Below are 144,179 nucleotides of genomic sequence, written 5' to 3'. Positions count from 1 at the left end.
AGCACTTGACCGTTGCAATTGAATAATTCCCATGGTGAATGGCTAGGCCTGCTATCCTATGGAACCACACACTATTGCAGAGACTTTGATATAGCCTACCGGCCGCAATTGATATGGTGAAAACAATGTGTTGGGAGGCAGAGAAACTCGCATTAATACCTTTGTCAGATAACACTGTTAACTGAAGAATTCATGCTAGCAATCAAGAGTAAATTCTGACTGAATGACTCAAAAACTCCCCAACTTATGCTCTCCCAATGGACGTAAGCTGGGAGGGCCGAGATGCCCATGCATTGACTTTTGTTCACTATACATGTCGGCGGGATGCTATTCACAAGGACATATTGTTCTGTCTCACGATCCCCGAGCATCAAACGGCACAGGGGATGTTCAATGTGCTGCATGACTATATTGACGAAAAACAGATGTGTCACTGCGGAGGAGTTTTGGTTCCTGACTCAAAGGGAATAATACCCTTCTGCATTCAAAACAACTAGGAACTCGAACTGGGAATTCAGAAATCTCTGACTTCCGACTTCAGTTTATTCAAGACAACTGGGAACTCTGAAAAAAACGAGCTATGACAGGGCAAAAAGAGTTGTGAACGGTCATCCAACACGGAATTCCAATTCCCAGAACTCGGACCTCTTTCCAGCGCTCCGACTTTCTGACCTGATGTCATGATTTGACCTAGTATTTTTCAGAGTTCCCAGTTGTCTTAGGAAGAGCACCATCAGTTCTCTCGTCTGCATTAAAACAAAATATCGATCCAGGTTGAATGTTGGTGGAGTGGAAGGGTGTGAAAGATGGCGGAAGTGTATGCTGAGTTCTAATGAAGCAGCGCTTCAAGTAAATTCAATTGTGTAATTCATTCAATTGTGTGATTGCCAATATACCATAGAAGAAGAAGACGAAAATTGTATGTGACAGCAGAGATGAGGCGCGCTCTGTCCACCACTCCTCCCATCTCGTTAGTGTTAGTGAGATAAGACACATTATGTCAAACTCATTTGCAATTGACTGTCATAGACGAGGGATGCAATGTCGGAAGCATTGTGCGATTCTCTTGGCGCGAGTACAGTTGGTGAGAATGAGTGGATGATGGTGAAGAAGAGTGGAGTAAAGTTGAAAATGAACAGTAGTTTATGGTTGGAGTGAGATTCACTATTCACGTTTCTTTGGGGTGACCCGTTTGCGGTCTCGAAGATGGTGAAAGACGAATTGGGTAAAGTGGAATCGGTCAGAGTGACCTGAAAGAGCAAAAGAGCAAAAGGAGAAAGATCTGTGTCTTTACAAGATGGCGACGTATGATGTGGAAAGCTATGCTTTTCAGAGTAGAGCACTGGTTAAAGATGTCATCTCTGGTGCCTCGTTGGACAAAGAGTGTGTGGTTTAGGGATGACATTCCAGGAGTGGTAGACGCACGTCACTTGAATCAAATGATAGATCGGAAAGAAGGAGCTAAGCCTATCGGTTTTACTGTCGTTTGATGAAGTGGTTCTCCCAACTTATGTAAAACTTGGGTATGTGAGATATGTGGTGAGACCGTTTGTACAGTGTTACAATTGTAAAAAGTTTGGACACGTGGCAAGGGTTTTTCGAATGAATAAATATGTCATAGTTGAAGAGTCAGATGAAATACGTTGTTGTAATTGTGATGGGAATCACAAATCCAAATTCCCTGATTTCCCTGTAAGGATGAAGGAGGTCGCAGTAGTTAGGATTAGGGCCATCCAGCAAGTCTGCTATGTGGAGGCAGTGAAAATAGCTGAAGAAGTGAGTAGAGAGGAGATGGTCGTGGATGTCCCACAGTCTGCAGTGAATGCCAAGCAGGAGAAGGATCCCGACACACTAATAGTGAAGAAGGTGGACTTTATCAATTGCACCAGTCAAACTAACACAAAATCAAAGAAGCTAGATTTCTGGATCTCCAGGACTTTACAGCCGAAACGTTACAGGGAGTACTGAGTGGAGAGGTTCCCCCCTCCCATGTTCCCAAGCTTGTGTAGGGATCTGATTTCAATCCTGCTGAAGGAGTACAGTTTTTTTTAATTCAGGGTATTAGTGTGAATTTAGTGAATTTGGTTAGTGTTTTTGGTAATTAGTATGAATTTGTTCATCCAAAACATATTTTGTTTTTGGGGAATTTTTTACTACCCCGTACAGTAGGTGGCGGCAATACACCTTATGAGTGTAGTCTGCCAATAAGACAGTCATAGCCCCACATTAAAAGTATGTGATGGTGAGTTGAGAAATCAATCAGAAATTTCAGATATCAAAATTGGGTTGTGGGCCAAAAAAGTTAGGGAACCCCTGCTCTGATATTGTGATTTGATAGTAGAGGCGAGCTGAGTCATCGTGTCTAGAATTAGGATCCAAAAGAAATATACATTGATAATAAACAAGAGGTTATTCAAGAGTTTGAAAGCAGCTTCATCATATAAGAGAGACAATGACAGTCACACACAGTATTTTCCGCCAGTCCACCTATTATGCCATCATTCATTGGCTTGGATGATGCCTGTTCAATTCATTCTATTTCTATGGCAGCACATGCCGAAGGAGAGGAGAAAAGGTGAGTCTTCATTTTTTGATTATACATTTTTTGGGCTATTCAAATGGTTATTACGGTGACCGCGGTCATTTGGCTGGTCTCTAACTGTCATTCAAAATTCCATGACCATCACAACCCTACGAGGCAGCATGGTTGTTTTTCTTTCAACAGTCTTTTAATATTCTCATAGAAGTAATACTCACCGCACGCTCTGGATAAATGGATGGGACAGCGTCTGTCTTCAGCTTCAGCCATCGGTGATGACCCAGCGTAACTTGTAATGCACTTGAAAAGCTGTCGCTGTCAAAGTGAGCAGCGCAAATTCTGGGATTTGACGGTTATCCGGGGCTGTGAAGCTACACTCTTACTGTCCACAGAAAGGGGCTGAGGGGCAGTTTGTTGTAGTTGCCCACCTTTCTTGGTGCCCACTGATAACTCTGCCATGGTTTCATTTTCCTCAAGTCTCTCCTCAGCGAGCACACTGTATGGCTGACTTCAGCAGCTTTTCATCAGGGGGAGGTAGTCTGGTGTTTGTCCAGGCCCTTGAACTGCCTCTGTGGAGGACTAGGTGCTGGGAGGACAGCGGTCACCAAGAAGACACGCCAGCGGATGTACTACTTGCGGCAGCTTAAATAACTCAATCTCCCAGTCAACCCTGATCCCGTTTTATGCATCAATCGCTGAGTCCATCCTCACTTCCTCCATCACTGTTTGGGTCTGTGTCTGCCAACTGCAAGGGCAAACTGCAATGCATTTTCCATCAGCTGCCTCATGGCCTCCATTGAGATCCTGCATGACTCTAGGGCAAGGAACCGTGTAAGAAAGATCATCGCTGACCCCTCCCACCCCAGTCATCCTCAGTGGTGTAAAGTACTAAAGTAAAAATACTTTAAAGTACGACTTAAGTCATTTTTGGGGGATATCTGTACTTTACTTTACTATTTATATTTTTGACTACTTTAACTTTTACTTCACTACATTCCTAAAGAAAATAATGTACTTTTTACTTCATACATTTTCCCAGACAGCCAAAAGTACATGTTGACAGGAAAATAGTAAAATTCACGCACTTATCAAGAGAACATCCCTGGTCATCCCTACTGCCTCTGATCTTTGCGGACTACCTAAACACAAATTCTTCATTTGTAAATTAATGTCTGAGTGTGCCCCTGGCTATCCGTAAATAAAAAAATATATACAAATTGTGCCGTCTGGTTTGCATAATATAAGGAATTTGAAATGATTAATACTTTTACTTTTGGCTATATTTTAGCAATTCAATTTACTTTTGATACTTAAGTATATTTAAAACCAAATACTTTTAGACTTTTACTCAAGTAGTATTTTACTGGGTGACTTTCACTTTACTTGAGTAATTTTCTATTAAGGTATCTTTACTTTTACTCAAGTATGAAAATTGGGTACTTTTTCCACCACTGGTCACCTCCTCCAAAAATGCACTTCTTGCAGGTGGTTCATGTCACTCATGACCAAAACCTCCCACCACCTGAAAAGTGTATTTCCCCGGGCTGTGGCCCTCACCAACCGGCCATCTGGCACATAGAGCTATTAGCCTTCACAACAACAAAAAAATAAGAAAAACCTCCACCCCTTTCCACAATTGAACCTTATCTAATCCTACTCCAGGCCAACAGAACACTACCACTCAACACCCCGTGCAAATCTTCTGCAGTAAAGCCTTGCAAGCCCAAGAACTTCACTGCAGCTGCCACCATAACCTCTATTTCCTATGACTTATGTTCTATTGTTGCAGTACAGTTGACAACCATGTCTATGAATGCTAAGACGCCCACCTTACTGAAGCACATATAATTCCCATTCCACTTTATTGGTCTCTGCCTAGTTACAGGAATCCTCTCAGGATCCGTCACCTGTACCCATCTTCCTCACCTGTACCCATCTTCCAACCACTCTGTCATTCAAAGTCAAACCACACTCGGGAAATCAATCAGTGTTTTCTCCTATCACAGCCATTAAACACGGTAACTGTTTTAAAGTCACCATTGGCCTCATGATGAAATGCCTGAGTGGTTTCCTTTCTTTCTGGCAAATGAGTTAGGAAGGACGCCTGTGTCTTTGTAGTGACTAGGTGTACTGATACACCATCCAAAGTGTCATTAAGAACTTCACCATGCTCAAAAGTACAGGACCAGTCAAAAGTTTGGGCACACCGACTCATTCAAGGGTTTTTCTTTATTTTTTATGCAAAGCTGTCATCAAGGCAATGGGTGGCTACTTTGAAGAATGTCAAATATAAAATATATCTTGATTTGTTTAACACCTTTTTGGTTATACTTGATTCCATATGTGTTATTTCATAGTTTTCATGTCTTCACTATTATTCTACAATGTAGAAACTAGTAAAATAAAGAAAAACCTTTGAATTAGTAGGTGTTTCCAAACTTTGACTGGTACTGTATATTCAATGTATGCTTTTGTTTAACCCATCTACCAATAGGTGCCCTCCTTCGCAAGGCAGTGGAAAACCTCCCTGGTCTTTGGTTGAATCTGTGTTTGTAATTCACTGCTCAACTGAGGGACCTTACAGATAATTGTATGTGTGGGGTACAGAGATGAGGTTGTCATTTAAAAATCATGTTAAACACTATTATTGCACACAGATTGAGTCCATGCAACATATAATGTGAATTGTTATGCAAAGTTTTACTCCTGAATTTACAGTACATATGCTTGTCATAGCAAAGGGGATGAATACTTATTGACTCAAGACATTTCATCTTTTCATTTTGTATTAATTAGTAAAACATTCTTAAAACATAATTCCACTTTGACATTATGGGGTATTGTGTGTAGGCCAGTGACACAAAATATCTATTTAATAAATGTAAAATGTAGGTCTGTAACACAACAAAATGAAGAAAAGGTAAAGAGGTATGAAAACTTTTTGAAGGCACTGTAGATATATTCATACTGATACTATAAATTTAAACATCCACTGTATATCAAGCTTATACCCACAGTATATTTGTATATCTGCTCATTCTCTTATAGGTCTATGCTCACTCTACCTAGTTGTACAATATATAATGTATGTAAACTTTTGAAACTCTGCTGTTTGTATTCTGTCTCTAAATCTTGTCTATCACTAGCAGTGGCGATATTAGCATGTAAGTCTTGGTGGGGCAAACGCAACATTTTTTTTAGATGCATGCCAGCAACGCCGCTACACAACACTAAACAATACATTAATTGCACTATAACAGTGACAAACAGTGCCCACACACTGTTATGGCCGACATAAAGTTGTCCCAATAGCAGAGCTTGTGAATCCTTACCACCGCTACACCTGGCTAAGCCTTGTCTAGCAGCGAAACAGTTCATTCAGATTCATTTACTGCCTTTTTAAAAAACATAGTTGATATGGCTGACTTGCTTAAACAAATGTGGTTTCTACTGACAGTTTGAGATGTAAAAACTATGGCATAAGGAAACGATGAGCATATAAGAGGCAATTAGAAATTTCGATGAAGACATTAACGAGTGAGCTAAGGCGGACTTAGTCAATATAACTATTTGTTCAGCCCTTTTGAAATGTACAGCGACAGAATTGAGAACGTGAGCCGTTCTTACAGTATTCTCCCTGTACACCAAGTCAGAACAGTAGGATAAATAAAGGGGCATATAAGCAGAAAATGAAAGCGCTTACAATATTCAATGATGACATTTCTCTAAAACAGGCTATAGGCTACATGTGCACCACCAAGTCAGAACAGTAAACTAAGTTATGAGGGGGAAAGTGATAACATTATTAGGGTGAGGCACATGTGCTTCTAACAGCTTACTACACAACATACATTTAGTACCGTTTTCTTAGCTACAGTATACATATCTCCCTGACATATTACATAATTTATGCAGCAGCATTCAAGACATTTTTGGACTCACCTTTTTGTGCTGTGCTCACTTGAACAGGAAGGTGGTGCGGTTGTCCTTCTTGTGGGCAAATTTTATCTGCAAATTTTGTCATCAAAGTCTAGCGTTCTCTGGATTTATGGTGCTTTCAAGACAACTGGGAACTCTGAAAAAATAAGATTGAATCATGACATCAATAATCTTCAGGTCGAAGTTCTAGAAAGAGGCTTGAGTTCCCGACTTGGAATTCCGAGTTGGATGACTCGTTTTTTCCCGAGTTCCCAGTTGTCTTGAAAGTCATGCCGGATTGACAGCATGGCCAATGTATTCAACATTTTTTGGTCCATGGTGTTGCATGTGAATGTTTATCCTGGAAAAGAGACCCTTAAACCCAGACTTGAACCATACACTCTCTCCACTGAATAGCAGGCTAGTGATTGCTTTGCAATGCTTGCAGTTAGCCACTGATTCCTTCCAAACCACTCATTGTTGAACTTGAGATTTCCAACTTGTTGTGTTATGTTTATCTCCAATGGCCTATGAGCACCGATAATAATCTATTAATTTATCTTCATATGACAAGGATTGAAAAGGATTTGCCAGGAGATTGTCAACTTGATTCATGATGATGACTGCTTGTCTAGCTAAGATTTTGAAAGTATGATGTTGACATGATCAGTCCAATCAAAGCTACGGTAGATAACGTGATTTGACGTCATTTTATCTGTGGCCAATGACCTAGAGCCTTCTTGGATGGGCCCTTCTAATGTAAATATATGGCAGCACCCAAGGGGCTTGAACTTTCGAGTTCTCCCTGTAGATTTTAAAGTGATGTAGTGACCCAATGAGTAACAAAACACTAAGCCAATCACTGCGCAACTAGAGAAGATTACCAACCCCTAAACTCTGTATTTTCCGCTGGCTGCCCCACCACCACTGAGCTAGGCTGAAACACCTGCATTTTGGAGGTGCCTTTCTCAATGAAGCAAAAAAGAGACCATGTGTATACTGTATGTGGATTTATTCATTTAAGGATCCACCCCTTTTTTTCAATTTTCGCATAAAATGACATACCCAAATCTAACTGTCTGTAGCTCAGGACATGAAGCAAGGATATGCATATTCTTGATACCATTTGAAAGGAATCACTTTGAAGTTTGTGGAAATGTGAAATTAATGTAGGAGAATATAACACATTAGATCTGGTAAAAGATAATAAATAGAAAACCCCCCCCTTTTTTTGTATATATTTCTTTGCATCTTTGAAATGCAAGAGAAAGGCCATAATGTAATTATTAGGCGCGATTTAGATTTTGGCCACTAGATGTGTATATGCAAAGTTTTAGACTGATCCAATGAACCATTGTATTTCTGTTCAAAATGTTCTATCAAGACTGCCCAAGTGTGCCTAATTGGTTTAGTAATAACTTTTCAAATTCATAACTATACACTCTCCTCAAACAATAGCAGGGTATTCTTTCACTGTAATAGCTACTGTAAATTGGACAGTGCAGTTAGATTAACAAGAACTTCTGCTAATATCAGATATGTCCATGTTCTGGGAAATGTTCTTGTTACTTACGACTTCATTCTAATCGCATTGGCGCACATTAGCTCAACCGTCCTGCGGGTGGGACACCGGATCTGTAGAGATCCTTTTATTTTTGTTTACATTGTTTGCTAACTGATATGGGACATGTATTAATGCCATAATAACATGCAAAACAGACAACAAGAAACATTTATTTTTTATTTTTAGCTAAACAGGTGGGGCTCAAAAGGATCCACCTGCCCTGAATGACTGGTTGCCACTGATCACTAGCAGCACCATATAACCATGTAATATTCAGAGTATCGGTAAATGTACTTGGCGAATAGGTCATTATCAAAAACGTCATGAAGACAATATTCATTTTTTTTGCTGGTGGGCAGCTTCAAACTACATTTCAATGGAAGCTAATGTTGCTAGATATGGTAGAGATGGCGGTGTCAGAATACTTAAAAAGGGCTCAATACGAGGAAAGAGACAGGTACTTGTACAAAATCCAGCTGTGCGATGGGTGTGATCCTTTTACGATAAATCCGGGGGTGTAATCAAACAACAGATTTGCCCAGCCTCCAGTTTCCAGCAATTATTTACTGTAGCTAGCTAATTTAGCTACTGTACCAGATAAACTACTACAGCAAAGACCAGGTTGCAACCCAACACCAGATGAAGGCTTATAAAAGCTTGGCTGCCTGTCGGAGTGAAGAAATATAATGTGATACATTAAAGTTTTGTCAGGCTACTTGTTAGCATTACGTTTCTGTAGCACGATAGCTAGATAACGTTAACTATTTAGCTAATCTCCTGGATTGATTGAAAAATGATCATGCCCCTCCCACAGTTTGACTTGATCTATTTATATATTTCTCACGTCGTTATCCTTTTTGTTCTGGTCAGGTGAACCAATAGCAGAAAATGTCAGGCTTTGAGGACCTGGGGGATGATGAAGGGAGATGGAGAGGTGATATGGCAGTGTAAGAGCAGTGTAAGAGCAGTGAATCTGATGAAAGCCTCACAGGCTGATTGTAACAAACTCATGCTTTCAATTTAAGAAATATAAACAATTTATAGATTTAAGTGATGCAGGTTGGCAGAGTCATGTTCCCATGCTGGAGCCCTGCTATACGCAGTGGAGGAAGGCGACCCCATGCGAGAATCGGTCACATGCACAATGGAACGGAGCAGCTGGCTGATGCTTGCACATGTAAAAAAATGTAGAAATATTAATAATAATTTTCCCTCAACATTCAGCCACAGTGTATCACAATTACAATTCCCACCAAGTGAGTTAACCCTATTGGAACGATGCATAGGGTGTCTAACTTTCACACCAGCGACCTGGGCTCGCTCCCTACCCTGCCGTTTACTATATTGAACTTCTATCCTATCCACAGATACCAGCAGCCCCTGTAGCCAACATCGATTTCTTATCTGCAAGGGCTAAGAAGAGGAGGATGGACCAGGCAGGTTGTACAATGGAGCAGGCAACATCATCCCTGACTTGGCCTCCCATTGTGAGTGGATCGACAATACCAGGAATACAAAAAAAACTCAACCAAAATGCTCCAAAAAGCGTTGCTCTGATGTTATGCAGGTGTATTATTCTTTTTGATTCTTTCTATTATTCTATTATTTTGAATTTAACTTTGTCGGCAGGGGACATATTTTCCCATTCTAATTGTCAAAAACGCCATATACCAGGCATTTAATATCTTCTTCTTTGAGGCCAGAATTTACGGATTATATAACAAAATGTACATTACACAGGCTTTGTGCCCAAGTCAACAACAAAAGCACTGCCACCCTCCATCATGGGCTGTGCAGTTGACTCCACGACTGTGGACGACCTATGCACAATGACTGAAAGCCAAATAGAGACAGTGGAGGAGGAGACAAGAAGCCAGTCTAAATCCAAGATCTGGTTCAGACAGCGAGCCGGACAAATAATTACCTCCTGCACACTGATCCTAACAACCCATCCAATAGTCTTTCAAACAGCATCTGCTACCCACAGAAAATTAGGTGGGAAGTATCAATTGATAGATTTATCTCCTGAATGTACTGATTTGAAGTTAAATAAACCCCAAGATCAATTGCATTCGTTACAATATGTCCCTGGAAGTCCCTTTATAAAAGTGAATGAATTAGAAAAGATAGCTTTTTATGTTGTGGAGACCTTTATAATATCTGTGTTGTGTTTGTTGTAGTCATGGTTACAGGTTACAGACATGAAGCTGATGCCAAACAGTATGCAGAGGTGCCACACCTGATGGGCTCCCTCATTGTTACTCCTGGTGCAGGAGTCTGTGAGATTAAGGTAAGGACGTATACCATACTCAAGGTATGGTAGTGAACCACACTTAAATGGGCAATCAGAAGATGAAACTATAACAAATAGTTATCCAACCCACAAAAGTTTAACTATGCTCATGAGGCGTTTAAGTTGCAGTATATTCTTCAATGAGCAATGGTTACTAGGGTTGAGTATTTCCCAGGCATTTTACAAATGTTCCACCCCGAGAATAAATCACTTTTAAAAACCAGAAGTGTCATTCAAAAGCATTATAAAGCATACAAATATATCTGGATTTGATTAGAGATTTGATCAGCATGAAAATTCAAATCTGATGCTATCAGAGCCTGATGAGACCTGTATTAAATACATTTTATGAGCCCTATATTAATGATATTTAATGAGTCCAAGACCAAAAAAGCCCAAATGATTGTACCGTTATTCATTGCATAGGCTACATGATATACTGTAGGCTACTGCACATTACGCATGACAGAAAAACATAAAAGCCCATAGATTATAGATGTGGCTAGCTAAATGCTCTCTTGGGTAACTAAATGAAACTAGCTCAAGTAGGCTAATCTTTTTGAGTGTGAACTGTATTACTGTACTGTATTGTGTTATATAGACTGGAATTATACACATCTTTCAAAACATGATAAATCAGAAGAGAACATGCGATTTTGGTGCATCACATGCTGCCTACAAAGTTACAAGTATAGGCTAACAAATTTGATTTTAATTTTGAAATATAACAAGGCCTAGTTATATAATTAGTAGGCATATATATATATATTTAGAAAGTATTCAAACCCCTTAACTTTTCCCACATTTTGTTACATTACAGCTTTGTTCTAAAATGGATTAAATCAAGTTACCATGATGTGATGATACTATAGGTCTACATGCATTGTGAACTGCGCTCCATGCTGAGATGCATTGTGAACTGCGCTCCATGCTGAGATGGGCTGTATGTCCCCACTCTGAGAGTTGATTCATCATGCAGAGGCTGTAGAGAAGACAGATTTAGACATCACATATCATTTAACAGTTCCGTTTCACGCCATGCTGTTCATATAAATAATTTATTATAATTTACCGGTTTGTCGCAATTATTTATCCCGGGAAAAGGGAGTGATTTTGGGCGGTAAATCCCGGTAAATGTCGGTAACAGGTTTCCTGCAATTCAACCCTAAGGGGTACATAATATGAATTTATATTTGTCAAAAAATGTATGTAGCAACTGTAGATTGACTGATTTGAGCTATTCTCTTAAAATGCCAATCAACCAACACATCAACTGTTCAATCAATAAAACAACCATTCAATCGATAGATCAATACTGTTTAATCATTGTTGGTTCAATCAATCATTGTAATGCACAGGGTCTATTTTGTATACAGTAGTAATGTGTCGAAGATTTTTTGTTCTCCCTCTGGGACTTTTAAAGTCCATCCTATCCTAACTTCTAGTCATCCATCGAATGCACCATATTGTATTTAATAATCAATTACCCAATTATATTCAATCAATCATTCCACCAACCAAACAATCAATAACTCAACCAACAATAAAGCAATCAATTCATCTAATTATCTCAAAATCGACATCTTATTCCAGTGTCCTTACTGCCACCAGGAGGACATCTTTGTTCAGAGAGTTGGAAAGAAAGAGTTCTGTCTCATAGAATCGGAGAGCTCCAGCTGCGTAGAGACCATGCCAACTACTATCAAGTTCAGGAGCAGCTTAATATTACAGACATTACACACATTACTGCAATTTTGTTGTTTGGAATAAAAAATACATTTTGAGAGAGGCAATTGCAAAAGCCGAGATTTTATAAGCAATACATTCTGACAAAAATGTTGACCGGGAACAATTAAATTGAGCTCTGGTAAATCTATGGAGCCCGGTATGCTATGGAGCCCAGTATCAATGTGTTGCTCCTGTATGAGCTACAATAAACCATTTTATTTGAGAACTATAACAGTGTTCTGGACATTGTCATTTCTTGAATAGCTGTCTTTTTCTGGGGGAAGGGGGGCAAAGGGACAATGGAGTCTGAGAGATTATTTAGCGCACAACACATGACCCCAGTTTTTTCAATCAGTACAACTGATTCTCCAGGTTTCTTGGTAAGGTACTCATGGCTTCATGGTGAGGTACATTGCTCCGTAGCACCTGATATTTTAACACTGACTAACTTTCTAGCGTTTTCTATTTCTAAAGCAGACAACTGTTTCTTGCCCAGTGTAAATGAAGTGCACAGAGCTTTATGGCGGCACAGTAGAACCCTACACTGTCCTCTATATTAAAGCTGCAGACTGCCATAACAACGTCCCCTGACTCGAGATTGTCAAGTAAGCCACTCAGTCTGTTCTGTCAGCTGGTTGTCACTTACTCTGCCACCTCATGCTACAGAAATAAGTTGTTCCTCCATTTCAGTAATGGCAGTGTTGGTCAGGTCCGTCTGGCATGCGGTGGTGACAGATGTACCTATGGACAACAATATGATATATACCAATGTCTTAATATAACCTTCCAATATCTTTCAAGTTTATTACATTAGGCCGAATGTGCAGTAGAACTCTGGCTGCCTGTTCCTCATGCACATCCACATCTAAATGTACCTACATTTACCAAGTTCACAACTGAGCCCAAAATGAGATTGTTATTTTCAAATACACAATCATTTCATACCTTGATTACATTGAGACACAATCACATCCCACCGGGCAAAAAACTAGGTGAATTAATGTTGTTTCCGATTCATTGATGACATTGAATCAACATGGAACACTGATTCAATTTGAAAAAAGTCATCAATGTAAGGGAATCTGTTTTCACCCAACTTTGAACCTAAATCCAATGACATGGTGACATTGTTGTTGATTTCAAAATGAATTCACATTAGTTGACAACATACCCAAATGTAAATAAAAGCTAGACTTTGAACTGACGTCTGTTCCCAGTGGGATATGTCTCTTGTTTTGTTGTTGGTGGGAATACTTGGGAACAGATTTCCAAAATTATTTTGTTTAGCTGTTTCCTGGTTATTTTTTTATTTAATACTTTTTTTCCCTCCAAAAACGAACATCCCTTTTCTAAAAATTTTTTTAACTTGGGGGGCAAAGAAAATATAACTTGCGGGCTGTTTTTTGCCAGTGGTCCGCCTGTTGCTGACCCCTGTTCTATGCTAAAATATTTAGCAGTGATACATGAAACTTCATAGTAGACTATGTGCACTATGCTGTGGACCATTTGTACAGGCAGGCCTTTGTGCTTGCCATGGAACCACAAGGTCACTTGTGTAGGCGATTAGGCCCACTCCTAGTGCCACTTCTCTCCTACTCTCTCCAGTCACATACAGTATATTCTGCAGTGACATTTTGTCACTTTAATGATGGATGGTCACTCAAGCATTTTTATGGCCATTTAAGATTTTGCCCCCAGGATGGACAGAGACCCCCGACCAAGCCGTTGTCCATCTGTCACTGTTTCCGGTGGTGAGTAGGGTGAGCCTGAGTAGGCTAATGCACAGCACGCATCGAGGGAAGCCCTGCTGGTTTAAACCTGCACGCAGGGAGTGAGGGAAGAAGGGAGGGGGGATAACGAGTGTAATTTCAGTCTAAGAAGATTAGTCAACGTCATTAGCCCGTTGGAGGCACTTTGGCTGCCCTGGTGGGCTCCGCACCACTGGTAAAGAGCAGGGAGACAGGTAGATACACAGGTGGTTCGAGGAGGCATGAAAGGCGCTCTGGCTCCTCACCTCAGGATGATTTATTTTACTGTAAGTCTCATGTGGGTGGCGAGGATACTGGCATTACACCGGCAGCAGGTATACCAGATTTGACGGTTAACATTTTTAAGGGGGGTGAGATCAGAGAGGCGCCATGAAGACGCGGCCCACGGGTATCGGTGCCTCGAACGCCAACTGGATGAGCTCACTCTCCCCCGAGCTCACAGCTATGCCCCTGAAGCACCTTGCAGTGCCCGGTAAGCGCGCGCGCATGTGTGTGTTATGTAAACAATTAACCATATCTGTTATTTACAGTCCCTTCAGAAATTATTCACCCCTTGACTTTTTCCACATTTTGTTGTGTTACATAGTGGAATTAAATGTATGTAATTGTCATTTTTTTGTCAATGATCTACACAAAATACTGGAAGAAAATTCTAACATTAGTATAAAAAAAAATATATATATATATCTTGATTGGGTTTATTCAACCCCCTGAGTCAATACATGTTAGAATCACCTTTGGCAGCGATTACAGCTGTGAGTCTTTCTGGGTAAATCTCTAAGAGCTTTGCACACCTGGATTGTACAGTATTTTATTATTTTTAAAATTCTTCCAAGCTCTGTCAAGTTGGTTGTTAATCAGTGCTAGATTCAATGTTGTCTTGGTAAGCAACTCCAGTGTAACATAACCTTATGTTTTAGGTTATTGTCCTGCTGAAAGGTGAATTTGTCTCCCAGTGTCTGTTGGAAAGTAGACTGAACCAGGTTTTCCTCTAGGATTTTGGCTGGTCTTTGTGGTATAATCTGTGTTTTAAATTCACTACTTGACTGAGGGACCTTGAAAATAATGTTAAACATTATTATTGCACACAGAGTGAGTGAGTTCATGCTATTTTATTATGCGACTTGTTCAGCACCTTTTTACTCCTGAACCTATTTAGGCTTGCCAATAACAAAGGTGTTGAATACTTATTGACTCAAAACATTAAAGTTTTTCATTTTTTATTAATTTGGAAATAAAAAAAAAAAAATCATAATTCCACTTTGACATTATGGGGTATTGTGCGTAGGCCAGAGACACACACATCTCAATTTTATCAATTTTATTTCAGGATGTAACACATAAAAATGTAGAAAAAGTCATGGGGTGTGAATAATTTCTGACGGCACTTTACATTGTGTGTGTGTGTGTGTGTGTGTGTGTGTGTGTGTGTGTGTGTGTGTGTGTGTGTGTGTGTGTGTGTGTGTGTGTGTGTGTGTGTGTGTGTGTGTGTGTGTGTGTGTGTGTGTGTGTGTGTGTTGTAGGGGTGTCATATGTCGGTCGACATGAGGCGTATAATGATGACTGTTGGCTCTGACTTGGTTTATGACCTCCCACTGGTAAAGTCTATCTGGGGTTATATGGTTTTAACAGCAAAGCCACACTTTAGCTAAATTAAGTTTAGCACCTTCTCTGTCTGAGAACAGCGTAGGCTACTGTTGGGCTAGAGAGAAAAACAGTGATGCAGCACCTGTGGGTCTGGGGAACTGGGGTGTGACTAATTTTCTGTGTGACGTGTATGTGAGACGGATGTGGCATGCATGTATTTGTTTTGTTTACAATGTAGTGAGGCAAGCCTAATGGATTCAGAGAGGGTTCTTGGTGTTAATCTGTACTACCTGCATGAGATCTGAGTTTGTGTGTTTGATGGAGAGAGAAACAGAGAGAGAGAGAAGGAGAGAGAATGCACAAAAGAAGATGGTTAGCCCACTCATAATATCGGCAGAAGGACCTTCACTTCCTTTTCCAGACTGAAAAGGCATTTCTTTCTCTATATCACTTGATCTGTCTCTTCCCCTCTTCCTCCCTCTCTCCCCTCCTCCTCCATCTCTCCCCTCCTCATCCTTCTCTCCCATCTTCCTCCCTCCCTCTCTCCCTCCCTCCCTCTCCTCCCTCTCTCCACTCCTCTTCCCCCTCTCCCATCTTCCTCCCTCTCTCCCCTCCTCCTCACTCTCTCCCCTCCTCATCCTTCTCTCCTATCTTCCTCCCTCTCCCCCTCCTCCCTCTCCTCCCTCTCTCCCCTCCTCATCCCTCTCAACCCTCCTCATTCCTCTCTCCCCTCCTTCTCCCAATCTCCCCTCATCCTTCTCTCTCAGGGTCCCATGACTCGTTTAGTTTCTGGGTAGATGTGAAGGCCCCGGTGGGCCCTGACCAGAAGGCCATAGTCAAATACCTGGCCACAGCCTTCCGTTTCGTTTCCAAGAAAGTCATGAAGAAGTGGTCCATGACACAGGTGAGGGTTCAACTGGTTCAGATGATTAACCAATACTCTATTGAAAAGATGGGATCCTCAGTCTTTGTCAGCATATGACTTTTATCACCAGAACCTGACGTTTAAGGAGCAGCTGGATGCAGGGATTCGTTACTTTGACCTGCGTGTGTCATCCAAACCTGGAGAGTCTGGTACTGAGATCTACTTCATCCATGGCCTGTTTGGACACAAGGTGGATGTACTGACCCCATAGCCAGACACCTAGAAGATCAATAAACATGTTATTATACGAAAACCTAGAGTAAACGTCTCCTCCTACTATTGACTTCTCTCACTCTCTCTCAGGTGCGTGACGGTCTGTCGGACATTAACTCTTTCCTGGACGCCCATGGTAAGGAGATGGTGTTCCTGGACTTTAACCATCACTACGCCATGGGGATGGAGCATCACACCTACCTCATCAACATGCTCCAGGAAGTGTTCGGACCTAAACTCTGCAAGATCGGCGTTGTTGAGGAGATCACTCTGGACTATCTCTGGGAGAACAAGTACCAGGTGAGACAGACAGGGTGAGGTCAGAAAGTGTGAACACTCCTCCACGTCCTCCACTTACAGATATAGTTGAACCTCTGATAGTAAGACCCAGTCATCTATAAGTTGAGTGTGTGTGACATTTTAGAGTAATAGTGGAGTCAGGATTTCAGTAGAAGCTAAAGTGGATTGCTTACTAAATGCTGCTGCAGCAATTTCAACCTGTCAATCAGGGATCTCATCTCACAGACATTGATTCTCTCTTTGTCTCTCTCGCTCTCTTTCTCACACACACACACACACACACACACACACACACACACACACACACACACACACACACACACACACACACACACACACACACACACACACACACACACACACACACACACACACACACACACACACACACACACAGCTATTTCGGTCTGTAAGCAGCCAGTAAGTCTTAATGGATGACAGAAGATTAAGTCAGGAGGCAGTTGGTGTGTGTGTTTGCACTTGTGTTTGAGAGTGCTTGGGAAAGAATAGTGTTGGTATTTGTATCGTGTGTGTGTGTGAGGGGGGTAGGAGCAGTGGTGGCTATTCAGCATGATAAATGTGACTTGTTTCAGGAAACTAGGTGTATGTCACACGTCACTACTTCACAGGAGAGGCATTTGAATGTAATTAAGTTTGATTCAAATGTGTGTTTTGGCAGAAATGCCTTCTGGAACATGTGAACTTTCATGTGCTTTAATAACAAAATTGTATGCCATCTGTAAATTACAATACGATTGTTAAATAATGAGCCTAGTTGGTTTAGCCACAGAAAAAGACAGGAACCTTCCCGCTAGCCATGATTGGCTGAGATAATGGATGGGGTGGACATGCCGAGAGAGGAGTTTGGATTAGTCTGCCATGTAGCACGCTTTTGTCTACAACAATAGCTGCAGTATGTGGATGTAATCTTTTCTAACGTGGCGTTTTTGAAAGATATCACGAAGAACTGCAAAAGTGTTGCTAAGGCTCTCAACTTTCTGGAGGATCAAGTTTTGAAGTTAGTAGAATGCAGTATGATAGCTAAGGAGACTGAGAAAATTCAGGCGTGATTGCAAGTGAGAATTTAGTTGAGAACAAATAAGGCTAATATACAAAACACCTGTCTCCGGATTCCATCTTCAAACTATGGGCAACCATGGCATCTGTGACAGAGGGAGAAGCATTCATCCTTGTATACGGACGGGTAAGAGAGTGTAGCTAGCTACATTTGCAGATATTAACCATTTCATATTTTGTCAGAAAGTTGTTTTTATTGCAAGTTAAAGTGTACTTTTAGCTAGCTAGCTAACATTGAGCCTATACTGAACAAAATATAAATGCAACAATTTCAAAGATTTTGCGGAGTTAATTCATATAAGGAAATCTGTCAATTGAAATAAATTAGGCCCTAATTCATGGATTTCACATGACTGGGAGGAGTGCAGCCATGGTTTACCCACTGTAGAGTCAGGCCCAGCCTGTCACGTTCTCTGTATGGAGGAGATCAAGGCGCAGCGTTGTACGCGTACATACTTCTTTTAATGAAGAAAGAACACTGAACAAACTAACAAAATAACAAAATGAATGTGAAGCTATATAAACGAGTGCTGATAGGCAACTACACATAGACAAGAACCCACAAAATACCCAAGGGACTATGGCTACCTAAATATGGTCCCCAATCAGAGACAACGATAAACAGCTGCCTCTGATTGGGAACCAATTCAGGCCACCATAGACATACAAATACCTAGACTTACAAAAAAACCTAGATATACAAAAACCCCTAGACAATACAAAAGCTAACATACCCACCCTAGTCACACCCGGGCCTAACCAAAATAATAAAGAAAACAAAGATAACTAAGGTCAGGGCGTGACACCAGCCAATCAGAATTAGTTTTCCCCACAAAAGGGAAAACAGCAAATCTCCTCAGCACCCCGCTTACCCCCCTCTGACAATCCCGCAGGTGAAGAAACCAGATGTGGAGGTCCTGAGCTGACGCGGTCTGTGGTTGGACGTACTGCCAAATTCTCTAAAACGACGTTGGAGGCGGCTTATGGTTGAGAAATTAACATAAAATTATCTGGCAAAAGTTCTGGTAGACATTCCTGCAGTCAGTATGCCAATTGCACACTCCCTCAAAACTTGAGACATCTGTGGCATTGTGTTGTGTGACAAAACAACACATTTTAAAGTGGCCTTTTACTGTCCCCATCACAAGGTGCACCTGTATAATAATCATGCTGTTTAATAAGCTTCTTGATATGCCACACCTATCAGGTGGATGGATTATCTTGACAAAGGATAAAATGTTCACTAACGGTGATGTAAACAAATTTGTGCACAAAAATTGAGAGAAATACGCTTTTTATGAGTATAGAACATTTCTGAGATCTTTTAATGCAGCTCTTTACATTTTGTGTTTATATTTTTGTTCAGTGTAGTTGGTTAGCTTTAGCTACCTGTAGATTCATGCAGTGTATTTACGTTATGAGTTGGGATTATGGTTAGTTGTTTAGCTAGCTAGCTACATGTTTAAACAAAGGACTCCACTATTCAGGTAACCATTTCACTGTACTGTTTACATCTTCTGTATCCTGTGCATGTGACAAATAAACATAGACTTTGTTTGATATAGTGTGTGTTTACCAGAGATGATAATGTGAAGAACAACATGACCTGCACCAAAGTCAAATTAGGATATAAAGTTAGGCCAATGAGACAGTGTCCAAGTTCAAAAATTCTCTGGTAGAATGCCTGCTTTTATTTCGTCACACTCACAACCGTAAGCTATTTTCTGTAATTAGCTTTCCATTAACTTGTAAATAATTATATTGTTGTAAGTTTATTTTCCTGTAATAATTAATACAAATGAGCTAAAGTTAAGGAGTTGTCAGCTATATGATATGGTCATTATTTGAACTGGCTGGCCAACTAACTTAATGTTATCTAGCTAGCTAGCAAACTAGAAACGAACCAAAATATTGTTTAGAAAGTTGCTTTTAGTTGCCTGGTTCGCTAGATTGACATATTTGTAAATGGGTGGGTTTATTGCTGTTAAAATACACCAGTTATGCTATTTTGGACCACCAGGCTGCTGTCGTTTTTGGGTTTATAATTGTTCATAACGACAACAACAAGTTTGATGTTGGATGACAATAGAATGTTCATGATGTCACTGCGACAACTGTATACAGACATGTCGATAGACGTAATATAAACCAGCCTTTAGTCTTGGGTTGTTTAAAACACTACCGTACTCACTGTTTAGCACATGGCTGCACATGTGAATCCTTAAAGAGATGGGTGGGGCTAAGCTTAAGGGGGTGTGAACGATGCTGAATGGATGTAGACAAAGAAGAGCTCTTCAGTAGGTGTACCAAAACATTCAAGGGACATTTTCTCAAAATAATTACTATCCCATTGTTCCTCAACTGTAGTGTATGATATGCAATGATAGTGTATGATAACATGATATCCATGATTTAGATGCACTATTGTAAAGTGGCTGTTCCACTGGATGTCATAAGGTGAATGCACCAATTTGTAAGTCGCTCTGGATAAGAGCGTCTGCTAAATGACTTAAATGTAAATGTAAATGATATCCAATGTTAAAAACACAAAGTTTGCTACATAAGACCGAATTGAGCCAATCGGTCACAAATTTCCATTGGGGTGGGGCCAGGGTAGATGTCTGTTGAGGGGGTGGGGAGGATATCACATAATTTTATGAATCCGGTGACTGGGTCTGCTTATTCATTGATGTTATCGCCAGAAATAACCCAGAACATATTCCAGTCCACGTGATCAAAACAGTTGGAACCTGGATTCTGATGGGTCAGACCAGCATGTACAGACCTGACCACTGGAACTTTCCTTGAGTCTTTGTTTATAGGCGGGAAGGAGCAAAATGGAGTCATGGTCAGATTTGCCGAAAGGAGGACGGGAGATGGCCTTATAACCGTGTCGAAAAGGTGTGTAGCAGTGGTCCAGCGTTGAATCTCTATGAGTTGGAAAGTCAATGTGTTTATATTAATTTGGGAGCACGGTTCTCAAATTACTTTTGCTAAAGTCCCCTGCAACAATGAACGCTGCAGATACGCGGTCTCCAGCTTGTCCAGGGTCCAATAAAGATCTTTGAGTGCATTTTTGGTGTCGGCTTGGGGCCGGATGTACACGGCCGTGTGTCGGCTTGGGGCGGGATGTACACAGCCTTGTGTCGGCTTGGCGGCGGGATGTACACAGCCTTGTGTCGGCTTGGGGGCGGGATGTACACAGCTGTATGTCGGCTTGGGGAGGAATGTACACAGCCTTGTGTCGGCTTGGGGGCGGGATGTACACAGCCGTATGTCGGCTTGGGGCGGGATGTACACAGCCGTGTGTCGGCTTGGGGCGGGATGTACACAGCCGTGTGTCGGCTTGGGGAGGGATGTACACAGCCTTGTGTCGGCTTGGGGCCGGATGTACACAGCCTTGTGTCGGCTTGGGGGCGGGATGTACACAGCCTTTTGTCGGCTTGGGGCGGGATGTACACAGCCGTATGTCGGAATGGGGCGGGATGTACACAGCCTTGTGTCGGCTTGGGGGCGGGATGTACACAGCCTTGTGTCGGCTTGGGGGCGGGATGTACACAGCCGTATGTCGGCTTGGGGCGAGTTATTGGTCATCAACCAGAACTCCGCCTTTGTTGTGAGTGTGTGTGTGTGTGTGTGTGTGTGTGTGTGTGTGTGTGTGTGTGTGTGTGTGTGTGTGTGTGTGTGTGTGTGTGTGTGTGTGTGTGTGTGTGTTTATCAGAAACATCTCATTTAGAGATGTGGTCAGGTGAGTTTCTATGTTCTGCGACCCTAATATCGATTCTAGAGCCAGATTACCTGGCAGGTGACAGGTGTGTAGTAATCAGACAGGCGACGAGACCGGTACAATAGGTGAGTCATAATTATGAATTAGCAGATAGACAGATTAAGGGTTAAGGTGTGAAACTAAATGTTCCGAGAGTGAATCTGAGTCTTGTGTGTCCCAGGTCATAGTATTCTACCACCACCCGTCAGCTGAGAGCTGTCCATTGATATGGCCGGGCAACAAGTGTCCAGCTCCTTGGGCTAACACTACAGACACCACCAAACTCTTTCAGGTCAGTGAGTGTGTGTGTGTGTGTGTGTGTGTGTGTGTGTGTGTGTGTGTGTGTGTGTGTGTGTGTGTGTGTGTGTGTGTGTGTGTGTGTGTGTGTGTGTGTGTGTGTGTGTGTGTGTGTGTTTCGTAGTGGATGAGATAAGGGGATACATCTCATATAAAAATTCTATATAAATCCAACTGATGTTGATAATGATTACGATTATGATTCTAGTTCCTGGAGACAACACTAGGTGAGAGGGCTAAGATGGGGTCCTTCCACGTGACTCAGGCCATCCTCACCCCCAGAGTCAAGACCATTGTCAAGGGCCTGGTCAAGGGGCTACGCAACTACCTAGTTGAGAGGTGTGTGTTATTAGTGTTTCTGTGTGTACTGAGCGTATAGTATGTATTCTGATAGCAGCCAGCAGAGGGCGGTATACACAGTCAGTTTTGTCAGTTTATCAGTCGGTCAGACTCCAAGTAGGGTGAAGACCCTAAACACGGACTAATCTAAGGTCAGTTTGGCGTCTCCCCCTAATGCTTAAAGGTAGGACTTGGGGAAGGTAAACTGTAAGGGTAATTGTTAGTTAGACTCTCCAGGTAGTTGCCCTTAGGTACAGATCTAGGATCGGGTTGCTCTCCATAAATTCTCACATTAACCATTAAGAGTTGACAACAGAAATCTGACCATAGATGAGTGTCTAGAAGCGACTCTGAAGCGGATATTTAGTGGAGACGGCAGGCTGGGAGGAAATGGCCTAATTTTGCGTATGCACGGAAACAAGATGACTTATTATCACAGGATAAACATTCCCACTTCCTGGTTTTGTCCTGACGGCTGCAGGGGCTTAGTGGAAGGTTAAGGGCTCTATCACTGATACGACCCTGGCCGTTGTGTGTGTGTGTGTGTGTGTGTGTGTGTGTGTGTGTGTGTGTGTGTGTGTGTGTGTGTGTGTGTGTGTGTGTGTGTGTGTGTGTGTGTGTGTGTGTGTGTGTGTGTGTGTGTGTGTGTGTGTGTGTGTGTTTGCTGAAATGCACCCATAACTAAAACAGCAAGAGCTCCAAACTTAAAAAATGCTTTGGATACAATAACTATAGTCTGACTCAGACACAACAGCTCTTACACTCCTTATTTTCTCTCTTCCACTCCCCCTTCCTCCCCTTATCATCTCCCCCCTCTTCCCGTCCTTCTCCCCTTCTCAGGAACCTTCCCATCATATTAACGTGGGTCGAGACCCAGAAACCCGGTGTTGACGGGATTAACATCATCACCTCTGACTTTGTGGAACTGACTGACTTCGCCAACACAGTCATCAACCTCAACAACCTCCTGCTCAACTAACAGGACCGCAAGAAAACCTGACTAACGCCACCATAGAGTCAGAATGAGTAGACTGGATATGAGTCGAAAAGAAACCCACTTGGATCTTTTCACGGTCCCGTTCTACCCATCATGGCAGCTGCATCACTGATCACATGACCAGACAATCAGGGACACGTGATAATGGGACACTCAGACATACATCACGTGACTATCTCATGCACTTAAAGCTCACATGACCGGTATTGACTGATCATGGTCAAGAAAATGACCACAGAGATTCACATATTGCGCTTAGAAGTATAGCAATGTACAAGGGCTGAGACTGCTTAAACACACACACACACAGATTTAACACTTTCAATGGTAGCAGTTTACAGCTGTGTGTGACATGCAGTTATTATGATAACACATTCAAGATAGATCATAGCAAAGTTATCTTGATTTGTAACTAGCAATGAAAGTCTGGCTACAGCCACTCACACACAGCTGTCTGGATGTGCGTGTGCGTGTGCGTGCGCGTGTGTGTGTGGCTTGTGGCAGTCCACTGATTATCACACTGACAGAGAAAAACTCCCAGACTAACTGTACATTTCTGTGGTCCTCCTGGAGGGGAATGATGGGAAGGAGAGAGGAGGAGAAGAGAGGTGGAGACCCAGACAAGGGCAGACAGAATGGGGAAGAGCGATAGAGAGGCACTAAAAGAAAGAATAAGAATCAAGGAGGAAAGAAAATGTGTGTGTGAGAGAAAAAGAGAGAGAGAGAAATAGAGAGAGAGATTGTATCAGCACAGCTGCTGTCTGCAGGCAGTGAGGATCTCATTTTATTCTCCCTTATTGGGAAAGATGTTTTCATTTTAGCTCCCTCCCTTTTTCAAATCAAATCAAATTGTATTAGTCACATGCGCCGAATACAACAATACACCTTACAGTGAAATGCTTACTTACAAGCCTCTAACCAGCAGTGCAGTTTAAAAAAATACAGATAAGAATAAGAGATAAAAGTAACAAATAATTGAAGAGCAGCAGTAAAAATAACAATGTATACAGGGGGGCACCGGTTAGTTGAGGTAGTATGTACATGTAGGTAGAGTTAATTAAAGTGACTGTGCATCGATGACAACAGAGAGTGGCAGTGGTGTGTGTATGCAAATAGTCTGGGTAGCCATTTGACTAGATGTTCCTTCCCTTTTTCTCAACTGGTGTGTGTGTGTGTGTGTGTGTGTGTGTGTGTGTGTGTGTGTGTGTGTGTGTGTCTCAGGCCAGACCGCATTGTTGACGCTCTTGCTCTCAGTATCACACACACACACACACACACACACACACACACACGGTAACACACAAAGGGACACTAATTGTAGAGTCATTACACATACCACAGAGGCTTGTGGGAGTGGAGCGTCTCAAATGGACGAAGAAAGACAGACGCGTTCCTCTGTTATTTGTTTGTTCTGGTTTCTCTCTCTCTCTCTCTCTCTCTCTCTCTCTCTCTCTCTCTCTCTCTCTCTCTCTCTCTCTCTCTCTCTCTCTCTCTCTCTCTCTCTCTCTCTCTCTCTCTCTCTCTCTCTCTCTCTCTCTCTCTCTCTCTCTCTCTCTCTCTCTCTCTTCCTCTCTCTCTCTCTCTCTGGTCCCGATGATCCCAGTCAGTTCCCTAGGTCTCCAGGGAGAGTCAGGGTTTCTCGACACCAACGGGACCCTCGCTTCAGTGGGTACAAGAGCATTCTGACGTAGGGCCTGGGTAGTAGGTTATGGATGTCAGGGCAGGCGATGATAATCACATCCCGATCAGGGGACTCCGGGCCTAACTCTGTGTGTCAGTATTTATTTAACTCATTATGAGAGGTGTCAAATGTAATAGCCTAGTATGATGCTGTGACTGTGTGTAGAGAAGAGATAATGGAGGGAGGGAGAGATATTGAGATGGAACTGGTTAAATGCAGCTTGGAATCACACCAAACCACACAGAACCTACCCAAACCACTCTGGATTGTACACACTCTAACCCTCTGGAGCAGTATGCAGTTGTCCCAGACACTGATCTGTGGTGAGTTGAACTGTTTCCCCTCTAATAGATCAAGTTAGGAGTTAGGAGAGGATAAGCTGATTCTAGATCTTTGCCTAAGGATAACTACTGCAGAGCCCGCTCATTGGGCTTCTCTCTGACTGACAGTTTGTTACAGACTTCACTCAACAATCTTTAGCCGAAATGTGTTTCCTAACCTAAACACTGAGATTTGTCTGAATAACGTGTTTTTCTAGAATTACAAGGCAACGAGCCCCTGATTCCGAGCGGCATCCCCTGTCATAACAGCTATGTTGTGGAGTGCCCACCCTCCCTGCCCCTCCACGGAAATTCACTGTAGAATGCTGTCCAACATTCCATGGCCATCTCTCTGCCGCCAGGGTCTGTGTTTCCCTACGATGATGTCATTGTGAAAGTTCAGTCCCTCAGATGGGAGGAGGCCCCCATGGAGAACTCAAACACTGGCCGAACTTTGCTATACCTACCAAAGAATGGACAATAATTATTAAGCAACATATTTTATAGAGCTATTTGTTTTTTTAACTTTACGCAGCCGTTATCAAAAAGCCACCCGGACTACAGGAACTCAATTGTATGTTTATTGTTCAATGACAAGTAGGATGACTTGGTAGTTAAGGCTGGACAACTAGGTTATGCAAAGTCTGTTGATTTCTGGTAGAGTATACCTAAATCAGGGCTGGCTCTAGGCATACGCGGTCGCTTAGGGCCCCTGGTTGATAGGGTGCACCCGGCCCCCCTTAATATATATAAAGATATATATATTTATATATATATATATATATATATATATATATATATACATATAACATATACAAAAGTATGTGGACACCCCTTCAAATCATTGGATTTGTTGCTGACAGGTGTATAAAATCGAGCACACAAACATTCAATCTCCATAGACAAGCACTGGCAGTAGAATGGCCTTACTGAAGAGCTCAGTGACTTTCAATGTGGCACCGTCATACGATGCCACCTTTCAAACAAGTCAGTTCGTCAAATTTCTGCCCTGCTAGAGCTGCTGTAAGTGTGCTATTGTGAAGTGTAAATGTCTAAGAGCAACAACGGCTCAGCCGCGAAGTGATAGGCAACATAAGCTCACAGAACAGGACCGCTGAGTGCTGAAGCGCGTAATGCATAAAAATCGTCTGTCCTCGGTTGCAACACTCACTACCGAGTTCCAAACTGCCTCTGGAAGCAACGTCAACACAATAACTGTTTGTCGGGGTGCTTCATGAAATGGGTTTCCATGGCCGAGCAGCCGCACACAAGCCTAAGTTCACCATGCGCAAAGCCAGCTGTCGGCTGGAGTGGTGTAAAGCTCGCCACCATTGGACTCTGGAGCACCATTCTCTGGAGGGAGGAATCACGCTTCACCATCTGGCAGTCCACGGACAAATCTGGGTTTGGCGGATGCCAGGGGATTGTTACCTGCCCCAATGCATAGTGACAACTGTAACGTTTGGTGGAGGAGGAATAATGGTCTGGGGCTGTTTTTCATGGTCCGGTCTAGGCCCCTTAGTTCCAGTGAAGGGAAATCTTAACGCTACACCATACAATGACATTCTAGACGATTCTGTGCTTCTAACTTTGTGGCAACATTTTCTGCAAGACCCTTTCCTGTTTTAGCATAACAATGCCCCTGTGAACAAAGCGAGGTCGATACAGAAATAGGATGTCGAGATCGGTGTGGAAAAACTTGACTGACCTGCACAGAGCCCTGACCTCAACCCATCAAACACCTTTGGGATGCATTGGAATGCCGACTGCGAGCCAGGCCTAATAGCCCAACATCAGTGCCCAACCTCACTACTGCTCTTGTGGCTGAATGGAAGCAAGTCCCTGCAGCAATGTTCCAACATCTAGTGGAAAGCCTTCTCAGAAGAGTGGAGGCTGTTATAGCAGCAAAGGGGGAACCAACTCCATATTAATGACCATGATTTTGGAATGAGATGTTCGACGATCAGGTGTCCACATACTTTAGTTATGTACAGTATATATACACATATACACTGAGTATACAAAACATTTAGAACACCTTGCTCTTTCAATGACAGACTGACTAGGGGAATCCAGGTGAAAGATATGATCCCTTATTGATGTCACTTGTTAAATCCATTTAAATCAGTGTAGATGAAGAGGAGGAGACAGGTTAAAAATATATTTTTAGGCCTTGAGACATGGATTGTGTATGTGTGCCATTCAGAGGGTGAATGGGCAAGACAAAACATGTAAGTGCCTTTGAACAGGGTATAGTAGTAGGTGCGAGGCGCACCGGTTTGTGTCAAGAACAGCAACGTTGCTGGGCTTTTCATGCTCAACAGTTTCCCGTGTGTATCAAAAATGATCCACCACCGAAAGGACATCTAGCCAACTTGACACAACTGTGGGAAGCATTGGAGTCAACTCAATATTAGGAAGGTGTTCCTAATGTTTGGTATACTCAGTGTAATATATTAGGAACAGAGTTGGGGTCTCCACTTACTGAGTTAGAATAGTAGAATACACAAGGTCCAATTTCGACAATTGGTTGTGCATCAGGAATGTTTATCTTATGCCAGTCACTGACGCTCACTCGATTAGCATATTTCAGCTAACATTTTATAGGTTGGTAAGTTAGTCTAGCCAGCTATCTAAACTTGTAGTAATCAAGGGGAGCCCCATTCATTTCGTTAGTCGTTCTCACTCAGATATCATATTAACATGGCATAAGTCATGCCAGAATGTGTAGAATTGCAGGAAATAACCTGTAAAACTGGACCTTTTTCATGGCAAAAATGTTTGAATTGCATGACTTTAGCTTTTTTTGCAATATCTTCTCTGCGCCCCTTGGCAAAATGTGTTGAATTGCAGGAAATTAACTCTAAAAGGCTTCTTGACCTACATGGAGAATCACTTCACATTGAGAATATTTTGTATTAGTAGGATACATGGTGACCTCTGACATTGCCAAAATAAAACCATTTGTCCATTACAAACAAGATGGGACCTTTCATTCAATGACCTTTAAATGTATTGGGTGATTGATTACAAATGAACATTCATGCCATTGTGTGGGACAGTTGGATTTTCCTGTTTATGCTGAGTCCTCTCTGTGTCAGATAGCCCCCTCTGATCCTGGGTAGCCTCTCCTGCCACACAGAGAGTAAGAGGTGAAGCAAGAGGTTTTACCCCGCCCAAAATCACTCCACGAAAATAAGCCCACGAAGTGAGGAGTTTTTGTATGGAGATCAATGAGAGTGTCAAATCTGGTTTAAAAAAATGGAATTGCTAATTTGATACATTAGGCTATTTGATTGAATTAGACGTTTCCTAATGGTTATGTTGCTGCAAATGCACTGATATAATTGGATGCACGTGGCATTTCAGCAACTTTGGAGAAGAAAAAAAACGTTATATCAGAGTTGTGCCTGTTGTCATAGAAATAGATAGAGGACTCATCATGGATAGCCTATAGCCCATTTTAGCATAGACATTTCCATCGAGGGCTTGCACCATATTAGAGTAGTCAACTGGGTGTGGATTCCTATGAGTTCTGTCAATGCAGAATAAGAAAATGTACTACTTTAAAATGGAGATAGCCTCAATGGCTCTGTCCCATGCTGTCACATAGCTATAATGCCACAGATACAAAGATGAGTTCTCTATCCCTATGGCATGTTGGTCACACTCGTATCTGCCCACTCATATGCTAGAATTGTCCCAACTGATCTCTCCTCCTCCCGCCTGCCTTCCATCTCTGAGAACATGTATTTCCATTGTTAGAGCGGTCACTCAAATATCTTGTCAATATAATAGACAATCTTTGCGCCACACCACCGCGAGCCAGCTGGGAAACTGGATGCGCGTGCGTAAATTGAGCGGGTCTTGTACAGACTATTGACAAAAAAACACTAGAGATTCGCGTGCTGTCGGCGTACTCCAGTGCATAGCAGGGCAAATTCCGTTTCGCACCTGCGGACGGCAGGTATGCGATGAAACGATTAGCCTTTACCACCGCTCTCTTGAGGCTTCCGTTACATAGAAGATGGATTTTTTTTTATGGGAATGAAAATCATTTAGCTGTATAGGCTAAGGGATTTCAACGTTCTAACCATAGCTCTAACTGAGTTAGGATACATTAGGAACTATATTGTCATTATATTTTATTTCCCCATGAAATAGGCTAGTCACCGTGCAATGAAATACATAACTGAAGTAATTAGGTTTGCTAAACGTTGTTGCAGTCAGGGCAGCTCTAAGGGAATTGATTTTAATTAATTAAAGCTACATGCGTAAAGGGGACTTTGTCTCAATCCGAAGAGGAGGTCACAATTTAGATATCTTTCTCAGAGGAGGAGATGAGGAGTTGGAAGAGGTCAAGCAGAGGTGTCTGTTAACACCTACCCATTATGACTGTACATTTGAGCACGCGCACACACACGCGCGTCCCCTATCCAGTCCCTGTTCTTCCCAGGTCCCGTTCCAGCTGTTGTGCATTCCTGTGCGCTACACGGCCAGCCTCTCAGTGTGTATGTGTATGTATGTATATTTTGTTTGTGGGTGAGGACGGCGCATCAAGTCTCTCCTGAAGAACCGCGAGTGCTGTTGAACTTCTCGGTCCAGCGGTGGAATGCGCCGGTGATGCGTCCTGGACAAGGTTTCAGAGGAAAGTGACAGCAGTAGAACCGCTTGGATTTTTTATTAAAGAGAAAGTTTGGGGACTTTTGTGTTTGTGTTGGAATCTTCTCTCGTCATGACCGAGCTTCTCAGCACCGTTTCAACAACGGTAACCTTGATATTCTATTCGTTTTACGTTTATTTCGGTGTATTATTTACACGTGACAAGGTCTATATGTTATTTATAGCCTACCTCGTTTTCATAACATGTTATTCTGTTATATTAGACTAAACATTTTTTTTAACCGGTAGGCTAGTCCTATACTACCGGTTCCGTTGTTCTTTTAGAGGTTCATTTCCTGAGTGAGCCATTTAGCAGCACAATGACAGATTATAGCTCAGTAATCCGTATTTAATTGCAGATTTTGTTATTTTTGAACACACAAAGAACACGGTTGTTGATTTTATATTGCTGTGCACCCTGCATGCCAATATTGGCTATGGCTTTGAATACAAGTCTTGCGCAGGCAAGCCTGTGCCTGACGCATGAATGTTGTGTACAGTATACAGAATATGATCACGTGAATTATCCAATATCTGTATACTGTATGGTACACCACGCCCTCTCGGTTCACAGGTATTCTGATAGTGTTGGTGACATGTGCAGAAGATAAAGCTCCCTCTCTCAACAGGTAACTGGGTCAGTCTATATGGGAAGGTGGAGTTTAATGTAACATGAACCTGGTACACAACATACAGCATTACCATATAACCCCAGTGTGTATCAGACCATACCCCCTGACCCTATAACCTTTGACCCAGCCGTATCTTTTTTCAAGCCAGAGTGAATGTAGAATTTGACCTGAGCTTCACGAGCTACACACCCTAGCCATGTTCTCATAGTAGCATGAAGGTGAGACGGGCAGACAGGCCAGCGGCACATTGTCCGTGTGATGAGACGATCAATCACAACAGTGGAAGGAAGGAAGAGAAACCGAATTTAGCGGTTTGTCTCTACACAGACTGTGGAGAAAGTGTTGCAATGTTTCCTGAAATAGTTAGTGTTTCCATATTTTTCTCAGATTGAAGGTAAAGATGGGGTTCTTCTAGTTTGAGACAAACATTTGTTTACTTGGTGGTGCAGAAGATAGTGTTAGGTGGGTTTAAGCAGAGTACCATTTAGGAACCACAGGCATAGCCAAGTGGGGAGATACTATTGTAGAGTGGTATCTCACTCTAGTCTGTTTCTACTTAGAAGCAGAGGGGAGTTTCAGAGTCTGGTCAGATATGAGGGAATAGATCCTCGTGAGAAACAGATACAAACTACCTCTTACTACCCCATTTTTCATCCAAACAACCACCATCCCTTTTCATGCTTTATAAATGTTCTTGCTTTCTCTCTGTTTGAGGGACTGTCGTTTTTTTGTCTCTCCCCTGATGACTCTCCCTTTTGTGCTCCTCCTCTCCCCTCTCCCTAATCTCCACCCTGCAATCTCGCTCCATTCCTCCTCACATTTCCCTCTCCTTCTTTCATCTCCCACTCTTTCCCTCCTCTAATGTCTGGTCTATCCCAGAGTGACTTGGCATCTAAACCGTATAGGTCAGCTGACCAATAACTAATTTAGTATCTTTCTGATATCCATCCTTCTACGAGTCAAAGCACTAGCTGATCCACCGCATAGAGTATATACTGTAGGTAATCTTGGGTTTCCTAATGCATACCTTCATATTAAATATCAGATTAGCTTCAGTGACTTTCAGCTGTACCAATATTAGTCATCCTGTCATATGTTGATTTGGATTCATTATTCATTTTTTATTTGCTTAAGGGTGATGCCAGCATTATCACAATGAAAACAAGAGCTTCCTGGTCTACATGTATGTGTTTGAGGAGGGGTTCAGGCTAGGATTTATTAAGCAACTCTTCAGCTCTGCTCCTACACTTATTAACACACACACACGCACACGCACACACACACACACACACACACACACACACACACACACACACACACACACACACACACACACACACACACACACACACACACACACACACACACACACACACACACACACACACACACACACACACACAGGTTAGAAAGGCCGTGCGGAGGATGAATCCAGAGACAGAGGGGGGTTTCTTTCTAAAGGTCACTCTCGCCCAAGTGTGTGTGTGTGTGTGTGTGACTCTCTAAAGTGTGTGTAGGTTTCTCTCTCCAGAGTAGCAAGACAGCTTTCTCCTCTCCTGGGTACTTAACTGATCAATTTAAGCCATTGATTAGCCAGAGAGTGATTAGAGTGAGACAGGGAGGGAGGGAAGGGTGGCCACACTCGACCCTCATGTATAAGTGTTTCTGTGTGTGTGTGTCACCCAGAGGGGACTAGGCAGAAGCAGGGACACAATAAGAGCTTTGTCAGCGTAAGGAGACCTCACATGGAATGTAGGGAGGGACCGGCCAGAGAAAGAAAGACAGAAGAGAGAGTGGAAGAGAGAGATATTAAATTAGTGAGCTTGAGTACAGTTTCCTCTTTTTTTACACCCCCACCCCTAAGGCCCACACCACAGACCGTAAGGGAGTGAATGTTATTTATAATAAGGGTTACATGGAGAAAATTGGACCTCTCTGAAAAGAAAATGGATGGCCCTCCCTTCAGCAAAATATATTTGACCTAAACCCTCACTGAACACATGACAAAAAACAAGTGACCCTCCCCTGTACCCCAAATGATCATTAAAACATGAGGTGGACAGTAGAGCACATGTCTACCCTTTACCCCCACTTCTTGGACAGACCAGAGCCTTATATATGCAGTTTTATAAACTATGCTTTGTCCTGAAAGCATTACATGTCAACGCAGGATTTTTGATCATGCACAGGGCTGCGGGCCAGAAGGTTGTGGGTTCACAGACCACCATGGACAAGAGTAGGAATGGAAAGATCTCCTTTATAGTAAAAGCAAAAGCATTGCATGAATCTATCATCGTATTTGCAGGTCATAATCAGTGTGTCTTGTTTGCAACTAAACTGTCCCTGTTTGCAAATAATTAAATCTGAGACGTCATTAGGAATCTGAGCATTGTACTTTCAAAACTTAGGCCTGCCTTTCCACCCCACACAGAGTAGGCCGACTGACACATAACAACTGCTGGCTACTCTTCTTCCGTGGCTTAACCCAACGAGAGAAGGTCACTTCTATTGCACACAATGTGAATAGCTTAATCAATTGATAGTGACAGAATTTGATTACTTCCCAAGTAAGTACATTTTTGGTCTCCTTGGTAATAGAAGGTTGTAGCTCAGCCTCTGAATGTCAAAGAAACAGCTGTTTCTAGCATAAAGCATCGCAGACCAAAGCGCTGTTATAGATCACTATATAATCGGATCCGTTTTATTTTCCTAAAAAATCTTAAGCTAACATGGGGTCTGTGCTGTGCTTTTTCTATAATAAAAAGTATTGGTTTTAACTTAGCAGCTATTCACTGACATCGAGAAGGCTATTTAAAGAGTACATGGAAGGTCGAGGAAATGACCGAAAAATCTATGGATATAGCAGCCTATAGCCTAATTTAGTCTGTCAAACAGGTAGGCCTACTTCTTATTTCTTAAATAGGAAGCAATAGGCTCCAACACAAAGCCCTCGTTAGTAAATTCAAATGAAAACGGTTTAAATGAATTATGCTGCTTACTCAAATTTGCCTATTTTCAGTACCATGTCCATTGCCGATTAATTGTGCCGCAGCTGCTGCTTGAAGTTTCAGCTCCACAATGTCATTTTCTCAAATCTGGCTTATTGTGAAGTGAATAATTCTGCTAAATAAGCCTACATCATGGGAAAGAAACATTCTTTTTTAATAAAATTAATTATAGTAGTAGCAAGCTGTCAAAGTTGACCTCTAGTCCTCCTTCACATATTCGTGCTCTGCTTCTCAAACTGAGCAAAGCATATCCTATAGGTTAGTCCAAGCGCAAGATAGTGCATTTTTTTGGATTAGGCCTAATCAACAACTAAAATCGGAAGAAGCCTTTGACTCTCCTCCTGAACTGCCACTGTAGGCCTACAAAGCACAGCTATTGGTTAGGCAGCACACAAACAAGTTTCTGATCAGCAAGAGCAGAGCAGGTCTACTGCCATTTCGACCTTAAGCAGTAGACCTCTGTTATGAAAACGCATTAATCTCTGGGTTAGAACTCCTTTAGGAGCGACATGGACCGGGATCCGATCCCCATCACCAGGGCCTATAGACGTATAGGAATGTGACACACATGCATGGACGGACGGACGGACGCACACACACACACACACACACACACACACACACACACACACACACACACACACACACACACACACACACACACACACACACACACACACACACACACACACACACACAAACAACCCAAGAATGTGGCTGCTGAGGGTAGTTCAGAATTCTGTATCCCGGGGCGACACACCTGAGTGCTCCGCTAAAGCTTAACGAGGCCAAACACCTGCCCTGACTTGCCAGCTCACCTGGGTGCGTGTTGTTTTGGGATGGGGGCTGTGTAGAAGTGGGAGGCGTGAAGATGGATAAGGGTGATCGTACAGCAGCTCCTGTCATTATGAAGAGCACTTCTACTTCAACTGCTGTTGACCTCCATCTACATCTGCTCATCACAAACACACATACATACCCCATTTATCAGTTGTCGATTATCCGTTGTGTATGTGTAAGAGTGTGTGTGAGTGATTGCTGGGAAAACACCTGCATGAAGGTAACACCCCTTTCTCTGAAGCGTGGAGTAGGATGTGTGTGTGAACATGATTGTGTTTGAGTGTTTGTGTGTGTTCTCTCGTGATGTGACGTCGGGAAGCAAATGTGATAAGGACAAAAGCTGATTTGAGACGTTGGCTGTGTGTGTGTGTGTGTGTGTGTGTGTGTGTGTGTGTGTGTGTGCGTGCATGCGTGTGTGCGTGTGTTTGGGCATGTGTGTGAGAGAGAATGTGTCTGTAGAGGGGCAATGGTGCTTTTGCACCGTAAAGGAAGTGAGCTCAGACAGGAAGAGTGTTCTGAATTAGAGGAAGTGCTCTGGAGCGGCTGGTGATTTGTGTTTCCTCTGCAGAGGAAAGGAGGAGAGGAGGAGAGAGATGATAATAAAGGAATGAAGAGGAGGAGAGGAGAAGGGAGGACCATGGAGAGGAGAAAAGAGTAGAGGAACATGGAGGAGGGGAGAGGAGATGAGAATAGAAGAAAGAGGAGTAAAGAAGATGAGAGGAGAAACAAAGGAGGGGACAGAGGACGGCTGAGAAGAGACAAATGAAAGGAGAGAAAGAGGATGGAGGGGAATGATAGGAGGATAAGGAGCAGGAGCTGGAGGACGATAGAGAGGGAGAGAAAGGAAGGAAGGAGGGGTGATAGAAGGGGAGGTGCGGTTGATGGGGTTTTAACAAGGCTCTAATCATCTCAGCTGTGCTGTTTCACTCGTCTCTGTGTGTGTGTGTGTGTATGTGGTAGGGGTAAACATACTTCCATCACTCGCCAAGGCCAACCCACCCAGAACCTCAACAAACAGACACACCTCCCCATCATGTCATTCTGGTGCTCTTACTGTTTGTATACATATCTATATGAATATTTTCTCTGTGTGTAATCCCTCCCCTTGCTGCTATTGGCCTTCACTTTAATTCTTACAAACCCCACTCCAATCAACAGTTGACAATTCACAATCTCTGTCCCATCTCATTCCATGGCCTTTAGGGTGGAATTGTCATTGCCACTGCCAAAAACTAAGGTCGTGGTCTTCTGTGGTGAACTTGGTCCCTCAGGGCAGTTTGACCAGAGACAACCGCTCATGGTCACAGTCATGGTTGTAGAGTGCCACTGTGGTGTGTGTGCGTGTCTGTGTGTGTATGTGTGTCCCCCAATGTGGGCATGGGCATGCCAAACACTCCCATACACTCGTGGGAAAACGGCATGGAACATTCCAACCCATTCCTCCCACTGGAGTGTGTGTGTGTGTGTGAGTGTGTGTGTGTCCTTCCAGCCGGTGCCCTGCTGAAGAGATTTTTCCCTTCTGGAACACTTTCACACAGACATTCTCTCACATGTGGCAGCTGTGCTTGGAGAGAGGTTTCTGTGAGTGTGTGTGTGTGTGTGTGTGTGTGTGTGTGTGTGTGTGTGTGTGTGTGTGTGTGTGTGTGTGTGTGTGTGTGTGTGTGTGGTGGAGGGGGGGTTATTTTTTGTAATATATGTATTTATAAAAAACAATTGTTTAGGGGGTAGTTCAGCTTTAATAGTGCAGGTAGATTGTAGATTCCATCAATGTAATTTTCTGCATCATTTCCAACCCCCCATATACGTATGTATATATATATATAACTCAGCTAAAAAAAGAAACATCCCTTCTTCAGGTCCCTGTCTTTCAAAGATCATTTGTAAAAATCCAAATAACTTCACAGATCTTCATTGTTAAGGGTTTAAAACACTGTTTCCCATGCTTGTTCAATTAAGCATAAACAATTAATGAACATGCACCTGTGGAACGGTCGTTAAGACACTAACAGCTTACAGATGGTAGGCAATTAAAAAGTCACAGTTATGAAAACTACTGACTCTGAAATTCACCAAAAGAAAGATGCTGCAAGGAGGCATGAGGACTGCAGATGTGGCCAGGGCAATAAATTGCAATGTCTGTACTGTGAGACACCAAAGACAGCGTTACAGGGAGACAGGACGGACAGCTGAACGTCCTCGCAGTGGCAGACCACGTGTAACAACACCTGCACAGGATCGGTACATCCGAACATCACACCTGCGGGACAAGTACAGGATGGCAACAACAATAGCCCGATTTACACCTGGAATGCACAATCCCTCCATTAGTGCTCAGAGTGTCCACAATAGGCTGAGAGAGCCTGGACTAGGGGCTTGTAGGCCTGTTGTCAGGCAGGTCCTCAACAACATCACCTATGGGCACAAACCCATCGTCGCTGGACCAGACAAGACTGGCAAAAAGTGCTTTTCACTGACGAATCGCGGTTTTGTCTCACCAGGGGTGATGGTCGGATTCGCGTTTATCATTGAAGGAATGAGCGTTACACCGAGGCCTGTACTCTAGAGCGGTATCGATTTGGAGGTAGAGGGTCTGTCATGGTCTGGGGCGGTGTGTCACTGCATCATCAGACTGAGCTTGTTGTCATTGCAGGTAGTCTCAATGCTGTGCGTTACAGGGAAGACATCCCCCTTCCTCATGCGGTGCCCTTCCTGCAGGCTCATTCTGACATGACCCTCCAGAATGTCAGTGTTCTGCCATGGCCAGCGAAGAGCTCGGATCTCAATCCCATTGAGCACATCTGGAACCTGTTGGATCGGAGGGTGAGGGCTAGGGCCATTCCCCACAGAAATGTCCGGAACTTGCAGGTGCCTTGAGGGATGAGTGGGGTAACATCTCACAGCAAGAACTGGCAAATCTGGTGCAGTCCATGAGGAGGAGATGCACTTCAGTACTTAATGCAGCTGGTGGCCACACCAGACACTGACTGTTACTTTTGATTTTCACCCCCCCCTTTTTTCAGGGACACATTATTCCATTTCTGTTAGTCACATGTCTGTGGACCTCGTACAGTTTATGTCTCAGTTGTTGAATCTTGTGCACATATTTGTATGAACATAACATGTTAAGTTTGCTGAAAATAAACGCAGTTGACAGTGAGAGGACATTTCTTTTTTTGCTTTATATACACACAGTACAAGTCAAAAGTTTGGACAAATCTACTCATTCAAGGGTTTTTCTTTATTTGTACTATTTTCTACGTTGCAGAATAATAGTGAAGACATCAAAACTATGAAATTACAGACATGGAACCATGTAGTAACCAAATAAGTGTTAAACAAATCAAAATATATTTTAGATTTTCGATTCCTCAAAGTAGCCAGCCTTTGCCTTGATGACAGCTTTGCACACATTTATCAGGTTTCAGGTATGACCCAGATGCAGACAGTGTCAAAGAAACAAAAGTTTATTTCTAGTACGGGGCAGGCGAACGACAGGTCAAAGGCAGGCAGAGGTCAGTAATCCAGAGAGGGTGCAAAAGGTCCAGAACGGCATGCAGTCTCAAGGTCAGGTCCAGGCAGAACGGTTAAAACTGGGAAGGACTAGAAAACAGGAGCAAGAACAGACAGGAGCAGGGAAAGAAACTCTTGTAGGTTTCATGAAACAAAACGAACTGGCAACAGACAAACAGAGAACACAGGTGTAAATACACAGAGGATAATGGGGGAGATGGGTGACACGTGGAGGGGGGTAGAGACAAGCACAAAGACAGGTGAAACAGATCAGGGTGTGACACTCTTGGCATTCTCTCAACCAGCTTGTTGGAATGCCAACAATCTTGAAGGAGTTTCCACATATGCTGAGCACTTGTTGGCTGCTTTTCCTTCACTCTGCGGTCCAACTCATCAAAAACCATTTCAATTGGGTTGAGGTTGGGTAACTGTGGAGGCCAGGTCATCTGATGCAGCACTCCATCACTCTCCTTCTTTGTCAAAAAGCCTTTACACAGCCTGGAGGTGTATTGTGTCATTTTCCTGTTGAAAAACAAATGATAGTCCCACTAAGCGCAAACCATATGGGATGGCGTAACGCTGCAGAATGCTGTGGTAGCCATGCTGGTTAAAACTTAATTGGGATACGGGGCAGTTTTTTCACATCCGGATGAAAAGCATGCCCAAAGTAAACTGCCTGTTTCTCAGGCCCAGAAGCTAGGATATGCATATAATTGGTAGATTTAGATAGAGTGTTTTCTAAAGTTTCTAAAACTGTTAAAATTATGTATGTGAGTATAACAGACCTGATATGGCAGGCGAAACCCAGAGGACAAACCATACCCCCCCCCAACCTGCTCCACTACAGCCCCGTCGATGAGAATGGGGGTGTGCTCGGGCCTGCTTTTCATGTAGTCCACAATCATCTCCTTAGTCTTGGTTATGTTGAGGGATAGGTTGTTATTCTGGCACCACCCGGCCAGGTCTCTGACCTCCTCCCTATAGGCTGTCTTGTTGTTGTCGGTAATGAGGCCTACCACTGTTGTGTCGTCTGCAAACTTAATGATAGTGTTGGAGTCATGCCTGGCCATGCAGTCGTGGGGGAACAGGGAGATCAGGAGAGGACTGAGAACGCACCACTGGGGGGCTCCAGTGTTGAGAATCAGTGTGGCAGATGTGTTGCTACCTACCCTCACCACCTAGGGTCAGCCCGTCAGGAAGTCCAGGATCCAGTTGCAGAGGGAGGTGTTTAGTCCCAGGATCCTTAGCTTAGTGATGAGCTTTGAGGGTACTATGGTGTTGAACGCCATATAGCATTCTCACGTAAGTGTTCCTTTTGTCCAGGTGTGAAATGGCAGTGTGGAGTGCAATAGAGATTGCATCATCTGTGGATCTGTTTGGGTGGTATGCAAATTGGAGTGGGGTCTAGAGTTTCTGGGATAATGGTGTTGATGTGAGCCATTACCAGCCTTTCAAAGCACTTCATGGCTACGGACGTGAGTGCTACGGGTCTGTAGTCATTTAGGCAGGTTGCCTTTGTGTTCTTGGGCACAGGGACTATGGGGGTCTGCTTGAAACATGTTGGTATTACAGACTCAATCGGGGACATGTTGAAAATGTCGGTGAAGACACCTGCCAGTTTGTCAGCACATGCCCAGAGCACACGTCCTGGTAATGCATCTGGCCCCGCAGCCTTGTGTCTGTTGACCTGTTTAAAGGTCGTACTCAAGTCGGCTATGGAGAGCGTGATCACACAGTCGTCCGGAACAGCTGATGCTCTCATGCATGCCTCAGTGTTGCTTGCCTCGAAGCGAGCATAGAAGTGATTTAGCTCGTTTGGTAGGCTCATGTCACTTTGTAGTCTGTAATAGTTTGCTAGCCCTGCCACATAAGACGAGCGTCGGAGCCGGTGTAGTATGATTCAATCTTAGCCCTGTATTGACGCCTTGCCTGTTTGATGGTTCCTTGCAGGTCATAGCAGGATTTATTGTAAGCTTCCGGGTTAGTACCGCACCTTGAAAGTCCCGCACCTTGAAAGCGGCAGCTCTGCCCTTTAGCTCAGTGCGAATGTTGCCTGTAATCCATGGCTTCTGGTTGGGGTATGTACGTATAGTCACTGTGGGGACGACGTCTTTGATGCACTTATTGCAGGGGTGGCAGGGTAGCCTAGTGGATAGAGTGTTGGACTAGTAACCGAAGAGTTGTGAACAGGCGCACACTTTGTTTAGGCAGGAGAAACCAACAGACGAATGCCACTGCGTCGAAACCTCCAGCCAATGCAAAAGTGCAAACGAGCAAACAGTCACAGTAATATTGTATAAACACAATAACATACCTCGTGAAATAAAACACAAAATAAACGCATACCAGTAAAGCGTGTCAACATAGACACGTAACACAAAACAATCTCACAAAAAGACATGAGGGGGAACAGAGGAATAAATACATGTAGTGTGATTGGGGAATGAAAACCAGGTGTGCAGGGAACAAGACAAAACAAATGAATAAATGAAAAATGTAGCGGCGATGGCTAGAAAGCCGGTGACTTCGACCGCCGAACGCCGAACGAACAAGGAGAGGGGCTGACTTCGGCGGAAGTCGTGACAGGTCGAACTGATTTAAGTTTCCCTGCATTAAAGTCTCCGGCCACTAGAAGCGCCACCTCTGGGTGAGTGGTTTCCTGTTTGGTTATTTCCTTATACAGCTGACTAAGTGCAGTCTTAGTGCCAGCATCTGTCTGTGGTGGTAAATAAACAGCCATGTCTTAAGGTAATGATGGACTGTAATTTCTCTTTGCTTATTTCAGCTGTTCTTGCCATAATATGGACCAAATAGGGCTATCTTCTGTATACCACCCCTACCTTGTCACAACACAACTGATTGGCTCAAACGCATTAAAAATGAAAGAAATTCCACAAATTAACTTTTAACAAGGCACACGTGTTAATTGAAATGCATTCCAGGTGACTACCTCATGAAGCTGTTTGAGAGAATGCCATCAAGACAAAGGGTTGCTAATTTGAAGATTCTCAAATATGAGACTTTTTTGGTTACTACATGATTCCATGTGTTATTTCATAGTTTTGATGTCTTCACTATGTCGTAAAAAGTCCTTTATAAATATGTCTGTCCTAGTTCAAAAAAAGTTATCATCCAATAGGCTTTGATTACATTTCCAATATCCTCGGCCCACATGGAAATTCTATAAGAGTAATATAATTGCCAATTATTTGATGGTCTGACCGCGTTCTGTCCCCTATCAACACTTTTTTTGTGCCTGCATGTGTTTACGTTTCTGTGTTTGTTCTAAATATGCAATCAGCCAGCTGTGGGCATCCCCGCTTCTCACACGGGTTCCCGGGTTTTACAGCTGTTGGGGTGTGTGTGTGTGTGTGTGTGTGTGTGTGTGTGTGTTTAGCTTTCTGGGCCTCTCTGTGTCTTTAAAGTATATGTGTGTTTGACAGAGTCTAACCTCACTCTCCTTTCTCTCCTGTAGGACCCAGAGACACTCTGTCAGCCAGAGTCAGACCAGATGAGTCCAGACGAGCCACAGGTGACAATAGATATCTCACTCAGCTACATCACAATGTACTGGTACTAGAGCAGGTGCTAGAGTAAGATCTTTATAGTTTGGACCAGCAGCACTATGGAAAGCTGCTTTCAGTTTATTTTCAAAATAAGTTGTTAGAGTTCACATGCTCAATTCTTCCTTACTTTAAAATAAAAATGGGTTGTTCATGAAAAGAAAGAACACAATCATACTTTTAAGATGAAATATTAATAACTATTTGACTATATGAAATGTGTGGATGTTTCTTCCCAGTCTCCCTTGGACCTGATAGACACAGGGAAATGCCTGAAGGTCCAAACAGCCACACCACATCTGGTCAGCCTGGGTAGTGGGAGACTGAGTGTGGCTATCACCCTACTGCCCCTTAAAGAAGGTAACACACACACACACACATACTTGATTGGGCCATACATGCCATGTCCCTTTTATCTGTTTCCCTAGAACCCCCTGTAACCATGGTGACTGCTACTGGGGAGAGGGGCTGTGAGGGAGAGCGAGAAAGGGAGAGAGGGGAAGAGAGAGAAAGGGAGAAGGGGAGAGAGAGATGAGGGAGAGGGAGAGAGAGGGGGTGATAGAGAGATATGGGGACACAGAGAGACGGGGAGAGGGAAGAGAGAGGGAGAGAGAGAAAGAGAGTTTGGGTGAGAGAGAGGAAGAAATGGGGAGAGAGAGAAAGAGAGATGGGGGGATGTGATACTCTGGGAGGAAATCAGGTCACAATAGAGCCAGGACAGGGAGCCAAGCTGACTTCCTCCCTCAGGGAACACTAAAGACACACACACACGCATGCACGCAAATGCAATCGCACACACACAGTAACAAGTGCACACACATACATGCAAGCACACATGCACACAGTCACGGTATTTTTACTGTATAATGACATAATTACAGTGTATTTATAGCCCTTTCAGCCATTGACACCACAGGTGTCTCTGGTTCATCAGTATTCCAAACAGATATCTTGTTAACAAGCCAACAGGGTGTAGATGGTAGCAGAGATAACAGAGATCTACACACAGAATCAGACTGACTGGTAGGGAGACTTAAACACTCTCTTAAACAGATGTGCTAAGCTTAGCTGACTATATAACTCTCTAGCCTAACAATGCAACACTCACCCCCCAAAAATTGGATCTAAACTCAACTCAACTTTCACCCACAACGACATAACATACATTTTTCCAGGAGTGACCCGTATCGGGCGTGAGGACGCAGCGGTACCCCAAGACATCACCATCCAGGGTGTAGGTATCGAGGCGGAACACTGCATCATCATCAACACATCAGGGGTCATCATCCTCGACCCTTGTGGGAACCTCTGCTCCTTGGACGGCGTCCCTGTGACATCACCTGTCCCGCTCACACAAGGTGAGATATACAGAGGAGTGCACACACAGGACCGCAAACAAACACACTTTGTCGCCACCTACTGGTAGTACTTGTTTAAGTGCAGTGTTGTTTGCCTTGCCTGTGTGCCTTGACTGCATTGGTTACAAATCAAATCAAATGTTATCCGTCACATGCTTCGTAAACAACAGGTGTGGACTTACAGTGAAATGCTTACTTACAGGCCCTTCTCAACAATGTAGAGAGAAAGAAAGTAGAGAAATTGTAGAAAAGTAAAACACGTAATAATACTGTAGATACACAATGAGTAATGATAACATAGTTATATACAAGGGGTACTATGTACCGAGTCGATGTGCAGGGGTATGAGGTAATTGAGGTAGATATGTACATATAGGAAGGGATAAAGTTACTAGGCAACAGGATTGATTATAAACAGTAACAGCAGCGTATGTGATGAGTCAAAAACGTTAGTGCCAAAAGGGTCAATGCAAATAGTTAAATAGTTACCTAGCTACCCAGACTAACTATTTAGGAGTCCTATGGATTGGTGGTAGAAGCTCTTCAGGGTCCTGTTGGTTCCAGACTTGGTGCATCAGTACCGCTTGGTGTGCGATAGCAGAGAGAACAGTCTATAACTTGGATGGCTGAAGTCTGCCAATTTTTAGGTCCTTCCTCTGACACCACCTGGTATAGAGGTTATGGATGGCAGGGAGCTCGGCCCCAGTGATGTACTGGGCCATACGCACTACCTCTGTAGCATCTTGCGGTCGTATGCCAAGCAGGTGCCGTACCAGGCAGTGATGTAACCAGTCAGAATGCTCTCAATGGTGCAGCTGTAGAACTTTTTGAGATTCTGAGAGCCCATGCTAAATATATTCAACCTATGAGTGTGTGTGTGTGTGCGCGCCATGTGTGGTTAGCTTTTTCCTTCCTGTATACAATGAGTATACAAACATTAGGAACACCTTCCTAAAATGAGTTACTCCCACTTTTGCCCTCTGAACAGCCTCAATTCGTCGGAGCATGGACTCTACAAGGTGTCGAAAGCGTACCACAGGGATGCTGGCGCATGTTGACTCCAATGCTTCCCATAGTTGTGTCAAGTTGGCTGGATGTCCTTTGTGTGGTGGACCATTCTTGATACACACTGGAAAACCATGAAGGCATGAAAAACAACAACGTTGCAGTCTGGACACACTCAAACTGGTGCGTCTGGCACTTACTACAATACCCTGTTCAAAGGCACTTACTACAATACCCTGTTCAAAGGCACTTACTACAATACCCTGTTCAAAGGCACTTACTACAATACCCTGTTCAAAGGCACTTACTACAATACCCTGTTCAAAGGCACTTACTACAATACCCTGTTCAAAGGCACTTACTACAATACCCTGTTCAAAGGCACTTACTACAATACCCTGTTCAAAGGCACTTACTACAATACCCTGTTCAAAGGCACTTACTACAATACCCTGTTCAAAGGCACTTACTACAATACCCTGTTCAAAGGCACTTACTACAATACCCTGTTCAAAGGCACTTACTACAATACCCTGTTCAAAGGCACTTACTACAATACCCTGTTCAAAGGCACTTACTACAATACCCTGTTCAAAGGCACTTACTACAATACCCTGTTCAAAGGCACTTACTACAATACCCTGTTCAAAGGCACTTACTACAATACCCTGTTCAAAGGCACTTACTACAATACCCTGTTCAAAGGCACTTACTACAATACCCTGTTCAAAGGCACTTACTACAATACCCTGTTCAAAGGCACTTACTACAATACCCTGTTCAAAGGCACTTAATACAATACCCTGTTCAAAGGCACTTACTACAATACCCTGTTCAAAGGCACTTACTACAATACCCTGTTCAAAGGCACTTACTACAATACCCTGTTCAAAGGCACTTACTACAATACCCTGTTCAAAGGCACTTACTACAATACCCTGTTCAAAGGCACTTACTACAATACCCTGTTCAAAGGCACTTACTACAATACCCTGTTCAAAGGCACTTACTACAATACCCTGTTCAAAGGCACTTACTACAATACCCTGTTCAAAGGCACTTACTACAATACCCTGTTCAAAGGCACTTACTACAATACCCTGTTCAAAGGCACTTACTACAATACCCTGTTCAAAGGCACTTACTACAATACCCTGTTCAAAGGCACTTACTACAATACCCTGTTCAAAGGCACTTAAATATTTTGTCTTGTCCATTCACCCTCTGAATGGCACACATACACAATCTATGTCTCAATTGTCTCAAGGCTACACTGATTGAAGTGGATTTAACAACTGACCTCAATAAGGGATCATAGATTTCAATTTGTTAGTATATGTGACGGAAAGAGTAGGTGTTCCTAATGATTTGTACACTCAGTGTATATGTGTATGAATCATGTGGGTAAAGTTTACGACCTGGGTTCTTCATGGTGTTGTGAAGCTGTGTGTGTGGTGTTTGTGTGTGGTTGAGCCATTAGCCTTTTAGCTTAATTATCCTTGGTTTGGAATGGATAGCTCCTGTTGTTTACAATGCCATGACTCACAACTTCCAACTGCAGAGAACACACTCGTATTTTTCCATTCCTCTCTCTCTCTCTCTCTCTCTCTCTCTCTCTCTCTCTCTCTCTCTCTCTCTCTCTCTCTCTCTCTCTCTCTCTCTCTCTCTCTCTCTCTCTCTCTCTCTCTCTCTCTCTCTCTCTCTCTCTCTCTCTCTCTCTCTCTCTCTCTCTCTCTCCTTTTCAGTCTTTCTTTAGACATTTATTTTTCTCTCTCTTTTAGTCCTTTTCACTCTCACTTCTCCTATTTCTCATCTTTAAATCCTTGATCCATTCTCCTTTTCATTCGTTTTCTTCCCCTTCATTACCCAACATTCCTTTCTCTTTTTCCTTCTTTGGGTTTTTGGAAGGTGTAAACAAGAACGCAAACACATTCCTCTATTTTCACATTCTCTCACTTTTTTCCCTCCCTCTCTCCCCATTAATCTCCCTCTCTCTTTCCACACCTCTTCCCCAGCTCTCTGTCGTGGTCTGGTCTGACCACTGTCAGTTAAATATTGACTGACCTGTTTGTTTCCTCACTGTGGCTAGCTGACTCAAATATTGACAGCATCTTGGTGTGTATACGTACTGGAGACCAATGTGTTGTCTCTATACTGCGCTCACATAAGAATTACGGTATTTTGCCTGTAAAAAAAAGAAGTAAATGTTTACATGACCCCCTTTCAAACAGGCCCATTTTTCCCACATTCTTGCCTGCATATAAAGGTTAAATAAAAAGTATGCCTTTTATACCTCCAGTGCCCATGCTGGCATGCCATTGACAAGTGGCAGTAGTGGTGTGCAAATGTGGGTGGGCGTCTATTTGAATAAATCCATTGACTATACAACATCAAAAAGGAATTCATTGTGAATTTGTTTAGGCAGGTCCAAAACAACAGAATGGCATATTTTGAGTTGAATCATTTTACGTCTAAATGAATGAGATCAATAGTTCATTATTTTGTTCATTAAACAGACAAGCCACACTTACCAAGATCACAGTCAACACACATACATTTTGTAGTAATAATATACTGGAATATAACAGAATAAAATACAAATGGACTCTAGACACAAAATAGGGGGGTCGGAAGGCAAGAAAATGGCCTTGCCAAAGTCCCCCCCCTTCTAATTCCCTTAATTGTGTCACTAGAGTCAAATACTTTCTGTGGCACACATCGGAGTCAAATACTTTCTATAGAACACACTTCACGTCAAGATAGGCAACCAACGTGAATATGTATGGATGTTATATTAAACATAGAGGGATTAAAATGTAGGCACGCAATAAACATTTCAGAACAACTACTAGTCGAATAAGAAATGGGAGAGATGACAAGTTTTGGCAAAGAGATGTATTTATAGACCAATACACTTGAAACAAATAGCCAAACCGAAAACTGCAGACATTACTAGTGCCTCCCCTGCGATCAAACTGCCATAAAGAAAATGAAACGTAGCCTAACTTGATAATTGACAGCTGCCTTGAAGGACACAAATAAAAAATGCTGCTACTAACATCAGTGACATGTAGGCTAAACTGACATTGGAGTGAAGAAATCTAAACTAGCAAGCAAGTCTTAGCAATGAAGAATTCAGTGTGTGCGCGTTTACGCAAAGGGGGGGGCTCTGGCAGGGGGGAGATTTTTGTCACAACACCTGCAATACCTTTCAGATACAAAGAAAAGGTGGAAAAACGTCTTAGTGTGAAAAGAGAGGGATGATAAGAAGACAAAAAGGCCATGGAAGAGGGCAAGAGGTCGAGAGAATGGGAGAGTTCATGGTAAGGACAGAGAAGAAGGAACAGAGAGCAAGAGAATGGGAGAGTTCATGGTAAGGACAGAGAAGAAGGAACAGAGAGCGAGAGAACCTTGTGGGATTTAGAGAAAGAGAGCGTGAAATGGAAACATCCTCTAGGATAATCTCTCAGGCTACAGACGTTAGCCACACACACACACACACACACACACACACACACACACACACACACACACACACACACACACACACACACACACACACACACACACACACACACACACACACACAAAGTGATGTAACTGGACTGTTTTGTTGGAGACGCATATTGTGTTTGCTCAGTATTGCCAATAACAGAGATTATAAACCATACTGCTGACTCATATCAATATGATGATGTGGAGGCACCAGACAGACACACACACACACACACACACACACAGAAACACTATCCCTGAACATGTGTCTGCCAGGAGCAGAGTGATTCCTCACGAAACCAGGACAAAAAAATACCATTATTTTAGTGAATTTTACTCAATTTAACCCATAGAATTGTTTATTTTTTTTATTTGTTTTATTTCACCTTTATTTAACCAGGTAGGCTAGTTGAGAACAAGTTCTCATTTGCAACTGCGACCTGGCCAAGATAAAGCATAGCAGTGTGAACAGACAACACAGAGTTACACATGGAGTAAACAATTAGCAAGTCAATAACACAGTAGAAAAAAAAATGGGCAGTCTATATACAATGTGTGCAAAAGGCATGAGGAGGTAGGCGAATAATACAATTTTGCAGATTAACACTGGAGTGATAAATGATCAGATGGGCATGTACAGGTAGAGATATTGGTGTGCAAAAGAGCAGAAAAGTAAATAAATAAAAACAGTATAAAAACAGTATGGGAATGAGGTAGGTGAAAAAGGGTGAGCTATTTACCTATAGACTATGTACAGCTGCAGCGATCGGTTAGCTGCTCGGATAGCTGATGTTTGAAGTTGGTGAGGGAGATAAAAGTCTCCAACTTCAGCGATTTTTGCAATTCGTTCCAGTCACAGGCAGCAGAGTACTGGAACGAAAGGCGGCCAAATGAGGTGTTGGCTTTAGGGATGATCAGTGAGATACACCTGCTGGAGCGCGTGCTACGGATGGGTGTTGCCATCGTGACCAGTGAACTGAGATAATGCGGAGCTTTACCTAGCATGGACTTGTAGATGACCTGGAGCCAGTGGGTCTGGCGACGAATATGTAGTGAGGGCCAGCCGACTAGAGCATACAAGTCGCAGTGGTGGGTGGTATAAGGTGCTTTAATGACAAAACGGATGGCACTGTGATAGACTGCATCCAGTTTGCTGAGTAGAGTGTTGGAAGCCATTTTGTAGATGACATCGCCGAAGTCGAGGATCGGTAGGATAGTCAGTTTTACTAGGGTAAGCTTGGCAGCGTGAGTGAAGGAGGCTTTGTTGCGGAATAGAAAGCCGACTCTGGATTTGATTTTTGATTGGAGATGTTTGATGTGAGTCTGGAAGGAGAGTTTGCAGTCTAGCCAGACACCTAGGTACTTATAGATGTCCACATATTCAAGGTTGGAACCATCCAGGGTGGTGATGCTAGTCGGGCATGCGGGTGCAGGCAGCGATCGGTTGAAAAGCATGCATTTGGTTTTACTCGCGTTTAAGAGCAGAATGTCCCTTTGGAGGAAGGATTGTTTACATATATTTGACATTTGTTTATAAAAGCATAATTGAGAAATAATTGATAAAATATGGGATATTTATGGAATTCTGGCCTTACCCAGGCCACCTTTTTTTTGTTTAAAAAAAAATGTAAGCCGTATTTTACCAGGTAAGTTGAGTGAGAACACATTCACATTTACAGCAACGACCCAGGTAATAGTTACAGGGGAGAGGAGGGTGGATGAATGAGCTAATTGTAAGCCAGGGATGATTAGGTGACCATGATGGTATGAAGGCCAGATTGGGAATTTAGCCACGATACCGGGTTTAACACCCCTACCTCTTACTATAAGTGCCCTGGGATCTTTAGTGACCACAGAGAGTCAGGACACCCGTTTAACATCCCATCCAAAAGACAGCACCCGACACAGGGCAATGTCCCCAATCACTGCCCTGGGATATATTTTTTTGACCTGAGAAAAGTGTGCCTCTTACTGGCCCTCCAACACCACTTCCAGCAGCACCTGGTCTCCCATCCAGGACCAACCCTGTTTAGCTTCAGAAGCAAGCCAGCAGTGGGATGCAAGGTGGTATTTTAAGACACTATAAAATTTGATCTTTAGGTGCTACTAAGCAGAAATGGTCATTTGAAGTGTCACCACTTGTTTTGTAATATGGGTAGTATTTTGATTTCAATAAAAAATGTCTTACATTAATTTATGAATAAAAAAACACATGAATTAGCAAATATACACATTTTGATTAGTCAAATGTCTATATATTCTTGAACATAATAGCCTATATACTCTACGTGGGAATATCAATGTTCCAGAGTTACATTTCGTGAAAATCCCCAAAATGATGGTCTTTTTTTGTCCTGGTTTTGTGAGGAATCACTCTCTGAAAATATCAGAGTGGATGTTTTTCTCCTTTTCTCTCCACCCTATACCATGCAGTCTCTCTCTCTCATCACAGTTCTCTACCTCATTCCATTCTGTCCAAGGCTTTCACTTATTTTCTAGTCCACTGTCTCTCTTTCCTTCCCCTTCTCTATTGAGTAGTTTTCCGAAGCTGTTCTTCTGTGTGTCAGATCAAAGTTGTTATTTAATTAAACATTTAGGCTGAATTTGGAAAAATATGGCTTTGATAAAAAATCACATGTATTTAAGTTTGAGTTGTTCTTTTCTCCCTCTAAGCTGTTGAGCTCTATAGATGTGAGGTTGGTAACATTCCTCTCAAGGTGTTTCCACAGAGAAGGGAAAAGTAGGCTAGGTAGACAAAGAAATAGAGTAAGGGGGCGGGGACCAAATACCTCTGGCTTTTAAACCACTGTGTTCCAACCAACAGAGAACGGGGTCCGAGACTGTTTTAGCTGAACTGAAATGCATTTTTAATCAAATACATTAGTTTTGGGTTTTACAAGCGGCTGCTTTTGATCTCATTCAGAACTCGTAAACTGTCTTAGGGGAGGGTTTTGCTTTTTTACCCCAGTCTATTCGCGTCAAGCAGGCGTCACCACCCCTTTTTTTGGAGAGTTGGTGCGCTCCTTACCTCAACCCCATCTGGATGGAAATCTGTTGAACCCCGAAGTCCCAAGTCATTTCTGGAGCTTTGGACTGGGTTGAAGGAGGATAAGAACGCGATGGTAATTGTTCAGACATAGAGAAATAACCGAAAATACCGCAGTTGTATTCGCTGAATGGGACTCTGTAAAAAGGTTAGTAAAGAGCCTCATTTCAGAAATTCCCTGAATTGGAAGACCCCTGTGAGTGCGCGTGCATGTGTACATCAATTTGGTTTTGTAGCCTTTTGTGACTAGAACGAGAAGGTCTGACCATGCATCATATAAAAAGTATAGTTTTAACCATGTTGAGGCTATATAGTGTTTGTTTACAAACATTGGAGTGAAACAAGCGTATATTTTGGGTTCTGATGCGGTACGACCGTTGAACTAAACTAAGAATAAGTTATATTTTTCAAGAGTCAATGGGTTCGTTTAATTCAGAACTCCCAAAATAGATTAAGCAACTGCAGATTGCTCCTTGAAGGAAACGTTTAATTTTATGATACAGCTGTTTTCATTGTTTGGCGAATTGTTTGTCAGCTGCTCTTGATTAGGCTAAACGTTTTAGGACTATAGCAAGGGTAGGCAACAGCAAACCATTTGCGTCACGCTTGCTCTGTTGCAACCATAAATTGTATAATTGAGATAAGAACCTCCTGCTTAAATGCTTTCCAGATAGTCTTTTATATTGTCTACGTTTGCAGGGGGAAATTAACTGCATGACCTACGATCAAATTTGAAAAGGCTACCTTGACGTCAACAAGGTAAGCAGCACCGTACGCGTCCCCTTTGTGAAGAATGGTATTATCGCTCGCACCTCGGGGGTTGTATGTAGTTCACAGACAACCAATCACGTCGTTGTCTTTCACTTGACAAGAAAAAACAGCCTGCAGTCATAGAAAGTAGAACTGAAGTGACGCCAAAGGAAATCTTTATCTGCCTTCCTGGGACTCGGTTATTGAGAGTGCCTTTGATTTAAGATGTCAAGATTAGTCTCGTTACTTTATTTGTTTTATAAAGGAGAGAGGACATGTAATTGAAAGCGGCAGCATCTGTCAGGTGACATGACAACGCTTAACAATGTATACCAGCTGCGTCCCCTGTTCAAATGCATCCATCCTCCCTCCCTTACTTTCTTTCTACCTCCCATCCTACTTTAGGCAATAGTAGGCCTATTTTTCAAAGGGACAGTAATCGTGTCAGTTATCACACCAAGGAAGGAATGATGCATTGACTTTTGCAGTGTTTTTTTTTTAGGGCCCTGCAAAACCGCTGTGATCCACTCAACACATCCAAGCAGCAGACCAAAAGATTGAGCCCCCCCAAATCCAATGATCTAGATTGGAAGATCATATTTGGTAGTTATAGGGGCCATTACCTACCCTCCTCTTCCCCTCCAGCAGCCAGGGTGACATATAGTCTGTGGGATAAAGGTCTAATTGTTTAATATTATAACCTAATGGTCCACATTTGGCAACTAGATAGACACATATTCTACTCTTATTCCTAAATATAGACCGGTTCCCTCCCATAACATTGTGGTTCCGTGTTAGGTTAATTTAGATTAACCAGAAGAAATTGGTACCAGATGTCTTCTTCTTCACTGGCATCTGTGAGATCAAAGTGTGTGAGGTTATCTTTGTAGCTGGGGATATCTGTAAAAAAACAAGATTGTGTGTTTGTTGTTTGGAGTGGTTGTTGTTTTTGGGAGAAAGGAAATTAGAATGTAGTGTAATGAACAAATAAGGGCAACAGTCCTATAAAACTGGCAGACAGTTGAGTCAAAGAATTTGAGTTTATGAAGAAAGACTGCTGTTACACACACACACACACACACACACACACACACACACACACACAGATGTTCTCTCTCTCTCCTTTCCTCTGTTTGCTGTCATGCTAAACACCATATGGTACTGTGAGTGATTAAACAGAGACTGTAAACAGTCTTTATACACACCCATGGTCACACATGGTCACACATGGCATATACAGCTTCGTTATCCTATGATTCTACACTACCTGACCAAAAGTATGTGGACACGTGCTCGCCGAACATCTCCTTCCAACATCATGGTCATTAATATGGAGTTGGTTCCCATCCTTTGCTGCTACAACAGCCTCCACTCTTCTGGGAAGGTGTTCCACTAGGTCATTGAAAATAAGAAGTTGTTTTTAACTTACTTTTCCTAGTTAAATAAAGGAAGAGAAAAAAAGATGTTGGAACATTGCTGCGGGGACTTGCTTCCATTCAGAGCAGTAGTGAGGTCGGGCTCTGATGTTGGGCGATTCGGCCTGACTCGCAGTCGGCATTCCAATTCATCCCAAAGGTGTTCGATGGGATTGAGGTCAGGGCTCTGTGCAGGCCAGTCAACTTCTTCCACACCTATCCGGTGTATGTGACAATACAACATATTTGTTTATTTTTTATTAAGTCGCATGCATGGACACCTTGTGGGATGCATGTGTGTGATCTTTATGTGTGAAGATACGGGCCAAATCAACACAATGTGTCCCATCCTACTTTGTTTACTGTGTAGTGCCTAGTCCAGCTGCATAGACTAAACAGTCCTGTGTGAAAACATTCTCAATTCAATAGAAAGGGTCAAAACCAGAATTTCACATTTATGTCTTGAGTATTATTTCCTGTGGTAAGTGTGTGTGTGTAATAAGTCACACTCAGCAGTGTGGTATGAGAAGTTTTGGTCTTAGTCCTGTCCTTGGCTTATTCTCTAGAAATACTACAGCGAGCCCAGAAAAGTACCCTCAGCTAAAAACACACACTCACACACTTGCAGTTTTTCAGGAAGGGGGAAGCATGTCAGACATATTTCTTTACATGACCAGACACACACACACACACACTCACACATACACACACATTACTCACACATTAGTTACACACACATTACTCACACATTAGTTCCACACACATTACTCACACACATTACTCACACATTAGTTCCACACACACATTACTCACACACTAGTTACACACACACATTACTCACACATTAGTTCCACACACACATTACTCACACATTAGTTACACACACACATTACTCACACACTAGTTACACACACACATTACTCACACATTAGTTACACACACACATTACTCACACATTAGTTCCACACACACATTACTCACACATTAGTTACACACACACATTACTCACACACTAGTTACACACACACATTACTCACACATTAGTTACACACACACATTACTCACACACTAGTTACACACACACATTACTCACACACTAGTTACACACACACATTACTCACACACTAGTTACACACACACATTACTCACACATTAGTTGCATACATCAGCTACATGTTAAAACCACACACACACACACCAGATCAGACTCTGAGCCCTCTAAGGGAGTCACGTCATCCCTATTACCATTACCCCCTCTCCTAACATTGGGGTTTTGGGACAGAGAGGAGAGTGAGAGAGAGAATTAGCCCAGACATTTTTTCCATGGTGTATTTTTCCATTCTTTCGCTCGCTCTCTCTTTCCTCTCCCCGGTTTGGTTTACTCTCTGGTATCTGTCTGAGTGTAGGTATCTCTGGTATCTGTCTGGGTGTAGGTATCTCTGGTATCTGTCTGGGTGTAGGTATCTCTGGTATCTGTCTGGGTGTAGGTATCTCTGGTATCTGTCTGGGTGTAGGTATCTCTGGTATCTGTCTGGGTGTAGGTGTCTCTGGTATCTGTCTGGGTGTAGGTGTCTCTGGTATCTGTCTGGGTGTAGGTGTCTCTGGTATCTGTCTGGGTGTAGGTGTCTCTGGTATCTGTCTGGGTGTAGGTATCTCTGGTATCTGTCTGGGTGTAGGTATCTCTGGTATCTGTCTGGGTGTAGGTATCTCTGGTATCTGTCTGGGTGTAGGTATCTGTCTGGGTGTAGGTATCTCTGGTATCTGTCTGGGTGTAGGTATCTCTGGTATCTGTCTGGGTGTAGGTATCTCTGGTATCTGTCTGGGTGTAGGTATCTGTCTGGGTGTAGGTATCTCTGGTATCTGTCTGGGTTTAGGTATCTGTCTGGGTGTAGGTATCTCTGGTATCTGTCTGGGTGTAGGTATCTCTGGTATCTGTCTGGGTGTAGGTATCTCTGGTATCTGTCTGGGTGTAGGTATCTGTCTGGGTGTAGGTATCTCTGGTATCAGACAGATAGATGGAACAGTTCTGTCATTTTGACATTGTTTTTCTCCATATTTAAGCTGCTTGGGAGGGATCCCTGAAACATCAATCCTACAAGCATCAGCATTGTTTAATACAGAGATAAGTGGCTGAATTGTTTATCTGGATCATGTGGAAGGGTCAGTTTGAGGCTGGCAGAGAGATGGCCAAGATGGTGTTCTTTTTCTGTCCTTCACTCGGGGGGGATCTTCTTACCACTGCATTCAAGAGAGAAATAGAGTGATAAGGGCCCCCCCCCCCTCATTCTTTATCTCCCTCTTTCTGTGAGGTATTTGGACAGCTGTGGATGACTGCTGTGTGTGGGTGTGAGAGGGAGAGAGTTATCAGGTTGTGACCCTGATGTCTTGTTTAATACCTGACTCTGTGATCCTAATTGATGGCCAAACACTGTGGTCTGGAATGGCCCAGACTGTGTGTGTGAGTGTGGTGCAGATGGATTGTCTGTTATACAGAGAACCTGGAGGTCTAACACATGTACTGTGTTGAATTATTTATTTTGTCTTCTGTTATTTCTTCTGTCATTTAGTGTGTGTTTATCTGACTGTTTTCTCTCCAGGTTACTCTCTGTGTCTGGGTCAATCCTACTTCTTCCGTTTCAACCATCCAGAAGAGGCCAGCCGTATGAAGAGCATGCTGCCCCAGAAGAGCCCTGTCTCTCCTCTGGCCTACAGCACAGGTAGCACACACACGTGGCCCTACCCTCTTTCACCTCTCTTCTCCTTTGTCCCCCCTCTATAGATCCCATATCAGCCCCTAGTCCCACAGTTCTCATATCACTTCCTCTCTCCCAGTGTTAGGGTATAGTTACAGGTGGAGCCCGCCACGACAGGTGTACGTGATTGAGACACGGTCATGTGTAACTGCTTTATTGAGGAAAAATGTACTTGCTTTGACTCTGTGGTTGTCTCACCCAGCCATCTTAAGATGATTGAACTAACTGTAAGTCCTTCTGTATAGAGGAGACTTAGCATCTGCCAAATGACTAAAATGTAAACTAAAGCATTCTTAGGTTCTTAATATGTATGTGGATATCTTCATACATATGTTTTTGCTGAGGCAGAGGGTCTTTGACAAGTCACCGGGTTAGAAACACACACACACACACACACACACACACACACCTAAAACACACTTCTCAAGATGGGTGGAATGTTTTTCACATCTGGCAATAGCTGTCGTCGTGGTGATGCAGCTGTGTTCTGCTGTAACCGTGGTGATTGATCTCTGCATTTGAACATGGTGTGTGTCTGCGTATATCATCGCTGCTCGCTCACTGTCTCGGCAGCTGGACAGCAGGAATGTACACACACAAATATACATCTGTATAGGGGTCACACACACTGAACTCAATTTTATAGCGAGGAGCCATGGACCATTTTTAGTGTTAATAGTTTTAAAAAGATTAGAGTGAGCTGATATTAACCAGACCTTAAAGGAAAATCTGTCTATTAATGGAGTCTACTGTGATTGTGTGTGTGTTTGTGTTTCTGACAGCGTCTCGAGACCAGATGTCTTCTGCTTTCTGCCCAATTTATCCCCCTCTTTACACACTAGGACCCCTCGCTCACACAATCTTACCTAAACACACAGGACATGCACAATGAAAGATTAGTGGAATCTGTGTGGGTAGCTGGACAGGTAGGATGACTGACAGTGAAGGTGAACAGGTGGTCACATGTCAGGTGACAGAGGAATGGATGAGACTGATGCAGGATATCCTTTAACCATAAAGTGGTATATTTACTGAGTAGTCTGTGCTGCATAACAAAGGAAACAAATAACATGTATCCGATCAAATTCCTCATCCCAAAGATCAAGTCATAACAATCATTCATGATTAACATAATTAGGGAAGTCAACAAGCCAGTTCATTAATACGTCTCAATAGTAATCATCCGTGAGTCATTTAGGCTCTTAACTATTTATCATAAATCATGAAAGAATACCAACAGTGAATGGTTATTAAATCTATAATCCCCATTAGTTTGGTATCAAAGTCGATCAGTTAGCAAACAATGACGTTTCTCATTTCACCCTTTCAATTGTCTTCATGTGTACAGGTAATTCATTTCATTACATATTAACCATATCGATTGCATAATTGGCCTATGAGGATCCGTAGGGCCGTGATCATTGACAATTCACATTACATAATAGATTTGAAGTGTGCGCTCCAAGCCGCGCTCCGCGGTAATAACTATTAACAATAACTGATGGCCCACACCCCTGATCGCAACAGATAATTCAGATGAAAGGTAACAGAGTCGGTGGATTCATGGACGCACAGAACTTCTGGATCAGACAGAGTTAAGGAAGAGAAAGCAGCGAGATCAGGCGATGGCAATTTCCTCCTTTTATGGAGTTGAGATCTGTCGGACATTTCCACCTGACCTAATTAAAGTGCCCCTGGCCCAGCTGAGTAAAGTGGCAATGAATTAAAGGATTATTCCAACAACTTCATGGGCCTTTTCTGCACACAGTATACATACGGTCATGCACACATTTAGTACATGTATACACACACTTCTAGGTAAACACACTTCGGACATGTGTACACACAAGGCACACGTCCGTCTATATTTAGTGATTCTATGTGTGTTTTGGAGGTCATGTGTGCGTTACTGTCTTGACGGTATGTAAAAGAGTAGTCTCATTACTCAGGGTGAAATGTCTAACCTTCTTGTCTCCTTTTTGTTTCGCTCTTTGATGAATAAAATGACTCGGTTTCCTCTCCTTTGGATTTTCAAGAGGCGATTGAAGAAATTCCTGACCACTGAGAGGTTTTCTATTTCCCCAGGAAGTCTGTTGCCCTGCTACTTTTAGAGACCTGAACTACCGTGCGTGTTAGTTTTAAATCTGAGAATAGGTGGGAGCGTGTGAGTGAGTTCTGTGTGTGTGTGTGTTGTCTGTATGTGTTGGCTCTTGGGCCCTCAGTGTTATAGGCCATTTACTGGCAGCTCTCTGCTGTTTGGGTTATGAGTATCCTGCCAAGTCCAGCTATGAATAGACTTAGCTGCAGGTACAACCACCATATAACTTTCTCCTTTACTCTCAGACCAAAACCACACAGAAGAAGGCACACAGAGATATTCTCAGAATAATAAGAACACCCTCAGACCTATAGACTTCAACAGACGAAACAGATGATGGACAGAGAGCTCGTGTAGAGGATGGTTTTTAACTGTTCACTTAGTGGTGAAGATAAGACACTTTCAAATAACATGTCTTTATGTGTATTATTCTCTGCTTTCTCCTCCTGTATCTACTGTTGCATTGGCAAGAAGGAACCTGCAAGTAAGCATTTCGTTGGATGGTGTATACCATGTGTTTCCTGTACATGCAACTTCTACAACTTAAAGTTGAACTCTTCTCCCCCCAGACTATCTGAAGTTCAGTAGTGACTACAGCCATGGGATGGTGGGAGGGGCCGGCAGTGCAAGAGGGATGCGTTCTGCCTCAGAGCTCCGTGATTTGATGGACACCTTACAACGAAAGAAGATCGCCCTGGAGACCAGCCTGAGAGCCAATGGGGACTCTAGCCCCTCCTACTTCAGTATGACACAGGTATGACAGCTGTAGCTCTCAACGAACCCCAGCAGAACTGAGGCATGCACTAGATGGACATGGTTTTACACTTCTAATGTCTTTTCTCCTCTTTCCCAGTCTCCACCCACCACGCCTGTGACCTCACCCACCTCGATGTCGTCAGCCTATCAAGAGCAGGCTAGGCGTTTCTATGGCTCTGATCGCCCACCCCTCTCAGTCAAAGCCGCGGTCCCTCCCTCCCCCTCTCGGCGCTCTGACCCCCCTTCCTCCCGATCCTCCATGACCCGGAACCAATCCTACCAATCACAAGACAGCCTGCTGGCCTCCCCTGGCGACGGGCGACGACAACTAAACCCAAACTCCTCCCCCCTGTTGTCGATGTGGAACGGTGGAGGTTCCTCTAACTCAGTGGCCGGTGGTGAGAGCCTCTCCTCTCCTCCTCCACGTTCATCCCTCTCTCCAACCAGTGGAGCAGCCAGCGTGCCCTCCAGCCCCCGCCTGGGACGTCGAAGTCACGGCAACCATGAGCCGACACCTAGCAACCGAACCAGGAAGTACTCTGCAGGATCGATAGGCGGCATGATAGGAATTCACAGCCTCTCTCTGCCCCGCCTCTGCCTGTCATCGTCGCCACGTTCCCATGATAATGGAGCCTTGGTGCTCTCTACCCTCCCCCCGACCTCGCGGCGCTCTGAACCTCTACGTAACTCTTCTCACAACAATAGCCAAAACCACACCACAAACAGTAACTACAACCATAACCAAACCACTAACTTTAACTACAGCCAGGCCCAAAACATGAACCACAAGGGGAACCAAGGTGAGGGTGTGGTATCCATCTCCCTCTCCTCCCCAAAGTCTCCCACCCAGGCCCCTCCAGACGTGACTGTCCCGTTCCGATCAGGGGGCTCCTCCAGTCCCCGCGTGGCCAAGAAACTCAGCCTCACCTCCACCAGCTCCACATCCAGCCTCCAGGAGCCAGAGTGGCCAGCCAGCTGCGGAGTCCCCCCTGGACCAGAGCTTTTTTTCGGGGAGAGGGAGCACAGAGGTGGCAGCCTGGAGCCTGGTCTAGGGTTAGGGGAACGGAGACAGTCTTTTGGGAAGGGTGGGCTTGAACCAGGGTTCGGTCTGGGGGAGAGAAGACAGTCCTTTGGAAAGGGAGGGGTAGAACCTAGTTTGGGATTAGGGGAACGGAGACAGTCTTTTGGGAAGGGAGGTTTAGAGCCAGGGTTAGGGGAACGAAGGCAGTCATTTGGGAAGGGAGGAGTGGGGCTGGGGGCGGGGGTGACCCCACCGGGGGGGTTCAGGGCGAGGAGTGGCAGTATCAGCTCCCTGAGTGGGAAGGAAGAACTGACTGACTACCACCATCGCCAGAGAGATGAGAGACTACGAGAACAGGAGGTGGAGAGACTGGTGAGTAGTGTGTGTGTGTGTGTATTTAAAAAAAAGATCTGAATGAAATGGCAAGGCTATGAGGTGGAATCAGATATCTTCCCTCTGACCTCTCGATCTCCTAACACACTCTTCGGGAGCTACACTGTTGGGGCATATACACACAGATGAATATGCACGCACACGAACACATGTTCCCTCAGGGAAGTACTGCCTCTGGCTGCTAGCCTATGTTAACATGCTCAGCTATTCTTACTCCTCCGCTGGGTTGGGTCCGGTTTAGAGGAAAACACTGGCTTTTTTTGGGCCCTCTGTGGTTTTGTGTGTGTGGTTCCGTAAGTGGGGCCATCTGCAGTTCAGCACAGTTAGGTTGGTTTGGATCGTTAGGAACCCATAAAAGAACTGTCAGATGTGGGCAAGAACCAGATTGTATTAGGAGAACAGAAATATAGGGCAGGTGGATACACGCACTCTTTTTCTGACACACACACAAAGTAAACAGGGCTAAGTCCAAAATAAAGACGTGCAGCCACAACTGAGGTGTGCTGAATATTCCCAAAGGATCATTCCTCAAAGTATTTCCCCTGGCGACGTAAAGGCTGCCTTCATGGGAGAACAGACAAACATGTTGGAAACACACATCTATGCACCAATCACTCAACAGAATTAGGCTTTATCTCAATAGTCTAAAATAGCTTCCTCTCCTAGTCTCCTCTCCTTCATCTTCACTATTGTAGACTATTGAGATGCGTCTCCTCTGGATCTACTCTGCCCTCTAGAGGCGAGACAGGAGAACTTTCACTACTACTGATTTCACTATTGGGAATTTTTCTCCACCAGCTGCTCCTATGCTGGGTGAGGGAGAGAGGGAGATCTCAGTAAAACAAAAATAATGGTGTTCCAAAAAAGGCCCAGTTGCCAGGACCACGAATACAAATTCCATCTAGACACCGTTGCACTAGAGCAGTGGTTCCCAAACCTTTTATAGTCCCGTACCCCTTCAAACATTCAACCTCCAGCTGTACCCCCTCTAGCACCAGGGTCAGCACACTCTCAAATGTTGTTTTTTGTCATCATTGTAAGTTTGCCACACACACTATATGATACATTTATTAAACAAGAATGAGTGGGAGTGTTTGTCACAACCTGGCTCTTGGGAAGTGACAAAGGGCTCTTTTTGGACCAGGGCAAAAATAATAATAATCAATAATTTTGCTCTTTATTAATCCATCTTCCCAATAAAACCTTATTTGTTCATCAACAATTGTGAATGACTCAACACAGGTTAATGAGAAGGATGTGCTTGAAAGGATGGACATAACTCTGCTATGTTGGGTTGTATTGGAGAGTCTGTCTTTAATAATTTTCCACACACAGGCTGTACCTGTATTTAGTTTTCATGCTAGTGAGGGCTAGAGGTTGACTGATTATGATCTTTCAACGCCGATACAGATTATTGGAGGACCAAAAAAAGCAGATACTGATTAATCGGCCGATTTAAATAAAATATATATATTTTATTTATTTTTAATAATGACAATTACAACAATACTGAATGACATTTTAACTTAATATAATACATCAATAAAATACATTTAGCCTCAAATAAATAATGAAACATGTTCAATTTGGTTTAAATAATGCAAAAACAAAGTGTTGGAGAAGAAAGTAAAAGTGCAATATGTGCCATGTAAGATAGCTAACGTTTAAGTTCCTTGCTCAGAACATGAGAACATATGAAAGCTGGTGGTTCGTTTTAACATGAGTCTACAATATTCCCAGGTAAGAAGTTTTAGGTTGTAGTTATTATAGGACTATTTCTCTCTATACGATTTGTATTTCATATACCTTTGACTATTGGATGTTCTTATAGGCACTTTAGTTACAGTGTAACAGTATAGCTTCCGTCCCTCTCCTCGCTCCTACCTGGGCTCGAACCAGGAACACATCGACAACAGCCACCCTCGAAGCAGCGTTACCCATGCAGAGCAAGAGGAACAACTACTCCCAAGTCTCAGAGCGAGTGACGTTTGAAAAGCTATTAGTGTGCACCCTGCTAACTTGCTAGCCATTTCACATCGGTTACACCAGCCTAATCTTGGGAGTTGATAGACTTGAAGTCATAAACAGAGCAATGCTTGAAGCACAGCAAAGAGCTGCTGGCAAAACGCACGAAAGTGCTATTTGCATGCTTACGAGCCTGCTGGTGCCTACCATCGCTCAGTCAGACTGCTCTATCTAATCATAACTTAATTATAATATAATAACACACAGAAATACGAGCCTTAGGTCATTACTATGGTCGAATTCGGAAACTATCAACTATGTTTATTCTTCAGTGAAATACGGAACCGCTCCGTATTTTATCTAACGGGTGGCATCTCTAAGTCTAAATATTCTTGTTACATTGCACAACCTTCAATGTTATGTCATAATTACGTAAAATTCTGGCAAATTAGTTCGCAATGAGCCAGGCGGCCCAAACTGTTGCATTAACACTGACTCTGTGTACAATGAACGCAAGAGAAGTGACACAATTTCACCTGGTTAATATTGCCTGCTAACCTGGATTTCTTTTAGCTAAATATGCAGGTTTAAAAATATATACTTCTGTGTATTGATTTTAAAAAAGGCATTGATGTTTATGGTTAGGTACAGTCGTGCAACGATTGTGATTGTTTTCGCAAATGGCTTTTGTTAAATCATCCCCCGTTTGGCGAAGTTGGCTGTCTTTTTTAGGAAGACATCAGTCTTCACACAGTTCACAACGAGCCAGGTGGCTCAAACTGCTGCATATACCCCGACTCCGCTTGCACAGAACGCAAGAGATGTGACACAATTTCCCTAGTTAAAAGAAATTCATGTTAGCAGGCAATATTAACTTAATATGCAGTTTTAAAAATATATACTTCTGTGTATTGATTTTAAGAAAGGCATTGATGTTTATGGTTAGGTACACGTTGGAGCAACGATGGTCCTTTTTTCACGAATGCACACCACATCGATTATATGCAATATCATCAACCAAGTGTAGTCCACTAGTGATTATGATTGATTGATTGTTTTTTATAAGATAAGTTTAATGCTACCTAGCAACTTACCTTGGCTTCTTACTGCATTCGCGTAACAGGCAGGCTCCTCGTGGAGTGCAATGTAATCAGGTGGTTAGAGCGTTGGACTAGTTAACCTTAAGGTTGAAGATTGAATCCTCGAGCTGACAAGGTAAAAATCTGTTAACCCACCGTTCCTAGGCCGTCATTGAAAATAAGAATGTGTTCTTAACTGGCTTGCCTAGTTAAAAAAAAATGTCTGTTTTTTTTTTTTTTTTTTTTAAATGGCCAAATCCGTGTCCAAAAATACAGATTTCCGATTGTTATGAAAACTTGAAATCGACCCTAATTAAGCGGTCATTCCGATTAATCGGTCGACCTCTAGTGAGGGCCAAGAATCCACTCTCACAAGTGCGTGGTTGCAAAGGGCATCCGTGTCTTAACAGCGCGATTTGCCAAGGCAAGAAACTCTTGAGCGTAGCCCTGTCCAGAAATCTGACAGTGGCTTCTGATTCAATTACATTTTCACAGAACCGCTTGTTGCAATTTTGATGAGGCTCTCTTGTTCTCACGTGTGTTACCACTCCACTATGTCTCCCTGTCATGGCTTTTGTGCCATCAGTACAGATACAAACACATCTTGACCACCAAAGTCCATTTGATGTCACAAAGCTGTCCAGTAAAATATTCTCTCCTGTTGTCCTTGTTTCCAGTGGTTTGCAGAAGAGGATATGTTCCTTAATATACCCCCCATAAATGTAACAGACATACACCAGGAGATGTGCCAGGCCCGCCACGTCTGTTGACTCATCCAGCTGTAACAGACATACACCAGGAGCTGTGCCAGGCCTGCCACGTCTGTTGACTCATCCAGCTGTAACAGACATACACCAGGAGCTGTGCCAGGCCTGCCACGTCTGTTGACTCATCCAGCTGTAACAGACATACACCAGGAGCTGTGCCAGGCCTGCCACGTCTGTTGACTCATCCAGCTGTAACAGACATACACCAGGAGCTGTGCCAGGCCTGCCACGTCTGTTGACTCATCCAGCTGTAACAGACATACACCAGGAGCTGTGCCAGGCCTGCCACGTCTGTTGACTCATCCAGCTGTAACGGACATACACCAGGAGCTGTGCCAGGCCTGCCACGTCTGTTGACTCATCCAGCTGTAACAGACATACACCAGGAGCTGTGCCAGGCCCGCCACGTCTGTTGACTCATCCAGCTGTGTGCCAGGCCCGCCACTGATCCATACACATACACCAGGAGCTGTGCCTGGCCTGCCACGTCTGTTGACTCATCCAGCTGTAACAGACATACACCAGGAGCTGTGCCAGGCCTGCCACGTCTGTTGACTCATCCAGCTGTAACAGACATACACCAGGAGCTGTGCCAGGCCTGCCACGTCTGTTGACTCATCCAGCTGTAACAGACATACACCAGGAGCTGTGCCAGGCCTGCCACGTCTGTTGACTCATCCAGCTGTAACAGACATACACCAGGAGCTGTGCCAGGCCTGCCACGTCTGTTGACTCATCCAGCTGTAACGGACATACACCAGGAGCTGTGCCAGGCCTGCCACGTCTGTTGACTCATCCAGCTGTAACGGACATACACCAGGAGCTGTGCCAGGCCCGCCACGTCTGTTGACTCATCCAGCTGTAACGGACATACACCAGGAGCTGTGCCTGGCCTGCCACGTCTGTTGACTCATCCAGCTGTAACAGACATACACCAGGAGCTGTGCCAGGCCTGCCACATCTGTTGACTCATCCAGCTGTAACAGACATACACCAGGAGCTGTGCCAGGCCTGCCACGTCTGTTGACTCATCCAGCTGTAACAGACATACACCAGGAGCTGTGCCAGGCCTGCCACGTCTGTTGACTCATCCAGCTGTAACAGACATACACCAGGAGCTGTGCCAGGCCTGCCACGTCTGTTGACTCATCCAGCTGTAACAGGCATACACCAGGAGCTGTGCCAGGCCCGCCACGTCTTTTGACTCATCCAGCTGTAACAGACATACACCAGGAGCTGTGCCAGGCCCGCCACGTCTTTTGACTCATCCAGCTGTAACAGACATACACCAGGAGCTGTGCCAGGCCCGCCACGTCTTTTGACTCATCCAGCTGTAACAGACATACACCAGGAGCTGTGGGCGAGGCCTGCCACGTCTGTTGACTCATCCAGCTGTAACAGACATACACCAGGAGCTGTGCCTGTCCTGCCACGTCTGTTGACTCATCCAGCTGTAACAGACATACACCAGGAGCTGTGCCAGGCCTGCCACGTCTTTTGACTCATCCAGCTGTAACAGACATACACCAGGAGCTGTGCGAGGCCTGCCACGTCTGTTGACTCATCCAGCTGTAACAGACATTCACCAGGAGCTGTGCCAGGCCTGCCACGTCTGTTGACTCATCCAGCTGTAACAGACATACACCAGGAGCTGTGCCTGTCCTGCCACGTCTGTTGACTCATCCAGCTGTAACAGACATACACCAGGAGCTGTGCCTGTCCTGCCACGTCTGTTGACTCATCCAGCTGTAACAGACATACACCAGGAGCTGTGCCAGGCCTGCCACGTCTGTTGACTCATCCAGCTGTAACGGACATACACCAGGAGCTGTGCCAGGCCTGCCACGTCTTTTGACTCATCCAGCTGTAACAGACATAAACCAGGAGCTGTGCGAGGCCTGCCATGTCACTGATGCGTCGTGAAACAGTGTTGTTTGATGAAGACATTGTCTGTATAGTTTTTATGGCCTTTTCCCCCAGCATTGTCCCAGCCATATCTGCGGCAGCAGGAAGAATTAAGTCGTCCACAATAGTATGTGGCTTGCCTGTCCTATCCACTCGGTAGCTCACCCTATAAGACGCTTCTAGCCCCTTCTTATTAATGGTATCTGTTGCTTTGATACATGTCTTACTACTCTAAAGTCATCTTTATTCTCGCTCCAAAAACTCTGGTGGCTTATTTTTCAAATGGTCATGTTTCTAAAAGTCCTCGCAAGAGTGAAGGTTTCCCGCGAGAGAGTACCGGTTAATGTGATTGGATGTTAATTATTTGACTAGGCTACCTGTATTTGATATTGTGGTTATTTCACTGAACACTGGATGGTATAATTGTTTTTTTGGCAGTGAAATGAGGCTACTCAGGCGAGAGAGAAAAAACTCACCCAAATGTATAGCCCCGTTGGAAAATATAAATGTCCTGTTTGAAAATGTGAAGGAAAAAAGTTACAAAAACAATAAAATATTTATTTGGCGTACCCTCGACGGCGTTGTGTGTACCCCTGTAACTATTTGATGACATTTGAAATGTCTTTACACTCACAAAAGTTTCAAAAGAATAATGTTTCCTGTAAACATTTGTTATTGTTTATTTCACTTTTGTTGATCTATTTCCCATGCCAATAAAGCCCTTAAATGGAATTGAAATTGAATTTGAGTGGTGGGTAGAGACAGGAAAGGAGAGGGAGAAAATGGAGGTGGGCAGAGGGGGAGATTGTGAATAGGGATGGATGGAGGGTGGGAGGGAGAGCAAGACTGAGAGAGTGTAGATCAGGAGAGAGGGATGGTGAGAGAAGAGGAAGGATTGCATTTCTATATCAGTATATCCTCTCCTGTGGGAGCCAGGGCTGTTTGTGATCCGATCAGGTTACACCCAGAGCCAGTTGCTGTTATTAACTGTACTGCTTCACCTCCTTTTGTGTAGTAGGTCTACAGCGGTTTGTCTCCATTAGTACTGAATCAGGAGTCAAATTGACAAGAGTATTGCTTTACTCTGCTACTTGTTGACTGACCGTTGTTATTAGTGGCCTCTGTTTGTGTGTGTAGATGTGTATGCATGTGGGATGTATTTCTAGTCCCTCTCCTGTGTGTTTGGGATATATTTCCAATGTTGTATGTAATACGTTGGGCTTTTCCGGTTGGAGAGTCTGACTCCGAGCCAATAACATTCACAAGAAAGCCCCCTGCTGCCCCTTCTCTCTCACACATACAGACACACACATACATGAATTCTCTCTCTCTCTCACTCTCACTCACTGTATCTGCTAGCAGCCACTCAGTTCTCAGGGCGATGTGGTTTCTAATTTCTCTCACCTGCAGCAGTGCATTGCAGATAGCAGCCCACTGTCTTTGTGAATTTCTATATCTAGTTCAGTAGCACAGCGCTAGTAGTTAGTTAGTTAGCTATAGGTTTAGTTTTTGTTATTGTGGGCTTTCGTTATTCTCTGAGAGAAATATAAGGGCTATGAGAAAATTCTGTTTGCCCTGTGGAGTGTCTGTGAGGAGAAATGCTCCTAATGGCAGCCATGCTTCCACAGGTAATATCTGTGTATTTGGCTTTCAGTTGGATACAGATAAGAATCCATGTGTTTGTGTGTGTGTGTGTGCGTCTCTCTCTCTCTCTCTCTCTCGCTCTCTGTACATATATATCTAAGTATGTCTGTGTGTGTAACTCTGTATGTATTTGTGTGGGCTTCTAACTGTGTGTGCTGTGTTGTAGGAACGCCAGCGGCTGGAAACCATTCTGTCTCTGTGTTCAGAGCTGGGTCGATCGGAGCAGGACAGGGAGAGGACTGTTGGTTCTAGTGTCGATACCGGTGCTGGTCTAGCCGACCTTCAGATGATCAACCGGGAACTAGAGAAACTCCAGGTCTCTGACGACGATGAGTCAGAATCCGTCTTCTCTGACTCAACTGTGAACGGAAATGGGGCCGGTAGCGGCTCGGAGAACGGTTACTACGGTAACGACGAGGAGCGTCCAGTCCGACAGCGACGGAGCAGCGGCCACCGGGACCACATGGCAGAATCGCCAGCCATCATCCTACGAAGCTCCACCACCTCGCTCACCGCGCACCTGCCTAGGACTAATCGGGTGAGAGTTTTTCACTTTCTCTCTCGCTCACTTTTGCTTTCTCTCTCTCTCTTTCTCCCATTTATATTTGATCTCTTGTTTCCTTTCTCCTGTACTTCTTTCAGCCAACCTCCATGCCTCTCACACACACACACACACACACACACACACACACACACACACACACACACACACACAGATACATAAGGTGCTACTGCTGTCCTTCCTCTGAGTAAAGCTTAATTAAGCCTTGTTAAATGATTGACAGGAGGCAGAGTGTTTATCACCTGGCAACCTGTTAATGAGACCTCTGGTCAGGCAATCCTTACACAGGCCTAATCAAGCTTAATAACAGCCTATGAAGCTATATGCAGCTTAATGTAGCTTCTCATGACTAAATGAGAGAGAGGAGAGTGGTAGAGAGAAAGAGAGCTCCCTTCTCACTGTAAACAGAAGAGAACACACACTAGCCATGGTCACGGCTCAACCCCTCCTTGTACATTCCTTAGTTCTGATGTGGAAACTCCTCTGGAATCTGACTTTCCTTACCATTTAAGGTCCACATACTGTATTTATATTTTCCCTACTCTCAAACATGTATTTTCTTCTTAGACCTCCACAGCAACCTATTGTTTTAGAGGTCAGAGTTGTTTGTTTGTTGTGAATTAGTCTTCTATTTAACTGTGAGAACCCGGAGGTGCTGGATACTGTAAAAGTGGTTGCTGTAAGAGGTCACACACACATGAGATATTTAAAGTCTGGTTATTAGATTAGAGAGTGCTAAGGATAGCAACCTAAGGTGTGTGTGTGTGTGTGTGTGTGTGTGTGTGTGTGTGTGTTCCGTATGAACAGCTGCATAGTTTCTGGTGAGTAATTGAATAACAGAAATGTACTCTACAGAGTATCATGTTAATACCTATAACTTTTCTATGAACCATAGTGTTTTTCACCCCTCATTCAGGACAACCTGTAGCTTTTGTTCCAGCCCTGCACTAACACACATGATTCAACTAATCATCAAGAGCTAGATAAACGGAATCAGGTTTGTTAGTTCTTGGCTGGAAACAAATGTATTCACTCCCTGTAGCTCTCCAGGACCAGTGAATAAAGAACATAGCATATAGATTCCATTGTGAGAGTGTGACGTCATCTTTAGGCGCTGGTGGAGGAGGGCCAGCGGAGGCAGGAAGTGACTCGTGTGGAGGAGGAGAGGATCCAGGTGCTGAACAACATGGAGGAGCTGGAACAGAAGATCAAAGAACTGGACAACCAGATGGATGAGTCTCTCAGAGAGGTAGAAGGATGGAGGGAGAGGGATGTGCTAGAGAGGGGGATGGAGGGAAGTAAAAATTGTGGAGAGAGATGTAGGGAGGAAGGAGGAGGTAATAGAGGTAGAGCTGGATAGAGACTCACTCCCTCTTTCTCTCCATCCAGGTGGAGGTGGAGCGTGCCCTGGTGGAGGCAGAGCAGCAGGCGGAGCTAGCGGCCTTGCAGCAGGAGAGAGATGCTCTGGAGACACTCAACACCAAGATGTCTGACATGGAACAACAGGCACAGAACCAGAAGACTCCGGTAATACCACTGTGTGATAACACTGGGGCAACTGGGATCAACGCAACATGAGGGAGGGAGAGAGAAAGAGTGTGTGTCTGTGTGTGTACTGCTATATGGAGTTCCTAAGAGTTTGTGGTGTCATAAGCACTGTGTGCATATGTAATGAGCATGGTGCAGTATGTATTCTCTAGCCACACCCAATGATACATTGATTGACATGTGACTAGCTGACTTGGTATGTGTAAATCCCTGTCATGCAGTCTCCGGTCCAAATATACAGCTGTTAATACACAACAGGGTATAGTGGTCACTACCCGTGTGTGTGTGTGTGTGTGTGTGTGTGTGTGTGTGTGTGTGTGTTGACACCCTCTTCTCCTCTGGGTCGTGTTCAGGCCTGCTTCCGGAGAGTTTCATTAACCCTACAGCTGGCAGATACATGAGAGAGGAACCACATACCATATGGGGGGGTGGGGGGACAGACAGTCTTCCCCTTACACATTTTGGTGATTACAGATCTGATGAGAGGAAGATGGATAACGAGCAGTTGAGAGAAAGACAAAAATAAAGTTGACTAGTTTGACACGTACTGTGTCTGGTCAGTTAGCCTGTTTCTCCTGTGTCTGGTCAGTTAGCCGGTTTCTCCTGTGTCTGGTCAGTTAGCCTGGTTTCTCCTGTGTCTGGTCAGTTAGTCTGGTTTCTCCTGTGTCTGGTCAGTTTGTCTGGTTTCTCCTGTGTCTGGTCAGTTAGTCTGGTTTCTCCTGTGTCTGGTCAGTTAGTCTGGTTTCTCCTGTGTCTGGTCAGTTAGCCTGGTTTCTCCTGTGTCTGGCCAGTTAGCCTGGTTTCTCCTGTGTCTGGCCAGTTAGCCTGGTTTCTCCTGTGTCTGGCCAGTTAGTCTGGTTTCTCCTGTGTCTGGCCAGTTAGTCTGGTTTCTCCTGTGTCTGGCCAGTTAGTCTGGTTTCTCCTGTGTCTGGCCAGTTAGTCTGGTTTCTCCTGTGTCTGGCCAGTTAGCCTGGTTTCTCCTGTGTCTGGCCAGTTAGCCTGGTTTCTCCTGTGTCTGGCCAGTTAGCCTGGTTTCTCCTGTGTCTGGCCAGTTAGCCTGGTTTCTCCTGTGTCTGGTCAGCCTGAACGTCTTGGACTGTTGGGGGTCTGTGTTGAAGACCCCTTTCCCTCTCATAATAACCCTCATCATCCCCAACCCACAGCTATATCAGTCCTTCCCTCTTCTCTGCCCTCTAGTCCATTCTGCTTTCCTGACCACTGTAACACTGTAGTAACTAACTCTGCCTCCCGACTCCCACTAACGCTACCATCCTCTCTCCCTCTGTCCTGTGTCTGCTTGTCATTCCTGTGTGTGTGTGTGTGTGTGTGTGTGTGTGTGTGTACTGTACCTCTGCGTACATATGCACATTTGAGCGTGCTTGTATGCTTGTCGTGTGTGTGTGTGTCAGGCGTGTGTGTCGCTGCAGGCTGAGAGGGCTAGGGTAGAGCAGCTGTCTCAGAATGTGTGTGAGCTGCGCTCCCAGCTCCACTGCTGTCCTGAGGCCATGAAGGAGCCCCTACAGGAGCAGCTCACCAGGGTCAGTACACACACACACACACCTCCTGCTAAAAATGTCCTGTGACACACCTTCCCCACCTGTTCACCCATCCTTATCCTCTTGTTCCTTCCCCCTATCATTTATCTACAGGAGGGTCTCTTCCTGTCTCGCTCTTCCTCTTCACCTCTCCTCCTGTTTGTCAGTTTTAATGTCATATTATGTCCGTCAGGAAAGCTCCACACAGTCAGCCTGCTCATGGGGGATAGTAGCAGTTTTTTGATAGGATGAGGAAGCATGATTGTGCAGCAGGTTTGGCGAGAGCATGCCTTGGTGTGTGAGTGTGTTTGTGCTTGTGTGACTGAATGCTCTCTCCCTCATGCAGAAAATAGTAATTGAACACTTGCGGACAGCCAAAATGTTATAACACAATCTGAGAAAAACATGTGTGTGCGTGTGTCAGAACTCCGAGGTGCTGGAAGCTGAGACGAAGCGTTTTGAGGACCTGGAGTTTCAGCAGCTGGAGAGAGAGAGTCGTCATGATGAGGAGAAGGAGGAAAGCACACAACAACTCCTCAGAGAGATAGCTGACTACCAACGGAGCATCGTCACACGCAAGGTAGTGTGTGTGTGTGTGTGTGTGTGTGTGTGTGTGTGTGTGTGTGTGTGTGTGTGTGTGTGTGTGTGTGTGTGTGTGTGTGTGTGTGTGTGTGTGTGTGTGTGTGTGTGTGCGTGTTAAACTACTGTATGTGTGTGTTCCAAGGAGAGGCTGGTGGCGCTAAATAAGCAGGCGGGACAGATTACCCAGCAGGCTCAGCGAGAGAAGGACAGCTTCCTGAAGGAGCGGACCAACCTGCAGATGATGGTGCAGAGGGTATGTACGCGCAGTGTGTCTGTTTGTGTGTTTTGCAACAGACCATTGATTTCAGTCCTAATTGCATGTTAGTCTCTCTCTCTCTCTCTCTCTCTCTCTCTCAGGAGAAAGATAATCTTGCTTCTGTGGAAAATAAGTATGCTGACCTCACAGGTGGGCGGGGCTTCCCTCTCAGCCCTATCAGTCTCAAGGAGGTATGTTTGACTATTGCCTAGCAACCTTCTCCATTCCCACCCATGGTCCCCCTCGTCTCACTGTCTTCCTCTTTTCCTCTCCTTTCCTCCTTTCCTGTTTCCTAGGATACGGTGTCGTTGGCTGACGTGTGTCAATCTCCTAGTGGCCAGTCCCGTGACCACGCCTCTTCCTCTCTTTCTTCTCTTATCCTTCCTGCTGACCTGCTGGTCCTATCCTCCCTCCTTTCTTCTCTTTCCATAAAGAGCGCTGAGGTACTATATCCTCCCTCTATCTATCTTTCCAGATTTCTATGAAATATGACCTATAATTATTGACAAATAATGGAATCAAATAGTTTTTCTTCCAAAAATGGTAATTAAGTATGTTAAAAAGCAGCTTTTCTGTTTTGGAATGATGTGGGCGTAGCCCAACAACATGACCGGCGTATACTGGTCATAAAAAATATTAATGTGAGTAGACTGCTGATTGGCCAGCTCATCCTCCTCAGAAGGATGACATCATCCTCTATGATGAAATGGCTGTTTGAGATACAAGTTTGAGGCAGGGTTTTTGAAGTGTTTTTTTTCTCTCCAATTTGTACTTTGGCCACAAATACGAGTATAGGACGAGTCAACAACATTATTTGTGTACGCGTTAACAGAATTTAAAAAGTGAGTTTCACTGGACAGTTACTTTAAGCTAGTGTTTCTTAGAATCTTGGTCCCTTGTATCAAAAAGGTTATGGTCAAAACGATAACATGAGAACTATGGAATGAGTTGTGTGATGGATAGTTTCTTGTAGATCCAGGAATCTTGAGGTTGAGAAGCACTTTTTACAGGCCGTTTTAGAAACACCTCCTTGTCTTCCATTTCTATAGTGATAATAACACATTGCACTGGTAACAAACTAACCTTTAAAGATGTTCATATTGTTTATGTTTAACCTTCCCTCTTCATTCATTGTCTATGTGAAAGTAATAGAACAGTACAGCTCTGTCTCTGTTGCTGCAGTTTAACTGACCGAGCTCACAAAGTTTTAACATGGCTGAATCTCTCTCTATCTCTCAACCCCCCTCTTTATTTAATCTCTCTCACTTTTAATCTCCCTCTCCTTCACTATTGTTTATCCCTTTCTCTGTCCACTTCATCTCTAGCCACTTCTTCTCTCCCCCCTTTTCCCTCATGGTATGTTCCAGGGCTATGTAACAGTCAGTGAGATCAATGAAATTTACTCCCAGCTGGGGGGGAACCTTAGTCGTGCCCCTGCCCCTGTTCTGGCCAATCCCTCCCCTGATTCTGAGCCTAGTCCCCCCACTGACGACAGCGCCCCAAAACCAGCGGAGGACGAGGTGTGTGTGTGTAAGGGGCACATGTGTTTGTTGGTCAGTAGGTGTGTTTGTTGGTCAGTAGGTGTGTTTGTGTGGAGGAGGATAACATTATTTACAGTGCATTCAGAATGTATTCAGATCCTTTGACTTTACAGTCTTATTCTAAATGACAAAGCGAAATCCGATTTGTAGGAATGTTTGCACATTTATTAAAAATAAAAACAGAAATACCTTATTGACATAAGTATTCAGACCTGTTGCTATGTGACTTGAAATTGAGCTCAGGTGCATCATGTTTCCATTGATCATTCTTGAGATGTTTCTACAACTTCATTGGAGTCCACCTGTGGTAAGTTCAATTAATTGAACATGATTTGGAAAGGCACACACATGTCTTTATAAGGTCCCACAGCTGACAGTGTATGTCACAGTGTATGTTTTACCCAATAAATTACTGGGAGGTTATACATATGGAGTGTTCTTTGTTTTTATAGCTTAGAGCAAAAACCAAGCCACAAGGTCGAAGGAAGACAGGATTGTGTCGAGCCACAGATCTGGGAAAGGGTACCAAAACATTTCTGCAGCATCGAAGGTCCCCGAGAATACAGTGGCCTCCATCGTTCTTAAATAGAAGAAGTTTAGATCCACCAAGACTCTTCCTAGACCTGGCTGCCCGGCCAAACTGAGCAATCTGGGGAGAAGGGCCTTGGTCAAGGAGGTGACCAAGAACCCAATGGTCACTCTGACAGAGCTCCAGAGTTCCTCTGTGGAGATGGGAGAACCTTCCAGAAGGACAACCATCTCTGCAGCACTCCACCAATCAGGTCTTTATGGTAGAGTGCCACTCCTCAGTAAAAGGCACATGACAGCCCACTTGGAGTTTGCCAAAGTATTCTCAGACCATGAGAAACAAGATTATCTGGTTTGATGAAACCAAGATTGGATTATTTGGCCTGATTGCCAAGCGTCTCACCTGGAGGAAACCTGGCACCATCCCTATGGTGGTGTCTGAAAACTTTCCGAATGCACTGTATGCCTTCCTCAGTTCTCCATGCATTTGCCTTTAAATGTTTGTAGATGTTATATTTTGTCTGCTGTACTCTCTCTTTCTTTGATGGTGTTCCTCTCTTCCTCTTTAAGCTCTGTCGCTCCTCTCCTGTCGATTGTCCTTCCTCCTTTTCCTCCCATCCCCTATTGCCCCGCCGCCCCCCTCTCACCAAAACCCCCTCGGTTCATTGGCCGGAGGACATGGTGACCTATCGTGACCCCTCTCCCCTCCCTGACTCTCCTCCTCCTCCTCTGCCTGTCAAAAAACACAGCCACAACAGGCAGGTAAAGGCTGTGTGTTTGTGTCCTGTGCTGTTGTGTGTTTGTGTCCTGTGCTGTTGTGTGTTTGTGTCCTGTGCTGTTGTGTTTGTGTGATTCTGACTATTGTGTGTGTGTTCAGCACTTCCGTTCACTGGAGGAGAGAAAGAGGTTAGTGAAAGAAGGTGGGGCCCACCTGAGTGACACATTACCCAGGAAGAAGACCACGTCCATCGTCACCCCTCAGTTCAACTGTGCTACACTAGGACGCAGCATGCCTAACAAGGTACACACACACACACACACACACACACATTCACTCTCTCACACACATTCACACACACACACACACACACACACACACACACACACACACACACACAATCACCTTTAGTCTCTCTTTCTGGTCCTCCACAGTCCCATCAGCCCCTGGTCCAGAGTTCTAGCTGTGGCAGTATTTTACCCCGGGCCATGTCTGTCTCCTCCAATAGAGACACAGATAAACGGCGCCTGCACAAGGGTGAGGACACACCTCACGCATGTGTAAACTGAACGCGAAACTGAAGTAGTGAGAGGGGAGGGAAGAGGAGTTTGTCTAGGAGAGTTGTCTGTCACACCACCAGTGACCCTCGGGACAAGTTAGTCACACAGCTTACCTTATAAGGCAAGGGCTTCAACCTATAAAACAGATGGATCATCCAATGTGTGTGATGGGTGGACAGAAGCATGGTTTGTTTATTTGTTTGTAGAGAGATTTGAGGAGAGGCAGGAAATACTCTGCTGTTGTGAAGCATCCGTTAATAGGTCCTAGTAACCCATGGATAACGTGTGTGTGTGTGTGTGTGTGTGTGTGTGTGTGTGTGTGTGTGTGTGTGTGTGTGTGTGTTGTGGTGAGATTGAAGCCTTTCCCTTGGGGCGGGTCATCAGAGGGGTGTGGTGTGTGTGTCTCTGACCCTCTTTGGGTGATGGTATCAGGCTTCCTGTGTGTGTGTCTTTGTTGTACCCTACTGTAGTGTTACATTACTCCCTTCATAGTGACAGTCAGGTTGGAGGTCCACTGCTTGTGGTTGTTCATTTTGTTCTGGGATCTATTTTTTGGACTATACGGTTTTGGACATTGTTATTTGGACCTTTTGGTTGTGGTAACTTTTTGCACCTTTTAGTTTGCTGTATGTGTTTTAACCGTGGCTGGTCAGTGTGATCAGAGGGAGGGCCAACAGTCTGTACCGTACGGTCAGACTGTGGTCCCTGAGGTGGCGGGCGGTCAGGGAGAACAGGGCTCAGTGCAGGGAGGGGTACAGACAGGTAACTCGATGGTATACACACATCAAATATGCACAGCTTCTCTCTCGCGCTGTTTTAAAGTATACGCCGGTTTCTGGTCTTTGTTCTCTCTCTCTTGGACCCTGTGTGCTTTGGTAGTGGTCTCTCTCTCTTTCTGACTGTGTGATTTTTGTTGTTGTTTCTGTCTGTCTGTGTGTGGTCTTGGTCTAGGTCAGCCGAGCTCTCGCGCCGCCTCCCAGTCCAACGTGTACCTGGACACCTACGGTCACTGTGATAACGGCCAGGCATACGACACCATGAGCGTGGACAGCTCTGACTCAATGGAGACCAGCATCTCTGCCTGCTCCCCGGACAACGTCTCCTGGTAGGTGGGGGTGTGTGTGTTGGGGAGAGTGAGAGAGGAGAGGTCAAGGAAAAGGGGGATATGTGTGCTACGTGTGTTCAGAGGCTGAATGCATACTGATCATATGAAGTCAGTTTCTCATTTTCTATCATGTGAAACATGGAGGGAGAGGGGTGAATGTTCATGCATGTTGAAACATTTGTGTAGAGCTAATGTAAAAAGTATGTTTGCAAATGGACCTGTAGCTCTCCCGCCATTTAGGCTCCCTCCTCGTGGGGGTTGAAGGTTAGGGGAGTCAGGTTACAAGCGGGGATGGCTATTGAGCGGTGGTAGATTCGGGCTTCAGCCTCACTGGGGTGAAATCATGTGTTCTGCATGCAGAGTGTTCTCTCTCTCTCTCGCTGACTCTATCTCTCTCTCTGTACCTCCCTCGCTCTCTCTCTCTCTGTCTGTCTGGAGAGGGTTCAGGCCAGCTCTACACCCCTGGGTTTTAGATGGGTTAGTCTGTTTCTGTGGTCCAGAGATTGGAGCTGTTTGCTTGTTTCTGTGCACCGTGGAGCTTTCAGTGACACAGCAAAGCACAATTAGGGTTTGTGGTTTCATTTCGGATTGGACTGAAGGTAAAATGGGATTGGTTCTGTGAACTCACGGCACAGATTCTGTATTCTGTGGGTCTTGACTCTGGTTGGTTATTTTTGGGTTAAATTGGACTGGACTAGCTTGGAGCATCTGAATGGACCACAGGTTCCATGCCCTCTCGTTTATGCAGGTAAGCAGGAGGGAGTGAGTCTGAGCTTCAGGTTGCTTATATTTCTTGGCTAGTGTTCCTGTTGGATTACCTCTCTGATCCGCATGGTGCTGTAATCACACATACAAACACACACACAGTGCTCCAATCAGGATAATTCCCAAAGGAGTATCCACGTAGCCTCGGGAATGGAACACCATATGGAATACTGCATCTCTGTAAGTGTGTGTGTGTGTGTGTGTGTGTGTGTCTGTGTCTGTGTGTGTGTGTGTGTGTGTGTGTGTACTAGTTATGTAAGAGAGAGGCCTCTTTCTGACAGGAACAGGAAAGAGAAGCCCTGTGTGGCTCCGTTGGTAGAGCATGGTGCTTGCAATGCCGTAGTACAAAAAAACGATGAGAATGCATGCACTCACTACTGTCGCCCTAAATAAAAGCGTCTGCTAAATGATTCAAATGTAAGCGAAGAGATGTCAAGAAGACAGAGAGGGAAGAGGGTTGAGAGAAGGAATGAAGGATTATGGTAGAGATGAAGCAGAAATGGATAGAGGAGGAGTTAGTGGGGGGTCAGACTTATTCCAGGTGTTTCTTTTGAAGTGGAAATGAAAAGCAGCAGACTTTGCTGTGACACACACACACACACACACACATACGTCCAGGCTGGTTCTAATGTGTTCCAGCAGGGCCCATTCTTAATGACTGTGTGTGTGTTCCATGGGAAGAATAAGTCCTGTGCTGCGTCATTCCCAGCCTGTAGAATGTCTGTGTGTGTTGCAGTGCCAGTACGTCTAACGTGACCAAACTGGAGGAAATGGAGCGTCTGCTGAGACAGGCTCAGGCAGAGAAGAATCGCCTCATAGAACACAAGGTAACATACACACGTGCACAGATAAACAAACAAACAAACAAACACACACACACACACACACACACACACACACACACACACACACACTGAAATCTAAAGTAAAGCATGTGTTGTGTCAGGAGCAAGAGATGGAGTCACGCAAACAGGCTCTGGAGGAGGAGAGGAGGAGGAGGGAGGATCTGGAGAAACGACTGCAGGAGGAGACCAACAGACGACAGAAACTCATCGACAGGGAGGTGAAACTACGGGAGAAACAGAGAGCACAGGTGAAACAATAGGCATACGAAACAGTATCTCTCCAGGACTAAGATTGCTGACCACTAGAGTAACCTTTAACCCCTGTCCCCACAGTCCCGTCCTCTGACTCGCTACCTGCCAGTTCGAAAGGATGACTTTGACCTAAAAGCCCATATAGAGTCAGCGGGCCACAGTGCTGACACCTGTTTCCACCTGTCCCTCACGGAGAAGACATGCCGAGGATTCCTGGTCAAGATGGGGGGAAAGATCAAGACCTGGAAGAAACGCTGGTTCGTTTTTGACCGCAACCGACGAACGCTCTCCTACTTCTCAGGTAAAGAACAGACAGGTACCATGGACTGGAGTGTGAGTAACACACACCTCTAAGTCCTAATCTTCTGGTCTGATTGTGTGTTTGTAACTGTTGTGTGTTTTGTCTCTGCTGCAGACAAGCATGAGGCCAAGCTGAAAGGGGTCATCTACTTCCAAGCAATAGAGGAAGTTTACTATGACCACTTAAAGAACGCACACAAGGTACCTACTCCTTTGTTGTGTGTGTGTGTGTGAGACATGGTCTTTCTCTTATTAAATGCTGAATCCTTGTAGCCTTGCTGTATCTGATCCCTACTCTCCCCCCCCCCCCAGAGTCCTAACCCGTGTCTGACGTTCAGTGTGAAGACTCATGACAGGGTCTATTACATGGTGGCCCCCTCTCCTGAGGCCATGAGGATCTGGATGGATGTCATTGTCACTGGGGCCGAGGGATACACTCAGTTCATGGTGTAGAAGGAGCGATATGGTCACGGCGGAGGGATACACCCACTTTATGGTGTAGGAGACTTGATCTGTACACGTCGGAGGGATACACTCAGTTCATGGTGTAAAGAGGGGTGCTTCGGAGTGGAAGGATACAGCCAGCGTGTGGTTACGACGACAGGACTAGCTCCTCTCTTTTCTCTGACACAGATGGACTGTTGTTTTTATTTCTGTATTTTATTATTATAGAAATGTCCAAGGACGTGTTCTCCAACAGTGTGCCTTAACTCTCACAGTAGCTCCGCTGGGATTGGCCAGTGTTTTTATGCATCATTAGTAAACAAGCAAACAGAACGGTCATTTCAATTCCAGGTTGTGTAGGGTCAAATGATCAGGCGGCAAGTTACTGATATTTACTCATCCCCAAAGACCTCAGGTCTCGTGTGTGTGTGTGTGTGTGTGTGTGTGTGTGTGTGTGTGTGTGTGTGTGTGTGTGTGTGTGTGTGTGTGTGTGTGTGTGTGTGTGTGTGTGTGTGTGTGTGTGTGTGTGTGTGTGTGTGTGTGTGTGTGTTTTTTTTTTTTTGCTACATCGTGATCACATAACCCAGAGGTGCTAATCTTTTTGTATGATATCTTTTCTCATGAGGCCAATGTCCATTGCGTCTTCTAGTGTAGCCAAGGTCAAGTCATCTGTGGTAAAATACAATACCCAAGGTTGCTACTTGGGGAATAGGTTGTCATTGAGATTCAGCCTTATACATGTCAGTGGTAGAATAAATACAGGATCATATAGGTTAACCCTCACAGATTATAATCATGCTGGTCGAGCTTTCGCTGCGTATTTTATCGTTGACTAACCAGATAGCTATATGGTAGCTGTGAGTTGTATTTATCAAATGCCTTGTTTCATGTTTAATGGCCAGCAGCCTTGGCATATAGGCTTACTGTATGTTAGTGCTCAGTCACGATGCTTTTCCTTCCCACCATCATATACATCTAGTTGTTCCCTCTCATCAGTAGAGGATGACAGCTGAACAGTCTGAGGGACAGAGGATGACCCCTAAACCATCCCAACTCAACCCTACCACCTTCTGCAGTGAGTGTAGAACTGAAAGGACAGATGGAAGCAAATCCAATCCATTTTTGTCACTTGCTTCATAAACAACAGGTGGAGACTAACAGTGAAATGCTTACTTAAATGACTCAATTCCACCCTGCCCATTATTTCTGCTGTATCCTTTCAGATATGAAGCATCCGGGGTCGGGCTAGCCAGGCGTTTGATTCATTATCGGGCATTAATGTGCTTTTTAACCATTATACAGTGGGGCAAAAAAGTATTTAGTCAGCCACCAATTGTGCAAGTTCTCCCACTTAAAAAGATGAGAGGCCTGTAATTTTCATCATAGGTACACTTCAACTATGACAGACAAAATGAGAAGAAAAAAAATCCAGAAAATCACATTGTAGGATTTTTTTATGAATTTATTTGCAAGTTATGGTGGAAAATAAGTATTTGGAAATAACAAAAGTTTTTCTCAATTCTTTGTTATATACCCTTTGTTGGCAATGACAGAGGTCGAACGTTTTCTATAAGTCTTCACAAGGTTTTCACACACTGTTGCTGGTATTTTGGCCCATTCCTCCATGCAGATCTCCTCTAGAGCAGTGATGTTTTGGGGCTGTTGCTGGGCAACATGGACTTTCAACTGCCTCCAAAGATTTTCTATGGGGTTGAGATCTGGAGACTGACTAGGCCACTCCAGGACCTTGACATGCTTCTTACGAAGCCACTCCTTTGTTGCCCGGGCGGTGTGTTTGGGATCATTGTCATGCTGAAAGACCCAGCCACGTCTTCATCTTCAATGCCCTTGCTGATGGAAGGAGGTTTTCACTCAAAATCTCACGATACATGGCCCCATTCATTCTTTCCTTTACACGGATCAGTCGTCCTGGTCCCTTTGCAGAAAAACAGCCCCAAAGCTTGATGTTTCCACCCCCATGCTTCACAGTAGGTATGGTGTTCTTTGGATGCAACTCAGCATTCTTTGTCCTCCAAACATGACGAGTTGAGTTTTTACCAAAAAGTTTTATTATGGTTTCATCTGACCATATGACATTCTCCAATCTTCTTCTGGATCATCCTAATATCATTGGTTCATAATCAAATATTAAAATGTCATACAAAGAACAGAATACAAACAAATGGATAGCATACGATCATAGATTAATTTGACTACACAAGTTTACAAACAATAATCACAAGAATGGCTTAAGATCTTGTGATTTATTGTGACTTTGCCATTGTAATTGTTTGTAAACTTGTGTAGTCAAATGAATCTATGATCGTATGCTATCCATTTTGTTTATGTTGTTCTTTGTATGACATTTTAATATTTGATTATTAACCAATGATATTAGGCCACTCAGACACCTGTCCATGATTACAGACACCTGTGTCTTTTGACACTATATAAACAAGTCATCCCGCAGTGTTTGTGATTATACCCTGATGAAGACAGCTTGGCTGTTGGTATTACATTTTTGCATCTGAGCTCCTAGAGTGTGCGGCTCTCTTTTATTTTCAAGTTTCTATTCCGCTAGCCAGCACCTCGTCTTAATAGGTGTGCGTTTCTTTTTCTTCTAGATCGTCTTTAATACTGATAACAAGTTCAAACAGGTGCCATTAATACAGGTAACGAGTGGAGGACAGAGGAGCCTCTTATAAAAGTTACAGGTCTGTGAGAGCCAGACGTCTTGTTTGTAGGTGACCAAATACTTATTTTCCACCATAATTTGCAAATAAATGCATAAAAAATCCTACAATGTGATTTTCTGGATTTTTTTTTCTCCCTAATTTTGTCTGTCATAGTTGAAGTGTACCTATGATGAAAATTACAGGCCTCATCTTTTTAAGTGGGAGAACTTGCACAATTGGTGGCTGACTAAATACTTTTTTGCCCTACTGTATATATTTTTTAAATGGCAGTTTTTTTTTAATCATGTAGCTATATCATGCTGTATTTATGCTATTGATTATCAATGCATGTATCTTTATTTCTGCATACAGAAAAAGCAAGAACATATATTAAAGTAAGAACATATTGTCACTTAAATGTGTTGGTCATTTTTCTTGAAAATATAACATGTTTTCATGAGACATTGATTTGATGGAAGGGTCTATGATCCATGTAAAGATTCTGTTTATGCTAAACGTCACTGGGAAACTCTGATCAGAAGCAGCAGTGTTGTATCAGAACCGCTCGAGGGGTGATCTGGTCCTGTATTCAGACTGGCTCTCAGTCCTCTTGGCACATTGTATACACACAGGGGTTACATGAGGAGAGACCTTCAACCAAAGAACAGGGTCACTTCTCCCACGGTCTTAAAGAATATCAGATAATCGAGACCTGCTATAACCTCATCTTTGTCATAGTTTTCTGTTCAATCAGCGAGTTCTTGATGTTCTTGTTTTTCTGTCAGAAACACATGTTAAATTCTCATGTGGTGGCTCCCTCACTTGTGCATGTATGTAAGGAAGGGGATTGTGCCTATAGAATACATCATGTATAAAAGATGTATCATTTCAGAATAAGTGGTGCTGTTGTAGGTCAGCTGATGTTGCTGGTCTGTCTGGAGCATGGAGTCAGGGAGAGAGTGGAGGGGTCAGAGAGAATGACATCACTCAATGGGGTCAGAGAGAATGACATCCCTCAACAGGGTCACAGGGAAGGGCAAGAGACCACCACCACCCCTGACATCTGGACCGAACTGAGGTGCACTGAGTGATGTGGTGTAACAGAGAGTGGATGTTAGATCAACATATTGTTTCCCTTTCATTCCAGTCAAAGTAGCTGAATTGTTATCCATGGGGGGCAGAGTGACAGTCAGTGAGAAGGAGGTGAAGGAGCTGGAGAGAGAGAATGCAGGTACTACACAAGTATAGACATGAAATGGCACGTTTATTTATCTTACTACAAATGCATCTTTCTAAATAAAAAATGCAATGTAAATCATCCTAAACATGTATAGAGCACCTTCAAAAAGTATTCAGACCCCTTGACTTTTTTCCACATGTTATTATGTTAGCCTTATTCTAAAATGGATTAAATAAAACAAAATCCTCAGAAATCTACACACAATACCCCATAATGACCAAGCGAAAACATGGTTTTCAAAGTTTTTGCAAATTTTATAATAACATTTAAAAAGGGATGCCTTATTTACATAAGTATTCAGACCCATTAATGTGAGACTCTAAATTGAGCGCAGGTGCATCCTGTTTCCCTTGATCATCCTTGAGATGTTTCTACAACTTGATTTGAATCCACATGTGGTAAATTATATTGATTGGACATGATTTGAAAAGGCACATACCTGTCTATATTAGGTCCCACAGTTGACAGTGCATGTCTGAGCAAAAACCAAGCCATGAGGTTGAAGGAATTGTCTGTAGAGCTCCGAGACAGGATTATGTCAAGGCACAGATCTGGGGAAGACTACCAAAACATGTCTGCAGCATTGAAAGTCCCCAAGAACACCGTGGTCTCCATCATTCTTAAATGAAAGAAGTTTGGAACCACCAAGTCTCTTCCTAGAGCTGGCCGCCCAGCCAAACTGAGGAATCGGGGGTTAAGGGCCTTGGTCAGGGATGTGACCAAGAACCTAATGGTCAATATGACAGAGCTCTAGAGTTCCTCTGTGGAGATGAGAGAACCTTGCATAAGGACAACTATCTCTGCAGCACTGCACCAATCAGGCCTTTATGGTAGAATGGCCAGATGGAAGCCACTCCACAGTGGAGTTTGCTAAAAGGCACCTCAGACCATGAGAAACAAGATTCTCTGGTCTGATGAAACCAAGATTGAACTATTTGGCCTTGATACATTTACTGTATTTGAGTAATGTTTGATATTATGGTTTAACTTTGTTCAGTAATCATTTTCTTTCATGTTATGTCAGCCCTGGTGGCCAGTGACAGCCAGTGAGTGTGAAAACACAAGTACTAGGAGGACTTTGACATAATGAAACCATCACCTTAAAAATGGTCAGGATAACTAAATGCAAGTTCACTTTTGCATATGTTTTCTGTTAAACAACAGCCTTGGAGGCCAGAGTACCAGAGAGAGGGAGGTGGAAGAGCTTAAGAGACAGAATGCAGGTAACAGATGCAAACCTTTGCTCAGGTTTATTCATCCACATTTGGATTTTAAAGTTATAGTTTGCTTTTAGGATTTGGATAAAATGCATAAAAGACAGCCAGATAAAAACATGATCTTATTTTACTTTGATTACACATAAGTAAATTATAATGTAAATTTATTTTTTTCACTCTCCCGTGTTTACAGACAGACCAAAGCTGGCCTTCTCTGTTGATTTAGGTGATGGACTGTTGGGACCCTTCTTCAGTACTGAAATCCCGCTCATCTACAGTAAAGTCATCACCAACACCGGCACAGCCTACAACTACAACTCAGTTACTGGTATAGTAGTGCATACTACTACTACTTCAAAAAGTATTAGTTGTGCCATTACAGTGCCATCAGATTGTAAAGAATAAGTATAGGTATACACACAGAAAACAAGAACAATGACTTGTGACCTAGGAGTAGGAGTCGTGATTTTAGCATGTCAATCTTGGTGGGGCAAACTCAACAATAGCAAACATTATGCATGCCAGCAAAGCTACTACAAAACACAACACTAAAACAATACATTAATTGCACTATAACGTTGACAAACGGTGCCCACAAACTGTTAGGGCCGACATAAAGCTGTCCCAATAGCAGAGCTTTCTTTTCAGCACAATGGAGTGAATCCTTACCACCGCTACACCTGGCTATCAGCGGAGCCTTGTCTAGCAGTGAAACAGTTAATTCAGCCTCGTTTACTGCCTTTTAAAAAACATAGCTGATATGGCTGACTTGCTTAACAAGAAATTTGTGGAGTGGTTGAAAAACGAGTTTTAATGACTCCAACCTATGTGTATGTACAATTGACTTCAACTGTATATCTAATGCATTGTCTCTAGAGCTGGAAGAGGGGGATGTGGTCTACATGTGTCTCCCCAAAGAGCATGTGCTGGCTGGTTCTTCTTGGTTGCGCAAACACCTTCAGTGGCTTCCTGCTCTTCCCTGTGTGAGAGATGTTATATTGAGCTCAACTTAAGAGTCAGGTTAGAGCTTCCTAGACCAGGGGTGGGGCAACTGGCTGCTCCCCTTGTTTAGGAGAGATTAGCTTTAAAACCGCAACATTTTCTCTACTCTTAATGGCAAAATGTTTAGAATTGCAGGAAATTTACACCAAAACTTCTCTCCACTGTCAAGAGGGGGCTGACAAAATGTTTAGGTCGCAATGTGGGGGGGGATCCCTCATCAGAATGTTGCTTAGGACCCCCAAAAGATTAGGGGCTCTGACTGCATATGTGGGTATGGATGTGAGCATAAGCAGACCCACAGCAACCCTCATGGTGAGTTCAGAATGTTTGTGGCCCCCAACCCATCCAAGATCATTGTTCTCATAACCATGAATAAAAGCATTAAGTATTTTTCCCTCTCACCATTGACTTCTTACTGTTGATAGTATTGTATAAACATTTCAAAACTAGACCAAGTAACTGAATACCCATTATGGCATCCATATCTGGTTTTCTTAATTTGTTTACTGTGAAACAAAGCACTGGCTTTGCAGTAATTAATTAGGTGAACTGTGCCTGTGAAAAATTGTAGTTAGATTCTCTGGTAATTTCATCCATTTTTTTGCCAGTAGTTCTGGCGAGCCAACTATGGTCCCAAAAATCGCTGTGTCCACTGAGCTGTTGGGCCAGCCCTGCAACCTCATTGGATAATGCTGGGCAGGCCCCTTGCTAGCTGTCACTTAAATGGGAGGGGCTGAAGATCATTGTCTCAACTTAAATTGCTAGTGGGCTGGTCCACCTGTGGTGAAATGTAGGGAACATGGCACAGGAAAATTGCTTTTAAATTAAATACTCAAATGTACAAGAGCATGTCTTTAAGAGCAAAGCTTCAATGTGCCTACCATCTCATATGAATTAAATGTTTGACAGTGCAGATAATTATTACCTGCAATAGTGACAAGTGTACTCAAATTAATCAATGAACCGTATTGCATAAGCATATTTGTATCATATTGGGTGAAAACCCACACAGAAGAGATTTCACAGACCAACATTTTATTGATGACTTCAGCTTGAAGGGGTGGCGGTTTCAGGATCAAATGATAAACAGTTCGCAGGGTTGGACACTGTGCTGGACAAGTGCCTAAAGGCCTAGGACACTTAACATTCTAGAACACCGACAACTTCTAGAACTTTGCAGACTAGAGTTCTAGAACATTCTAAAGGAGTAATTCTAGAACACCTCATTCTAGAATATTCTAGATTAGAAGTCTGCTGAGTCCTAGAAAACTGGGACTGGCACACGCTCAGTGGGGGTAGGTGGCTAGGTGGGGGTCCTTAATCTTCAGACTCTCCCGGGCTTCTGATGTCATCGATCTTCAAGATCATCTTAACCACCTGGGTGGCCAGAGAGATCTGCTGCTTTTTCCCATGCAGAGTCTCAATTACATGTTGCTGCTTCATGTCTAGGACAGAGAAAATAATCCACATCAATAACAATTACAGCTATATTAAAGATATAACGCTTCATATTAAGTGTTTACATGTAGCCCCTAGACAGGTGAATGAAAACATTTAACATTGTGAATATTGGATATACAAAAGATAAACACAAATGTACAGTTGACAAGTTGTGAGTCTGTCCTTACCATTGGTGTTGAGGTGCAGACAGTCGATGCCCAGGGCGGGGTTGTTCTCTGTGACCTGCCTGGCGCGGACCTCTGTCATGGTCTGGATGGAGTTGAGCCCGCTGTTCTCTGCCAGGGCCATGGGGATCACCTCCAGGGCATCAGCAAATGCACGCATGGCATACTGCTCCAGAGACGGGCACTGCAGAGAGAGATGGTGGTAATGAGCACATCGCTTTGTTTCAGAATCATCATCAGGCTATTACGTTTACTCCTGGGCACACTCTTGATGCAAGTCAAATACAACGTTTTAATCTTTCACCTGATACTGTGTGTGTGCGCGCGTGTGTACACACTACCTTGTCAGCAGCCTGGTTGACAGCGAGGGCACAGGAAATCTCAGAGGCTCCGCCCCCGTACACAACACGGTTGTCTCTGACCAGGTTACGGATGACACACAGTGCATCATGCAGTGCACGCTTAGCCTCCTCAATGATCTGACAGGGAAATGAAACAGTTAGTTCTGGGCTGCAATGAAAGCCTGTACACTTCGGTACAGGAAGTGTCCACCCGTGACCTAAAGATACAGCTGATGAGGAATCACAGCTGTCTACATTAACTGATTATCAGTTGCCTCAGCATAATCTCTTAACAGTCAACATTAGCAGACTACCAGTACACCCACCATCTTGTTTCCTCCACGGATGAAGATGGTGACTGCCCTGGAGTTCTTGCACTCCTCGATGACCAGCATGCGGTCCTTGGTTGTGCCAAAGCAGATCTCCTTTACGACGCCGGCTGAGCCCAGCTTCTCAGCGGTCAGCTCAGAGAACCGAGGCACGATGCGGCCCCCTGTCGCTATGGCAATCAGCTGAGGAGAAAACAGTGAGGTTAGCGATGCAGAAATACTTTAGTGAACACCCTCCCCCCGATAACTTTTTGTAGGTAGATTGCAAGATGTCTGTACGTAATTTGTGTGTGTGACGGTGCGCGTATCACCTCGATCTCAGGCCCTCCGACCCAGCGGATGGCAGGCAGTTCATTCTGCAGCAGCAGGTGGTTGGCCTCATCATCAAAGCCCCACTGGCAGATGGCCAGGTTAGCACCAGTATCCTTGATCTGATAAAAAAAAAGTAAATAGTTAAAATATTACATTTGACACATTCATGTTATTTCACCAAACTCCACTATCTGGTAAAGAAAAAAAAGAAAGTGTCTTTTAGTTTAGATCATATTCAATTAGATTCAAGGAGATGAGGGGCACTTCATATACACATATTTAAGTTGTCCAGACTGAATGGCTGGAATTAACCGTATGCAGCTGTGTTAGAGAAATATGAAGTCCTAAAGTTTCTGTGACTGACCTGTTTGATCATCTCCAGGAACTTGTCCTTCTCATACTTCTGCAGGGCCTTGTATTCCTCCACACAGGTCACGTCCAGCTTGTGCTTGGTCTTGGGCTTAGGGGGCTCAAACGGGCAGGTCAGGATGGCCATCTTTGTGTCTTTCAAGAGCTGAGGGGAAAAGAGCACAGGCAATTACTGTACAAGATCATTTATCTGGCTAAATACAAAAAGTGCTTCAGACTTAGATGGACAAAAAAATAATACCCCTAAATCTACAGAAATCGTCAGCTCTCACACAAGCCTAATTTAAGGTGAATGTCTTAAATGAGAGGCGAGACAGCCGTGGTGATGTATCCAGTCAATGTCAGACCACTCTACTGGGGACAGAGTGACTGGAGTAAGGGAGGGGAAGAGTTACTGATCCAGTCGGTCCTAGTTTACACTGGGTTGGATCTGAGGTGTGCTAACATGACCCTTGTTTGTATCAACTGTATGACTGGGTTTGGAACTTGGATAAGGTACCACTACCTTCTGATGAAGGTCATCTAGCCTAAACGTCAACGCTATTACATTAAACTATCCTGAGCTGTGTGTGGTGTGTACCTTGGGCATCTGAGGGTGGCTGAACTCCTTGTCTATGATGACTCCCTTGATGAGCTGGGTATCCTCCAGCTTGCCTCCCACCTTGCCCTCCATCTTGATCAGCTCAAAGTCCACGTCCTTACGGTTCATGTCCGCCACAGTCAGGACGGCGTTCACTGCAATCTCTGCCATCTGTCTGTGGCAGCGGTTGATCCTGAGAAAGGGAAGATGGGGGAGAGAAATCTGTATGAGACCTTATGAAACCAATGACCAGGTTCACAAATAATAACTTAATTCTACTTTCCATACGGGCCAAATCAATTTGTGTATCATTCATCTTTGTGCAAAGACTGCATGGTTCCATTAAAATAAAAAATACAAGTAGACGTGCAAACAATAAAAAGGCATCTGCTAGCTGGACCATTAATGAAATTCTTGCAAGTTGCCATGACGACCACAAAACATACTAACAGCCAGTGAGACTCACACTTTGGATCCCAGTGTGGTCATGGCAGTCTGGATGAGTGGCTCCGTGTTGCTGGGGTCGTATGGGTAGGTCTCGCTGATCTTGTCCAACTGCGCAATGGCGATCTTGGCGGCCTGGTCGTAACCGTCAGAGATACGGATGGGGTGGATGCCCCTGTCCAGCAGCTGTTCTGCCTCCTCCAGGAGAGCACCAGCCAGCACTGGAGGGGAGATAAGTTAGGATGAGTGTACCAATATGATTCTGCATTGATGAACACAATCTTATCATAGAAAGAATTGAGCATGGCTTTTAGAAATGATCAGATGTCTCATAAGCCCCATGTAAGATTAAGTTCCTAGATGGGAGAAGTGAGAAAGCCATGCTGCTGTATCCCCTGTCAATGCAGCATTAATCCAGATTAGCACCAAAAAAAGGAACCAGAAGAAGAGTACAATCCAATTTTCATAATAGGATATCGATGCAAGAGATGACATTTGTTTATTTAGTAAGCTAATGAGTCAGACCAATCACAGACTCAAATCTGTAGGGTCCCGTACCAACGACTCCGGTGGTCCCGTCTCCGATCTCGTCGTCCTGAGACTTGGAGAGCTCCACCATGAGCTTGGCGATCTGGTGGTCCACATCCATCATGCTGAGGATGGTAGCTCCGTCATTGGTGACGGTCACCTCTCCATCCCGGTCAACCATCATCTTGTCCAGACCTGTAGGAAGAGGAAGGGGGGAAAATCAAATGTACTACACAATGAATGTGTAGCCGTTACTGTGTTGAGTAATGAATGATTGGGCACACACCAATACTAGAAGTTACTTTATTGCTCTGTTTACAAATGTTGCTCCTGAGTGGCACAGCAGGCTAAGTCACTGCATCTCGACAGACCCTGGTTCGATTCCAGGCTGTATCACAACCGGCCGTGATTGGGAGTCCCATAGGGCAGCGGACAATTGGCCCAGTGTCGTTAGGGTTTGGCCATCATTGTAAATAAGGATATTAACTGACGTGCTTAAATATAATCTAATAAATAAGCTTCAGTGTGGCTGTGTTTGTTCGGGCTTACCGTTTGGTCCTAGAGAGGTCCTCAGCGTCGAGGCAACTGCCTTTGCTGCCATGATGTGAGACTGCACAACACAAAAGGACATTCGTGAATTTCTTCACTGAGGCTGGGATTCTGCAGGAGTCAAACTATAACCAAATAAAATCAATACATCTCTGGGACCCACTGGCTAGATGGCCATGTCCGTGAAAATTAAATTGCCGATCAAGATTCCACGTTAATTGCCAAATATTGTCAGCTGAGTTAGGCTATCCAACTGTGTCGCTAAACTACTTTACCTAGCTACGTCATGACTGCATTTAGCATGTGTAAAAAACAATAATAAAAAAATAGGACTTTATTCATCATAAGTGATAACACAGAACTGTTGGTGGTATGTTATCTAGCGAATTCCATTGTTTATTTGACAACCAGCCGCGCCTCACTGTGGCGTCCTCAGAAAATAAGCACATGGGCAGACTAGCATGCAGTTGCTAGCTAGCCATATAAATAACGTTTACAACATGAACTAAACATATGCATTGGCCCGTAATGTTATAATGCAGCTAGCTAGCCAACAGTCTAGCTAAACAAGCGGGTCTGAAGTTGTTGTGCATTTGAAGTGTTGTGCATTTGCCTTGACAAGATCCTGACGCATGAATGAAGTGGCATGCTAGCTGACTTGCTAAATCCATTGTACCTTCAGTGCGTCAAGGCCCGATAAGCGAGTCTTCTTATCCTGATCCTTGATGATGATGAACGGCCGTCCATACTCATCGAATGCGAGTTGCCCCATAGCGGACATATTGCCCGAAAGACGGCGACACTTTAGAAGTGTCCACGGATTAAATTCGGACTTTCACCAGTGAAAAAGTGGAGTGTTGGTAGGCACCTGGTCACACTGGTCTGCTGGCGACTTCTAGAAGGATCTCGGGGCGGGGAGGGCGAGACCAAGTAGGAAAAGGGGGAAGTTGATACATCATTCAATGATTCGATTTTTTAAAACTATATTGTTAAGATATATTTCGTTTTGCCTTTTCTACAATTACATTTTGAGACAGATGTTGTGCATAAACGGCTTGAATTCATGAAATGTTTTAGAAATCACCAAAATTCCTCTCATCACGTTGTTGCCAAATCAGTTATTCTCGTCTCGCGATCACACTCTTGTCTTGTTTTCTCGCGCTTTAGATACATCGTTTGGTGCTGAAGTTAAGAAACCAGGGGTGATGAAAATACTCAGCTGAAGAGAGTTTAAAACTTCAATGTATTTGCTTGATAATGTGCGTTGGGATGAATACGTTCACTTGAGTGAACTCACAGGCAGTTACTTTTTCAGTATCACTGGTATTGTTTGGCTCATTGCATTGGCCATCCAGCCCAAATCGTCCAGAAAAGTGTTAAACATTTGACTTGTGTCAGCTCCACCAAATGTTATGGATATACTGGCAAGACATGTCTCCCCGCCCTAACAATTGTCTACCAAGTGGAATGGCAAAGCCGGGTGTCTAGCTCTCGCTTATATTTTTGGGGGATTGGTGGATACATCTCAATATTGTAATTTATTTGAATATTCAATGGAGTTATTGACGTCAAACGCCTGTATTCAATGGGAGAGACGGTATCAGTGGAGGACCATCCTCAGTGAATGAAAACATTTTTAAATTAAAAGGAAAACATTTTAAAAGTGATCCTTTTTAGATTAAAAAAATATACTACATATATTCACGTCACCAAATAATTGATTAAAATACACTGTTTTGCTAGCTTCCCGTCCTCTGGGTACATTGACTTCAATACAAAACCTAGGAGGCTTTCTCAGGGTTCTCATCCTGTTCCATAGATTTACACAGTAATTATGACAACTTCCGGAGGATGTCCTCCAACCTATCAGCATGAACTGACATGTTGTCCACCCAATCAAATGATCAGAGAATGAATCTAGTAATGAAAGCATAAACTACAGCTAGCTACACCGCAGTGCATAAAATTAGGTGAGTAGTTGTCTCAAAGCGAGAGAAAGACAATATTTGAACAAATTAATTTCTTCCAAAAAGGAGAAGCGAGAGAGATTTTGTCATTTTTTTCTTTTCAGTTTAATTGACTTAGCTAGCAAATGCAGCTAGCTAGTTTAGCCTACTCAAACAGAGGGATTCTATGTTAGCTAGAGTGCTATGACTATCCAACACAATACTGGAACTCTTCCAAGTCAAGGTAAACTTTTGGTTTTACAAATGTATTGCCAACGGGTCCCGCCGGTGTAAGTACTAAATGGCTTACTAACGGGTTAGTTCTATTAGCAATGTTGACTATAATGTTACTTTAGCCAATATGGTGACAATAATGTAGGCTATGTGTAGCAGCTATCATATGGTTTGGCTTGGAAAGGTTTTTTTCACCTGGTCACATAGGGCTGATGTGTTGTTCATTGAAGTTCTTAAGCGAAGGGAAGAGGTGAACGCATAGATGTGAGAAGGAATACAACGTGGCTGCTATGAAAATTAACTGCATTTACGCGTGATCAGGGGTTTATTCATTCTGCTGATTCTGTTGAAAAATGTTTCTTAAACGGAAGCAAATGGAACTAAAAAGGGATAAACAAACCTGAATTTGTCCAATAGAAACTATCGTGTGCAACTGTTGGACTAATGATTAAATCATAGACCAGCTAGATCCAGGAAAGAGTGTGCAAGGCAGTATTGAATGTGTCTGTCCATGAGTCACTGTCTCTCATCTCACATTTTTATCTCGACCTGTGCGCGCACCTACGTTGTAAATTTTAATTCATAGGCTAGGTTGTAGAAACCCCATGATGGATATAGGTAAAATCAGAGTATCAAGTAGCCTAAACCTATTGTTATTACATTGAACTGGGTGAATGGAATATGAATGACAAAAAAAATCGTCCTCCCTCATCTTAAACGGCACCGACCGCCACTGGACGCTATACTACTAGCCTCATCATGTCATGAATAGGCCTATCCATAGCCATCTCAACAACTCTGATATAAAGTGTTTTTTTCTCAAAGTTGCCGGGATGTCACGTGTCCTACTTATATCAGTACACTCGTAACAACTTAAGCATTACGAAACTTATATTTGATCAAATAAACCTCACATACAAAAATGAATGGCTTATTTGCTAAAAAAAAACTTCATTGTTTGGCGGGCGAAACAACGAAAAAACGCCACCTGCTGGAGGGAGATAGATTTTCTGCAGAGTTGGGCCTCCTCTCTTCCCCCTGGCTCCACTTAATAAACGATCTCAAGCTCCGTTACTGAGTTTAGTTTCTGGCCACTGTCTCGTGCTGGAAGACAAGCACTCGGGAGTTTTACTAGCAGACCAGTTGGATGATACGCGAATCTCATTGAGTTACAGAGAGCTGTTCTCCAAAAGCATTCTCACATCAGAGATAATAAGTTCGTGTTATGTTATAAGTTTGATAAATACATGGGCACAATTTCAAGTACATACACATAGTTCTGTACACTCATACATACAGGTTGTTCCTTGCTGGGGCGACAACGTGCCGTGCGTCAAACGTGACGTAACTTCCGGGTAAGTTTTGTAAGGCGTTGAACGTGTTCAGTTATGTATTTTCTACAATGTTAGAAAAGGAGTTCCACGGGGATCTGCAACTCACTTTTCAATTTTCCGATTGTGTATGTACGATAATGACATGCAGTCAGTCGTGGACCTTTTGAGGATTTTGATATTTTCTGAATTCACAGTTTTATTTGGTTGGTGTGTAGTCTGTTGAGATGGAAGGATCAGTGTCATGGATGATGTTTCTCAGTTTTCAATCCAGCATGTCGATGTCTGCAGAATGTTTTGTTGTTGACAGCGGTGACAATGTTGCCACAACAGTTATTATTATATATATATATATATATATATATATATATATATATATATAATAATACACTCACTGTAACAACTTGCTGCAACGTGAAGTTACACTGACTGACTTGTTTAATTTCCACTTGTCCAGCAGAATGCCTTGTGAGGTGAAGCCCCGGTTCCTGGTTCTGTACGGGTCTCAGAAAGGCCAGGCACAGTCCATAGCCGAGGGGATAGCTGACGAGGCTGAGGAGAGGGGACTGGTTGCTGACATCTACTGCTTGAGTGAAGGAGGGAAGGTAAAGTTGACAAAATAGTGTTAACCTGCCCTGGCTTGTATTCCAATGCTGGCACAACACTAATGATTACAACACTGATGATTACAATGTTGATGATTACAACACTGATGATTACAACACTGGTACACTACTATCAAGCTGCTTAGGAACAAAACTAAGTCTGTATCATCGCATTTGTGGCAGAGTTGTTGTTACCACTGGTCTTTTCGGCTCTGGTATGAATACTGATCCTGTTTTGTCTCCCCTCAGTTTAACTTGGAGAAGGAGAGTGCACCTGTGGTGTTTGTTGTGTCTACCACTGGGGATGGGGACCCACCAGACACGGCCCTGAAGTTTGTGAAGAACATAAAAAAAAAGACCCTGCCTAGTGACCACTATTCACACCTCTGCTATGCTCTTATAGGTAAGGAAGGAGTGTGTGCCTAATCTTGGTTAACCCAGAACTACATTCTTGCGTAATTGGTCAGGTGCTCGATTAAGTTCCAGGTCCATACATGTTGAGAAAATAGATCAAGAGATACTAGAATGTGGAGCAGAACTGGAACGAGGAGCTCCACCCTCTCTCTTTGCAAGTTAGGGGCAAGTGTATGGGACAAATGTCCCCTCCCCTTTTGAAATTCGAAAGATGCTAACACCTGTGAAATTGGGATTTGTCCAAGTAACCAGTGATGAAAAACCCTGCTCGTTCTCAATTGGTGCGGCCATAGTATAAAGACAGTTCTACGGTACCATTTATGTTTAAATAGTCTGTCCACAGCAGATCAGGGTGTGCCTAAGACTAAAGGCCTAGTGCTGAGATTAATTGCTACTACTTTCGTCTTTATCTTATTTGATGGTTTTAAAATAACAGATTCATTGATACATTATGTGTGATGATCAATATCTTGTTTTTGTCTGTGCCTCAGCTCTGGGTGATACAAACTATGAAAATTTCTGCAACTGTGGGAAGACTATTGATGGCCGTCTACAGGAACTTGGTGCTAAACATTTCTACGCAACAGGACTTGCAGATGATGGTGTAGGGTAAGGCCCAAGGTCTTTTAATAGGGCAAATAAATTTTTTTACATGATGAGTGTTTCTCATACATCAACAAGTCCTGACACTCACCGAAGGAGCTTTTAAAGTAGGGGCACAATGTCTTCTTGAATTAGTAGCAATAAAAGTGGTACCTTGTGCCATTTACCTTGTGTCACCTCATTTGTGGTATGTGGCACATTACCTTTTGGATCCTTCACACTGCTTATCTCTGAGTCTGAGTGGACTTTGCTTTCTGTCTAGGCTCCAGTTGGTGGTGGTCTCTTAGTGGGTTTCCCATGTTAATATTTTAAACTCTTAATCCAAACTGTGTGTGTGTGTGTGTGTGTGTGTGTGTGTGTGTGTGTGTGTGTGTGTGTGTGTGTGTGTGTGTGTGTGTGTGTGTGTGTGTGTGTGTGTGTGTCTAGGCTTGAGTTGGTGTTGGACCCCTGGCTTGAAGGACTCTGGGAGGCCATCAGAGGAGCGTTATCCAAGATGGCCACCCCTCAGCCTGAGAGGGATGGCCATGTAAGGGACCTGAGAGCATCGTTGAACGAAACATCCGAATTGTCAGTGACAGATGTCAAACTCCACCTTATGAGTCTTAAAGAATCAGAACCTCAGAGCTCTGGCTCACTCAGAACAGCAGCAGAGTCAGAGAGTACTAAGACTGAGCCCAAATCAGCTTCTCTGAATGTTACAGAAGCAGCCTCTGAGACAGGGAGTGCAGTTACTGATGTTAGACCAGTGTCATTGACCAGCAACAATAGGACTGCTCCTAAACTAGATGGCGTTGTCACTGATCCCGAGTCAGTGTTAGAGACACAGAGTGGAGAACCCTCTGCTGTTGTAGAGGCGTCTCTGACATGCTCCTTGCCTCCACTATGTGAGTCTGTCCTCAATGTCCCTGCTCTGCCTCCAGCCTACCTGGATGTCACGCTCCAGGAAGCCACCATAGAAGAAGAGGTGGGTTGTGGTAATACTGGGTTCTTTTGGCACTATGAAATTGTTTACATCTCATTCATATTTGTTTGAGTTCTAACATCACCAGCCACACTTTCCATACCCCCCCAGACCAGTGCTCCGGTCAGTAAGGAAACCCTACACGAGGTTCCGATCTCCAGGGCAGTCCAGTTGACCAGAGATGACTCTGCTAAAACAGCCCTTCTGATAGAGCTGGACATCTCAGTGAGTGGCAGGCGTTTCTTACTATATACACTGAGTTTACAAAACATTAATGACCCCTTCCTAATATTGAGTTGCACCCTCCACTTTTTCCCAAAGCAGCCTCAATTTGTCGGGGCATGGACTCTACAGGGCGTTGAAAGCATTCCACAGGGATGCTGGTCCATGTTGACTCCAATGCTTCCCACAGTTGTGTCAAGTTGGTTGGATGCCCTTTTGGGATGTTGGACCATTCTTGATACACACGGAAAACTGTTGTTAGTGAAAAACCCAGCAGCATTGCAGTTCTTGACACAAACCGGTGCACCTGTCACCTACTACCATACCCTGTTCAAAGCCACTTAAATCTTTTATCTTTCCCATTGACTCTCTGAATGGCACACATACACAATCCATATCTCAATTATCTCAAGGCTTAAAATCCTTCTCTCAACTGTCTCCTCCCCTTCATCTATACAGATTGAAGTGGATTTAACAAGTGACATCAATAAGGGATCATAGCTTTTACCTGGATTCACCTGGTCAGTTTATGTAATGGAAAGAGCAGGTGTCCTTAATATTTTGTACACTTAGTGTAGTTTCATGCAGAGACCAAATATATTGGTCAGTAGTTCAAAATTATGGTTAAACTAGTTTCTTTACTCCGTCCTTTCCTCTGTGTACCTAGGCCCATCCGATGGCCTACCAGCCTGGGGACTCGCTTGACGTTCTCTGCCCAAACAGAGCCTCTGAGGTGGGGGAGCTTCTCCAGAGACTCTGCCTGCAGGACCAGAGGAGCCACCGTGTCCAGCTCTCACTGCGCAAAGACACCAAGAAGAAAGGTATGCTGTTCTCTCTTGTCATACACATGACAGGGACATTGTGTGTTTATAGTCTCACATTCAGTACCAGTCAAAAGTTTGGACATCTACCCTTTTCTTTATTTTGACTATTTTCTACATTGTAGAATAATAGTGAAGACATCAAAACTACGTATATAATCATGTAGTAACCAAAAAAGTGTTAAACAAATGAAAATATATTTTAGATTTTAGGTTCTTCAAAGTAGCCACCCTTTGCCTTGATGACAGCTTTGCACACTCTTGGTATTCCCTCAACCAGATTCACCTGGAATGCTTTTTCAACAGTCTTGAGGGAGTTCGCACATATGCTAAGCACTTGTTGGCTGCATCCCAAACCAGGTCGGGTGATTGTGGAGGCAAGGTCATCTGATGCAGCATTCCATCACTCTCCTTGGTCAAATAGCCCTTACACAGCCTGGAGGTATGTTGGGTCATTGTCCCGTTGAAAAACAAATGATAGTCCCACTAAGCGCAAACCAGATGGAATGGCTTATCGCTGCAGAATGCTGTGGTAGCCATGCTGGTTAAGTGTGCCTTGAATTCTAAATACATCACAGACACTTTCACCAGCAAAGCACCCCAACGCCATTACACCACCACCTCCATGCTTCACGGTGGGAACCACACATGTGGAGATCATACTTTCACCTACTCTACGCCTCACAAAGACTTGGCGGTAGAACCAAAAATCTCAAATTTGGACTCATCAGACCAAAGTACAGATTTCCACCGGTCTAATGTCCATTGCTCGTGTGTCTTGGCCCAAGCTAGTCTTTTCTCATTGATGTCCTTTAGCAGTGGTTTCTTTGTAGTAATTCGACTGTGAAGGGCAGATTCTGACAGTCTCCTCTGAACAGTTGATGTTGAGATGTATCTGTTACTTGAACTCTGAAGCATTTATTTGGGCTGTAATTTTTGAGGCTGGTAACTAATGAACTTATCCTCTGCATCAGAGGTACCACTGGGCCTTCCTTTCCTGTGCGGTCCTCATGAGAGCCAGTTTCATCATAGCGCTAGATGGTTTTTGTGACTGCACTTGAAGAAACGATCTTGAAATTTTCCGCAGTGACTGACCTTCATGTCTTAAATTAATGCTGGACTGTCATTTCTCTTTGCTTATTTGAGCTGTTCTTGCCATAATATAGACTTGGTATTTTACCAAATAGGGCTATCCTCTGTATACCACCCCTACCTGGTCACAACACAACTGATTGGCTCAAACGCATTAAGAAGGAAATAAATTACAAAATTAACTTTTTAACAAGGCACACCTTGTTCATTAATTAAAATGCTCATTAATTACTTAAAAATCATACAATGTGATTTTCTGGATTTTTGTTTTAGATTCCGTCTCTCACAGTTGAAGTGTACCTATGATAAAAATGACAGACCTCTACATGATTTGTAAGTAGGGAACCCTGCAACATCGGCAGTGTATCAAATACTTGTTCTCCCCACTGTATATATTTGATTTGTTTAACACCGTATGTGTAATTTCATAGTTTTGTTATTTTCACTATTATTCTACAATGTAGAAAATAGTCAAATAAAGGAAAAACCCTGGAATGAATAGGTGTGTCCAAACCTTTGACTGGTAATGTTTGTGTGTACAGTTGTGGCCAAAAGTTGAGAATGACACAAATATAAATTTTGACAAAGTCTGCTGCCTCAGTGTCTTTAGATATTTTTGTCAGATGTTACTATGGAATACTGAAGTATAATTACAAGCATTTCACAAGTGTCAAAGGCTTTTATTGACAATTACATGAAGTTGATGCAAAGAGTCAATATTTGCAGTGTTGACCCTTCTTTTTCAAGACCTCTGCAATCCACCCTGGCATGCTGTCAATTCACTTCTGGGCCACATCCTGTCTGATGGCAGCCCATTCTTGCATAAACAATGCTTGGAGTTTGTCAGAATTTGTGGGTTTTTGTTTGATCACCCGCCTCTTGAGGATTGACCACAAGTTCTCAATGGGATTAAGGTCTGGGGGGGTTTCCTGGCCATGGACCCAAAATATCAAAGTTTTGTTCCCCGAGCCACTTAGTTATCACTTTTGCCTTATGGCAAGGTGCTCCATCATGCTGGAAAAGGCATTGTTCGTCACCAAACTGTTCCTGGGTGGTTGGGAGAAGTTGCTCTCGGAGGATGTGTTGGTACCATTCTTTATTCATGCCTGTGTTCTTAGGCAAAATTGTGAGTGAGCCCACTCCCTTGGCTGAGAAGCAACCCCACACAGGAATAGGCTAAGGATGCTTCACTGTTGGCATGACACAGGACTGATGGTAGCGCTCACCTTGTCTTCTCCGGACAAGCTTTTTTCCAGATGCCCCAAACAATCGGAAAGGGGATTCATCAGAGAAAATGACTTTACCCCAGTCCTCAGTAGTCCGATCCCTGAACCTTTTGCAGTATATCAGTCTGTCGCTGCTGTTTTTCCTGGAGGGAAGTGGCTTCTTTGCTGCCCTTCTTGATACCATGCCATCCTCCAAAAGTCTTTGCCTCACTGTGCGTGCAGATGCACTCACACCTGCCTGCTGCCATTCCTGAGCAAGCTCTGTACTGGTGGTGCCCCGATCCCGCAGCTGAATCAACATTAGGAGACTATACTGGCGCTTGCTGGACTTTCTTGGGCGCCCTGAAGCCTTCTTCACAACAATTGAAGCGCTCTCCTTGAAGTTCATGATGATCTGATAAATGGTTGATTTAGGTGCAATCTTAATGGCAGCAATATCCTTGCCTGTGAAGCCCTTTTTGTGCAAAGCAATGATGACGGCACGTGTTTCCTTGCAGGTAACCGTGGTTGACAGAGGAAGAACAATGATTCCAAGCACCACCCTCCTTTTGAAGCTTCCAGTCTGCTATTCGAACTCCATCAGTATGACAGAGTGATCTCCAGCCTTGTCCTCATCAACACTCGCATCTGTGTTAACGAGAGAATCACTGACATGACGTCAGCTGGTCCTTTTGTGGCAGGGCTGAAATTCAGTAGAAATGTTTTTTGGGATTCAGTTAATTTGCATGGCAAAGAGAGACTTTGCAATTAATTGCAATTCATCTGATCACCCTTCATAACATTCTGGAGTATATGCAAATTGCCATCATACAAACTGAGGCAGCAGACTGTGAAAATTAATATTTGTGTAATTCTCAACTTTTGTCCATGACTGGATATGTATGTACATAGGCCACGACTGTATATGTATGTATGTAGGTAGGTACGTACAGTTTAAGTCGGAAGTTTACATACACCTTAGCCAAATACATTTGAACTCAGTTTTTCACAATTCCTGACCTTTAATCCTAGTAAAAATTCCCTGTCTTTGGTCAGTTAGGATCTCCACTTTATTTTAAGAATGTGAAATGTCTGAATAATAGTAGAGAGAATGATTTATTTCAGCTTTTATTTCTTTCATCACATTCCCAGTGGGTCAGACATTTACATACACTCAATTAGTATTTGGTAGCATTGCCTTTAATTTGGGTCAAATGTTTCAGGTAGCCTTCCACAAGCTTCCCACACTAAGTTGGGTGAATTTTGGCTCATTCCTCCTGACAGAGCTGGTGTAACTGAGTCAGGTTTGTAGGCCTTCTTGCTCGCACACACCTTTTCAGTTCTGCCCACACATTTTCTATAGGATTGAGGTCAGGGCTTTGTGATGGCCACTCCAATACCTTGACTTTGTTGTCCTTAAGCCATTTTGTCACAACTTTGGAAGTATGCTTGGGGTCATTGTCCATTTGGAAGACCCATTTGCGACCAAGCTTTAACTTCCTAACTGATTTCTTGAGATGTTGCTTCAATATATCCACATCATTTTCCTTTCTCATGCTGCCATCTATTTTGTGAAGTGCACCAGTCCCTTCTGCAGCAAAGCACCCCCACAACATGATGCTGCCACCTCCGTGCTTCACGATTGGGATGGTGTTCTTCGGCTTGCAAGCCTCCCTTTTTCCTCCCAACATAACGATAGTCATTATGGCCAAACAGTTCTCTTTTTGTTTCATCAGACCAGAGGACATTTCTCCCAAAAGTACAATCTTTGTCCCCATGTGCATTTGCAAACCGTAGTCTGGCTTTTTTTATGGCGGTTTTGGAGCAGTGGCTTCTTCTTTGCTTAGAGGCCTTTCAGGTTATGTCAATATAGGAATAGTTTTACTGTGGATATAGATACTTTTGTACCTGTTTCCTCCAGTATCTTCACAAGGTCCTTTTCTGTTGTTCTGGGATTGATTTGCACTTTTCGCACCAAAGTACGTTTATCTCTAGGAGACAGAACTCGTCTCCTTCCTGAGCGGTATGACGGCTGCGTGGTCCCATGGTGTGTATACTTGCGTACTATTGTTTGTACAGATGAACATGGTACCTTCAGGCGTTTGGAAATTGCTCCCAAGAATTAACCGGACTTGTGGAGGTCTACAATTTTTTTTCTGAGGTCTTGGCTGATTTCTTTTGATTTTCCCATTATGTCAAGCAAAGTGGCACTGAGTTTGAAGGTAGGCCTTGAAATACATCCACAGGTACACCTCCATTTGACTCAAATGATGTCAATTAGCCTATCAGAAGATTCTAAAACCATGACGTCCTTTTCTGACATTTTCCAAGCTGTTTAGAGGCACAGTCAACTTAGTGTATGTAAACTTCTAACCCACTGGAATTGTGATAGTGAAATAATCTGTCTGTAAACAATTGTTGGAAAAATTACTTGTCATGTGTAACTGATGTGAAATGGCTAGCTAGTTAGCGGTGGTGCGCGCTAATAGCGTTTCAATCGGTGACGTCACTCGCTTTGAGACCTTGAAGTAGTGGTTCCCCTCTGCAAGGGCCGCGGCTTTTGTGGAGCGATGGGTAACGATGCTTCGTGGGTGTCAGTTGTTGATGTGTGCAGAGGGTCCCTTGTTCGAGCCCGGGAATGGGCGAGGGGACGGACTAAAGTTAAACTGTTACACATGCACAAAGTAGATCTCCTAACTGACTTGCTAAAACTGTAGTTTGTTAACAAGTTATTTGTGGAGTGGTTGAAAAACGAGTTTTAATGACTCCAACCTAAGTGTATGTAAACCTCAGACTTCAAGTGTGTGTGTGTGTGTGTGTGTGTGTGCTCGCGCACGTATTTAAATATATATATTTATGCGTGTGTGTCATTGCGATTTAGTCATGACATTTAAACTATATAAAACTGCATGTAACTACTCACATCTGTAATGGATGTAAAGTTGATTGTGTTTTTTCCCCTCCAGCTGCTCATCTCCCCTCCTACATCCCAGAGAACAGCACTCTAACCTACATGCTCACCTGGAGTCTGGAGCTCAGGACTGTCCCTAAGAAGGTCCCTTCTGCTTTCACGCTCTATACCTGAACTACCCAGTTCAGAACCCAAACCTGACTGTGAAAGGTTACTGCACTGCAGTAGGACAAAGACTCTTTCGTCTAGCTTCTATGGAGCATGTTTGGCAGATGCCTACGGTAGCAGGGTTGGCAGGTACAGTAGGCTGCAGGAATGTAGCCTGGGTGCCAGCCTGCCTCTGCCAACTTTTCATTGTCTTGTTTGACAAGGTGACAATGTAACATTGTTGAATGCAGAAACAACCTGACTAGTAGGCCAGATGTAACTGTGTGAAATCTATTTTGTATTGTGTGTATGGGGCGGTTTTCTGGACACAGATTAAGTGAAATCCTGGACTGAAAAACTATTTAAAAAAATATATATATATATATATAATTTTTAGTCTAGAATTAGGCTTAATCTATCTTTCTCTCTCTTTCTCTCTCACTTTCTCCCCCCCTCCAGGCATTTCTTCGTTCCCTGGTAGAGTGTACAGAAGACAGTGGCGAGAGGAGGAGACTACAGGAGCTGTGTAGTAAACAGGGATCAGCCGACTACAACCTCTATGTCAGAAACCCCAGCCTCGGACTATTGGACCTGCTCAGGGCTTTTCCTGCCTGCCAACCCCCTCTCAGTCTTCTCATAGGTCAGAACTCACTCCCTCTCCTGTCAGTCATAATGTTTGAGCTAATCAGAGTGCGTTGATTTACATGTCACACAACATGGCTCTAGTTTCTAATGATAACCAATACAGGCAGGTACTGCTATTTCTCTATCCAGCAGAGGGCGGTATAGCCTCAGTAATTGCAGGTTCAGTCAAATTGTACATAGTGTTTTCCCCGTCTTCACTCTCTTCCTTTTTTAACATTTTTTTTTTTTACTCCTTGGGTTTTTCATACATTTTACTGAATCCCAAATGACCAAACCAATGTTTCTGCATTGCTTCAATCAAGTTGTTATCTGTGACTTCAAAAAGGACATTTTTACATGGCATATTCTTATTCTTGTGAACCACCAGTGCTTCCTGACTCACCATTTGGTCGCCCCTGACATGGAGAACTGTTGGCTGCAGACAGTCTGGCATTATAGTCTCTCATGCCAGACTGTCTGCAGCCAACAGTTCTCCATGTCAGGGGCGACCAAATGGTGAGTCAGGAAGCACTGGTGGTTCACAAGAATAAGAATGCTCTGATGATGACTTGTATAGATTATGTTTTAGCCTATGGGAAAGGGCATTTATATCAGATGAATACATGCAATCTAATATTCATAAAAAATGCTTTGCCTGGAACTGTTATTTGTCCTATTTGCACTTGTACTTTGCAGTGTCCTCCCTCTAAAGAGCTGTGTCACAGCTTAATATCCAATGTCAAAGTTATTTTGGGTCCTTTTGCTAACTGCAGCACCTTTCCAGTAGTGGAACCGAGCAATGCAGAAATCTGGCCATTTGTAAATGGGGACATTAGTACGGCTCGTGAAGAATGTGCTGGTGGAAGCGTTTTGGGGCCACCAGCTGTTGCTGGGGTCCTGTCATTGACTGTCCTACATTTGACAGGGACAGAGCTACAGAGCTGTGGAGGGCAGGGCAGGCCAGGGGTTAACGATCACTACTGCTCTGACAGTGTCTGTGTTAACACATTTACTGGCCACTCCCCATTTAGCTTCACTGAGTGAGTTGAAAAGCTTTGCGCCTAATCATTTGCTAGCTACAGATGCTGTGGAATGTAACGGTTGGATAAATAGTTGATTTGTAATAGTTATCCACTTTGGGGTTATGCCTTCTCATTGTGACTCCTGTGCAATGGCCAAAAACCTGAAGGAACAGATTTTGTTTAGATTTTTTTACAACAAAAAATGAGTTGTCACTCATGGCGTCAAAATTCTCACACTACTACAAAATATTAAAGGAATATCTTGTGATATGCATCAGATTCCTTCTCCCAGTGATGTATACATTGTCCCCCAGTTGTGACATGTTGTCATAGTCAGTGATCGAAAGTCAGCTGTCAACTCCGAGGTATGGCTGAGCTGTAGACAAACGGAAAGGGAATGACACTGTTAATGGGCATGTTAAACCTGTCACTGAGGAAATGGGGATGGCAGGGAGTGATATAATTCCAGCAGTTCCAGGGGGTGCTGGGTACCACATTTCTCAGCGATACACCCGGAGTCGTTTACTGTAGAAGAGAGAAGGGCTTAGTTAGTCCAGCTGTTTTGATTCTTTCTCTCTCTGCGTCTCTCTGACACTGTCTCTCTCTCCTCTTTCTGTCCAGCTGTTTGGGTTACCTTAGGGTTGAAGGGAAAACCATTTCATTTTTGGCAGAACTCATAGAGCTGGTGCATATGGTGTAATGTAAATTACGCTCTCTACTTGAGTGGTTTTGAGGGTATTTTGGCAGATGAAAACTGAGAAATATTTTACCCTTCCCTAACCACTGATATTACTAATTTTAGTATACAATTTAACTCAAAACTATTTTCCTGCACCATATTCCTCAGAGGCCTCATGGCCAGACACCAAATTACCCAAAAAGAGGGCACCTTTACAGCTGACATTGAAATAAGGTGGACATTAACTAGCTCCATCCCACAGGCACCAGATCTGCACTCTAGGGATCTCACAAGTGTATAACTTTGAGATTTAATGAATACAGAAGTATGCCCTAAAATAAACCTGTGTGTGCACTGAGAAAATAGGACTTAGTAGCTTCCTCCTCCCATTCCTCCATTCTTAGTGAACTAGATGGAAACAGACAGGGATAGTGATATACACTACCGGTCAAAGGTTTTAGAACACCTACTCATTCAACATTTTTTCTTTATTAGGACTATTTTCTACATTGTAGAATAATAGAAAAGACATCACAACTATGAAATAACACATCCAATCATGTAGTAACAAAAAAAGTGTTAAACAAATCAAAATATATTTTTTATTTGAGATTCTTCAAATAGTCACCCTTTGCCTTTGATAGCTTTGCACACTCTTGGCATTCTATCAACCAGCTTCATGAGGTAGTCACCTGGAATGCATTTAAATTAACAGGTGTGCCTTAAGTTAATTTGAGGAATTTCTTCCTTAATGCATTTGAGCCAATCAGTTGTGTTGTGACAAGGTAGGGGGGTTTACAGAAGATAGCCCTATTTGGTAAAATACCAAGTCCATATTATGGCAAGAACAGCTCAAATAAGCAAAGTGTAAGATGGCGCCGGAGAAGAAGGCAGACGTTTTACGTGCCCCAGCCCATTGTTTTTTTGTTTGTTTATTTGCATTGTTTGTTATTTTTGTACTTATTTTGTACATAATGTTGCCGCTACCGTCTGTTATGACTGAAAAGATCTTCTAGACATCCAGACTAAAATTAGTCACCACGGACTAGCAGAGTCCGACGCGAAGGATGTACTGCTTCCTCGGAAACCGGCATCGATCCCTGTGATCTGCGTGAAGAGGAGTCGGAGAAAGAGGCGCCGAAGGGTAGGCTGCCTTCTGAGAATTCGTAGGCGATCGAATAAACCCCCACTTCCCTCCATTCTGCTAGCAAACGTGCAATCTTTGGAGAATAAAATCGCAGAGTTACGAGGAAGATTAAACTACCAACGGGACATTAAAACTGTAACATCTTTTGCTTCACGGAGTCGTGGCTGAACAATGACAATATCAACATACAGCTGGCTGGTTATACGATGTACCGGCAGGATAGAACAGCGGCTACTGGTAAGGCAAGGGGCGGCGGACTATGCATTTTTGTAAACAACAGCTGGTCTTCGAAATCTAAGGAAGTCTCGAACTATTGCTCACCTGAGGTAGTGTGGTCTACAGCTTATCATGAGTTTTCATCTATTTTTCGTAGCTGTTTACATATCACCACAGTCAGAGACTGGCACTAAGACAGCACTGAATGAGCTGTATTCCGCCATAATCAAACAGGAAAACTCTCACCCAGAGGCGACACTCCTAGTAGCCAGGGACTTTAATGCAGGGTAACTTAAATCCGTTTTACTAAATGAGACAGCCTATAGGGAGGAGATCAGAGACCTGGCCGTGTGGTGCCAGGACAACAACCTCTCCCTCCTCGTGTTCAAGACAAAGGAGATGATTGTGGACTACAAGAAAAGGAGGACCGAGCACGCCCCCATTCTCATCGACGGGCCTGCAGTGGAGCAGGTTCCTGCAGTGAGAGCTTCAAGTTCCTTGGTGTCCACATCACAAACAAACTAACATGGTCCAAGCAAACCAAGACAGTTGTGAAGAGGGCACGACAAAACCTATTCCCCCTCAGGAGACTGAAAAGATTTGGCATGGGTCCTCAGATCCTCAAAAAGTTTTACAGCTGCACCATCGAGAGCATGGTTGCATCACTGCCTGGTATGGCAATTGCTTGGCCTCTGACCGCAAGGCACTACAGAGGGTAGTGTGTACAGCCCAGTACATCACTGGGGACAAGCTTCCTGCCATCCAGCACCTCTATACCAGGCGGTGTCAGAGGAAGGCCCTAAAAATTGTCAAAGACCCCAGCTACCCTAGTCATAGACTGTTCTCTCTGCTACCGCACGGCAAGCGGTGCCGGAGCGCCAAGTCAAGGTCCAAGAGGCTTCTAAACCCCAAGCCATAAGACTCCTGAACATCTAGTCAAATGGCTACCCAGACTATTTGCATTGCCCCTCTCCCTCTCTTTACACCACTGCTACTCTCTGTTGTCATCTATGCATAGTCACTTTAATAACTCTACCTCTATGTACATACTACCTCAACTAACCGTTGCCCCTGTAACATTGACTCTGTATCATTACACCCCTGTATATAGTCTCCCTATTGTTATTTTACTGCTGCTGTTTAATTACTTGTTACTGTTGTCTCTTATTCTTTCCGTATTTTTTTGAAAATGCATTGTTGGTTAGGGTCTTGTAAGTAAGCATTTCACTGTAATATTCACTGTTGTATTCGGCGCATGTGACTTATAAAATTTGATTTGATTTGAAATGACAGTCCATCATTACTTTAAGACATGAAGGTCAGTCAATATGGAACATTTCAAAAACGTTACGTTTCAAGTGCAGTCGCAAAACCCATCAAGCGCTATTATGAAACTGGCTCTCATAAGGACCCCCACAGGAAAGGAAGACCCAGAGTTACCTCTGCTGCAGAGGATACGTTTATTAGAGTTACCAGCCTCAGAAATTGCAGCCCAAATAAATGCTTCACAGAGTTCAAGTAACAGACACATCTCAACATCATCTGTTCAGGGGAGACTGCAGCAATTCATGGTCGAATTACGGCAAAGAAGCCACTACTAAAGGACACCAATAAGAAGAAGAGACTTGCTTGGGCCAAGAAACACGAGCAATGGACATTAGACCGGTGTCTTTTGATCTGGAGTCCAAATTGGAAATGTTTTGTTCAACCGCTGTCTTTGTGAGATGCAGTGTGGGTGAACGGATGATCTCCGCATGTGTTTTTCCCATCGTAAATCATGGAGGAGGAGGTGTTATGGTGTGGGGGTGCTTTGCTGGTGACACTGTCTGTGATTTATTTCGAATTCAAGGCACACTTAACCAGCATGGCTACCGCAGCATTCTGCAGCAATACGCCATCCCATCTGGTTTGTGCTTAGTAGGACTGTCATTTGTTTTTCAACAGGACAATGACCCAACACACCTCCAAGCTGTGTAAGGGCTATTTTACCAAGAAGGAGAGTGATTGAATGCTGCATCAGATGACCTGGCCTCCACCAAACTGAGATGGTTTGGGATGAGTTGGACCGCAGAGAGAAGGAAAAGCAGCCAACAAGTGCTCAGCTTATGTGGGAACTACTTAAAGACTTTTGGAAAAACATTCCAGGTGAAGATGGTTGAGAGAATGCCATGAATGTGCAAAGCTGTCATCAAGGCAAAGGGTGGCTATTTGAAGAATCTCAAATATAAAATATATTATATAATAAAATAAAAAAATGGTTACTACGTGATTCCATATGTGTTCATCATTTTGATGTTTTTAATATTATTCTACAATGTAGAAAATAGTAAAAATAAAGAACAACTGTTGAATGAGTAGGTGTTCTAAAACTTTTGACCTTTAGTGTAGATAGAAACATCCAACAGGGTTAATGTTCTAGATGGAAACATCCAACAGGGTTAATGTTCTAGATGGAAACATCCAACAGGGTTAATGTTCTAGATGGAAACATCCAACAGGGTTAATGTTCTAGATGGAAACATCAGACAAGGGATATGGATCTAGATGGATACATCAGACAGGGAGGGATATGATGGTAACATCAGACAGGGATAGGGATATGATGGAAACATCAGACAGGGATAGGGATATGATGGAAACATCAGACAGGGATAGGGATATGACGGAAACATCAGAGAGGGATATGATGGAAACATCAGAGAGGGATATGATGGACAAATCAGACAGGGGTAGGGATATGAAGGAAACATCGGACAGGGATATGATGGAAACATCAGACAGGGATAGGGATATGAAGGAAACATCGGACAGGGATATGATGGAAACATCAGACAGGGATAGGGATATGAAGGAAACATCAGAGGGAATATGATGGAAACATCAGACAGGGATAGGGATATGAAGGAAACATCAGAGGGAATATGCTTCCACCAGTTGTTTTCCTCTTTCTTTCAGAACATTTGCCTAAACTGCAACCAAGACCGTACTCAGCGGCAAGGTAAGCTGGTCTCGTAGTTTTCCTAATGTTTAACCCCGGCGCATACTTTGCTTCTTCATTTTGTGACCCAAATCAAACAAACCTAAAATGGGTGAATGCACATTGAATGTAAGTCATGTGGATGTTGGTCTGTTGTGAAGGCCAACCGCTGTTCACCGGAGAGGTTCAGGTCAATAGCAGAATGTTTATCCTATGGCCGGGACGATGCCAGTATTGCAATATAAAAACACAAAGTCGACTCCTTGGTCCTTTACAAACCTGCTATATGTAAAATATGATGTGCTATCGTTTGGAAAATAAATAAATGTGACTCTGGATGACAACATAATGATGTTTTGTTTTCCAACATTAGGGCTGTTTTCCTAAAACAAGTTACATCGGCTTTGTGTTTTGTTTCCTTTCCACGAGACTAACAAGTATTCAGATACACGCACGCACGCACGCACGCACGCACACACACACACACACAACAAATGAGAGTGGGAAACCATTACATTATCACTTACATTACTGTCCATTAGTACCATTTTAAACATGTCAACACTGGTTTCCTATGCTCATTAGTTGTTTGTCTGAAGCTGTGTGCTTCTTCTTTTTTTTTTACGGTGTGTGCGTGCTTTGGTGGGAGGACTGTCGTCGATCAGATGCAGCTGGAGCATTAGGAGGCTGCATCGTTGATGCTGTGGTCAATAGAGGTCCCCAGAGACCTGCAGAATGGGAAGACTGAAAATCAGAGAGGGGGAAGAAAGATTGAGGGAGAGGGAGGAAGAGAAATCAAAATGTGAGAGGGAGAGAGCAATCCACTAGATGGAGAGGAATCAGCGAAAGAGGGAGAAAGAGGTGAATATTAAAGAAAGAGGGTACAGTTAGTGTTTGTGGATGAGAACCAAAGACTTGTTTACTCTCTTCAATGTAGAGTATAGCATCCCCTATTTCATCTACCTATTGTAGCACATCTACAGTATCAAATGATGTATCACATTAACTTTCACACTTATTTCCATAGCCTAATGAGTGGTGCACCAACAGGACTCTTACTTCCTTGCTATGGTATACAGTCAGCCACAGCATCTGCTGAATTACTCAAATCCACTTATAGTTGCTGTGAAAAAGTATTTGTCCCCTTTCTAAATTTCTCAACTTTTGCGAAATATGCAAAAATAGAGTAAATCAGAAAGGGGGCAAATACTTTTTCACTTTATTGTTACAACAAGATTGTACACGAAAGTGAAAGACTCACCAAAAGGGGGCGGGCGGAGCCAGGTGGGTGGTAAGGACAGGCAGAGCAGTATGCTAGCAGGATATTTCCAATCATCTTTGCTGCTAGCGATGTTTCTGAATTGGTCTAATTTAGCATGTATGGTAAAGCCTCAACCCGTAGCTACATCTTCCCATTTAAATGAGCTTGGAAAAAAAGGAATAATGACATTTTTATAGTTTTGTTTGCCAGCGATAAAATGCAAAAAATAGAGACACGTTATAATTGAGCGAGGCGTCAAAGCGGACAACCCGCCCGGCTTCGGTTGGGTCATTATAATTCAAAACAATGCATTCTAAAAATAAATCACACTCGCCTTGCTATAACCCCTTTCACTTTGCCTTCCGTTCTCTCCCCTTTCCCTCCCTCTCTCCTTCAGCTCCAGTTTCAGACATCCAGGTCAGCTGCACTTTGTGTTCAACGTCATAGAGTTCCCAGCATGCACTTGGAGACCCACGGGGAGGCAGGGCCTGTGTACTGGTTGGCTCTCTGACCTCGTCAATCCCATTCTGTTGAACCCTAGGAAGGCTCAGCCCTCCAGCACCCCGACCCTCCCTAAGGTGAGTAGAGGAGTAACCTGTGTGTGTGTCTGTGTGTGTGTGCACGTGTGACACACCATAACACTTTTTTACTTTTGACTCCAGGTCTTCGTGAGTCTGCGTGAGAACTGCTCCTTCCGCCTGCCCTCTGACCTCTCAAAACCCCTCATCATGATTGGACCAGGCACCGGCGTCGCGCCCTTCATTGGTTTCCTACAACAAAGGTACTGCCCTCACAGATGGAGGATTCATACTAACACTCCCAGGGTACTCTTCTGTTATAAGTGGCATATATATAAGTGATGCTTGTTTGTCTGATTAGTGGAATTGGTGTGTTGTTTATGTTTTGATGACAAATTTCTTGTGAAGCTTACTCTCTGAGTGTGCACTGGTCAAGAACATAAATATGTTAATCACCAGGTTGCTATAACAACCATGACGCAATAGGAAGTGTTTCATCTTTGACGAGTGTGTCATCAAATCAAGTGTTAACTGTGATGTCAAGAGGTAGTTAATCAAGTTTTTGCATTAATCTCCATAATCATTTACAATAGATCCCCTCAAAGATTCACAACACTCTCTTTCCAATATGTCTTGGATGTTGGTTTAATGGTGGTAGTAATATTGCAGACATCGCTGTGATTAACACTTCTACTTCACTTAAACTACCTGTAGGAGGAAATTGCCTGGCCTCTAAATGCTGATCGAAGGTCAGCTTTGCATTCTACCCCTAAAGGTTAAGGTCAGGATTTGGAGAAGGTAAGCTGATCCTAGATCTGTGCCTAAGGGCAACATTCCACTGAGGTAATAAGTCAAGCCATTCCAGAGCTGCAGTCTGTCTGTCTGGTGTTTATGACTCTAATGAACAGTTCTGGGTCAGTTATGGGTCAAACTGGCCGAAGGAGACGTATTGATTTGAATGTAAAGGGACCAGTAGACCGTTAGTGTGTCATTAATGTAAATCATAGCTGGTGATTACTGTGGTGGTGTAAAAGCAATATTGACCTGTGTGCGAGTGTGTGTGCGTGTGCGTGTGTGCGTGTGCGTGTGCGTGTGCGTGTGTGTGTGTGTGTGTGTGTGTGTGTGTGTGTGTGCGCGCACGCGTGTGCCTTGTAAAAGACCAGCTGTTAACAATGATGGAATACATAAATAATGGCTTGTAAAAGGTGCTGCTTGGTGTAATTTGACAAGATTAACTTTGTGAGTCATTTGGAGTAGCTAAGCTTACCAACATCACCAAAAGCCTACTAACATCATCTTAGACCCAGGGCTGTTGCCGTGACTGTATTACCGCCACACCTGCAGTCACTGCAGTAAAATTCCACATGATCGTTGAGTCACGGTAACCTCCTAGTATGTACTCTGGACATGTTGTTAGTACCCAACTCACTAATGACCATCAGGTCCTAATGGCCTGGTACTCAGGGCACTACTGTCCCTCCATCAGGTCCTAATGCCCTGGTACTCAGGGCTCTACTGTCCCTCCATCAGGTCCTAATGCCCTGGTACTCAGGGCGCTACTGTCCCTCCATCAGGTCCTAATGCCCTGGTACTCAGGGCTCTACTGTCCCTCCATCAGGTCCTAATGCCCTGGTACTCAGGGCTCTACTGTCCCTCCATCAGGTCCTAATGCCCTGGTACTCAGGGCGCTACTGTCCCTCCATCAGGTCCTAATGCCCTGGTACTCAGGGCTCTACTGTCCCTCCATCAGGTCCTAATGCCCTGGTACTCAGGGCTCTACTGTCCCTCCATCAGGTCCTAATGCCCTGGTACTCAGGGCTCTACTGTCCCTCCATCAGGTCCTAATGCCCTGGTACTCAGGGCTCTACTGTCCCTCCATCAGGTCCTAATGCCCTGGTACTCAGGGCTCTACTGTCCCTCCATCAGGTCCTAATGCCCTGGGCGCTACTGTCCCTCCATCAGGTCCTAATGCCCTGGTACTCAGGGCTCTACTGTCCCTCCATCAGGTCCTAATGCCCTGGTACTTAGGGCTCTACTGTCCCTCCATCAGGTCCTAATGCCCTGGTACTCAGGGCTCTACTGTCCCTCCATCAGGTCCTAATGCCCTGGGACTCAGGGCTCTACTGTCCCTCCATCAGGTCCTAATGCCCTGGTACTCAGGGCTCTACTGTCCCTCCATCAGGTCCTAATGCCCTGGTACTCAGGGCTCTACTGTCCCTCCATCAGGTCCTAATTCCCTGGTACTCAGGGCTCTACTGTCCCTCCATCAGGTCCTAATGCCCTGGTACTCAGGGCTCTGTTGTCCATCTAACGCCTCTGACAGCAATGCAAATGCAATGGAAAATCACATCAAACACTTATCGTCAAAACAGTATTGTCCTTTTTAAAACTCACTTCACTGCAATTGATCAATTTGAAAAAAAGAGGTTCAACAACAGGTTGAAACTGAGTGGAAAACATGGTCGTTGTGGATGTTGTTTCAAAGCTTAACACAACGAAATGGGCAGGGCTTTCTACGGTGATGATTCATTCAAAACACCATATGCATATTAAAGTTTATGCGTATGCATAGGCCTATGCTGGTTCATTGATTGTGCGGGATGGCTAAGTCTACACTTAGTGTATTTGATTTTGAATAGCCTAGTAATAGGGGATTTTAAAGATACATTTTCATAATTAAAAGGTTGACACGTGACCTTTTAGCGACATATCTTACCACCATGCGTTTCCATCTCCTCTCCTTTATGCAGAAAGAGGGGCTGTCAACAGTTTAATGATATAGGTTTAGTTGTGAATACATGTTACTATTTATGTTCCCAAACAGATTTCACTAGGTTTTTCCAAATTAAGCACTGGCTAAATGCCGCCACAGGGCTGGAGAGCCCCTGGCATACAGAGTTTGGAGGCGAATATCACCTGTCGCCCAGCGAGAGGCTGCATGTGGAGTGAAATAACCGGAACAGTCTGAAAAACGGAACAGTCTGAAAAACGAAGCAGCGGGTATGCGGTCTCCATTCAATATTCGAGTACATATGGATGACGTGTCTTTTTTCCCCCTGCCCTTGTTTGTATGATAATGGGCAATTCTAAATCGAAACTAATTTGTCATATTGGTCAAGACAAGTATAAATTGAGAATAGTGAAAATATGATACCCTTCCTCGAGGAGAGAACAGTGTGTGGAACGCAATTTTTTGGGGCTATTTTATCAAATCATCAATAGCCTATAGACGCATCATGCAGCCCATATATGTTTAGATTTCTAAGACATTTTAAGGTTTATTTTATTCACAACTAAAGTTGCCAAATAACTCTAAATCTAGCGTAGACCCGTTTCAAATGGTCACTTTTACGCTCAACATAGCCACTTCATAGTTGCACTCGCTCCGGAATGAGAAAAATATCATTTATCTTTTATTCAGTTAAGTTCAATTGTCGTCGTCTTACTATAAAACCATATAATGGCACGGGACTTATAAGCGTATCTTGTCTGCCTAAAATAAATAGATTTATCGTGATGGTGTATATTAAATAGATTTATTCAACTTTTAGAAATGTCGATGTTCCAAAAGGCTCACCTCTGCAGCTTGTAGGTGTTTATGGTAATTGGGGGTCAATTACAATGAGACCGGTAGTGTTTTGCATGACAATAACCTTACTTACACCAACATCCTACTAACATCTTACACCATGTTATTATGACTGCCTAAATAAAGTTATATCCGGTTTGATTACTTTTATCCACCTAGAATACCCAGTATCGCTTGTCATTGTGACAGTACAAATAAAGTTGTTTCCATATTGAAACACTTTGCTGGCCTGAATGTTTCATCCAGACTGTTCTTTTATACCTCAATGATTCAGACAGTGACTTGACAGTTCCTGACAACTCAGCTGTTTACCAGTCAGCTCCAGTTGTCTTGTTTCTGTGATGTCTTCCGAGTGACACTGTTTGGTATTCACTGGCGTGTGTGCAAGTATTCTGAGGTGTTGCTGTTTGGTGGTTAATCGTGTGTGTGGGTGTATTAAGGTGACACTGTGTTGGTGGTTAATGGCTGGTGTGTTTGTGTTGGGACTGCATTTTGATGAATGTTCTAGAAGGTGACTGATGTTTCTCAGTGGGGAGAGCTGTCTGTTGTCTGCACCTGCAGGACACCACCTCTACAGGACTGATGAATGTCTAACACCTACCATGACACGGTCACATGCCACCCGCCAACTACGCCAACGTGTGTGTGTGGTTGATGAATTACTTGTTGCTAGTCCGGCTACCGCAAATGTCAAGGTCGTGATGGCCAGTGTTCTCTCATACAACGTTCAGTGACATCACTTCCTGCTGTTCAGTGTATTAGTTCATGTTAAAGCTTTTCCATTTTCTTGTCACCAACTAAATAAATCAATGTTTCTTGGCACATCCCAGGCTTTAGCCTTGACCAAGAAGAAACTAGCAATGTCCCATCTGGAGAAAAGATGCTCTCCAGTGTGTTTCTCTATTTTTCTTAGTAGGCTTCTTTAATGTAGTATGGGACTGCAAATTCAATGTTGGTTTTGTGTGAAATGTCATTGTTTATTTATTGAACCCTTATTGTACCAGGTAAGTTGAGTGAGAACACAATTTACAGCAACAACCTGGTTAATAGTTACAGGGAAAGGTGGGAGGAGGAATGAGCCAATTTGGAATGATTAGGTGGCTATGATGGTATGAGGAACAGATAGGGAATTTAGCCAGGACACCAGGGTTAACACCCCTACTCTTACGATAAGTGCCATGGGATCTTTAGTGACCACAAAGAGTCAAGACATCCATTTCCGTTTAACTTTCCGTCTGAAAGACTGCACCCTACACAGGGCAAAGTCCCCAATCACTGCCCTGGGGCATTGGGATCTTTTTTAGACCAGAGGAAAGAGTGCCTTCTACTGGCTCTCCAACACCATTTCCAGCAGCATTTTTGTCTCTCTTCCATGGACCAACCCTGCTTAGCTTCAGAGGCAAGCCATCAGTGGGATCTGCTCATATGCCCAAGGAATCTTACATTAAGCGTCCTCTTACATGTGAAAGGTTTTTCAGATTACATAGCTATCAAGTTACATGATGTACCTTCTTTCAAATCTGATTGATATAACTGGGATATTCCACTCTATAGCATTCTGAAAATGTTTAACGTCTACAATAACACCAATCAGTAGCATACATGGTAGTGATGGTACATAGCAACTTTCAGTAAGCCCTGATGATTTGCTGTAGAAGGGCTGCTTCTCGCCTCTTAAGTGCAGTCTGACAGTGCTTTTCTCTCCTTTGTGCTCCTCCATAGACGGTCCTTTTCTCTATATAAAGCTTTTCACTGCTGGAAGGCGAGGAAGACGCTGGGGCAAACCGATCTTTCAGTGTACCTGTCTCTCTTCTCTCATATTTTCTCTCCCTCGTCTCTTCATGCCCCCCACCCCTCTCTGCCTGTCTTGCTCTCTTTCTCTAGTAGTCTGCTTGTCTTTCTCCGCTCTCTCTCCTTCACTCTTTCGCCTTCTTCACCTCTATGTCCCCTGCCATGGTTCTGGCAGATTGTAAAACCTGTCACGAGGAAAGCTTTGTACAGTACCCGAATTAAGATTCCAAACATGGCGTTTACCCCAGATGCTGTGCTTTGATAAGAGATAACAACGTTCATTTTGACAGCAGGATGCTTTATCACCAACAAAACCTGAAGGTGCCTCCTTTAAGCAACAAAAACAGCATGGGGACACTTCAATTCTTCCTCTTTTCTCTGTCGCTCCCTCTCCCCTCCCCCTTCCCTCATTCTGTCTGCCTCTGTCAATCAATGGATGTTTTGAAAAGTACTTTGTGCCACTTTGTAACCACGGAAGCAAAAGAGAGAGGGAGCGGTTGAAGGGTCATAACTGTCTCAGTGGGATCTGGAGACCTCCGGCTGTCTGATATTGATTAGCCATGTCTGAGCTTAAGGATGAGTAATGGAGCAGGATGACCTTACCTGAGGATCAGGCTGGGTTGTTACAAATCTTAAACAGTCAGGGTAGCATGCTGTTTTCATTCATCAGTGCAACAAGTGGTCTGATTGACATTATTAATTGAGGTTGTTCATCAGATGACGGGTAGAGTTTATGTTATTGGAAACTGCTCTCCATAGGTTTGCCATATTCAGCTGAATGCGATCAAAATAGGGCATGTTAAACATCAGTAATCATAGCTTAGTGGCACTTCCTGGAATCATCGCGTACAGGTATATTTTATCACAGTCTCTTAAGTCTCTCAACACCGTCTTACGCAGAGCATCAAACCCCATTGAACATGAAAAAGGGCAGAGGAGACCTTGCTCCTGCTGAATCACAGTTTCCCCTGCTTCCTGTTCATCAGAGAGGCAACTGCCTTATTTGGACCCAAAATGGAGTATCTGGCTGTAATATTGTGATGCTGCTTCCCTCGGGGCCTGTGTTCTGGGCAGAGATGTGATAGAATTGGAAGCCATGTTTCTCCTATTGATTTTGCTCCTTGTGTGGAGAGGTGAGCGAGGCGAGGCCTAGAGGGAAGAGAAGACGAGCCCAGTTAAATTAGTTTACTGACTTTTACTCAGGAATTGCAGATTGACAATAGTGGATGATGTCACTTGTTTGGTCTGCTTACCCAAGGGAGGCTTCATGAGACTTATTGGAATGCTCAGAATCGGAGCATTCAGAAACCTTGTCCAGTCAAGGTTCTCCACATCTCCAAATCAAATTTGATTGGTTACATACACATGGTTAGCAGATGTTAATGCGAGTGTAGCGAAATGCTTGTGCTTCTAGTTCTGACCGTGCTGTAATATCTAACAAGTAATCTAACAATCACAATAACTACCTTATACACACACAAGTGTAAAGGAATGAATAAGATTATCTATATATATATGGATGGGCGATGGCCGTGCAGCATAGGCAAGATGCAGTAGATAGTATAGAGTACATTATATACTAATGAGATGAATAATGTAGGGTATGTAAACATTATATAAAGTGGCATTGTTTAAAGTGACATCCAATTTTTAATTATTAAAGTGGCTTGAGATTTGAGTCAGTATGTTGGCAGCAGCCACTCAATGTTATTGATGGCTGTTTAACAGTCTGATGGCCTTGAGAAGCTGTTTTTCAGTCTCTCTGTCCCAGATTTGATGCACCTGTACTGACCTCGCCTTCTGGATGATAGCGGGGTGAACAGGCAGTGGCTCGGGTGGTTGTTGTTGTGCCTTGGTGATCTTTTTGTTCTTCCTGTGTCCTGGAGGGCAGGTAGTTTGCCCCGGGTTGTGTTGTGCAGACCTCACTACCCTCTGGAAAGACTTACAGTTGTGGGCGGAGCAGTTGCTGTACCAGGTGGTGATACAGCCCGACAGGGTGCTCTCGATTGTGCATCTGTAAAAGTTTGAGTGTTTTTGGTGACAAGCCAAATTTCTTCAACCTCCTAAGGTGCTGTCTGTGTGGGTGGACCATTTCAGTTTGTCCGTGATGTGTAAGCCGAGGAACCTAACTTTCCACCTTCTACACTACTGTCCCGTCGATGTGGATAGGGGGGTGCTCCCTCTGCTGTTTCCTGAATCCACAATCATCTCCTTTGTTTTGTTGACATTGAGTGTGAGGTTATTTTTTCTGACACCACACATTTTCCTGACCCCTGTAGGCCGTCTTGTCGTTGTTGGTAATCAAGTCTACCACTGTAGAGTCGTCTGCAAACTTGATGATTGTGTTGGAGGCTTGCATGGCCATGCAGTCGTGGGTGAACAGGGAGTACAGGAGAGGGCTGAGAACACACCCTTGTGGGACCCCAGTGTTGAGGATCAGCGGGGTGGAGATGTTTTTTCCTACCCTCATCACCTGGGGGCGGCCCGTCAGAAAGTCCAGGACCCAGTTGCACAGGGCGGGGTCGTGACCCAGGATCTCGAGCTTAATGACGAGTTTGAAAGGTACTATGGTGTTACATGCTTAGCTGTAGTCAATGAACAGCATTTTTACATAGGTATTCCTCTTGTCCAGATGGGTTAGGGCAGTGTGACTGCGATTGCGTTGTCTGTGGACCTATTGAACCAGACTCAGGAGTCCGAATGCTAGGACAGAGAAAAGGCCTATGTCATATCAGGGGTCTTCTGAAAAGCTATCGACTGTACTTTGCTTGTGAATTACCAGTGGTTTTCCTACAAAACATTGTCATTGTCACCCAGAGCGAGTTTCAATTCACACCGCTTTAGGAAATGAGAAATGTGACGTCGGTCAGTCCCCTCACAATGACTCATTCTGTGGATGTGAATGGGTTAGGTATTAAACCCAGGAAGTAACATCTTATCCCTGAGGGCCTCTGACTACTGCAGCTCTCCACAAAGAGATGAGAACTCCATCCCATCCTTCTTCCAGCTTTTCTTCTCTAGTTCTTTCTGAATAGTTGTTCTCTTGTCACCTCTCTCTCTGCCCAGATGGGGCATGGCTTGACCTTTTTAGATGGCCAGATGACTGATGCGTTAGTAAAGGTTTGTGTGTGTGTGTGTGTGTGTGCCCAGCAGGTGTGCAGTGTAGATAGCATCACACCGCCTCAGTGTTTTGTGTCTTTGTGCCAACTCGGTGCAAAGGATTCTGGAAGCCCTGCCAGACCTGTTGGCCACAGGAGTAATCACTTTTATAGAAGCGGGGCTTACGTTCAGTGGGGAGATTTAGACACACACACACACACATCAGTTTTTTCCATTCGCGCCGGCCGTCAGCTAATCAGACGGTTACAATCATTTTCAGACGGTTACTTTTTCCACCTCGTATATAAAAGGGTGTCGAACTGACTACACAAAGTCTATCTCCTATATCCCTTCCACGGCCGGACTACTGCATTTAGGTTCCTGAGACACCAACTTCCAGGGGGCCCACAACTCAAAAAACAACAACAATTGGTTAGGGGCCCCCTGGAGGTTGAGAGCCCCAGCGTACGAGCCCTGGCTGCCCTGTCTGATCGCTTTGCCATTCATAAATCATGCAACTTGCTTATATGTCTTTTTATATGTCAATTATATCTTATTGGGACAAGTAAACCAAAGGATTTCCTCTTAAAAGAATAATGTGCAAATATTGTACAATCCAGGTGTACAAAGCTCTTAAGAGACTTAGTCAGAACAACTCACAGCTGAAATCACTGCCAAAGGTCATTTTAACATGTATTGACTTGGGTGAGAATGCTTATGTAAATGAGTGTCTGTATTTCATTTTCAGTACATTTGCAAACATTTCTAAAAACATGTTTCCACTTTGTCATTACGGGGTACTGTGTGTAGATGGGTGAGAAAAATATCTCCGTAATCCATTTTGAATTCCGGTTGTAACAACGGTGTGGAATAAGTCCAGGGTTATGAAGACCTTCTGAAGGCACTGTATAATCAAGCTGTTTATCAGTCCCTCTGTGACCGCCGATAACTTGGGAACGAAGTTCACTACAAATACACAGTTACCAATGTCTTTGCATTTGAAGCGAAGGATCAAAAATGAAACAACAACCGAGATGACGGCATAAAAATGTGAATACGGTACGCCTGTGGGCTACATAGGCCGATATATTTCAAATATATTGTAATTACATGTAATGTTCTATTTGTAGGCTACACTCTGTCATTTTTGCCTCAGTATATTTCATGATGTGTAACAACGTGCGTGGTCATGTGCCAAATAAATCTGTGATTGAGTGCATTATTATAGGTTATAATTCTAATGTTAAGGTACGATTTGAATGGAGAAATTTGGTCGGAGAGCAGCGCTGTATCCATATCCGACACATGCTTTCTGCGTGGTGTTTAGGGAAACGCATGTTCCATCTTCTACCGTTGTAGGGAATCGCTCACGTTAACCTTTCATCGCTATCAGGAAACCAGGCCCTGAGCATATAGGCCTTGACCTAGACGATATCCAAACCATCTAACAATAAACTGAATTCATACATTTTCAGTAATCTAAATTGTAAAGTCATGTCTTCCTACACAATACTGCCACACATTGTTCCAATTTGTGAGGTAAACTCAATAAAGGATTCAATCATTTCACTGTGTTTTGGACGGAATCAAGCCATTAAATGTACCAGGTGACACCAAAATGGAGCTCCTTTTTTAGTATTTGGCTGGATACTCTATTTACTTGTGGAAAACACTGACACATACGGGTGCCGGCCTACTCAAGTTCTTGTTTTCATTTTCATGCATTGTGGAGTGTGATCCATCTTTTTTTAGCGTGTACTTTTCGTGTCCCCTCTGTACTGTGTCATTCCCATCCATGCATTAGGTAATTGTGGCACTCTACTCTATTGGTGTTGTAGAGAGATAGATACAGCAGTGTCACTGCTCCATTTAACCTCTGTTGTGAGCAAGGACTGTCCTTTCTTCTCTCTCTGTGTTTTTATTGATTGGGCTTTGAGCTCTCTTGTGTATTTATTTATTTTCTCCTTTTTTGTCTTTCAGGGAGAAGGAGAGGGAGGAAAACCCGGAGGCAGAGTTTGGTGAGACCTGGCTGTTCTTTGGTTGTCGCCATAGAGATCGAGACTTCCTGTTTAGGTGAGGGTCATTCTGACAAACTTGGGGTCTTTCCCAAATGGCACCCTATTCCTTATGGGCCCTGGTCAAAAGTAGTGCACTATATAAGGAGTGTGATCTCATTTCGGACGCACCCATGCATCCCCAATGTCTAGCACCCACCTTGGTGACCTTGGACTTTTCCTACAATCAGAGTGCAGATCATCATGTAAACAAACTGTCTGAGTGAGGCTGTACTGTGACAGCGTGGTTCCCTGGAACGCGTCACTTCCTCTGTGTCCTTGATGGCGGTGGCGTGATTGAGAAGGTGGTAAGATTGTGGACCTTGAAGGACAAGACTTTAAACTTCATATGACAGGATTATGGTCTGGCTGCCACGTAGGACCACAGAGATACAGTATGTCTCACTAGAACTACACTGTATTGCAGGGATAGGCAACTAGATTCACCCTCGGAACGATTTTTGTCGGAGAGGATGGCCCGGACATAATTAGAATAATTTGTACATTGCGAATTAACCAACTAAGCCCAATAAGAGATTGTATTTGAAAATACAATAATTTCATCATACCTTGATTACATTGAGACACGATCGCTTATGTCTTATGTTATGTTGGTGGGCCAAAATATATCACTCACGGGCCAGTTGTGCCCCACGGGCCGCCAGTTGCAGACCCTACTGTATGGGCTACTGAGCAACACTGGTACGTACACAGGGACATGGAGCTTTTAGCTGGGATGGGGCATATCGTTGGATGGAGGGTATACTTTACACTGTAGTGTTTCAAAGCTCACAAACCCATAGAGAGATATACAGTATATATGACTAGATCAAATAAAATGTTATTGGTCCTATGCAGTTGAAGTCAGAAGTGTAGATACACCTTAGTCAAATACATTTAAACTCAGTTTTTCACAATTCCTGACATTCACCACCTAGGGGTGGCCCATTAGGAAGTCCAGGACCTAGTTGCACAGTGCAAGGTTCAGATCCTGGGCCCCGAGCTTGGAGGGTACAATGGTGTTGAATGCTGAGCTATAGTCAGTGAGGTATTCCTCTTGTCCAGATGGGATAGGGCAGTGCGATGGCGATTGCATCGTCTGTGGATCTATGAGGGTGGTAAACAAATTGAAGAGGGTCTAGGGTGTCTGGTATGGTAGAGGTGATATGCTCCTTGACTAGAAGTGAGTGCTATGGGGCAATAGTCCATTTAGTTCAGTTACCTTTGCTTTCTTGGGTACAGGAACAATGGTGGACATATTGAAGCAAGTGGGGACAGCAGACTGGGATAGGGAAATAATTAATATGTCCGTAAACATTCTAGCCAGCTGGTTTGCGCGTGTCCTGAGGATCCGGCTAGCGATGCCGCCTGGGCCGGCAACCTTGTGAGGGTTAACACGTTTTAAATGTCTTACTCACGGCCACGGAGAAGGAGAGCCCACAGTCTTTGGTAGCGGGCCGCGTCGGTGGCACTGTTTTATCCTCAAAGCGGGCAAAGAAGTTGTTTAGCTTGTCTGGAAGCAAGACGTCGGTGTCCGGGACGTGGCAGGTTTTCCCTTTTTAGTCCGTGATTGTCTGTAGACCCTGCCACATACGTCTCATGACTGAACCGTTGAATTGCAACTCCACTTTGTCTCTGTACTGTGACTATAACCAAATATAATTATATTGGGGGGTAATACGGTCGGCATTTGATTGTGAGGTATTCTAGTTCCTTGTCTAGTTTTGAGTTTCTGTGTGTTAATACAATCACACCATGAGTATTTAATCATGAAAGATACACTACCGCCTTTCTTCTTCCCGGAGAGTTCTTTATTCTTGTCTGCGCGATGTACTGAGAACCCAGATGGCTGTATAGATTGGGACAGTAGATTAGTATGTTACAATCCCTGAAGGAGATCCTCGTCCTGAGCCCGTCTACTTTATTATCCAGAGACTGAACGTTAGCGAGTAATATACTCTGGAGCAGTGCATGGTGTGCACGCCTCCTGAGTCGGACTAGAAGTCCACTTAGAATACCTCTTCTCCGCCGGTGGTGTTTTGGAGCAGCCTCTGGAATAAGTTAAATTGCCCTGGGGGGTACGAACAAGGATCCAATGCGGGAAAGTCGTATTCCTGGTCGTAATGCTGGTGAGTCACCACTGCTCTGATATCCCAAAGTTCTTTCCGGCTGTATGTAATAACACAAAACTAATTCTGGGCTAATAATGTGAGAAATAACAAACACAAAAAAACTAAATATTACAAATGTGCTTAGGAGCTAGAAACAGACCTGCCGTATCTGTCAGCGACATCTTACTTTAAAATCGATTCAGTTGCAGTTCCAGTTCAGAAGACTTGAAACCATTTTTGTTTCAAACCAAACTTAACAGATAATGCAAATCTACCAAGCTTTCCTAAAATGACTCATAACACTACCAACACAAGGCCATGTGAAGGTCAGTGCACCAATCAAAGCTGTCTTCTGACTAGATCACAAAACGGTGCATTGGTCGCAGAAATCATTAAAGAACAGATCAAAGAAAAATCTGCCTGTATTCGTATATTGCCCTCTATCTCTTTGTTAAATACGTCCTCACAGCCAGGTATCCTGGGCTGGTGGGTGTTTGTTCACAATGTGAGTCTCTCTATCTGGGGGAATTCAAAATGGAGGCCCCCCTGTGACTGAATCGATTTAACATGTGCTAATGAGCATGAAACAGCTGTATCAATCAAAACCAAATGCTGCAATTTCCGGAAGACGTAAACAAGTTTTTTCTTGCGCTGTAGGAAGGTACATTTGGATTCATGTTATGTATGAAACTGTATGTTTACTGTGTGAATGACCCATGTCAGCATTCAAACATGTTCTCTTGCAGCATGATAAAATCATTATATTAATCTTTACTCCAGAAAAAAAACAGCCTACAATGTTTCACATGTTCTTTATTATTATTATTATTGACCTAACCCGACTAGCCATCACTGGGGGTCTGAAATGTCAACTGATGGAACACTTCATTTTTTTCTCTTTGATGCTAAATATATCCTGTGGTCCTAGGCAAAACCCTGACATTATAGAGTAGTTCATTCCAGAATGTTCTTTTTAAAAGCAAACAGGCTGTGGGATCAGCCTAATCAACCCCAACATTTAACATCTGTGTTAGAGGTTGACACCAATCTGACCTCCAGTCTGTTACGTGCAACCAGACACTCGGACCCCCTGCAGTTTGCACTCATCTTCTCCCTTCCTCGCTCGTTCATTCCTCGTACCCTCCCTCCCTCTTCATGGATTGTGATTTCACTGCTGAGGGAAATGGGGTTACTGGGCTCTTGTTCAGGGCCATTAAGGGCCAGAGTCCCACAACTGGATCAGGGTTGTTTTTTCTGTCAACACACACCAGGGTTTGACTGAGGCCAAAGAGAAGAGCATGGCACAGTGGGGTGTGGGTGGGACCCCTGGTACCAGGATGTTAACCTTTCATACAGAAATTAAAGTTGCATGATATTGCCTGACATTCAACAGAATAGAGGGGTAAGGAGAGAGGGGGAGGAAATGGCAATGCTGTATGTCTCTCATGACAGTCTTATACAGTCAGGTCCAAGAACTGTTTGCACCCTTGATAAAGATGAGCAAAAAAAGACTATAAAATAAATACAAATACTGAGCTATATTGTATGCTAAAAAAAGGAGGAAATTAGATTTTATACTAATACAATTGCTCAGAGAAAGAGATTTTGTAGTACTTTTTTTTCTCAAAAAGATAGTTGTCAAAATGATTGGCACTCCTAAAGATTCTTATAAATATAAACAAACAATTACATCTCCATTAACATTCTACTTTTTTAAGTTGACCTCAGTATAATAAACTGTATTGTGACCTTCCATGGCTTCCTGCTTCACTGTGGTGTAAAAATGAGGTAAAATCTTTGTCATCAAAGATGGAACCGTGGTGAACTTTCCTGGTATTGGACCCATGTGTATCTTGTCCCCACGCACAATGAGGAAGATATTTTGTGAGGCAAAGTAAATTAGAATGGACAAAGTTGGAGAATTACAGAACTTGGTCGTATCTTCAGATCTACAATTAGACGCAATCTACAATGCCTCACGTTAAAGGGTCAGTGTTCTTTGTTTTTATTTGAAAACCAGGAAGTGAACCCTCATCACTGCTCAGTTGATACCATAGGTGACACACCGGCCCGGTGTCTAGGACACACGTCCTCTTCTTTCTCTTTTGTTCTTCCCTCTCCTGTTTTTTTCTCTTGTTATTCTAGGTCAGGGATCATCAACTAGATTCAGCCTTGGGATGTTTTTTTTCTTGAGCGGATGGTCGAGGGGCCGGTACATAATTACAAATAATTTGTAGGCTGCAAATGGACACCAAGAAGCCCAAACAGATATATTATTTGACTAAAACTATCATTTCAAACCTTGCTTACATTTGGATATGATCACGTCTCTCTATTATACATGGGAAGTACTTGAGAACAAATTTCCAAAATTAAAATCACTTGGAGCTGATTTCCTGGTGTTTTTACTTTTTTTTAATGTCCAACAATGAAAATTCCCCCCCCCAAAATCTCTCTCAAATTTTTTTTTTTTCTCAGTAAACTTGGGGCGATAAAAATAAAACCATCGCGGGCCAAATTCAGCTAGCGGGCTTGCCAGGTAAAGAACCCTGTTCTAGCGTTTAACATACTTGGCCATCTAGGGATTTAGTTGCAGGGCTGTCAGAGGTAAAAAATAATAATATATAAATAAATAAAAATACTAATTGTTTGTAATGAGTTATCCAGATTAACATGGTAATGGTGTTGTTGCAGCAACAATACATAACATTTAACCCAATGAAGGTGAACGAGAAAGAAGGAAAGAGCAGAATGGGAAATAATAACAACACATCTCCTTTACTCTCCTCTCCTGCAGTATTTACTGCATTTTTACTTATCCTAGTCATGGTCTCCTTATTTTATTAAAACTAGCTTTTAAAAGTCTCCCGGCTACTGCAAAACGATCTTCAACAGAGTTCCTTTAACCAGACCACATATGTCTGTCTGTCTCTGCATCTTCTCGTCTGTCTGTCTCTGCATCTTCTCGTCTGTCTGTCTGTCTGTCTGTCTGTCTGTCTGTCTGTCTGTCTGTCTGTCTGTCTGTCTGTCTGTCTGTCTGTCTGTCTGTCTCTGCATCTTCTCGTCCTTCCTTCCTTCCTTCCTTCCTTCCTTCCTTCCTTCCTTCCTTCCTTCCTTCCTTCCAACCTTGGGTAAGGTTCTTCACCGGCTCAGAAAACTCAGTAGACCTTACTGTTGCTACCTACCCAAGGCCCTATTAAAAAACATATTGAGATGGAACACACACAGTGTTGTGGCAAGGATAGGTGGATTGATTGTAAAAAATATGCTTATAAGAGGGCCTCGACCTTGCTTATGAAATCCAAATTTGACAATTTATCTTCCATTAAATAAGATGTATCGGTGGCCTGTGTTTTTATAGGTAGGCTTGTACACACGGCTATGATGGAACTTTATTGAGCTTGACTGTTTTTTGTCTATTTTGGAAATGAAAACTGTTTTCATGCCCTGAACTAACTCTCTCTTTCTTCTCTCGCGCTTCTCTTATTCTCTGTTCTCTTGCTTAGACCTCTCTTTTCTCCTCTTTCGTTTCTTCTTGCTCACACACACTTTCCTTCTTCTTTTTCTCCAGAGAGGAGCTGCAGGGGTTTGTGGGTAAAGGAACCCTGAACCATCTGAAAGTGTGTTTCTCGCGAGACACTCAGATGGGGACAGAGACCAAGACAGGTCCTAGATACGTCCAACATAACCTGCTCCTCCATGCCAAAGATCTCACCAACCTCCTCCTCAAGGAGAATGGATACCTCTACGTCTGCGGGTGAGCTTAGGTTTGATGGTGATGATGATGTCAATAGGAAAACCATGGAATAGTCTGGTTCATTATTTTAGTGGCTGTGGATCTGGATTTACTGACTTAATTACTTTGCTCCCACAGTGATGCTAAGAACATGGCTAAAGACGTGAACGAAACCCTGATAGAGATGGTATCAGCAGAGCTTCAGCTGGATAAACTAGATGCCATGAAGACATTGGCTGGACTCAGGGAGGAGAAACACTATTTACAGGACATATGGTGCTGAGTGGATGAATCTAAAACATATCTTATGTCACAGACCGAACATATCCATATAGAATTTTAGTGGGCCATTCATTTCCTTTAAGCAACACAAGCTGACCATATGGATTGGGTTGCATGTTGTTCCTCTTGCCTCATAGCACCTGACCATAAACTTCATAAACTGACCATAGAAGATTGAGTTTCAAGTACTGTAGTTGTTTTATAGTGGAATTATGCAAGACTAACACACTGCCTGTTTAGCTTACTCCTCATCCTACTTCACATTCTCGTCTTCCAATACTTTTTTTGCTGTGTGCAAAAATGTGTCCAAAATACAAAAGGTGTGTTTGCTTAAACAGGTTTAAAGGCCTCTGATGTATTTCTTATGCTCACTGTATGATGATAATGAGTGATATGGTGGGTGAAACCTATCTTGGCCCGCGTACAAGACAAGATGAAACCCATTCAGAGATAACGATCAAAGGTGATGCATTTTGATTGATATGGCATGATTGTGTTTTTAATTAGAGAATAATTCAATTGTTCAAGGTGACTTTCCTCACTAGATGAAGCTGTAGTCGGTGGTTAGTTAATTGAAGGCTATGGGCCTTCCACCGTACGTACCCTAGAGAGACTTCTCAGAATTAAATCTTCAGACACTGCTAGTCTTTTTATATCAGCAGGCCTCTCGTCAGGATGGGAGAGGGAAAAGATGTTGACAGTCTCCACAGCTGGGCTAGACTGGGCTGGGGCTCTGTATGAGAATGGATGACAACATCACACTCAATAAAGCTTTGCCAAGTAAACAAATCAATTTCTTCTTGTCTGTCAGAGGAAAGTTTAGGCCTGTCCATGAGGTCGGACCGGGGTGGAGAATTGTGTTACGGACTGGACAAATTGGAGGAATTTCAAACACAGTTCAATGAATACCAGAGCGGATTGGACGTTATCAATAAGTCTCGGCCACTTTCTCCTGCTGCTCCACTTTGTCAGAGGATCATCATATCAGTAGTGGTGGTTTGAAACCGTTGTCCCTGCAGCCTGGATGCCTGTCTCACTGTCTGCTTTAGCCAACTCCTTTTGTTGCCATGACAACATGAGACCCGAGGGTCATATGGAATGATACAGGCTATGAGTCTACGAGGTCATCGTACTGTATAGACGTCACTAAACCGTGATGAGGTAATTTGTATTTTCATGCACAAAATGTCTTTGGCCAAAAGATTTGGTTGAAGCTGAGACGAGCTGGCATCCAGGCTGAGTGTCAGGGAGGAATTACAGGCTGCAAGTCACCAAGGCTGTTTTCTAAACGTCACTGAATAAGGTGGAAAGGAGTTGGGTATTGAATGTGATGAATGGTATTTTCATTGATCCACAATCCACAAACGTTATCATGCAGCTATCATTCTTAACCCAAGGCTGAATTATAATTTTTTATTTTTTATTATTATTATTTTTTTTTGGGGGGCAAATGTCAGTAGGCCTTGGTAGCTAGAGAACAATTTATCATCCCCTGCAAAAGGACAAAAGATAAGTTAAGCAATCGCTTTGTCTGCTAAAAGGTGAGAAAAGTTGTTGTTTTAGTGAGAGAAGGAAGTAAGGTTCAGGCTCTTCTCCACACGCGTGCTTGACGAACACACACAACACATACACATGCTTAAGCTTGATTAATGGCACCAAGCTCACCCAGTGTGTAATAAACAAGAGGGGAAACTTTAATCAAGTTTGGCCTCGTCTTTGACAAAGCAACACCCCCTGAACATCGTCGCTGCTGACTGGGTTTTTGGGGAAGGCGCATCACTCTTCGCCTACTCCTTATTTACCTAGCCTATTCGCATCCCTTCACCCCCACCTGAAAAATGACCCTCATCTGAAGACGGAGAGCCTCGCGGATCCTCCGGCCCCGTCATGGCCACCGCGCAGTAAGGACTGATGAAGTTTTAAATTACAGTTTCTTAATTAAAAAGGTTCAAGGTGCCTTTTCCGTCTGCAGTGAGAGGCGAGACGCAAAGAGGTAATCGAAATAAATCAGACAAAGAGAGAGAGCTAGGCGCTAGTGAGGACTGGAGGATAATGCTATGATAGATCTGTGTAGTTAAGAATGGCGTAAATGAGGCAGAAAGATGTATATGGAAGGTAATGACTCATTAGGTGGAAGTGCAGAGTGAAGTAGCGTGGGGGATGTAGTTGGGTTCTCAGGTTGTTCGGGGGTACAAGAAATGTGTTACCGTACAAACAAACTTCAACCCAATACAGTGGGTGCAGATGGGGGATATTGAATGTTCAAGTGCCAATCTTTCCCATTGATTTGGTGATTGAAGCCTGCAGTTATCTTCTGATGCTCATCCCCTGGCCTTATGCCCGTAAAGCTCCAATGCAGCTGTTTTTATCTCAATATCAAATCATTTCTGGGTAACCATTAAGCACTGTGATAGTTTTCAATAAACTGGTCCAAAAAAAAGGGCAATTTCTCGAGCAAGAATTTTGCTAGTACTGTATGGAAGTAGTCTAAGTGGAGAAAAATGACACAAAAAAACTGTTATTGGAAGAGGTTTGGAACTCTTTTATTAACTAATTTACCGCATGGTGATGTCACCATGGAAAGCCTAAACTCAGGCAGTCTTTTCAAACAGCTCTTACACTAAAAGGGCATTATCATACTTTTCACAATTTCACAGTATTATTCCAACCTCATAGTGTGGAAATATATATAAAATAGGTAAATCATATATTTGACTGCACTGGGCCTTTAAACTTCTAGGACCGAGGAGGACACACTCAGTTCTCAGACTGAAGTGCAATGGGAAATGTCTACTCTGTGGTCTGCTCCATCATTTAAAACAAACATACAAATACTGCTAGATCCAGCTTGACTCTAGAGAGAGCGCCAACTGTACACACACTGATGTTCACTCCAGCATCTTTCAAGAAAGACCAGAGGCGACAAAAAAAAGGCTGTTGTGATATTGCGTTTCCTGCGCTGTTCTGATTTCGCTGTGGAAACTGGAAAATGTATGTTTTATATTCCAGGGCTTTCTGTTAATCAACGGCAGATGCCTCCAGTCCACAAAGAATCGAGTAAACATTTGCTGTAATTGAGGCTGGTAGATTGAGGATGAATTCAATAACAAGTCCCATCTCCCAACCCTCCTAAGCTTTTAAAGATGGTTTTCATTTATGAAGTTACCTTACTATGGTAATAGACAAATACAGTATGTGACAACCATCGTAATATGTGGTCTTAACATACTGCACTGAGGTATATACTACACACAACTCCTCACAATGAAGTAGGATTTACCTCTTGATATACAGTGCTATAGGCAGTCGTAAAACACCTGGTGTGAACATTCATCTTCTATATTCTAGTCGCACGCATGTATTTGTCCCAAATGATGGCACAAGGAACTGAATATGGATGTATCTCTAAAACAAACACCTCTCATTGCTTCTTAATTCTTACACAATAGCAAAGTAAAAACACTAAACTCAGCAAACCCAAAAAACAACAACTCGCATTGCCCCAATTATATTTTCAGCTAGGAACACTCTCAATCATCATTAGTCAAAGACAAAACCCAAATTAAACATAAATCGTTTTAGCGTGTACAAACTTTGGGCAGCGAGTGGCGGTCGAATGTGTGTTTCCCAAGATTGACGACATCCTGCGTCCTGACAGACATAATGACTTATGCAAATGAGTGATTAATTGGATTTCAGAGAGATTAGTGTGTTGGGCAGTGAGGGACGTGCTAAGACTGAGGGATGGACAGTGTGTGTCTGCGCGAGAGAGAGAAAGTGTAATTATGTTCTATCTATTACCGGGTATATTTAAAAGAAAATCTGTTCACTCAATAAACTGCTTTCCCCTACTTCTAGTATGTTCAGATGAACTCTATTCTAAAATCCTACCAGCAGGACTATGTGCTCTTTAGCCCTTTAGCTCATCACCACACATATTGACCCCCCCTGTCTCAGCCTCCAGTATTTATGCTGCAGTAGTTTGTGTCGGGGGGCTAGGGTCAGTGTGTTATATCTGGAGTACTTCTCCTGTCCTATCCGGTGTCCTGTGTGAATTTAAGTATGCTCTCTCTAATTATCTCTTTCTTTCGGAGGACCTGAGCCCTAGGACCATGCCTCAGGACTACCTGGCATGATGACTCCTTGCTGTCCCCAGTCCACCTGGCTGTGCTGCTGCTCCAGTTTTAACTGTTCTGCCTGTGATTATTATTATTTAACCATGCTGGTCATTTATGAACATTTGAACGTCTTGGCCATGTTCTGTTATAATCTCCACCCGGCACTGCCAGAAGAGTGGCCACCCCACATAGCCTGGTTCCTCTCTCGGTTTCTTCCTAGGTTTTGGCCTTTCTAGGGAGTTTTTCCTAGCCACCGTGTTTCTACACCTGCATTGCTTGCTGTTTGGGGTTTTAGGCTGGGTTTCTGTACAGCACTTTGCGATATCAGCTGATGTACGAAGGGCTATATAAATAAATTTGATTTGATTTGACATATTAGCATTTAAACAGAGAGCTTTAGAGCAGTCTCTCTCTGTTGCTCTCTCCCTGCTCTCTTTCTCTTTGTTGCTCTCTCCCTTGCTCTCTTTCTCTCTGTTGCTCTCTCCCCTGCTCTCTTTATCTTTGTTGCTCTCTCCCCTGCTCTCTTTCTCTCTGTTGCTCTCTCCCTTGCTCTCTTTCTCTCTGTTGCTCTCTCCCCTGCTCTCTTTCTCTCTGTTGCTCTCTCCCTTGCTCTCTTTCTCTCTGTTGCTCTCTCCCTTGCTCTCTTTCTCTCTGTTGCTCTCTCCCCTGCCCTCTTTCTCTCTGTTGCTCTCTCCCCTGCTCTCTTTCTCTCTGTTGCTCTCTCCTCTACTCTTTTTCTCTCTTTCTCTGTTGCTCTCTCCTTCTCTACCTCTCCCCCCTTTCACGCTCCTCTCTCTCTCTCTCTCTCTCTCTCTCTCTCTCTCTCTCGATTCAAAGGGGCTTTATTATATATGATTTTTTTGTCATTTAGCAGATGCTCTTATCCAGAGCGACTTACAGTAGTGAGGGCATACATTGTTGTACTTTTTCATTCTTGGCATGGGAAGCATACAGTGTATTCAGAAAGTATTTAGACAGCCTTATTCTAAAATGGTTGGAATGCAAAAATGTCCTCAATCTACACACAGTACCCCATAATGACAAAACAAGAACAGATTTTGAGAAATATTCAGACCCTTTGCTATGAGTCTTGAAATTGAGATCAGGTGCATCCTGTTTCCATTGATCATCTTTGAGATGTTTCTACAACTTGATTGGAGTCCACCTGTGGTAAATTAAATTGATTGGACATGATTTGGAAAGGCACATACCTGTCTATGTAAGGTCCCACAGTTGACAGTGCATGTAAGAGCAAAAACCAAGCCATGAGGTCGAAGAAATTTGTCTGTAGAGCTCCGAGACAGGATTGTGTCGAGGCACAGATCTGGGGGAAGGTTACCAAAAAATGTCTGCAGCCTCTCAATAGCAAGGCTATGTTCACCGAGTCTGTACATAGTCAAAGCTTTTCTTAATTTCTAGTCAGTCACAGTGGTCAGGTACTCTTTTTTTTATTAATTCTTTCCAATGTGTAAAGTAATTATCTTTCTGTTTTCTCATGATTTGCTTGAGTCTAATCGTGTTGCTCTGTGGGTACTGTTTGTGAATAGAGCCCCAGAACCAACTGGCTGAGGGGTCTCTTCTCTAGGTTCATCTCTCTGTAGGTGTTGGCTTTGTTATGGATGGTTTGGGAGTCACTTCCTTTTAGATGGTTGTAGAATTTAACATCTCTTTTCTGGATGTTGATAATTAGTGGGTATCATACTAATTCTGCTCTGCATGCATTATTTGGGGTTTTAAGTTGTATATGGAATATGTTTTCGCAGTCTCAATTTGGTGTTGGACACATTATGGGACTTCTTGGTTGCTGAGTGGTCCCCGGACCTCATAACCATGGAGGGCAATGGGTTCTATAACTGATTCAAGTATTTTTAGCCAGATCCTAATAGGGATGTCAAATATAATGTTATTTTGATGGCGTAGATGGCCCTCCTTGCCTTGTCTCTCAGATCGTTCACAGCTTTGTGGAAGTTACTTGTGGTGCTGATGTTTAGGCCAAGGTAGGTATAGGTCTTTGTGTGTTCTAACGCAACGGTGTCTAGATTAAATTTGTAGCCCTGGCAACTGGACCTTTTTTGGAACACAATTTTTGTTTTACTGAGAGATTCACTGTCAGGTCCCAAGTCTGACAGAATCTTTGGGGAAATTTAGGTGCTGCTATAGGCCCTTGGTTGGGTACAGACGCACCAGATAATCCGCAAACAGTAGACATGACTTCAAAGTCTAGTAGGGTGAGGCCGGGTGCTGCAGACCGTTCTAGTACCCTCGCCAATTCATTGATATATATGTTGAAGAGGGTGGGGCTTAAGCTGCATCCTTTTTCACCCCACAGTCCTGAAGAAAGAAACTTGTGTTGTTTTGCCAATTTTATGTGTTTGTGTACATTGATTTTATTATGTTATAAATTTATACAGCAGACCATCATCCCATATTGAGTCAAAAGTTTTTTTGAAATAAACAAACCATGACAACATTTTGTTTTGGTTTATTTGCTTGTCAATTGTGATGTGCAGGGTAAATACGTGGTCTGTCGCATGGGAATTTGGTAAAAAGCCAATTTGACATGTTTGATAATGCAGCGTATTTTCCCTAGGTTGCCGGAAGTAGCCGGGGTCGAATTTGTCAACATTGTTGTGGATTGGGATGATCAGTCCTTGGTTCCAAATATTGGGGAAGATGCCATAGTTGAGCATGATAAAGAGTTTAGACATCAAAGCCAAACCAGTTGGAATCTGTTTGTATATTTTATATTTCAATTAGGAGACCATCAACACCACAGGCTTTTTTTGGTTGTAGGGTTTGTATTTTGTCCTGTAGTTCATTCAATGTAATTGGATAATCCAGTAGGTTCTGGTAGTCTTTAATGGTGGTTTCTAAGATTTGTAATTCATCATGTACTGTATATGTTTTTGCTATTTGTTCTTTGTTATAGGGCAAAAAGGAGAAGTGGTTTCCATTTTGGATAGATATTGTAGCTCTTCGTGTTGTTGGTTTAATGTGTTCCAATTTTCCCAAAGTGGTTAGATTCTTCAATTACATAGAGATGATTTCTGACATGCTGTTCCTTCTTTTTTCATAGTGTATTTCTGTACTTTTTAGTGTTTCACTATTGTGAATTTGTATGTTTATGGGTCTGTTTTTGGTTGGATAGGTTTCTCAATTTCTTTCATAGGCTTTGCATTCATCAAACCCTTTGTCATTGTTGTTCATTTTCTTACATTGTCTGCTTGAAATGTTATGATTTTATAGGGAAGCTGAAAGGTTAAATATGCGGTTTAGGCGTCCTACTGCCAGGTTAACACCTTCACAATTGCAGTGAAACATTTTGCCCAGGAAGTTGTCTAAATGGGATTGAATTTGTTGTTGCCTAATAGTTTTTGGGTAGGTTTCTACACTACTTTCCTTCATCTATAGCATGTCTTAATAGTATGCAGTTGGTTTTGCTTTGATGTCTCATGATTGATTATTGCTTTGTTCAAGTCGACTGTGATTTTGCTGTGGTCTGATAGGGGTGTCAGTTGACTGACTGTAAACGCCCTGAGAGACTCTGGGTTGAGGTCGGTGATAAAGTAGTCTACAGTACTACTCTAATCAAATGTTATTAGTCGCATACACATGTTTAGCAGATGTTATTGCAGGTGTAGCGAGATGCATGTGTTCCTAGCTTCAACAGTGCAGTAATATCGAACAATACACACATCTAAAAGAATGGAATTAAGAAATAGAAATATTATGATGAGCAATGTCAGAGTCCGGAGTATAAATAAATATGTCGGTGTATATGTACTTGTGTGTGTATATATATATATACACTGTTGTGTCTTTGGCATCATTACATTTGATCAAATAAATTCTCTGTAATTATTATTACGCGATTAAATTAATCATGTAAATTTAATTTACTAGGAAGTTGGGGTACCATGAAAAATCTTCAGATTACAAAGTTATAATTTTCAGAATATAACTCTTCAGATACCTTAATCTCTGATCAATTAGTCTTCTATGAATGAATTGTTCTTTACCTCATGTCAGTCTCATCTGAATGTCGTAATCTGGATAAGAGCGTCTGCTAAATGACTTAAATGTAATGTAAATGTAATTTGTTGGTTATTTTATTTTTTTTATTTCACCTTTATTTAACCATGTATGCCAGTTGAGAACAACTTCTCATTTACAATTGCGACCTGGCCAAGATAAAGCAAAGCAGTGCGACAAAAACATGGAGTTACACATGGGATAAACAAACGTACAGTCAATAACACAGTAGAAAAATCTGTATACAGTGTGCAAAGGATGTAAGGAGGTAAGGCAATATATAGGCCATAGTGGTGAAGTAATTACAATTTAGCAGTTAACACTGGAGTGATAGAATGTGCAGATAAGGATGTGCAAGTAGAACTACTGGTGTGCAAAAGAGCAGAAAAACTAAAACAAATATGGGAATGAGGTAGGTAGTTGGATGGTCTATTTACAGATGGGCTGTGTACAGCTGCAGTGATCGGTAAGCTGTTCTGACAGCTGACGCTTAAATATAGTTAGGGAGAGAGATGTAAGTGTCCAGTTTCAGTGATTGTTTGCAATTCGTTCCAGTCATTGGACGCAGAGAACTGGAAGGAAAGGTGGCCAAAGTGGGTGTTGGCTTTGGGGATGACCTGTGAAATATACCTGCTGGAGCGTGTGCTACGGGTGGGTGTTGCTATGGTGACCAGTGAGCTGAGATAAGGTGGAGTATTACCTAGCAAAGACTTATGACCTGGAGCCAGTGGGTTTGGCGACGAATATGTAGCGAGGACCAGCCAACGAGATCATACAGGTCGCAGTGGTGGGTAGTGTATGGGGCTTTGGTGACAAAACAGATGTCACTGTGATAGACTGCACCCAATTTCCTGAGTAGACTGTTGGAGGCTATTTTGTAAATGACATCGCCGAAGTCAAGGCTCGGCAGGATAGTCATTTTTACGAGGTTATGTTTGGCAGCATGAGTGAAGGGGGGTTTGTTGCGAAAATTTTGGATTAGAGATGCTTACTATGAGTCTGGAAGGAGAATTTACAGTCTAACCAGACACCTAGGTATTTATAGTTGTCCACATATTCTAAGTCAGAACCGTCCAGAGTAGTGATGCTAGTCGGGCCGGCGGGCGGGTGCGGGCAGCGATCGGTTGAAGAGTATGCATTTAGTTTTACTAGCATTTAAGAGCAGTTGGAGGCCACAGAAGGAGTGTTGTATGGCATTGAAGCTCGTTTGGAGGTTTGTTAACACAATGTCCAAAGAAGGGCCAGATGTATACAGAATGGTGTCGTCTGTGTAGAGGTGGATCAAAGAATCACCCGCAGCAAGAGCGGGTATATATCATTGATATATACAGAGAAAAGAGTCGGCCCGAGAATTGAATCCTGTGACACCCCCATAGACTGCCAGAGGTCCGGACAACATGCCCTTCGATTTGACACACTCAACTCTATCTGAGAAGTAGTTAGTGAACCAGGCGAGGCAGTCATTGGAGAAACCAAGGCTGTTGAGTCTGTCGATAAGAATACGGTGATTGACAGAGTCGAAAGCCTTGGCCAGGTCGATGAAGATGGCTGCACAGTACTGTCTTTTATCGATGGCGGTTATTATATTGTTTAGGACATTGAGCGTGGCTGAGGTGCACCCGTGACCAGCTCGGAAACCGGATTACATAGCAGAGAAGGTACGTTGGGATTCGAAATGGTCGGTGATCTGTTTGCCTCGAAGCGAGCATAGCAGTTATTTAGCTCATCTGGTAGGCTCGTGTCACTGGGCTGCTCTTTTCTGTGCTTCCCTTTGTGGTCTGTAATAGTTTGCAAGCCTTGCCACATCCAATGAGCGTCGGAGCCAGTGTAGTACGACTTGATCTTAGTCCTGTATTGGCGCTTTGCCTGTTTGATGGTTCGTCGGAGGGCATAGCGGGATTTCTTATAAGTTTACGGGTTAGAGTCCCGCTCCTTGAACGCGGCAGCTCTACCCTTTAGCTCAGTGCAAATGTTGCCTGTAATCCATGGCTTCTGGTTGGGGTATTACATACAGTCACTGTGGGGACAATGTCCTCTGTGCACTTATTGATAAAGCCAGTGACGGATGTGGTGTACTCCTCAATGCCATCGGAAGAATCCCGGAACATATTCCAGTCTGTGCTAGCAAAACAGTCCTGTAGTTTAGCATCTGCTTCATCTGACCACTTTTTTATTGACCAAGCCACTGGTGCTTCCTGCTTTAATTTTTGTTTGTAGGAGGATAATATTATGGTCAGATTTGCCAAATGGAGGGCGAGGGAGAGCTTTGTACGTGTCTCTGTGTGTGGAGTAAAGGTGGTCTAGAATGTTTTTCCCTCTGGTTACACATTTAACATGCTGATAGAAATTTGGTAAAACTGATTTAAATTCTCCTTTATTAAAGTCCCCGGTCACTAGGAGCGGCGCCTCCCGTTTGCTTATGACGGTATACAGCTCATTGAGTGGGGTTTTAGTGCCAGCATTGGTCCTGTGGGTGGTATGTAGACAGCTTCGAAAATACAGATGAAAACTCTTTAGGTAGATAGTGTGGTCTACAGCTTACCATGAGATACTCTACCTCAGGTGAGCAAAATCCTGAAACTTCTTTAGATATCGTGCACCAGCTGTTGTTTAGAAATATGCATAGGCCCTCGCCCCTTGTCTTACCAGAGGCTGCTGTTCTGTCCTGCCGATAGAGTGTGTAACCTGCCAGCTGTATGTTCTTAATGTCGTTGTTCAGCTACGACTCTGTGAAACATAAGATATTACAGTTTTTAATGTCCCGTTGATAGGATAAACATGCTTTCATTTCGTCCCATTTATTTTCCAGCGATTGAACGTTAGCTAGCAGGACGAAAGTCTAAGGCAGATTAGCCACTCGTCGCCTGATCTTCACAAGGCACCCTGATCTTTTTCTGTGAAATCTCAGTTTCCTTCTCCAACAAGTGATGGGGATTTGGGCCTGGTCGGGTGTCTGTAGTATATCCCTCCCGTCCGACTCATTGAAGAAAAACTCTTAGTCTAATCTGTGGTGAGTAATCGCAGTTCTGATGTCTAGAAGCTCTTTTGGGTCATAAGAGATGGTAGCAGCAACATTATGTACAAAACAAGTTACGAACAACGCGAAAAATAAACAAAATAGCATGTTTGGTTAAGAGCCGATAAGACGGCAGTCATCCCCTCCGGCTTCACCATTGTAACTGTCTGCAAATAGTCTTTGAGGAGTTTTTTTTTTTTTTACTCTTTCCGTGCTTTGTCACTTTTTATTTATTCTCAGTACTGTACTGTGATGACCACTGCACAGGAGGAAGCCATGGAGCAGGTTGCCAAAGAGGCCTTTGCATTTGGGTGGTGTAGGCTGAGATGCTCTACTGCCGTTATTGGGTTCAAGGGCTTTCACGCCTCTCACTTCACACCTCAATGCAAATTGAAATAGCAAGTTTGGTAGCCTTTCAACTTAGCATTCAGGCTTTATAGAGTAAAATAGTTATAGATTATTGTAATGTATTTTACTTCATGGCTTTAGAAGTAGCTTCAGAATGAACATTACTCACTCCGTTTCAGGTTGGATGGTATTTTCAGGTTTCTGTTGTGCTTCTCCTGCTGGTTTTTGGTTCGCTGGATTGACCTTGGAAGTAAAACTCCTTGCTAAAAATCCATGTTTTAGGTTTGATTTGGAGTGAAGGTTATGTTGTAGAGGGTAGTATCTTTTATAAATCCTTGTGAAAAAATCCAAGCTTAACCAACTCTAAACCATTTTTTTTACAGAGCAATTCTGGAGCACATGAGCTTGTGACCTCTCTCTCTTTCTGTCTCTCTCTCCTCTTTAAGACATTTATAAGCAGCTAACAGGCCAGTCTAATCCTGCCCATGTCCACATAAGCAGCTAGGATTGGAGACTCATAGTGACTCACCATGAGATGGAGTCATCACGGACCAGCTTAATGTCCAGGGCAGAGAGAGAGAGAGAGAGAGAGAGAGAGAGAGTGGGTGGGTGGGTGGGTGATGACGTAGACTCATCAGTGCTGATTTCATGTCAAGGGCAGAAAAAAGGGGTAGACAGAGTGAGAGAGGCAGGCAGAGAGAGGCGATACATACAAGACATGGAGAGGGAGAGAGAACAAAGAATGTTTAGAGACAAGTGGTGAGAGTGGAAAAACTGCTTCAAACGCTCTCTGTTATGTCATCTATCAATGTGTTTACCTGACCGCAGGAGGGGGCGGTAGTTTCACCTGAACCTCCCTTCATACACCTCTCCCCTGCAGAGACACTAGGTTGGACACATGCACACACACACACAGTTGGGTAAACAAGCACAGGGACAATGCATCAACACTTAAATATCATGCTGGAGAGAGAGAGAGTGTGTGTGTGTGTGTGTGTGTGTGTGTGTGTGTGTGTGTGTGTGTGAGTATGCATGCGTGTGTGTGTGTGTGTGTGTATATATATGTGTGGTACTGTATAACTATTCAGAGTAGGAAGCATTCCTTGATACCTTGCCCATTACACACTTGAAGACAGCAAGGCTTTGGAAGGAGGCTGTGAGAATAGCAGAAATTACTTTCTAATATCTGAGTGATGCCTTTCATTTTGTCATGGGCAAATATAAGTAATTTCTCATTCACTGAGATACACACATGCATGAACACACTCAGAGGTCAGTAGATATCAAATCAAAATAAATCACATTTAATTTGTTAAATGTGCCGAATACAACAGGTGTAGGTAGACCTTACAGTGAAACGCTGACTTCCAAGCCCTTGACCAACAATGCAGTTTTAAGAAAATCCCTAAAAAAGTAAGAGATAAGAATAACAAATAATTAAAGAGCAGCAGTAAATAAAAATAGCAGGGCTATATACAAGTGGAACCGGTACAGAGTCAATGCGTCAATGTGCGGGGGGCAATTCAGGTAATTATGTACATGTAGGTAGAGTTATTAAGTGGCTATGCATAGATAATAAGAGTGGCAGCAGCGTGGAAGAGGGTGGGGGGGGATGCAAGTAGTCCGGTAACACTTGCCGTGCGGAAGCAGAGAGAGCGGTCTATGACTAGGGTGGCTGGACTCTTTGACAATTTTTAGGGCATTCCTCTGACAATGCCTGGTATAGAGGTCCTGGATGGCAGGAAGCTTGGCCCCAGTGATGTACTGGGCCGTACACACTGCCCTCTGTAATGCTTTGCAGTCAGAGGCCGAGCAGTTGCCATACCAGGCAGTGATGCAACCCTTCAGGATGCCCTTCAGGATCTGAGGACACATGCCAAAACTTTTGAGTCTCCTGAGGGGGAATAAATAGGTTTTGTCGTGCCCTCTTCACGACTGTCTTGGTGTGCTTGGACCATGTTAGTTTGTTGGTGAAGTGGACACCAAGGAACTTGAAGTTCTCAACCTGCTCCACTACAGCCCCGTGGATGAGAATGGGGGTGTGCTCGATCCTCTTTTTCCTGTTGTCCCCAATCATCTCCTTTGTCTTGATCATGTTGAGGGAGAGGTTGTTGTCCTTGCACCACACGGTCATGTCTCTGACCTCTTCCCTATAGACTGTCTCATCGTTGTCGGTGATCAGGCCTACCACTGTTGTGTCATCAGCAAACTTAATGATGGTGTTGGAGTCATGCCTGGTCGTGCAGTCATGAGTGAACAGGGAGTACAGGAGGGGACTGAGCACGCACCCCTGAGGGGCCCCCGGGTTGATCAGCTAATGCCAGTTGGTCAGCTCATGCTCGGAGTACACATCCTGGTAATCCGTCTGGCCCTGCGGCCTTGTGAATGTTGACCTGTTTAAAGGTCTTACTCACATCGGCTGCGGAGAGCGTGATCACACAGTGATCCGGAATATCTGATGCTCTCATGCGTGCTTCAATGTTACTTGCCTTGAAACGAGCATAGCAGTTATTTAGCTCGTCTTGTAGGCTCATGTCACTAGGCAGCTCTTGATGTGCTTCTCTTTGTAGTCTGCAATAGTTTACAAGCCCTGCCACATCCGATGCGCATCGGAGCCAGTGTAGTACGATTTGATCTTAGTCCTGTATTGACGCTTTGCCTGTTTGCTGCTTCTTCGGAGGGCATAGCAGGATTTCTTATAAGCTCCTTGAAAGCGGCAAAACCCTGAGACTTCCTTAGATATTGATTACCAGCTGTTGTTTACAAATATGCATAGGCACCCGTCCCGTGTCTTTCCAGAGGCTTCTGTTCTGTCCTACTGATAGTGTATAACCCTCCAGCTGTATGTTCTTAATGTCGTCGTTCTGCCAGACTTGGTGAAACATACAGTTTTTAATGTCCCGTTGGTGGAATGTAGGTGCTTTCAGGTTGTCCCATTTATTTTCCAGTGATTGAATGTTAGCTAGCAGAACGGAAGGCTGATCCTCACAAGGCATCCTGATCTCTTTCCGCTAAACCTATGTGTCCAGCGAATCATGGGGATCTGGGCCTGATCGGGTGTCCGCAGTATATCCCTCCCGTCCGACTCATCCAATTTGAGGCGAGTAATCCCAGTTCTAATGTCCAGGAGCTCTTTTCGGTCATAAGAGACGGTAGCAGCAACATTATGTACAGTCGTGGCCAAAAGTTTTGAGAATGACTCAAATATTAATGTTCACAAAGGATGCTGCCTCAGTTTGTATGATGGCAATTTGCATATACTCCAGAATGTTATGAAGAGTGATTAGATGAATTACAATTAATTGCAAAGTCCCTCTTTGCCATGCAAATGAACTGAATCCCCAAAAAACATTTCCACTGCATTTCAGCCCTGCCACAAAAGGACCAGCTGAGATTATGTCAGTGATTCTCTCGAAAATTAACACAGATGTGAGTGTTGACGAAGACAAGGATGGAGGAGATCACTCTGTCATGTTGATTGAGTTCGAATAACAGACTGGAAGCTTCAAAAGGAGGGTGGTGCTTGGAATCATTGTTCTTCCTCTGTCAACCATGCTTACCTGCAAGGAAACATGTGCAGTCATCATTGCTTTGCACAAAAAGGGCTTCACAGGCAAGGATATTGCTGCCATTAAGATTGCACCTAAGTCAACCATTTATCGGATCACCAAGAACTTCAAGGGGTGCGGTTAAATTGTTGTGAAGAAAGCTTCAGGGCGCCCAAGAAAGTCCAGTAAGCGCCAGGACCGTCTCCTAAAGTTGATTCAGCTGCGGGATCAGGGCACCACCAGTACAGAGCTTGCTCAGGAATGGCAGCAGGCAGGTGTGAGTGCATCTGCACGCACAGTGAGGCAAAGACTTTTGGAGGATGGCATGGTATCAAGAAGGGCAGTAAAGAAGCCACTTCCCTCCAGGAAAAACAGCAGCGACAGACTGATATACTGCAAAAGGTTCAGGGATCGGACTGCTGAGGACTGGGGTAAAGTCGTTTTCTCTGATGAATCCCCTTTCTGATTGTTTGGGGCATCCGGAAAAAAGCTTGTCCGGAGAAGACAAGGTGAGCGCTACCATCAGTCCTGTGTCATGCCAACAGTAAAGTATTCTGAGCCCATTCGTGTGTGGGGTTGCTTCTCAGCCAAGGGAGTGGGCTCACTCACAATTTTGCCTAAGAACACAGCCATGAATAAAGAATGGTACCAACACATCCTCCGAGAGCAACTTCTCCCAACCACCCAGGAACAGTTTGGTGACGAACAATGCATTTTCCAGCATGATGGAGCACCTTGCCATAAGGCTAAGTGAGTGACTCGGGGAACAAAACTTTGATATTTTGGGTCCATGGCCAGGAAACCCCCCAGACCTTAATCCCACTGAGAACTTGTGGTCAATCCTCAAGAGGCGGGTGGACAAACAAAAACCCACAAATTCTGACAAACTCCAAGCATTGTTTATGCAAGAATGGGCTTCCATCAGTCAGGATGTGGCCCAGAAGTTAATTGACAGCATACCAGGGTAGATTGCAGAGGTCTTGAAAAAGAAGGGTCAACACCACAAATATTGACTCTTTGCATCAACTTCATGTAATTGTCAATAAAACATTTTTTTTATTTTTATTTCACCTTTATTTAACCAGGTAGGCTAGTTGAGAACAAGTTCTCATTTGCAACTGCGACCTGGCCAAGATAAAGCATAGCAGTGTGAACAGACAACACAGAGTTACACATGGAGTAAACAATTAACAAGTCAATAACACAGTAGAAAAAATGGGCAGTCTATATACAATGTGTGCAAAAGGCATGAGGAGGTAGGTGAATAATACAATTTTGCAGATTAACACTGGAGTGATAAATGATCAGATGGTCATGTACAGGTAGAGATATTGGTGTGCAAAAGAGCAGAAAAGTAAATAAATAAAAAAAACAGTATAAAAACAGTATGGGAATGAGGTAGGTGAAAATGGGTGGGCTATTTACCTATAGACTATGTACAGCTGCAGCGATCGGTTAGCTGCTCGGATAGCTGATGTTTGAAGTTGGTGAGGGAGATAAAAGTCTCCAACTTCAGCGATTTTTGCAATTCGTTCCAGTCACAGGCAGCAGAGTACTGGAACGAAAGGCGGCCAAATGAGGTGTTGGCTTTAGGGATGATCAGTGAGATACACCTGTAAAAGCCTTTGACACTTATGAAATGCTTGTAATTATACTTCAGTATTCCATAGAAACATCTGACAAAAATATCTGAAGACACTGAAGTAGCAAACTTTGTGAAAATGTATATTTGTGTCTTTCTCAACTTTTGGCCACGACTGTACAAAGCAAGTTACGAACGATGTAAAAA

At 43.5% G+C, this 144,179-nt stretch overlaps 4 protein-coding genes and 1 long non-coding RNA gene across 22 annotated transcripts; 4 read left to right on the top strand and 1 right to left on the bottom strand.

Moving 5' to 3' along the window:
* The first annotated feature begins 8,298 nt into the window (after window positions 1-8,298).
* On the top strand, window positions 8,299-12,253 carry LOC118360512 (uncharacterized). 2 transcript variants are annotated; one of them, XR_004820882.1, is made up of 4 exons: window positions 8,299-8,478; window positions 9,389-9,508; window positions 10,202-10,311; window positions 11,908-12,253. It is a non-coding gene; the product is annotated as an uncharacterized LOC118360512 (long non-coding RNA). The 2 variants fall into 2 exon arrangements; XR_004820883.1 differs by having other exon boundaries at window positions 9,389-9,588.
* A 1,903-nt stretch (window positions 12,254-14,156) lies between these two features.
* plcxd2 (phosphatidylinositol-specific phospholipase C, X domain containing 2) lies at window positions 14,157-26,045 on the top strand. Of its 2 annotated transcripts, XR_008084341.1 has the most exons (8): window positions 14,157-14,283; window positions 16,166-16,302; window positions 16,394-16,513; window positions 16,627-16,836; window positions 21,861-21,971; window positions 22,185-22,315; window positions 23,156-25,316; window positions 25,532-26,045. XR_008084341.1 is itself a non-coding variant. In XM_035739757.2 (7 exons), exons 1-7 carry the CDS (start codon window positions 14,181-14,183, stop codon window positions 23,292-23,294), a joined length of 951 nt encoding a protein of 316 aa, XP_035595650.1. In that variant the 5' UTR covers window positions 14,157-14,180; the 3' UTR covers window positions 23,295-26,045. The 2 variants fall into 2 exon arrangements, 1 of the variants encoding a protein (XP_035595650.1); XM_035739757.2 differs by having other exon boundaries at window positions 23,156-26,045.
* Window positions 26,046-29,770: 3,725 nt separating this feature from the next.
* On the top strand, window positions 29,771-81,606 carry phldb2b (pleckstrin homology-like domain, family B, member 2b). Of its 9 annotated transcripts, XM_052483483.1 has the most exons (25): window positions 29,771-30,081; window positions 41,441-41,497; window positions 41,768-41,888; window positions 42,704-42,886; window positions 55,195-55,314; window positions 58,018-58,202; window positions 58,302-59,597; window positions 67,145-67,516; window positions 68,652-68,789; window positions 68,930-69,067; window positions 70,498-70,626; window positions 71,048-71,203; window positions 71,348-71,458; window positions 71,563-71,652; window positions 71,758-71,904; window positions 72,829-72,981; window positions 74,101-74,292; window positions 74,408-74,551; window positions 74,683-74,785; window positions 75,760-75,913; window positions 77,415-77,505; window positions 77,625-77,771; window positions 77,857-78,076; window positions 78,191-78,276; window positions 78,388-81,606. In XM_052483483.1, the coding sequence occupies exons 1-25, from the start codon at window positions 30,049-30,051 to the stop codon at window positions 78,526-78,528; spliced, it is 4,707 nt and encodes a 1,568-aa protein (XP_052339443.1). In that variant the 5' UTR covers window positions 29,771-30,048; the 3' UTR covers window positions 78,529-81,606. The 9 variants fall into 9 exon arrangements, with proteins under 9 accessions (XP_052339443.1, XP_052339445.1, XP_052339446.1 ...); XM_052483485.1 differs by lacking the exon at window positions 70,498-70,626 and having other exon boundaries at window positions 29,772-30,081; XM_052483486.1 differs by lacking the exon at window positions 71,758-71,904 and having other exon boundaries at window positions 29,773-30,081.
* A 4,065-nt stretch (window positions 81,607-85,671) lies between these two features.
* On the bottom strand, window positions 85,672-90,647 carry LOC118361648 (T-complex protein 1 subunit epsilon). The gene is made up of 11 exons (XM_035741747.2): window positions 90,407-90,647; window positions 89,731-89,791; window positions 89,212-89,376; window positions 88,676-88,874; window positions 88,210-88,402; window positions 87,625-87,774; window positions 87,260-87,379; window positions 86,946-87,131; window positions 86,620-86,757; window positions 86,282-86,462; window positions 85,672-86,098 (listed from the first exon to the last, which is right to left on the bottom strand). The coding sequence occupies exons 1-11, from the start codon at window positions 90,509-90,511 to the stop codon at window positions 85,971-85,973; spliced, it is 1,626 nt and encodes a 541-aa protein (XP_035597640.1). The 5' UTR covers window positions 90,512-90,647; the 3' UTR covers window positions 85,672-85,970.
* A 2,382-nt stretch (window positions 90,648-93,029) lies between these two features.
* LOC118361646 (methionine synthase reductase) lies at window positions 93,030-128,117 on the top strand. 8 transcript variants are annotated; one of them, XM_035741741.2, is made up of 15 exons: window positions 93,030-93,265; window positions 93,702-93,846; window positions 94,096-94,249; window positions 94,752-94,869; window positions 95,290-95,827; window positions 95,936-96,049; window positions 96,714-96,867; window positions 102,131-102,219; window positions 102,682-102,862; window positions 108,866-108,908; window positions 110,546-110,726; window positions 110,811-110,929; window positions 121,126-121,218; window positions 126,882-127,067; window positions 127,185-128,117. In XM_035741741.2, the coding sequence occupies exons 2-15, from the start codon at window positions 93,703-93,705 to the stop codon at window positions 127,327-127,329; spliced, it is 2,259 nt and encodes a 752-aa protein (XP_035597634.1). In that variant the 5' UTR covers window positions 93,030-93,265; window position 93,702; the 3' UTR covers window positions 127,330-128,117. The 8 variants fall into 8 exon arrangements, 7 of the variants coding, with proteins under 7 accessions (XP_035597634.1, XP_035597633.1, XP_035597636.1 ...); XM_035741740.2 differs by having other exon boundaries at window positions 93,699-93,846; XM_035741743.2 differs by having other exon boundaries at window positions 93,262-93,369; window positions 93,699-93,846.
* The last annotated feature ends 16,062 nt before the right edge of the window (window positions 128,118-144,179 follow it).

The sequence above is a fragment of the Oncorhynchus keta genome, chromosome 28 (genome assembly GCF_023373465.1).
Source record: "Oncorhynchus keta strain PuntledgeMale-10-30-2019 chromosome 28, Oket_V2, whole genome shotgun sequence".
In the NCBI taxonomy this organism is placed as follows: Eukaryota; Metazoa; Chordata; class Actinopteri; order Salmoniformes; family Salmonidae; genus Oncorhynchus; species Oncorhynchus keta.
This window is presented reverse-complemented; position numbering and strand designations above follow the sequence as displayed.

Excerpts from the sequence above, each read along its gene's own strand:
- plcxd2 (XM_035739757.2), top strand. The coding sequence starts at position 14,181 with ATGAAGACGCGGCCCACGGGTATCGGTGCCTCGAACGCCAACTGGATG. Across the intron at positions 21,972-22,184 it reads ACACCACCAAACTCTTTCAG|TTCCTGGAGACAACACTAGG; the intron begins GTCAGTGAGTGT and ends TTATGATTCTAG. Across the intron at positions 22,316-23,155 it reads CGCAACTACCTAGTTGAGAG|GAACCTTCCCATCATATTAA; the intron begins GTGTGTGTTATT and ends TCCCCTTCTCAG.
- phldb2b (XM_052483483.1), top strand. The coding sequence starts at position 30,049 with ATGACCGAGCTTCTCAGCACCGTTTCAACAACG. Across the intron at positions 58,203-58,301 it reads CCTACTTCAGTATGACACAG|TCTCCACCCACCACGCCTGT; the intron begins GTATGACAGCTG and ends CCTCTTTCCCAG. Across the intron at positions 74,552-74,682 it reads GACGCAGCATGCCTAACAAG|TCCCATCAGCCCCTGGTCCA; the intron begins GTACACACACAC and ends GGTCCTCCACAG.
- LOC118361648 (XM_035741747.2), bottom strand. The coding sequence starts at position 90,511 with ATGTCCGCTATGGGGCAACTCGCATTCGATGAGTATGGACGGCCGTTC. Across the intron at positions 89,377-89,730 it reads GACCTCTCTAGGACCAAACG|GTCTGGACAAGATGATGGTT; the intron begins GTAAGCCCGAAC and ends CTCTTCCTACAG. Across the intron at positions 88,403-88,675 it reads ACCACACTGGGATCCAAAGT|GATCAACCGCTGCCACAGAC; the intron begins GTGAGTCTCACT and ends TCCCTTTCTCAG.
- LOC118361646 (XM_035741742.2), top strand. The coding sequence starts at position 93,372 with ATGTACGATAATGACATGCAGTCAGTCGTGGACCTTTTGAGGATTTTG. Across the intron at positions 94,250-94,751 it reads CCTCTGCTATGCTCTTATAG|CTCTGGGTGATACAAACTAT; the intron begins GTAAGGAAGGAG and ends TCTGTGCCTCAG. Across the intron at positions 121,219-126,881 it reads GATCGAGACTTCCTGTTTAG|AGAGGAGCTGCAGGGGTTTG; the intron begins GTGAGGGTCATT and ends CTTTTTCTCCAG.